Source organism: Ictidomys tridecemlineatus, chromosome 3, assembly GCF_052094955.1.
Source record: "Ictidomys tridecemlineatus isolate mIctTri1 chromosome 3, mIctTri1.hap1, whole genome shotgun sequence".
In the NCBI taxonomy this organism is placed as follows: Eukaryota; Metazoa; Chordata; class Mammalia; order Rodentia; family Sciuridae; genus Ictidomys; species Ictidomys tridecemlineatus.
In genome coordinates, this window is record NC_135479.1 from 5,857,986 (window position 1) to 5,962,323 (window position 104,338).

Sequence of the window (104,338 nt, forward strand, 5' to 3'; positions counted from 1 at the left end):
CCCGGAAAAGCTGCCAGCAAAACTCTGGAGCAAATTGCTTTACTTCTTTGCTGCTCAGAGCAGAACAGAGGAGGTATTAGTAAACTTCCAAGGGCTTTGTGACTGAGTGAAGTCTCATAAAACACTAAGCTACAGAAAAACAGAAAGGGAATTGGGAAAGCAAAAAGCTTTAGAGTTGATTTGCAAGCAGTCCAATGCTATTTTCAAATAAAACAAGCCTGCAGAAAGCAAGAACATCATTGACTATTTCTCAAAACACCCTAACACCTTTACTGATGAGGACTTTGAGGCTTAGTGAAGTTAGATGCAATTAATTATGCCAAGTGTTTAGCTCCAAGCCCTAAACCACAATTGGTATTCAACAATAGTTAGTTCTCTTCCTAATTGTGTTGCTAATAATAAGAAGGGTTAGAGGCAGGTAGTGGAGTTGATATTCTAGTTGGCAATTAAAACCTTTAGCTATATTGGCATATAACACACAGCCAATAAATGATGTCTGTTACACCAAAATTATTAGTTTTATTATGCCATGCTACCCACCTTTCTGTGGTCACAGAGCTCAGGCAGGGGTTTGCTCCAATTGCAGCCTGGTTTAGGTGGCCCAGCCTCTGTAGGTGGAAATTTGGGGTGGCCTTGCATCCTTGCAACCAGTATCCCCCTATATCCTGATGACAATTTATCTTCGTGTCATGGTCCAGAGGTGATGATGATGATGATAGTGACAACTAGCATTCCTTAAGAGCTTACTGTGGGCCAGACCCCAAGGGAAACATACTACATGCATTAATTCATTTTGGCTCTTAAGAGAAAACTTTCAGACATTGATGATTGTTACCAAATAGAAGGACACTGGACCTCACCACCGAATTATCTATATCTGAAAAAGTTTAAGAAGTGAAGACAGAATAATTCCCCAACTTCCTGCCCTTGGGCCTTAACACCAACACAATAGTACAGAAGAAGTGGAAGTTGTTTCATTCATTCAAGAAAGAGGAAAATGGAAAAAAGCTGTGGAGTTTATTAATAAATGAGAAAATATTAGTTCTGTCCCTTCATAACCACAAGGAATTCAAACCTGTGGTTAACAAAGACTTAGGGTTTAGGGAGGGTGAGAGGGGAGGACTATTCAGTCCTATTTCTGTTTTGGTTCCAGGGAAGTAGGGTTTCCATTGCACAGGGTGCAACTGGATATTTCCTCCACACTCCATCGCTGGGACCTGGCAAATAACATTTCCTGGCACTCCTAGAACAGTAAGTCCCAGAAGCGAGGTCAAATCCATTTTTGGAGCCAAACGGCAGCATTCCTTTACAGTTAGTTATTTCTACAACCTCCAGAGTAGCTTCTGCCTGTCTAGGGTGACACCTAATGGCAACCGACGGGACTTGCCCAATTTTTCAATTTGCATCAGAATCACCCAAGAACTGCTGGACTCCTCGTCCCAGCAGAAGCCTCTAGATTCTTTCCCTCACTAATTATCCTGTGGTTGATGATAACAAGGAGGAATGACAACACAAGCAGCTTGAAGTTATTCCACTTGCTAATTAAAACTGAAGTATGCTTTCATGTAATACACAAAACCACTAAATGTGTTTGGATGTGCCCAAGTTGGCCTTGGCAATGATTGTCTTGAGCGCTGCTAGAGCTACTTTTCTGCCAGGGGTTCAACCTGCTTGGCTATGGGTTGGCAGGAGGATGTCTTCTCTCTGGAGGGGCCTTAAGACTTCATAAAAGAAACAATAGGTGGGGCGGGGTGGCGCGTGTCTATAATCCCAGCAGCTCTGGAAGCTGAGCCAGGAAAATTGCAAGTTCAAGGCCCGCCTCAGGAGCTTAGGGATACCCTAAGCAATTTAGCAAGGTCCTCACTCAAAAACAGCTGGCTGGAGATGTGGCTTGCGGTTCAATCCCCAGTACCTTCCCTGCTCCCCTCCCCCCCCCAAAAAAAAAAAAAGAAGAAAGAAGAAATGATGGTCCCAAGGGTGTAGCTCAGTGGCAGAGGTAGAGTGCATGTCAGTATGCTAGAGGCCTTGGGTTCATTCCCAAAACACACACACACACACACACACACACACACACACACACACACATGAATAACATTAAAAAAGAAAGAAAGAAAGAAAGAAAAGGAATAATGGTGATAATCTACAAGGTGTTGACTATTTTTTTTTTTTTGAGATCAATGGATGACTGAGAACAAAGATCTTAAGAGAAAACAACTAAAAGATGTAACCTGATACGATTTTAATAATTATGGGAATGAAGGGAAAATGAGACATCAGTGTATAAAAAGTGACTTTTTTTTTTTTTTTTTTGGTACTGAGGATTGAACCCAGGGGCACTTATCCGCTGAGTCACATCCCCAGCCCCTTTTTATATTTAGAGACAGGGTCTTTCTGAGTTGCTTAGGATTTCACTAAGTTGCTGAAGCTGGCTTTGAACTTGTGATCCTCCTGCCTCAGGCTCCTGAACCGCTGGTATTATAGGTGTGCACCATCACATTCAGCTAAAAGGTGATGGGTGATTAGGAAACACTTTGAGGACTGGGGTCTTAGCTTAGTGGTTGAGCGCTTGCCTCACATGCGTTAGGCATTGGGTTTGATCCTCAGCACCACATATAATAAATTTTTAAAAAAGATTAAAAAAAAAAGAAAGAAACATTTTGAACCCTGCATAGTGGTAAACATCTGTTATTCCAGTTACTTGGGAGCCTGGGGCAGGAGGATCACAATTTCAAGTCCAGACTGGTCAACTTAGGGAGACCCCCATTTCAAAATCAAAAGGATTGGGGACGTAGCTCAGTGCCTGCCTAGCATAAACAGGCCCTAAGTTCAATTCTCAGTACCAGGGGAAGAAAAAAGACTTTTTTTTTGTACTGGGGGTTGAACCCATGGGCATTTAACCACTGAGTCACATCTCTAATCCTTTTTATTTTTTATTTTAAGACAAGGTCTTGCTAATTTGCTGAAGCTGGCCTCAACCTGCAATCCTCCCACCTCAGCTTCCTGAGTCACTGAGATTACAGGTGTGTGCCACTGCACCCAGCCAGATACTTCTAAAAAAAAAATCTTAGTATTAAATAATTTTAAATATGATAAGAAATACATAACATAAAATTTATCATTTAAACTGTACCATTGGTGACATTAAGTGCCTTCACGCTATTGTATAACCTTCACTACTAACCATCTCCAGACTTCTGTTTTGGCTTAGTTTGTTTTTTTAAAGATACAGGGTCTCACTATGTTGCACAGGCTGGCCCTGAATTCTAGGCTCAAGTGATCCTCCTACCATAGTTTTCCAAGTAACTGAGACTACAGGTGTGAACCACCACACACAGCTCATATCCAGAAATTTTCATCATCTCAAATTGAAATTCTGTATCCATTAAGCACTATTACTCTCTTTCTTTTCCTCTTTCTTTCTGTAATCTGGTTTGGATTGCATGTCCTAGCACCATATCCACTACCCTGCATGCATCCTTGACACCCTTGGCCGCTCTGGTTAAAAGAGACTATACCTGCCTGAATCTGCAACAAGGTAGCTGAATTTGACTGGTGGAGTGGGAATGTAGATTAGTGGTAGGGCACTTGCCTAGCATGTGCCAGGTCCTGGGTTCAATCCCCAGTATCTCAAAAACAAACAAACAAACAAACACTTGACTAGACTGAGTAGTCTATTTTAAGTTGACAACTATAAGTTTGAGGGGGCCCTCTGCACCACCTGTGAAGTTTCCTAAACCTATTGATCCCCTACAGTCTAGAAATACAGTTTCCTCAACTCTCCTGCATAGTTCCCCCTCTCTCTCCCAGGTATTTCGCATTCTCATTAAACTGAGAAAAGAGAAATTATCAGAATAGCAAGAGCTCATCTTCCCAATACCACTGCCACCCAGTGATCTGTATCTGTTCTCATATATGCTTCTTTGGTCCATGAAAAATGGGTGAAGTTCAAAGATATTGCTCCTCAATTTCTTCTTCTCTCTTCTGTATCCAAGATTCCCCTGTCTTCACTTCAGCATACAAAGCAGGCTACAATAGAGACCATATTTAAAATTCTGTCCTTGGCCCTCCAAATCTGAGCAAGCAAGCACTCTTTGTTTTGCTCTACTTTGTAGCAGAATTCTTTCTTTCTTTTTTTTTTTTTAATGATGAGAGAGAGGGGGGGAATTTTTAATATTTATTTTTTAGTTTTTGGCGGACACAATATCTTTGTTTGATGTGGTGCTGAGGATCGAACCTGGGCCAAACGCATGCCAGGCGAGCGCACTACCGCTTGAGCCACAACCCAGCCCCTTCGTTCTTTTTTAATATTTATTTTTTAGTTTTAGGTGGTCACAAATATCTTCGTTTTATTTTTATGTGATGCTGAGGATCAAATCCAGTGCCTCGCACATGCCAAGCAAGCGTGCTACCACTTGAGCCACATCCTCAGCCCTGCAGTAGAATTCTTAAAGAGAGAGAGAGAGAGAGAGAGAGAGAGAGAGAGAGAGAGAATTGTTGCTCCCAATTCCCTTCCCCTCATTGTCTCCTTCTCCCAAGTGCTTTTTGACCCAGACTGTCAACATCAGTAATCTCCATCTTGCCAAATTAAGTGGTTGATTCTCAGTTCTCATCTTATGAATCCTCTTTAGTAAGCTGAACAGAGTTAAATGCCCCTTCCTTTTAGAAATATTTAATTTCCCACCCATAAAATGGGCATAAGTCAGCCAGAATGTGGCTCAGAGGAGAGCACTTGCCTAATGTGCACAAAAACCTGGTTCCAATCTTCAGCACAGCAGCAAACCAAAAAACAAACACTAAAAGGGGCATAGGTCATGATATCGTCTACCACATATGCTTGCTGTCAATACTAAATAAAATAATGTGTCTAAAGATGTTAGACTTTTGAAAATATTTTCAGTTATAGTTGGACACAACTCCTTTATTTTATTTATCTATTTTTATGTGATGCTGAGGATCGAACACAGGGCCTTGCATATGCTAGGCAAGTGCTCTACCACTGAGCCACAACCCCAGCCTCAAAAGATGTTAGACTTTTTATGGATCCAAATTAGTGACACTCACTAGCTATTCTATTTTATTCTATTTATTCTATTCTATTTATTTAGCACTGCTGGGGATTGAATCCAGGGATGCTGTACATCAAGCTACACCCCCAGCACCCCCTCCCTTTTTTTGTGGTGCTGGGGATTAAACCCAAGGCTTTGTGCATGAACTTTATCAACTAAGCTATATCCCCAGTTCAGCCTTTTTTTTTTTTTTTTTAAGACAGGGTCTCACTAAATTGCTGAGGCTGGCCTCAAACTCGTGGCCCTCCTTCCTTAGCCTCCTGAGCAGTTGCAATTATAGGCATGTGCCACTGTGCCAGAAAGAATTTATTCATTAAAAAATTTTTAAACATTGTATATGAGATTGTCGCTTGACTTCTTAACATTTTCCATCTGAATTTATTTATTTACTTATTTATGTTAGGTTTAGTGATGCATGCTGGGATTAAAGGTGTGTAGCTCAATAGTACAGCAATGCCTAACATGTGCTAGGGTCTGGGTCTAATCTGAAGAAGAATAATAAGATGAGTGGGTCAGGATTGTGGCTCAGTGGCCAAGTGCTTTAGCCTAGCATGTGTGAGGCACTGGGTTCAATCCATGGCACCACATAAAAATAAACAATAAAATAAAGGTATTGTGTTCATCACAACTAAAAAAATAGAAAAATAAGATGATGATGAATAACAAGGAGGAGAAGGAGAAGAAGAAAAAGAAGAAAGGGAGGGAGGGAGGGAGGGAGGGATAAAGAAGTAAGAAAGGAAGGAATAGCAAACATAAAGAATAAGTTCTGGTGGGGCTGGGGTTGTGGCTCAGTGGTAGAGTACTCGCCTAGCACATTCAAGGCCCTGGGTTCGATCCTCAGCATCATATAAAAAATAAAATAAAGATATGGTGTCCATCTACAACTAAAAAATAAATATTAAAAAAAAGTTTTGGGGATCTAGTATACAATATGGGTGATGATGGGTGTGTTCATTTGATAATCATTATACAACATATACATATATCAAATCATCACAAGGTATACCTTGACTTTATACTGTCTTTATTTGTTGATAAAATATTTTTGTAGATAAAAATATAACAAAACCATCTTTGTAGAAACTTCCTAGTATTCAGTTGCTGATGCTTATTTCTCATAAACCTAGGAACATGGGAAATTTACATCTTTGGGATGTGTCACTTGCATTTTAGTGCATGGCCAAATGGAATTGACTCCATCTCCTTAATGAATAGAATGTGTCCGAGGAAACAGATGTAGGAACTGAAACAAAAGAAATGGAGAAGGGCCAGCCTCCTGTGAACTTGACTCTGGCATCATTATAGAGAGATGTCAGGACCAAAGGGACCAAAGTCCACTTGATTATCTGGACTTTTTTTAAATTTTTTTTTTTTTTTTTGGTGGTGCTGGGGATAGAACCCAGGGACTTGTGCATGCAAGGCAAGCACTCTACCAACTGAGCTTTCTGTTGTTGTTGTCGTTGTCATCATTCATGGACCTTTATTTTCTTAATTTATTTATATGTGGTACTAAGAATTGAACCCTGTGCCTCACACATGCCAGGCAAGTGCTGTACCACTGAGCCACAACCCCAGCCCCTTATTTGGGCTTTTATTTTGTGAAATTTATTTACATTTGGGCACTGTGAAGTACCATCCACCTAAACCCAGACCCAGACCACACCAAGCACTTTCCTGGCATTTCCCAGCCACGGGCAGCATGAAGTCCCAGGGGACAGCACTTAAGGAACAAGCCCCCAACTTCTCTCCCACCCATGGCAATTAACATCTGCTTCCTGTAAAGGAGATGGCATACCTGCAGATCCTGGAATCCCCAAGAGTCCATTATTCTGTAAGCATTCCTTCACAAAGACTGTTCTAAAGACATCCAGCCTCAGAATTACCTGAAACTGCCTTTTAAAATTCATATTTCTGGGTCCCTCTCAGGCCTAATGAGTTGAATTTCTCTGGGATCCTGGAACTCACATTGTAAACAGTTTCCAGGTGATTCTCTTACATTTTAAAATTTGAGATTTGCTACATTTGAGAATTGTTGATTTTTCCCCATCTTAATAGCTTGCTATTTGGTCTAGAGGGATTTCAACCTGGCTCTTTTTTTTTTTTTAAACGGGGGATATCTTTCCATTTTTTTTTTTTTTTTTAAAGAGAGAGTGAGAGAGAGAGAATTTCCAACATTTTTTATTTTTTAGTTCTCGGCGGACACAACATCTTTGTTGGTATGTGGTGCTGAGGATCGAACCCGGGCCGCACGCATGCCAGACGAGCCACATCCCCAGCCCCAACCTGGCTCTTTCTATTGAAGTGCTATTATTCTTCCAGACAGCTCAGGTACCACCTCCTCCATAAGTTTTCTTAGACTCCCAACCTCAAGTTATCTCTGTCTCCTAGACTCCCTTAATCTGAGTCTCAGTGCTCCTAGAGCCTTGTCATGCTGATCAGGCTATTAGGGGGTTTGGTTTTATCACCACAATTACTTTACAGATTGTTAGTTTAACACTGGCTTGTTAAAAAAAAAATCTTTGTGTCATTCTATATATATATGATTGAACTCAGAGGCACTAGACCACTGAACCACATTCCTAGCCCTATTTTGTATTTTATTTAGAGACAGGATTTCACTGAATTGCTTAGTGCTTCGCTTTTGCTGAGGTTGGCTTTGAACTCTCAATCCTCCTTTCTCAGCTTCTGGAATTGCTGGGATTACAGGCCTGTGCTCCCTGCCATTGTAGATAGATACAAAATTTTCTATTATAGCTATTTGTATCTGTTGTAGGTAGATATAAAATCTTTTTTGTATCTATCATTCATAGATACAAAATAACAGATATTTTATTATATACAAAATATCTATAACATTAGATACAAAATAACTAGATGGATACATACAACTTTTGTTGAGCATTAACAATTGTTTCTCTGCCTTATCACTAAGATAAAGGGCATTGAGCATTAACCCTGTGTGCAAGGTTTGGAACTAAAAATTATTCAATTAATTTTTACTAAGCATCAATACTATATGCATTGTCCCCTAGTTTTAAGCCTTGCAAGCAGTACTGACACTCAATAAAATTTAGTTGAGTAAATAAACAATAAAAATAAATGATAAAACAGACTTTGGGAATGTCCAAACAGAAGAAAGAAATGAAGGGGTGAAAAGGAGATATATATTATAAGAAACAAATAACAAAATTTATAGCTAGATTCTTCATTGTAACTGTTATTTTATAAGAAAAATGAACACTGATAGGTATTTTAGGAAAATATAGGAAACTTTGATATTAATGTATTTAGTGATGACTGAGCAAAGGACCTATAAAGAACCATAGCATGTCTTTGTCCTCTCCTCTCCTCCTTTTCTTCTTTCCCCTCCTCCCTTCTTCTTTTCATCTTTTCTATAAAGCTCTCTCCCTTTCTTTACTATGACCTTTATTTAATATTCCTTCCATCTTCCTTCCATGTTTTAAGGCAGCCAGTCAATTTGGCTATTGTTGGGGTGCATGCCTGTCAGTTGGATGGATCAGGCAGCCAAAGAGCACAAGATATGGCTCCCACTTTGACAGACTCATTCTAAAGGGCAGAAGGAAAGTGAATGCATTTTGTTTGCTAGGGCTCCCATAGCAAAAAAAAAAAAAAAAAAATCCAATCTAGATGGCTTAAACAACAAAAACTTACTTTCTCACAGTTCTGGAGGCTGGATGTTCAAGATTAAGGCATTGGTAGGTTTGGTTTCTCCTAAGACTTGTCTCTTTGGCTTGCTGCCTTCAAATGTGTGTACATTCCTGATGCACCTCTGTGTCTAAATCTTCTTCTTTAAAAGGACACTGGTCATATTGAATTAACAATCCAACAGACTCATTTGAATTTAATTATCTCTCTAAAGCCCCTAGGTTCAAATGCAGCCACATTCTGAAGTATGGGAGGTTAGGATGTCAAATATGAACTTTGGGGCACAAGTCAGCCTGAAATACCAACTTATAAAAATATAGAAAAAGAGCAAAGATGGAGTGTGCTGCAGCTCCTGAGAACATATTAGAGCAAGCAGATCACCTGGGGAGGCTTTGCAGAAGAGAGAGCAATGGAGTTGGGTGTTAAAGAGCAGAGAAGAGCCTGGTGAAGATGAGGAAGGCAGGAAAAGAAAGCATTCAAGCCAAAGGAGCACTATGTACAAAAACTGGGAGGTCAGTGAATTGCAGTTTTTCAGAAAACAAACAAACAAACAAAAAAAACCCTTTCAATAGTTAGGGATAACCAGGCATGGGTGGTTTCACACCTGCAGTTCCAGCTATTTGGGAGGCTATAGCAGGAGGATCTCAAGTTCAAAGCCAGCCTCAGCACCTTAGGAAGAATCTGTCTCAAAATAAAATTTTAAAATCAGCTTGGGGTATAGCTCAGTGATAGACTACTTGTTTAGCATAGGTAAGGCCATGGGATCTGTCCCCAGTAGCCTGGATCCTCCACCCCCCCTTCCCCGCAACACATGCATACAATAGTGACAAGGCAATCAAAAGGAGATGACTAAGAGTTGAGAGGCATGCTGAGGACCCTGGTCTCTATCTTCGACCCCATGATTTTATTTGTGTCTCATAAAGCCCACTCTAGCTGCAATGTAATAAATGCTTTAAACGGGCTAAGGTGACCCTTTAGCAGGCTGAAGCAACCCCAAGGAAGGATGGTGGTGTTCACCAGGTCAGGGATAGGAATGGGATCAAGATGCTGAGGAGGAGGAGTCACAGCACTTGGGGCACATTGCTTGGTTCTGCATCAGGAACAACCCTCAATCCTGAGAGGAGTACTGGCTTACAACTTAAGCAAAGGAAGTTCCAGAAGAGCTTCCAAGATCGAGTAGGCAAATGGAGTAGAACTTCAAATGACCAAGATGAGGCTGTCACTGACTGTCTGGTTCCTTCCCACTAAACAGAAATTTGGACATCTCAAAGGATGTGCCTAAGACAATTTGGGGCCTCTGAGGCTCAGTAAACTCTAGAGCAATTACCAGTCCTAACCTGCAGGTGGAAGCACCATACTCACACACAAAAAAGCCAGAAACCCTTTCAGGTGATTAAAAATAACCATAAACCTAGAGAGGAAAAAGAGAACTCTTGGTGATTATTTTGCATTCTGAGGTGACTGATGTGGCCAGTTTGCAACTAGCAAGTTTTGCTACAGTTACAACAGGTTTTCTTTTCTTTTTTTTTTTTAAGATTTTTTTTAAGAGAGAGAATTTTTTAATATTTATTTTTTAGTTTTCGGCGGACACAACATCTTTGTTGGTATGTGATGCTGAGGATGGAACCTGTACCGCACACATGCCAGGCGAGCACGCTACTGCCTGAGCCACATCCCCAGCCCTACAACAGATTTTCATACTAGGGTGTGACTTCTACTTAGTCACCCACAATTGCAACATTTTGACACAAATATTGTTACTTTTAAATGTTCACTTCCCAATCTGGTCCATAAGCATATGTTTTTATGTGGACATACTGAATCTATTTTATAAAGGCTGCATTCAAAAAGGAAGCACACATCTCTTTTTTCCTACTTCTCTTGGGCATCTGATCTTTTTTTGAGATCTCCTTCTACTTTCTTAGCTTCAAAGATGACTACTGCACAGAAAAGTATTCACGTTTTTATCTCTTTTCAGCTTGTGTTATTTATTCATCCATTTGTTAACTTCATGCTCTGTGCTGGGTCCTGAGATATATGTGAAAAGGCATAGTCATGTCTGTCCCAAAGCTTGCAGACCCTCATGGCAGGGCGGGTGGACAGTTGGGGGACAGCAAGCAAATGGAAGATGCAGTATGATCGGAAGTATAATAAAAATTTTGAAGAAGTCCTAATACTAATATGAAGACCTAAATATAGGGGAGAAGACCCACTGAGTAGAGGAAATTGCATGTGCAGAGATAGGGACATTCAAAAGATCATGGCACCTTCCGGAAACCACAAGTGGTTTAGGATTGGTGGAGTTTGTGTTGGCTAGGGGCTGAGAGGATAGGGCTGGCAGGCAGGGGCTGATCTTTAAGGGCCTTAAAATGGACTTGACACATTATCTTGTAGATGATAAATGTTTTAGTTCCAATCAATTTTCCACTTTACAGCAACAGTGATAAAATATTCTGAAGAAGAAAATCTAACTGTGGCCCAGCCCTGTCTCAGTAGCCCATAAAATCGAGTCCCATGAGCTTCTCTGTTTCACTCACAAGCTATGTTCTTTCTCCTGGAACGCTTTCTTTTTCTCAGGCTAACCATGGTCTCAGGCTAAAACTCACTTCCTCTGCTTTCCTAATTCTGGAAGAGGTATGCTCCTGCTATGTGCTCCCCAAACCCATCATATTCTCAGTACCACTCATCATATTCTCAGAGGTGTGACTTCCACTTCCAGCTGCAAACTCTGGGAAGGGCTGCCCTGTGTGCTGTAGAACAGATGCCTGTAAATGTTGGGAGAATGAAGGAATGCATTGAGCTTTTCAGCTGCATACTGGATATTTCCACCTGTATGGCCCCTGAAGAGTTGAACTTTATATTTCCCAAACTGGGTCATCATCACCTACTCACATGGCCCCCTTCCCGTTCCAATGTCCCCCTACCTCCACTCTGCTACTCCTCTTTTCTTTGTATCACCTCTCTCTCCATGTGTTATATCATTATTTTTCAGCAGAATGCCCAACATAGAACATATTCCTTGGGGTTGCTTCAGCCTGCAATAAGACAAAAGAGGAACTAGTGCTTAAGTGAAAATGGGAGCCGTGATTCTTTTATTGTAAATAAATACTTAAAACACAACTTGAGTTCTACAAGTGTCTGGCTTCTAGGTCTGCATAGCAGAGCCACCTCACCTGTGGACCCACAATGACATCGCGATCCCTGCCCCCATAATCAATATATGGAATCAGGGTATCAATGGCTGAACACAATCACAATAGGCCCTTTTTATAGGGTGTTCCCTAGAACTTTATGGACAAGATCTGACCAGGAAAAAGATTATTGGAATTTCTGAAGCGTCAATTTATTTTTACACACACACACACACACACACACACACACACACTTTTTTTCAGTTGTCAATGGACCTTTATTTTATGTATATGCGATGCTGAGAATCAAACTCAGTGATTCACACAGGCTAGGCAAGTGCTCTACTACTGAGCCACAACCCCAGCCCTTTACGTGCCATTCCTTTTGCCTGATATGCCTTAATTTCGGTTCCTCTGTCGGTCCACCTCCTACTCATTCTCCAAGACTCAGTTCCACATCGCCTTTTCTGTGAAGACATTTCTGCGGCGAGCAGAGACCCTGTCCATCTTTTTAACTTCCTCAGCATTCCCCCAAATAGTGAGAACTAAGAACTTTTTATTTCCTTGCTAATTCTCTATGCTGTGAATTGCTTGAGGGTCACGATTTCTATTTCTCGCTTTATCCTCAATATCCAGCAAAGTGCTGACAAAGATTAGGCGCGGTACGGTCTGTGAAAGAACGCATCCTGCCAAGCGCAGGGGCCCCGCACGCTTGTGATCCCAGCTACTCAGGAAGCTGAGGCAGGAAGATAGAAAGTTCGAGACCAACCTCAGCAAACATGCGAGGTTCTGTCCCCAAATAAAAATTTTAAAAGGGCTGGAATGCAGTTCAGTGATAGAGCACCCCTGGGTTCAATTTCCACCGCGCGCGCCACACAGAGAGAGAGACAGAACGAATCCATGAATTCATTTAACACTGCAGTTTGTATGAATCGGATTCCCAAACAATTCAAAGATCTGGTCCTCTATTTGGAGTGCGCCATGGTAGGAGATCGCTCTTCCCTCCTGTCTCACTGTCTCGGTTTGATAGTAAGGGCAGGGAAAATAATCAGAGCGTGGTAAGTGTTATTCCTTCAGCGCAAAGCTGTGTTTATCTGCTGTGGCACTGACAAGAGTTACAGCGACCTGGGGCGGAGCCACGCCGGAGCCACCTGCTGCGGGGCGGCCTGGCGCATGCGCGCAGGCACCCTGCACATCTACCTGCGGGGGCCCGGCCGAGGAGGGGCGCTTGCGCTCTGGCCTTTTCCGCCGGAGCAAGTCTCGCGGGGGCGGGGCGGGGCGGGGCCGCGTGGGGAAGTTCTCGCGGGACCCGGACGAGCAGCGGAAGCGAGGCGGCACTGCTGCTTCGGCGACCGGGCGGCGGCAGCGACCTAGGCTGAGGCGGTGGCGGCGGCGGGAGTGGGCGCTGCGCTCGGGGAGCAGCAGCGGGGTCGGCAGCCGCGCGCAGCGCTGCTGAGGAGCGGGGTCGGCGCAGAGCGAGCAGCTGCGCCACGGTGAGTGCGGGCGGCGGCGCGGAGCGCGGCTCGCTGGCTCTTCCTCTCGGCTCGGCAGCGGGCGGACCGGGCCCAGCCTGCCGAGGGCCGCTGGGGCTCAGGACGAGGAGCAGATCGCTGCGCTCCGGACCCCCACGTTTCCCCCTTTCCTCCCAGGGGACGGCCCCTCCGGGTCCGGGCAAAACCTCGAACCGCGAAGAAGAGGCCGGGGTTCCCCAAGGAAGGCTCTTGCCCTGGTCGCGAAGGTTTGCGCAGGAGCCCGGGAGCAGCCGAGAGGAGAGGGTGCTAGTTCTGTGAGTCAGGCTGACTTAGCCCGGGAGGCGGGGGATTCGGTGCAGGCTGCAGACGTGCTGATTGATGCTCCTTCGACCTGCACCGCAACACGTCACCATCTCTTGACTTCTTTGGGCCGAATTTTGTGCGGAAATCCACCGTGAGTTGTAAGGAGCCTATGGCGATGCCTTTGATGCTGGCATTTTTCTCTTTAAACGACTTGAAAAATATTTGTCAAAGAAATAAGGAGCAGCAGGTTGGAATGCTCGAAGGAAAAGATTTCTGCGCGAGAAGGCTTTGTGAATGCTTGCTTGCAATACTGTCCTTATACGTACATGATTGTAAGCCCGATGAGTTAAGGCTTGTTTGGAGAGTGTTCTAGGCTGGCTTCAGATGCTATAAAAGCGCAATATGCACAGGAGCTGAAGTGCACTTGTGGTCTGTCTTTTGGTACTGTTGACACTCCGAAAAGAGAACACGAGAGAAATTCACTTTAGTCTATTTTGGCTTTCCTACTTCTTTTTCACGTTGTACTTCCCCCGTTATTGCCTTCCCCCTGCCTCTATCCCACTGGGGACACGAAATGCTTTTGTAACGCTAGTCATTGTCCCCCTCCCCCCCCCTTTTTTTTCTAAGCTACTTCCCCTTCCTCCTTGCTGTCTTCTGAGGCATAATTTTTAGAAGTTTCTGACCTTTGGCGCTGCTCGTTTTCTCCCTCCTTTCAAGATTCTCCTTGCATTTTCGGGGAGATATCCTCTATCCTGCTGTTATTCCTTTACTTTTTAAGCGCCCAATGTGTTCCTTCAGCCAGCCAGAAGGGTTGCTAGAGAGCTGTGCCAGACTTCGATTCTCTTCCTGGGAACTGGGATTCAGTTTATCCATAAGTAATCAATATTGCTAACCTGGTCACAAGTGTAGTTTGCTTATTTGTGTTTTAGTTATTTTTCTTCCTTCACATTAAGAACATGCTTCTGTTCCTCCTTACGTTTTCTTCCTGTCTTTTTTGTATTCGTAAGGAAGATTGAGTCAGTTTGGGGCCTTTAGGACTTCCTTTTCCAGAGGTAGTTAATGTTCAAAAATGAAAATCAACTATAGATCTATACTAAAATCAAATGAAGATAACCTGAAAATTTTAAGGGAACAAACTTATTTCACTGATGATTTAAACCACTGCTCTTTGTAATAGTACAAATTTATTCTTTATCAGTTTTTTTTTTAAAGAGAGAGTGAGAGAGAGAGAGAGAATTTTTTAATATTTATTTTTTAGTTTTCGGCAGACACAACATCTTTGTTTGTATGTGGTGCTGAGGAACCAACCCGGGCCACACGCATGCCAGGTGAGCGCGCCACCGCTTGAGCCACATCCCCAGCCCTCTTTATCAGTTTTAAAAAAAGATTTTTTTTTTTTTTAGTTATCCATGGGTACAATATCTTTATTTTGCTTATTTATTTTTATGTGGTGCTCAGGATCGAACCCAGGGTCTCACATATGTGAGAGTCGAGATCTCTACCACTGAGCACAACCCCAGCCCCTATCAGTTTTTTTTTTTTCCCTTTTTACCTTAAGGATCTTTCTCAACATGTTATAATTGGCTTTTGTTTGTTTTGTTTGGGGAATCCAACGCAGGACCTCCAATGGTTGACCTACACCTTAGCCCCTGTTTTGTTGTTGTTTGGGGAGTTGAACCCAGGGAAACTGCCACTGAGCCACATCCTCAGCCCTATTTTGTATTTTTTAAATTAAAAAAAAAATGTTGATGGACTTTTATTTTATTCATTTATTTATATGTGGTGCTGAGAATCGAGCCCAGGGACTCACATATGCTAGGCAAGTGCTCTACCACTGAACCACAACTCCAGCCCGCTATTTTGTATTTTAGTTAGAGACAAGGTCTCCACAGGGTCTCGTGAGCTGCTTAGTGATTCATTTTTGCTGAGGCTGGCTTTGAATATGATCCTCCTGCTTCAGCCTCTGGAGCCCACTGGGATTATAGATGTGCGCACCACGCCCAGCCCCCAGTCCTTTTTTATTTTTATTTTGAGACAGGGTCTCTCTAATTTTGAAGTTGGCCTCCTTGCCTCACCCTCCGATTTGCTGAAATTATAGGCATGTGCCACTGCATCTGGCCCACATTTGTTTTTGATAGAAAGAAATACCTTAGGGGACAGGTTGTAGCTCAATGGTAGAGCACTTGCCTAGTATGAGTGAAGCACTATATAAAAATAAACAAATAAAATAAAGGTATTGTGTCCATCAACAACTAAAAAAGAAGAGGAAATACCTTACTTGCCCCTTCCTATGTTTAAAATTTTTCTAATCCCGAGATTTTTTTTTTTAAGAGAGAGGGAGGGAGGGAGAGAGAGAGAGAGAATTTTTTTTAATATTTTATTTTTTAATTTCGGCGGACACAACATCTTTGTTTGTATGTGGTGTTGAGGATCGAACCCGGGCCGCACGCATGCCAGGCGAGCGCGCTACCGCTGAGCCACATCCTCAGCCCCCGAGATTTTTTTAAAAAGTTAATTCTTATAATCAACTTTTAAAAAAAATTTTTTTAATATTTATTTTTTAGTTTTAGGTGGACACAATATCTTATTTTTTTTTAATATTTATTTTTAGGTATAGATGGACACAACACAATGCCTTTATTTTTATGTGGTGCTGAGGATCGAACCTGGGTCCCACCTGTGCTAGGCGAGAGCTCTACCTGAGTCAAAATCCCAGCCCCTATAATCAACTTTTTTGACACAAGTGCAAGCATTTAAAGGCTTGGGGCATACTTTTTCAGTTGGTTATTTTGATTTGAGAGAATTGCTGGGTTTTAAGTTCTGCTTGTTAATGGTACTTAGAAAAATCCCCCCCCATATGGTACTTATGTTCCATGTGTTCAGCAGCAGTTGTAATTGTTACATAAAGCAAAAGAGCAATAGAGTTTGAAGAAATTGAGTAGTACAGGGTGGAGAGCCACCATGCTCTCCTGAGAAAAATTATTAGTTATTCTTTTTTTAATGTTTTAGTTTTTAGATGGATGCAACATCTTTATTTTTCAAAGATTTTTATTTATTTATTTATTTTTTTATGTGATGCTGAGGATCGAACCCAGTGCTTCACACATGCTAGGCAAGCGCTCTACCACTGAGCCCCAGCCCCAGTCCCTATTAGTTATTTTTAATTAAAGTGCATTTTCTGGAATGCAAATAAATTTTTGTTTATATCACCTTTATAGTATAGCAGTGATTTTTTAAAATTTATATGCGTAAACCAGGCGTGGTGATGCACACCTGTTATCCCAGATATTCAGGAGCTGAGGCAGGAGGATCACAAGTCTGAGGCCAGCCTCAGCAACTTAGTGAGACCCTGTCTCAAAATAAAAAGAGCTGGAGAGATAGCTCAGTGATAGAATGCTTGCCTACCATGAGGCTCTGTGTTCAGTCTCCAACACTGGAAAAAAAAAATTATATGCATAAGAATCACCTGGGGATCCATCCATCCCCCCGCCCCCCCCAGGCTTGGACCCAGGGGCGTTGTATCCTGAGCCGATGTGATCCTCCTGCTTCAGCCTCCCAAGTTGCTGGGATTATAGGTATGCACCACTGTGCCTGGCTACCTGGGGATCTTTTTAAAATTAGGTTTCAGCTGAATTCCAGCAAGCAGCTCATAGTGAATCAGTCTCTGAATGGAATGATTTCAATGCATAAGGTCCAAGAACCAATACTTAACAGAATGCAGTCATAAAATAATAAGTCCTGGGGCCTGGAGGTATAACTCAGTGGTAGAGTGCTTGCCTAGCATACATGAGGGTTGCTTGGGTTCAAACCCTAGTGTCACAAAAATAAATAAACTGGTGTGAGACTTAAAATGACATTTCCTCTATATTTGAAGTAAATATTTAGAATATCCTAATATAACTGACTCTAGGTGTGATTAGTGGTTGTTCCCTCCCCATACTGGGAATTGAACTCGGGGGTGCTTTTCCACTGAGCTACACCCCTGACTTTTTTATATTGTTTTTTGAATTAGGTCTTGCTAAGTTGCCCTGGCTGGCCTTGAACTTTTGGTCCTCCTTCTTAGCCTCCTGAGCAGCTAAGACTACAGATAGTGCCTGGCTGTGTAATCAGATTTATATGTTTAATTGTTTTTAAACTTACAGTTTTGTAAAAATTATTTTAGTTCTCAATGGACCTTTATTTTATTTATTTATATTCGGTGCTGACAATCCAACCCAGTGCCTCATGCATGCTAGGAAAGTGCTCTACCACTGAGCCATAAACCCAGCCCCTATATGTTTAATTTATCTGTTTTTTGTTTATTTGTTTAATGTGGTGCTGAGGATGGAACCCATTGCCTCCCCCTTGCTAAGCCAGTACTTTATCACTGAGCTACAATCCCAGCCCTATGTTTAATTTTTGATCACTCTTAGGACTGTGATATGGATTAATTTACCATTAAGTTTATCCTTTTTTTTCTTTGTGTGCTGTGGATTGAATTTGGACTTGAATGTATAAGTGTTCTATCACTGAGCTTCCTCATCATTCCTAAGTTTATACTTAATGACCATTCATTTGCCTACCAGAAGGTCCTTCTGAGTCTACATTTGTAGAAGCAAGTTCTAGATTTACTCTTACAACATGTTGACCAGTATTTGACGGTGTTAACATCTCTCTTTGCCAGAGACTCTGCCAAGCCATTTGCAGCATGCACTTTTTTTTAAAACTTTGAGACATTTATTTACTTTTCCTCATCACCCGTCATGGTTTCTGTCATGATTTTGAATGGTCAAATGTTCTCTCTTCAGGAATTTTCACAGTTTTTTAAATTGTGAAATTTCAGGTTCACAATTTTTAAATTGTGGATTTTCAGGTTTCACTTAATTTTGCCCTGAAGAGAGAGACTGACAATCTTTGGCCATTCACTACCTTAAGAGCTTTTGGTTTCACAGCTCCCCACCCCCAGGTTATTTCTCCAGTGTCACTCAGTTTATATGTATGTGGTAAAGTGATAGTTAATCCAGGTTTACTGTAGAGAATCTGTAAGCTTTTTGGTTTGTGTTCCAACAACAAAAGAAATACATGAAGGATAATGAGAGAGGAGGGGGAAAAAGGGAGATTGTGAACTGTTTGTCAGGATGAACCCAGCTATTGTGTATAACTATATAGCTCTCAAAATAAAAAAAAAAGTAATACATTTTTAGTGTAAAAACAGAATATCACTGAGGTGTATTGTGCAGAAAGTAAGAATATTCTGTGATCTCATTCCTAGGTAGCTTTCTATCTTTTAAAAAATATATACAGGTAGATTATTTTGTTTTATGGAAATGGGATAAACTAATTTTTCTGCAGTTTTTTTAAACTTGATAACATACCTTCCCACTATATAGAAAGATATCCCCTAGGTAAATTCATGGATATTGATCAAGTATATATATTTTGCACATTGTATTTTGTGTCACTATTTTAGTAAAATTAATCAGGGAAGTGGAATTGCTTAATCAGAGTATGTATTTTAAAATTGTTGTAGTACCAAATTACTCTCCAAAAATATTGAGCTAATTAATTCTCAGCTAGAATGTGGACTCTGATAGTTTTATATATACCAAGCTAAATCTGGCAGATAGTAGTAACTTTTCAGTGTTGAATGAGTAACATATGATAGGGTAGAGAGCCTCTTTACCCAAAGTATACAAAAACTGGATATTATTAGTCTTTAAAATATATAGCTAGGTGTGGTGGCACACATTGGTAATCCCAGCAACTGGTGAGGCTGAGCAGGAGGTTAAGGCCAGCTTAGACTCTCTCAAAATAAAAAGGTTTTGGGATGCTGCTCAGTGGTAGAGCATCCCTAAATTTAAGACTCAGTACAAAAAAAAAAAGCTGATTTATACATGAAATTTAATTTGTTTTAATTTACATTTCCTTTTTTTTTTTTTTTTTTTTTTTTTTTTTAGGGGGTAGTGCTGGGAATCAAACATAGGGCCTTGAGTAAGCTAGGCAAATGTTCTACCACTGAGTATATCCCCAGCACATTGCATTTCCTTTTATGTGTTTTAAAGTAACATTTTTAGCTTGTATTGAGTGGTGTTATACATTAGGCTCTGACCAAAGTACTTTGCATATATTATCTAATTTAATGCTCAGTGAATCTTAAAAGCAGCTATTATCCCATTTTACAGATTAGAAAACAGACTTATTTAAAAGGCTTTCCTAAGTTATTGCTATGATTGGCAGGGTCATTACTTAAATGAATAACAGTTAGCCTGCCTCTGGACAGATTATGCAAACTCAACACTATACTGTCCCATTGTGATATATTTTCTGTTAATTTGGGGAAGAAGAGAAATAAACAGAAGAAAGACAATAGGATACTGCATTTTAGGGAACTGCATTTTCAGATATAGGGCACATCCTTTGAACAATTAGTTGTACTTTATTTAAATTCCGTGAATGCCTGGTGTGGTGCACGCCCGTAATTCCAGCTACTTGGGAGGCTACTAGCCTGGGAGACTTTTTAAGACCCTGCCTCAGAGTAAAAAATGAAAATGTGAGGCCCTGAGTTCAATCCCCAGTATCCAAAAAAAAAAAAAAAAAGAAAGAAAGAAAAAAAAATCACTGAGTGCAATGAGCTGTAGAGTGTGTGCTAACAGTTTAGACAGTTTAGAGATGCTCTGATCAGGGGACAGTGTTAAGCGTATTGCTACTTCATTTTCTTGGGGAGAACAGCAGCATCTGTGCAGAGGTTAGGGTTTAGCTCAGTGGTAGAGTGCATGCTTAATGTCTTGGGTTCAATTCGCGTCATACCGCAAAAGGGGGAAATTTATTTAAAAAATTGTGTCTTCCTTCAGATTTGTTACTTTTAGACATTAGTGTTATGTATGGGATAGAATTCCTTTTCTTTGGATACCCTAAGAAGCTGACCTTTCCAAGTTTTGTAAATGCGATGCTAAATTTTATTTGGCACAGCCTTGTAAGTATTAATTTTCTATGAACTGTTTCACAAAACAATTTACTTGAGTGATTACTTGAATGATTATACGTTTGAGGAGTGTTAGTCTTTCAAAGCTTTCACTCAGTAACCTGTGGCAGATGAATTGAGTAGGTGGGTGTTGAGAACCATCTTGTTTTTTATGTTCCTGCTATTCAACTATGATGCAGGTAAAAGTTTACGCCCTATATTACATGGTACCTTGACAGTGACAGTGCTTTGATTTGTGTGGTTTCTGTTTTAAAAAATAAAACTTGTTTTTTCAGATTTGTTCCATTCTTCTTCAGCTTTCCATCATTGATGCATATAGGCTCCTCAATTAGCCCTGAGGACCTGTTAAAATAAGTAGGCAATGGAAGATATACTCTGGCTTTTAAAATTATATATGGAGGGCTGGGGATGTGGCTCAAGCGGTAGTTCGCTCGCCTGGCATGCTCTGAGTTCGATCCTCAGCACCATATAAAAAAAAAAATAAAATAACGATGTTGTGTCCACCGAAAACCAAAAAATAAATATTAAAAAATTCTCTCTCTTTAAAAAAATTATATATGGACTAATTTGATAAAAATAACTACAGAGTGTAAGTGAAGGGCATTTAGATACACAAAAATCTTAGTATTTTAAAAATATTTATGTTTGCTGTAGCTTTTCTTTACTCTTTTAGAGCCAGCACCACATAGAATGTCTTAGGTATGACCTGCAAGGTAGTGGTTTGGTTTATTAGTTACCTGCAGCAGAATGTTTGGCTTTCAGAATTAGCCTGAAAGACTTTTTACCAGGTGATTTCTTTAATCCTCTCAGTCTGAGCTGAATATTTCCATCTGGTTTCCTGCTTAGTCCTTTGAAGCTATATTTGATTAATGCCCTAATGGTTAGCTTTAGGATAAAAGAATAATCTCTCCTACCCCTCACATGAGCTGCTAGATGGGAATTATCTAGCAGAAAGGTGCCACTGTAAATAATCAGTCTCCATTCTGCCAGTGCCTTTGTTGTTTTCTGCTTTTGTTTAGTGTGTATGAAAACAGTAGCTGAGCAAACACGAATGGGATTTCATTTGCCTTTAGGTATGCAAAGGTTAAGGTTGTATCCCTTTTCGTGGTGGGAGACTCTTCCACTAAAGCAGTGATTGCACTGACCCCAGTTCACCTTCGCCTGGTACACTGTGTTTAGTACTTTTCTGGCTCTGAGAAAAGCTGTACTCAGAGTAACTGTGTGGGTCTTCAGTCTGACCTTCTGACACAGGCCCTGTACTTTCTTTCCCCACCTTAGATGCTTGGCAGCTTTTTTTTTTTTTTTAACGGGATTCTTTTTGCTTGGCGTGGAATGCAAACCTGTAATCCCTGTTGAGGCAGGAGGATCACAAGTTTGAAGCCAGCCTGGGTAATTTAGGGACACCACGTCATAGAGGCAGAGGGCCCCTTGGTTCAATCCCCAGTAACCACCCGCCCCAAGCACACACAAAAAGGGTTCCTTTCAAGTGTAGATTAAGACTTTAGCTCTGCTGTTTAGGCTAATTAGAAGTAATGTGGAGGCTACTTCTGGAATGCTGAACCTTGGTCATCTAGTTCAAAGACTGGTGGGGACTCCACATTTCTGAGAATCTTCAGGGGAAAGGGAGCCCTAAGCAAGGACAGATCTCTACCAACAAAGAGCGCTCCGGAGTATCTTTCTCTGGTGGCCTGAGCATGCCGATCAGTTCATATGTGGTGGGGGAATGCCACCAGAATTCTTGGTGGTAATTGGGACTAAAAAGGCATGTCTAGTTTCACTTTCTCTCGCTTTCTTTTTTTTTTCTTTCTTTCTCTCTCTCTCTCTCTCTCTCTCTCTCTCTCTCTCTCTCTCTCGCTCGCTTTCTTGAGAGCAGATGAGAGTTAGTTTCATGAAGAGTAAAGCAGCTCGACCGCAGCATGCATGGCTTGCTTTTGACTGTGGAGTAGGGGAGCTGGTGCTCCCAGGAAGCCTTGAAGCATTGGCAAAAAAGGAGGGAAGTAGGCCTATTAAACCAAGAATAGTGGGGTGCTGTCCCCAGGGTGGGGTCTTTCTTTCAGTGGACAGCATTGGGTGCCAGAGGTATGAGGGGTGCAGGAGGAAAGGCGGAGACCGAACGGGACTCCAGCCGGTTCCTGCACAGCGCGCACACCCAGTGGGAAGGAAGAGGAAGTGTGTTCTGGAATAGCGCAAGCAGCTGCCGCCATTGGCCGCTAGGCTTGTCAGTTGCCTGGGGCTGAGGCTAAAAAGAGGAAGAAGAAGAGCAGGGCTGTTGCCTGGAAGGGAGGAGGAGGGCTGAACCTTGCAAGCCAGGGGGCGTGGGGGCTGGGACTGCAGGTCGATTGGCAGGGCGGGGCTGCCGTGGATTCTGGCCACTTCTCAATCGTTCCTCTTCTGATTCAGGGTGGCATTGTGCTTCTCAGCGTGCTGGAGTATTCCCAGACCAGAAGCGAGGCTGAGCCCAGAGGGCTGGGTTGCTTCAGCAGGGAAGACTCCCTTCCCCCCCTGCTTCAGGCTGCTGAGCACTGAGCAGCGCTCAGAATGGAAGCCATCGCCAAATATGACTTCAAAGCCACTGCAGACGATGAGCTGAGCTTCAAAAGGGGGGACATCCTCAAGGTAAGTGTTGATGCCAAGCACGATGCTGAGGTTGCCTCTCCTTGTGCTCAGCTACCTTCTTTGCTGTGGTTACACACAAAGAAGCTGTGCTTGTTCTTTCATGGCACACTTTTAACATATACCATTAGGTTTGATCAGGATAACTTGCAGTAGGCGCTGAGTTGAATATTAAATGTGACTTAAGAGTTGGTGTGATGTGTGGTCTTTAACTGCCTTTGTGTGGTTACCTTGAGTAGTTCTGTTTGTTGATACTGCCAAAATTTCAAGAAAAGTATGAGTAATATGATTGTAGAAAGGAAGGAAATGAGTAGATTGATTTACATTGTAAAAAATCAGAGTTTATAAAAAATCAGAAAAATTTTTGAACACCTAAACTTGAAGTATTTTTTGTAAAAGTATTCCATTAGTCTTATTTTACATAGCCAAAGGGTTTTAAATTCTGTAATATCTTGGTAGGTTAGAGATTGATTTTTCCCAGTTTAGAGGTTGTTAGAAGTATTTGCCAAAACTCATTAAAGAACCTAGATGTATTTTTATTCTTTATGAAAAAATCTAATGGAGTTGTATATAATAGGGTTCAACTTGTCATTGTACAAGTCAGATTTCAATTTTCTTAAGTTGAGGAGCAGTTATTCCTTATTAAACTCTAATTGCAAAAAGAAATCTGCTGATAGTTTTGAAATAGCTTCACATTTGTAGCTTATTTTGAGTCTCACTATTTACATTGAGCATTTGCTCCCCACCTGGCACATGTTAATTATGTTGTTTACCTAATTGACTGGAGCAGTTTGCCCTTTTGGATATGCAATTTATCTTTACAGAGGTGAGTATTGTCAAGAATGTGTCAACTTTAAATGAGAAAAGCTGAAGTTTAATGTGTGAGTGTTGACCTTGTCTCAAGTGGTGACATTCTTTCCTCTGAGCCTTAGTCTGATTGTCAGAATTTGCCAGCTTTTTGTTTTCTACCCTTGAATGAAATTCTTAGAATTTATAGAGGAAGTAAGTGAAAATGTGATTTACAGAAACAGCTGCATAGAAAGATTCATGATTTTTTTTTTCTTCAGTTATGTGGGCATATTGATAGTTGCTATTTTGCTCCCAATGCCTAAGGCATGGAATTCTACTCTGTAGTTGCCTGCACAGCAGTTTTCTAATGTTAGAAATATAGGTTAATCTTTGTAGAAGGTGATAGGAAAAGCCCTGAAGGGAGAAGAAAGCTTTGTTTTGACATCTAGCTCTTTAGGTGTTCTTAAAGTCCATAGTGTTTGTCAGAATGCTTGCAGAATGAGACCTTCTTATTTTCTTAGAGAGCTGGAAGTAGAGCAAAGGCACCTTGACACATCACTCCATGTCATTGATGTACAGAGATAATTTGATGTTTTTGTGGGTGATTACTATTTCTAGCCGATAACCCACTTGTAATAAAATGACTACTCAAGTACACACCTTTGTACCCTGTGCAAAACCCTTTTTGAAACTTTTTTAACAAATAGATTTCTCCATCAACCCACTGGAAGGCTGATAGTTTATATTTTTCTCTAAGTCTATCCCATTGCATATTTGGCACTAAATCAAATTCAAACAAAACACAGGGATTTGACGTCTTTTTGGACTGTAACATTCCCTGATTACTGTCTCTGAAGTTTGTTCTAGACCATAAGCAGTTATAAGTTCTTTACCTTAAATCTTTCCTTCCAGAAGATTTTCTTTTCTTTCTTTCTTTTCTTTGTCTTTCCTTTCTTTAAAGACAGGGTCTCAATAAATTGCCGAGAGTCTTGCTAAGTTGCTAAGGCAATTGGTGAGCCTAAGGCCTCAGCCTCCTAAGTAGTTGGTATTTCAGATGTGGCCACTGCACCTGGCCAAACTTTTATGATGGAGAAGTGATTCAGAGGGCTTACATTTACTAAAATACATATACTTGATTCTTTCCAATTTGGTAGATAACTGAGATATGAAATCATAATGCCATTATTGCTTTTGAACAGTGGCCATTAGCTGTTTCTTAATAATCTTGTGACTTTACTCAAAAAAAAAAAAGTGTCCATATAGTAGTTGCCCTTTGTCTCATAATTGAAACAGCTGAGTGAAGAGGAGTGATGTGCTTTGTCATAAGTGAGGTTAGTGAAGCAACAAAACAACAGTTTTTTTCATTTGATTCTTTAAGGAGTAAACTGGCTCCATTTGACTGGCTTTGATATCATTTGAAAACTCTTTTTAGGATGTTAGTTGTGAACCAAAACATGTTTCAAAGTGGCTAGAACAGCACTGACCAGTTTAACTTGGATTGAAATAGGGCTATATCTGCCCTCCTTGACAAAGAAGACATGTACATATGAGTTGAATGTAGTTCATTTCAGTATAATGAAATAGATGGGGGCTTTGCCCTGTGCCTCTGATTAAAGATTACATCTTCTCGCTATCTTGAAGTTCTTGGTTAACTTTTAGTTAGAAAGGATTCCTATCAACAGATTCCTTCTTTGCTTTATATATGTACGTTGACCTGCTGCCCTGAGAAAAGAAAGAAATAAATACATTTTACTGGAAAGCTGAGGTTGTAGCCCAGTATCAGAGTGCTTGCCTCACACATGTGAGGCACTGGGTTTGATTTTCAGCACCACATAAAATAAAGATATTGTGTCCATGTACAACTAAAAAATATTTTTTAAAAGCATTTTACTGGAAGCCTAAATCAGAACTGAATGCTTTAATATATCTGTGTTGTCCCTTTTATATAAGCTTGCATTTCTTGGGAAGGGAAGGGCAATGGGCCTTAAAAATGGAAACACTTGCTCTTTTCTTGCTTGAGGCCTTGCAAGGCTGAGATGCACTTAAGTTTCTCCATTATAGTAGTGCAGGCTTATGATAGTCTCTGAGGTTCTTTGCTGACAAGTCCCCTGAGTAAAGGGCTGGGGATGTAGCTCAGTGGTAGAATGCTTGCCTAGCATTCTACAAGGCCCTGGGTTCAATCCCAAGCACCAAAACGACAACAACAAAACAAAAAACCCTGAGTAGTCTTCACTAGGTCACATGAAACTGCCTGAATTGAACTCAAAGTTACAGTTGCTGTGTAGGGGCATATGTTACCTGCTTCAAACAGTGCTGCATAGGAATCAGAAGGCCATTTTAAGCTTTCAGACTTGTGCTCATTCCAGCCTAGAGCTAGCTGCTTACTTTCTTCAGCTCTGGATGAGATCCAGTCCTGCTCTGATAATCTACGCGCCTTCTCCTGCTGTCACTCACTACCCTTACTGGCTTCCTGAACTACTCGAGAAATAGGTCCCATGTTCACTTTGGGCTCTTTGCAGGTGCTGCTTGGCCTGTTTCAGTGTCATACTTACCGAGTACCTCCTTGAGCTAGATCCTGGGAGCAGTTGCTTTGAGAGTTAGGGAAGAAATTAAGATGTCCTTTCTCCCTTCAGCAGTTCTAAATTCTTATAAGAAAAATGAGTAAGATTAATACATGAAACAGTACCAGGTAGTATATTAACTTATAGGATTTGTAGAACAGGAAAGATCTTTTAAAATCTCGTAACTTAAACTCTTTATTATTTTATAGATGAAGAAATTATGCTTCATAGAGGTTAAATGATCTGTCCAAGATCACACAACTATTAATTCTCAGTAGTGAACCTGTGTTTGGTGGAATGCTGGAGTTGAGTTGCACACTAATTGCTAGAGTAATTCAGGAAAGGAAGAAATTAGTAAGAGCTGACATCAAATGAAGATGTGTGCAAGGGTTGGGATTCAAACTCTACCTTGGGAGATGAAAAGTATGGGTTAAGAGAACAAGGGACATTCAGCAAGCAGGGAGTCGTGTAGGGGAAGGTGCATGTTGTGATTGAGATGGAGAGGACAGAATAAGTGTCTAGATGGTGAATATTAGAAAAGAAGATAGAATCGGAGCCAGGTAAGAAAAATCCAGTAAGAGTTTGGTTTGGTCCTTAAGAAGCCTCAGGAATTTAGCTGTTGATGAAAGTGTCCTCTGTGCATAATGCATTGCAGAAAGGGAGGCTCAAAGCTCTGAGCCTGGAATGTTGCAGTAATAAGGGTGTGAGCTAGGAGGGGAGTGGTTCCAGAGATGCTGAAAGAAAAAATAAAATAATGGTATTTCTGCCTGTCATCTAGTGACATTTGCACAAGTCTCCTGTGTAACTGAATAAAGAATGACTATTTAAGCCAAATGTGCTGTGCATGCCTGTAATCCCAGCTCTTTGGGAGGCTGAGGCAGAAGGATTACAAGATCAAAGCAAGCCTCAACAACTTAACGAGACCCTGTCTCAAAATTAAAAAGAGGACTGGAAAAAATAAATAAATGAAAAAAATAAAAATTAAAAAAAAAAAGGACTGGGATGTGGCTTAGTGGTTAAATGCCCCTGGGTGCAAACCCTAGTGCTACCCCAAAAAAGGGGATGGGGTGGGGTAAAAAGAATGACCATTGATTATAATCCTTGAAAAACCAAACCCTGGTTTGGTTGGTCACAGTTTTCATCATGGCTCTAAGTCCTGAATTCCAGCGTACAAGTCTCATTTTGGGTGTTTGAATTATCCAACCTAAAGAAATAAGAGGTAGAGCTGGGCACAATGGCACAGGCCTATAATTTCAAGGACTCTGGAGGTTGAGGCATGAGGATCCCAAGTTCTAGGCCAGCTTCAACAACTTAGAGAGATCCTTCTCAAAAAATAAAAAGGGCTGGGGATATGGCTCAGTGATAAAAGTGCCTCTGGGTTCAATCTCCAGTATCAAAAAGAAAGAAAGAAAAAAGAGCAGAGGTGTTTTTAAGAATGAGTACAGCTAGGCCCCGTGTCTCACGCCTGTAAACCCAGCAGCTCAGGAGGCTGAGGCAGGAGGATTGCGATTTCAAAGCCAGCCTCAGCAACTCAGCAAGGTAGGTGCTAAGCAATTCAGTGAGACCCTATCACCAAATAAAATACAAAATAGGGCTGGGGATGTGGCTCAATGCTTCAGTGCCTCTGAGTTCAATCCCCAGTACCAAAAAAAAAAAAAAAAAAAAAGGAACGAATACAGTTTGTTGTTTTGTTGTTTAGTATTCTCTCAAAGCAAATAAATTTGTTTGTCTTTTATCATATTCATTTTATCAGTGGAACAGACTGTTTCCAAATAGGTGCTGAGAATGTGCTTTCAGTTCCTGTGTAAGACTCTTTTGAGGGGACTGACCATCAGTCTTCCCTTTTTTGGAGAAAGAAATAAATAAGAAAATGCAGTGTTCCTTTGAACATTTACCACCATAAAGTATAGGTTGAAGTTCACGTGGAATAGCTGCCATTTTTTTTTTTTTTTAAGGAGAGAGTGAGGGGGGGGGGCAGAGAGAGAGAATTTTAATATTTATTTTTTCTTAGTTCTCGGCGGACACAACATCTTCATTTGTATGTGGTGCTGAGGATCGAACCCGGGCCGCATGCACGCTAGGCGAGCGCGCTACCGCTTGAGCCACATGCCCAGCCCGAATAGCTGCCATTTATAGAATATTTATTATATGCTGCTAGGTTCATACCTTATTCCTAGTTATATTTTTAGTTGTAGATGAACATAACACCATTTATTTATTTATTTATTTGCTTGCTTGGTGCTGGGGATCGAATCCAGTGCCTCATATGTGCTAGGAAAGCATTCTACCACTGAGCCACAGCCTCAGCCTCTCCTAGTCTTCTTGGGCTCTGAAAGACTCGCACTGTTAGCCCCATCTTATGCGTTTAGGGACAGGCTCAGAGGTTAAGACTCACTCAGATTTACATGGCTAGCGTGGGGCAAAGCTGGGGTTTGACCTTAGGTCTGTCTGGCTGTGGCATCCCCTCTGATGTGCATTCCTGCTCCTCTCAACTGTCAGGCATTAGTACCAGAAATGTAGGGGAGCGGTAGATCTGTTTTGTTCACTCCTCCTTGCTTCTACTAGTGACTTATTGGACTTCCTGCCTAAAATAAGTTTCTTTCAATGCTAAAAGAAATGCAAATAAAAGGAGGTCATTTTGTGTGTGAGGTTAGCAAAGTAGATAAAGATGGGTCTCATCCTCTATTGGCTAGGGTGTGAGGAAGTGGATAACACCGCCCCATGTCTTTGGACGTTGTACCAATACAGTCTTTCCCAATGGCAGCTGGGGGACATATATCAGAACAAAGCTATCTGTCAATTATACTTTTTAAAGAATTTCTTATTTATTTATTTTAGTTGTAGTTGGACACAATACCTTTATTTCATTTATTTTTATGTGGTGCTAAGGATCGAATCCAGGGCCTTGCATGTGCTAGGCAGAGTGCACTACTGCTGAGCCATAGCCCTAGCCCAAAGAATTTATTCTTAAGAAATTATCAGCCAAGTTTTTAAAAAATGTAGACACAAAGGATGTTTGTTTCAATGAATCTGTGTGCTACCTAAGAAAAAAATTTCTGCCAATTATTAACTTCTGTCAATTGTAGGATGCATTTCAGAAATGTTAAAATGTGTAAAAGAGGTCATCTTTGGCTTTATAGCTAAAACGAAATAAAACTCTAAGCCTTTATCAGTATTTACTTAGGTAGGTTCCAGAACCTATTAAGTGAAATACTATGAAGGAGGCAATGTTGATGTAAAGTTCTATTCTGTCAACATAGAATAATGTCTGTATTTGTACAGGGAAGGTTTAAATGGATCCTCTTTTAATACATAATAATATAACTAATTTATTGAATGCTTACCCTTATGCTAAGCAAGTATTTTACTTGCATTCACTTTTAATCCTCACAGTATTCCTCTAAAGGCAGGTACTGTTATCCCCACTTCACTGGTAAGTAACCTGAGGTTTAGGTTAGATAATTTGCCCCAGTTCATGGGTTAGAACTGAAATTGGTTGGAGTACTGATTCCGTGTTGTGTTTTTTTTTGTTTGTTTGTTTTAAAGAGAGAATTTTAATATTTATTTTTTAGTTTTCGGCAGACACAACATCTTTGTATGTGGTGCTGAGGATCGAACGTGGGCTGTATGCATCCGGGCGAGTGCTACCACTTGAGCCACATCCCCAGCCCTGGTTCCGTGTTTTTTAGAGAATTTTTAATATTTTTATTTTTTAGTTCTCGGCGGACACAACATCTTTGTTGGTATGTGGTGCTGAGGATCGAACCCGGGCCGCACGCATGGCAGGCGAGCGCGCTACCGCTTGAGCCACATCCCCAGCCCTGGTTCCGTGTTTTTAATCGCTACCTTTTAGAGACTTTTTATACACAAATGAGGCCAAATGAGATAAAGAGTCCATTTAGGAAAATTGTTAACTTTTTATTTTTGCTTATTATATACAAAGACTTTTTTCCAAATGGTCCCCGGAAGGTAGCTGTTGGCTTCCAGTAACTGGATTTCAGGTGATTTTTATGTACTTTGTTACTTTACCTTTTTTTTTTTTTTTTTAATTGTGGGATTGAGGATTGGATCTAGGGCCTAACACATGTTAGGCAAGTGTTCTGTCACTGAGCTATATCTCTAGCCCTTTATTATTTTTTTGTGCTACTGGGTATCAAACCCAGTGCAAGTAGTTTATCACTGAGCTACAATCTCTAAGCCCCCTTTTTATTTTATTTTATTCTTTTTGAGTAGAATCCTGCTAAGTTGCCCAGGCTAGCCTTGAATTTTCAATATTCCTGCCTCAGGCTCCTTAATAGCTGGAATTATGTTTGTGCATCACCACATCTGGCTTATTACTTTACTTTGGAACACGTGTATCAGTTTTATTAAAACAAAAGAATTATATTCAAATAGTAAATAGTAAATTTTTTTAAAAATATTTTTTAAGATGTTGATGGGCCTTTATTTTGTTCATTTATTTATATGTGGTGCTGAGAATAAACCCAGTGCCTCACATATGCTGGGCAAGTGCTCTACCAGTGCCTCACACTGGATTCAATTCTCAGGCAAGTGCTCTACCTCTCAACCACAACCCCAGCTCCCAGTAGTTAATATTTTGCACCCTAGTTACCCGAAGAGTAGCTCAGGAAATTAAAGTGCTGTGCTCAGAGATTGTTTTGTTTCTTTTCTTTTTTGAGGGGTGAGGTGGGAAGATGCCAGGGATTGAATTTAGGGGCACTCGACCATTGAGCCACATCCCATCCCTATTTTGTATTTTATTTAGAGACAAGAGTCTCACTGAGTTGTTTAGCAACCTCACTGTTGCTGAGGCTGGCTTTGAACTCACGATCTTCCTGCCTCAGCCTCCCGAGCTGCTGGGATTATAGGCATGTGCCACCATGCTTGGCTGGGGTTTGACTTGATTTTAAATCTTTTAGGCTAAAGTTCACTGTGGCCATTCTTAGTATCATAAAATTCTGAAATATTTTTTAAAATAACCTCAAATGACTTTTTGAGGAAAATTTGGTCCTTTTGGTAGATACTTCCTTAATTTCACCATCTCTGGGATTTGAAATGACCGATACCTGTAGTAGTGATAGTATAAAGAAACAGGCTCCTGCCTAGATGTGCTTTAAATCCCAACTCTTCTCCTGGCAGATGTGACATTATGATTGTTACGGTTTAGATGTGAGGTGTCAAATGCTCAAACTGTAGGCATGGCTGAAGGAGGTAGGTCATTGGGAGCCTGCCTTTGAGGTTTGTGTTTTGTCCTTGTTGAGCAGAGCTCTCTTTTTGACTTCCTGGGTGCCAGGTTCCTAGCTGCTTTCCACCATGATGTTCTGCCTCACTTCGCACCCCAAGGAATGGAACCGGCTGTCTGTGGACTGAGACCTCTGAAACTCTGAGCCCCAAGATAAACTTTTCCTCCTCCAATTCTGTTCTTATTGGGTCTTTTGGTCTCAGCAGGAAGAAAAACTGATTAAAACAGTGATCTTGGGCAGTTAACATCTTTTTTTTTTTTTTTTTGATCCTCCCATCTGTAAAATGGGAACAATAACACCTTTCTTCCTAGGGTCATAGTGAGGATTAAAAGAGCTAATATGTTAGTGTAATTAAAGCAGTGACTGGCATAAAGTAGACAGTAGTTGCTAGCTGTTATTAGCTTTTTAAATGTTATTCAAGTTTACAACTTTGATAAGAGGTGGTCAGTCAAAGAATTTTGGAGTCCCAAGAGATTACCCATAAAACTGACAAGTGCTTGCCCGCTATTACCTCAAGTTCACCACTGTTTAAACCCTGTCCCAACTAGGCACAGTGGCACATGTTTGTAATCCCATCAATTCAGGAGGCTAAGGCAGGAGAATCGGATGTTTAAGGCCAACCTTAGCAATTTAGCAAGATCTTTTCTCAAAAAAATTAAAGGACTGGGGATATAGTTCAGGGGTAGAGTACCCTCTGGGTTCAATCCCCAGTACCAAACATCCCTGTCCCAGATAGCAGCAGAAAGTCCATGGAAGAGTGTCTGAAAGATGAGACTTGGGTTTTTTTTTTTTTTGGGGGGGGTACTGGGATTTGAACTCAGACACTTAACCACTGAGCCACATTCCCAGCCTATTTTGTATTTTATTTCTTGATCCTCCTGCCTCAGCCTCCTGAGCCACTGGGATTACAGGTGTGCACTACCATGCCTGATTTCTTCTCCATTCTTAACACATTTGTAAATCACTCAGGATTAAACCAAAAGGCAGAGAGACTCACACCTACTCAGAGTCCTATGGTGGGATGTAAAGTTTTTTGTCTGAGTGTAGCTTGGGGATTATGCTGTTGGTCACCAGTGAGAGTGTATAAAAAACAGCCTTGGAAAAGCTCATTATGGTGAGGACATGAAGAACTCTTCATTATCTACAAGTGAGCTCATTGAGGACCCCTGGGAGAACATTCTCTCGGGTTTCAAGATTCCTCTGAACAGCTCTTTAACATTTTAAGGATGCTATAAATAATGCTTCAGTATGTTTGCTTCTTAACTTTTACTTTGCAGGAGAGCTTAGAGTTTACCTTGGTTCCATTTCTAACAGCAGTTCCTGTATTTTCTGACCTAACAATTCTATCAAAATAGTACTGATTACTAGCAGTAAGTTTTCCACCTTACCTTAACAATGGCTTTTGTTTTAAAACCTTTTTTTTTTTTTTTTTGGTGGTAGTAAGGATTGAACCCAGGATATCACTCAGGCTAGGCAAGTGCTCTACCACTAAGTTACATCTCTAGCCCCTCAACTCATTTAATCTTCAGTTTAACAATGGGCTTCTAATATCTAGATTTAGCGAAATGGCAAAAGCTTTTTGTAAACATTTCTTTTTGAAAAATACAAAAATCATTGATGTAGTTTAAAATGAGAGGGAAAGTAGTTTGGACCTTGAAATTAGGATTTATTGAAAGAATATGCATTTGGAGGTATTTTTGTCTTTCATGTCTCTGTCATTTCATAGATGCTATACATAATTTGAAAAGGAATGTGAGGAGACAATAATATATTCAGATTATTTTATTAACAATACTACTCCATTTCACATTAACATTTACTTTGACACATTAGTAGACAAGGATGGGAAACTCAATTCTGTGTAAATCCTTTCACTTCATTACTTTTACTATTTCAGATCTAAGTTTTATCACTGCACACATTTTTATTCTATAATTATTAATGGACTTAAAAATACTATAATATGTTGCTATTTTCCTCATTTGTTTTGCTATGTTTAGTAGTGACATAATACATTTAGATAATACTCTGTAATTGACTTACATATTTCCCTATTGCTAGATATTTTCCTTGTTTCTGATAATTTAGTTTATAATTTCAAGGAAGGCTTTTGATACATGTTGCTCTATTGTCCAAAGGGACTAACAGTGGTTACCTACTTAAAGTTAAATGAGAATGGCCCATAATCCCCAGCTAGAATATTTAATAGGGCAGATCATGTTCGATTCATACTTCAGTCTCCCATAACAATACAACATTATTTCAAGATTTAACAGTGTTTTATATGACTGTGGTAATCAGATTTGTGAAAGGATTAAACATCATTTGCATCTAAGATTCTTGACATCATTTTTTCTGAGGCACATTATATTTTGGTCTAGTCTTTTGGGTGATTAATTTGCTTTTATAGGTATGACAGGTTAAATTGCTAAGTAATTATAATATTGGAGAAATTTGGCATGTATTCATAGATATGCTGGATTTTTAATTCACTTTTCCTTCTTTGAACTAAATTAATTTCTTCTAGAGGGATATCATCCATCCTAACTCATGTCTGGTAAAAGGTGGGAAGACACATGAACTTGGCTTTCTTTAGTTTATGCTGCCATATTGATAGAAGCATGGCATATGTAAGAACCTAAAAATAATTATGCCACTTTTACATTTTGTAAAAGACACTAGGTAAATGCCTTCAAACTTTATGCCTGTGACCATACTCTTTCTTCAGGATATCATCTGTGGAAGATGTTTCTACTACACATTTGTGTATAGAAAATAGGAGCTTGATATGTTGTCACATGTCTGTAATCACAGCTCTCTACAAGGCTGAGGCAGGAGGATCACAAGTTTGAGCCCAGCTTGTCTCGAAATAAAAGGGCTGGGGATGTAGATCAGTGGTAGAGTGCTTGTCTTAGCATACACAAGACCCAGATTTCCATCCCTAGTACAAAAAAAAAAAAAAAGAAGAAGAAAAAGAAAAATATAGAATAAAGAATTTTAGTGTGACTTTGGAGGTGGGGTCCTGGGAATTAAACCCATGGGTGTTTAACTAATGAGCCACATCCTCAGCCCTTTTTTATTTTTTATTTAGAGACAGGGCCTCTCTAAGTTGCTGAGGCTGGCTTTGAACTTACAGTCCTCCTGTCTGAGTCTCCTGAGCCCCTGAGATTAAAGGCATGTATCACTGCGCCTGGCTTAAGTGGGACTGTTTTTTTTTTTTTTTAAGTTGTATATGGACACAATATTTTTATTTGATTGTCTTTATGTGATACTAAGGATCGAACCCAGGGCCGCTGAGCTACAACCCCAGCCCAAGTGGAACTGTTTTTAACTAGAACTTTCCATGTATTGAAGATACCCTGAACTCAACATCAGTGTTACTAAAACTTCAGAAATGGAAAAGGTCAAGCCTTTATTTTCTCTCATCACTGGGATATAAATTATATTTGTTATGTTTGTATATAGCCCAGAGTGGCATATACATATAACCTGCCAACTCTGTGTTAGTTTCTAAAGTTAAAAGTTGGTGATCAGGAGCTGAAGATTTGATTCAGTGGTAGCATGCTTGCCTAGCATATGTGAGGAGGCCCTGGGTTCGATTTCAGCACTGTATATAAATAAATAAAATAAGGTCCATTGACAACTAAAAAAAAAAAACAAACCACGTAGACCTCTGATATTAAAAAAAAAAAAAGTTATTGATCAGAAGTTGAGAATGGGGCCAAGGGTACAGCTCAGGGATAGCGCACTTGCCTCCTAAGTGTGAGGGCTTGAATTCCATCCCTACCCCAGAAAACAAACAAAAACCCTGAAGTATATAAAAAAAAGTCCAAGATTCCTTTTCCTAAACCTGAGAAATTTACTCAATTAATATTATTTTAGACATAAATATGGAAGCCCTGAGATGTTGGTTGATACAGGAGGATGGACAACTTGTATTCTCAGCCAGCTTCCAGTTAAACAGAAGATAACTGTTACAGTATCATTAGTGAGCCTCTTCTAAGTACTCTCCCCACTTTGGGCAATACCTGGAATTGAATCCAGGTTTACACTACACTGAGCTACATTCCTGTACCCCAACCCCTTTTTGAGACAGGGTCTTGCTAAGTTACCAAGGCTGGCCTCAAAATTCTTCTGCCTCAAGACTCCTGGGTAGCTAGGTTCATAAGCTTGGGACAGCATACCCAGTGAGTGTTGTGTCTGTGTGTGTGTGTAGGAGGTGTGATGGGCACTAAATCCAGGGCCTGTACATGCTCACAAGTGCTCTACCAATGAGCCACGTTGTCAGTACCAACAGATTGTTTTCTGAAAGCTTATAAATTGATACTTTTGTGGAAGCTGTTATTCCTCATGTAATACATACTAATGATGTCTTAAGGTTTGACCACAAAGGATTTAGCCTCCATGTGTTGAATATTTACATAGCTTCTAAACTGCACTGTTGAGTATATAGCTACTAACCATACTTGGCTATTTATTTATTTATTTTGGTTGTTGTAGATGGAAAGAATGCCTTTATTTTATTTGTTTATTTTTATGTGGTGCTAAGTATCGAACCCAGTGTCTTTTGCATGCTAGGCAAGCACTCGGCTGCTGAGCTACAGCCCCAGCCCAGGCTATTTAAATTTTACTTTAAGGCCTAGGGATATAGCTCAGTGGTAGAGCACTCACTTAGTATGTGTGGGGCCCTTTGCTTAATGCCTAGCACTGAAAACAATAAAAATTAATTTATAATTTAAGTTAAATTAGAAATTCAGTTTTTTATTCCTGCTTTTAATTTATAATTTAAGTTAAATTAGAAATTCAGTTTTTTATTCCTGCTTCTTTACTCCATAGCTGAAAGGCCAGTCTATTGCACATTGCAGCTATAGAATGTTTATATTATTGCAGAAAGGTTTATGGGATAGTCCTGCTCTAAATGTCAACACCCCAATCACAAGTGCTCAAAGTATTTGGAGTTTTACTTTGAAATGCCAGGAATCATATCTTCTCATGGCAAACTCTTGGTGGCTATTCTGGTCTTTGGAGATGAGGCCTGGGCAGATTTGGGATGGGAGTGGGAAGTAAAGTGCTACTGTAGACTAGGAATAGAATTGTGGGGTCCTTTCCCTTCTGCCCTACCCCATTTCCTATGAACCTTTGATTTCCCACAGCCCCTTTTTCTTGGCACTGCCCCTCTTCACCTCTGCCCCTGTGCAAGGCAGATCCTAGGAACCTGTGGCCACCTGGTTCCTTTGCCAGTGAAAAGAAAATGGAAGGGCCAGAAGAGTCCTGGTGTGATTGCTCCTCTCTGGTGGTCTGTGAGGTGCCCCTGAGTCCAGTGCTGCTTCTTCTAATTTGGGTGCCTGTGTCATTAGATGTATAATGTGGTCTTGAGCTAAATGTGCAGACAGCAGCATCTGAGGCACGTCCAGAGGGCAGAGGCAGCATTTCTTTGAATTCAGCAAAACCATAATTATTGTGTTTTCTTTTCAAAACTCTGTTTTACGCAAGCACTCTGAGGCGAGGCAAAGCTGTTCCCTTATTGGATGTAGTCATTTAGAGTCTGTGCTAACTTGCACAAAAAATTTGTATGATTTTATATCAGAAAAGCTCTACAGTGTTTTGTTGATCATCATTTTCCCCAGTAATATCAGAAATAATGGCTCAGGTAGCTTTATTTAAACAAAAACTGGTGAGATTTCAGCTAGTTTCTTAATTGCCCTGCACATTGAGCTATCTCACATTTCTGGTCTTCATTTTGTTCCTTTTGACTGGTATAACATTTAGCATGAATAGTTACACTGCCTATGTTTCCTATATCATAAGCTTAGACTTTACAAAGATTTAACCTACCTTGGCCACCTCTCATCCTTCCCCAGTCACTTAGAATAGGTCCAAACTCCTAAAGGCTTTCTGAATGACTTCTCTCCCTCAGGTGCCCCTCCAAACTTCATTAGCACATGCATACCTCTTGCCATGGTATCTTTCTCCCTTCCCAGATGAGCCACTTCCTGTTTCTAGACTCTTGTGCAGTGCTTTGCAACATAGTAGTTGAATGTGTTGGAGGGAAAGAGTCATCCTACTCAGCCTGAATCCAGTCTAGAGCTGATAGCATCTTTGTGTGACCTGATATTGCCCTGTAGCGTTCAGGCGGTACTCAACTCTTTTGCCTTTATTTAAGTAACAGACAAAAAGGAACTCTTGAATTTTCATTGTAGCTTTTTATTCTTTTATTTTTCTTGTTACCACCTTGGTTAGGTTCCTTAGCTACTTTTTCTTTGAGTCCTTGTAAAGTATAATTACACTTTACTGTGCTTCTAAGCTAAAGATACTTACTTAGTTTGGTTTTCTTAAGTTACTACCCAGATTCCACCAGTTTTCATTTTTGGACATTTGTTCCATCCAAAGTCATGGCAGCATTCTTCTATTTCAGCAGAAGACCAACCTAGATGACCAAAATATATATATATATATCACTTTTAAAGGAGCATCTAACACAGAGGCATTTTTTTTTAACCTCTGTTTGTTCTTTATCCTTTAGGTTTATAAGAAACAAGAAGTAGAATGACAGTTGCTAAAGATGTGGAATAGTTGGAACTCTTCATATGTTGCTGGTGGGAATGTAAAATGGTATAGCTGCTTTGGAAAACAGTTTGATAGTTCCTCAGAAAGTTAATCATTCAACCCAGCAATTGCTATCCCTAAGTATACTGCCTAAGAAAAATGAAAACACAAAAACTTGTACACATAAATTTATTGCAGCGTTATTCAGAATAGCCAAAAGACAAGTGACCCAAGTGACCATTAACTGTGAATTGATGAACAAAATGTGGTATAACTATGCAATGGAATATTGTCTCGCATTAAAGAAATAACACTAGCTGGGTGTGATGGCACACACCTATAATACCAGTGACTTAGGAGGCTAAGGAAGGAAGATTGCAAGTTCCAGGCCAGCCTTAGCAATTTAGCAATAAAAAAATGAAAAGGGCTGGGAATGTAGTTCAATGGTAAAGCACTCCTGGGTTCAGACCCCAGTACAAAAAGAAACAAGTCACAGGAATAGTTTGAAGCCACCCTGATGATTTATTCTAATTTACATGGTTTATACATCCCATGGCCTTAGAATTATGTGCCAGAGAGCCAGTTTTGTAGGGGATTAGGTTATGGGAAACGCTTTTTCTTTTCACTTTCTTTTTTAAAATCAGATATTCTCTTGCATTTACTTTGCTGCTAATAGTGAAATGGGTTGAGGGGAAAACTGTGTATTTCCAGCTTTGCCAGAACAGCTTAACAAACAGCTGTTTGAACTCTAAATTGTGTTCCTGCATTTCCAGGGATGCTTTCTGACCTCTTATTAGCAACACAACTATGACTGGCTGGCATGTTTTGTGGTGCCAAACATAGCTGTGGCCAACCTGGAATGTGTCCATACTGAAGATACAGGACTCAAAAGGAACAAGTGTTGAACATTCTCTTCCCCAGAGTCAGGAAGTCTTTATAGTGACAGTCCTGCAGGCACATCTGACATGCTTGTGAAAAATTTTTCACAAACTAACATTTTAGGCCTTGAATAATACGTTTCAATCTATTTAAATTTGCCAGCTTTTGGAATGTATGTATTCAAATAAACTTAGAGGTTGGGTGTTGTTTCAGTGTCCTGTGTTAACATACTAAACATATGCTATTCAAAAATAGTGAATTTCCATCTTTTTTCATTTTATTTTTTAGTTGTAGATGGACACAATGCCTTTATTTTATTCATTGATTTTTATGTGGTGTTGAGGATTGAACCAGTGCCTCACATGTGCTAGGCAAGTGCTTTATCAATGAGCCACAGCCCTGAATTTGCATCTTTAGTGAGACCTTCCTTTATCCATTGACACCAAGAGTCAGTCTCAGCCTTCATGTTGAACATTTATTCCTTTTGAGCATTATGCCTCTTTATTAGTACTGTGATGTGGTGGTCCATGTTTTGAATAAATAATGTTTACCACTGGGCTACATCCCTATCCCTTTTTTATAGTTTGAGACAGGATCTTCCTGAGCTTCTCATGCTGGTCTGGAATTAGAAGTCCTCAGCCTCAGCCTCCTGAGTAGCTGGGATTACAGGTATGCACCACTGTGCCCAACCAATAATATCTCAAACACCATCTGCCATGACCAGTGCCATCCACAGATAGGAAGATGAGCCAGAGTCAGAAAAACTCAGTGCTTGCCCTGGTATTGCCCATACCACTGCATAGTCCCACATTTTGAGCTCTTAAGAAGCAGAGGAGTAGAGGAGTAGTCCTCAGTAAAGGATTATGTCACCGTCCCCCCCCCCCCTCCAATTCTGAGTTAAACCCAGGGCCAAGCACATATCAGGTAAGCACTCTACCAGTAAGCCACATCCAAAGGCCAGAAAAGAGGAACCCATGCTGGAGCCAGACATGCCGGGCTGACACTCTGCCATTTGTCATGAGTGTGATTGATGGTGGGCAAGTTTTTAAACTACTTTGTTCTAAAATTTCCTCAGTCTAAAAAGGAATAGTAGTGATTCTTACCTCATTATATCATTGTGAATATTAAACTAATTGAAATATGTAGTATGCACTTAGGGCTAGAGTTGTAACTCAGTGGTAGAACACTTGCCTGGCATATGTAAGGCATTGGGTTTGATCCTCAGCACCACATTAAAAAATAAATAAAAATAAAACAAAAGTATTGTGTTCATCTACAACTAAAAAAATTTCTTTAAAAGAAGGAAACATGTAAACATTTAAAATAGCAAGTAGTTTGTTACTACCAGTAATAAGCAGTTTTGTGTTAGGCAAGCTGATAGAGTAAAGTTAGTGGAAGTGGAAAAGAGTTAAAATCTAGAGGGTACTACAAGGAAAGAATTAACAGGAGTTTGATGATTGAGAAGTTTCTTTATCAGGGGATTCCAGGGCTTTGAGGCTGGGAAAATTGGTACCATTAACAGAGGTAGAAAAGCTAGGAATTAACTAATTGGAAAAGATGTGGGAAAAAAATTAAAATCTAAAGCATAAGGAAAATTTTGACTACATATGCTGTGGACAGTTCAGAATCTTTTTTTTTTTTTTTTTTTTAAGAGAGAGAGAATTTTTATTTATTTTTTTTAGTTTTCGGCAGACACAACATCTTTGTTTGTATGTGGTGCTGAGGATCGAACCCGGGCTGCACGCATGCCAGGCGAGCGTGCTACGGCTTGAGCCACATCCCCAGCCCCAGTTCAGAATCTTTGCCCAGTAATGTATTGAGTAAACAATAATTGGATTCAAGTCCTTCTTTACAAAGTAACTTCTTTCTTGGCACTTACTGTTTCATGATTGCTTTTTATTATTATTATTATTATTATTTTTATTTTGAGACAGGGTTTTGCCATGTTGCCAGGGCTGACCTTGAACTTGCAATCTACTGTCTCGCCATGCTGGCATATTTTGCATTTTTAATAGAAGCTAAACACAGAAGCCTACATAGAGAGGGACAGGTTATTTTGGTAAGATGTCTCCTTAAAAGTTTCAGCTTGCTGGGTACAGTAGCACATGCCTGTAATTCCAGAGACTTGGTAGGCCAAGACAGGAGGATTCCAAATTTGAAACTAGCCTCTGCAATATAACAAGACCTTTTCTCAAAATAAAAGGGGGCGTGGCATGGGGGATGTAGCTCAATGGTAGAGAATCCCCCTTGATTCAATTTCTGGTTCAAGAAAAAACAAAGCAAAATTTGATATTTTCTCAGTAATACTAAGGGCAGTTTAATTTTCTGTACCATTACTTATAGCAAAGTAGAATTCACTAAAATAGGATTTTAAATTTCTTGTATCCAAGGGTTCTGCCCAGGAAGAATTAAGTGATTCTAATTTAGTGATTTCAAGATTTTGTTTTAAGTCTATTAAAAGTAAGGAATCTGGTGTTAGATGAGCTGTTAGTTTCTGCTCTCCCAGTGGACTTTTTCACAGTTAAACATAAGCATCTGGGTGGGCAACATAGGGAGCTACAGTAGAACTGATGTCGGACACCTGCTAACTTCTAAAGCGCACATATTCTCATTATAGCAAATCCTTGATTACTAGAACTGTCAGAGGATGTCCTAAAAATAAAGAGGGCCTATAGCAGAGGAGAAGCTAACAAGAGGAATGTGATTTTATTTTTTCTTCATGCTGCCATGAGAAGTTTGGATATTATTATTTTTTAAAAAAATATTTATTTTTTAGTTGTAATTAGACACACTACCTTTATTTCACTTAATTATTTTTATGTGGTGTTGAGGATTGAACCCAGGATCTCGCACATGCAAGGCCAGCGCTCTACCATTGAGCTACACCCCAGCCCCAAGTTTGGATATTATACTCAAAACTCCTGAGTAAACCAGATTTGATATTTCCAGATTGCTCTTTCAAAAAAAGAAAGGAGTTATTCTGAGGGTTGACCTGAGTGAGTAAGTAGTTGGTCACTCCCTGCCTGCTGTCCCTTTAAGACCTCAAAGGACCTGTTACTCTTCCCACTCCCACCACCCCCACCCCACAACTAGGTTTTTTGTTTGTTTTTTAATACATGACAGTGGAATGCATCACAATTCTTATTAAACATATAGAACATTTTTTCATACCTCTGTATATAAAAGGACCTTTACTCTTTCTGCTGGGATGAATTTTATGTTTGGGTAGAATGAGAAGATTAGGATGGTTCCAGATATTGTATGTGAGTCAGTTTGGAATAGTCCTATTATTTTCAGATCATTGTCCATAACAGATAGTCTTAATCTGAAATAACTCTATTCCTTCAGCTGAAGAAATTTAACCCTAATAGAAACCTAACTAGAAGATTAACAGGAAACACTGGTCTGAAATACCATGGATAGGGGCTGGGGCAGTGGCTCAGCTGTAGAGCGCTTGCCTAGCACATGCGAGGCCCTGGGTTCGATCCTTTGCACCACATAAAGATAAATAGATAAAATAAAGGTAGTGTGTCCAACTATAACTAAAAAATTAATAAAAATAAAAATATATATATTAAAGGAAAAAGAAATGCTGTGGACAACAATCTTTGGGGACCATGTACAACAGCACATGAAGGGAAGTCTACATAGTGGTTACTGAATGTGAATGTTGCAATTGGTCAGAGCTAGGTTCTGATCTGTTGATTGGTTTGCAGGTTATCTAGCCTCTCTTGATGGACCTTAGATTCTTCACCTGTAAAGTGGGATGATACCCACCCACCTTAGAAAGTTATGAGGATGCAGTGGCCTAATATGTCATGAATTCTGGCACACAGTAAATGTTTAGTAAATGGAAGTTGTTTTATTTATTAAAGGAATGATTAGTTAATTCCTTCAACATGTATGAGATAAAACCAAAAGCATTACTCTGAAGGACCTGGGCTGGAGATTTGGGCTCTATGGTAGCGCAGTTCAAGTTCCCTCTTAGAAGTTTGTGTAGGTGCAAACATGGTCGACTTCACAAAAGAAATGCAGTGGATTTTGTTTTCCTTTGTTTTGAAGGGTAAGATAAGACTAGGTGAATGAATACAGAGGAAGTGGCATTCCAGGCAGTGAGAACAGAGACATGAAAGAACATGGAACATGAATGGGGCTCCAGGTAGTCTGCTGCAATCAGAATAAGAGGTCTTTGTAAGAAAATGGCAGAGGTGGCCAGAGAGGCAGGCAGAAACTTTACCACTGGGGAGTACGCTAAATATTGAACTTGATTCTTTAAGGGTAGGCTGTAATTGAAGGACTTAAAGTGTGGAAGTAACATCACATTTTTTGTTTTAAGGATTAAATCATTGTAGCAGTGTGGTAGAGGTAAGGAGATCAATTGCACTCTTCCATGTGGGGATGGTATTAAGAGGACATTACTTAGAGGATGGAAGGAACTAGATACAGGGAGGAATAAGGAAGTTTGGCCAAGGCTATGAGTATACTATGAACTGGGGAAGATAGGAGAGGAGAGAATAATTTTGAAATACTCTGAATTGCATTTGGTTATGTTTAAGTTTGAGCTGTTTGTGAGACGTACGAGGAAAGATGGGCAGGTGTATGTGTTGGATTGGGCTAGAGAGATATGGGACTGAGTATACTATAGGCAATAATGTAATGTAAGTTTGTGCAGAGGTGGGCTTTCTCTAAAGTGAAACTGTAGAGTTAGAACAATACCAAAGAGAGAACCTTGAGAAATTCTGGAGTATTTCTGCTGTTCCCGAAGCTAAAAGGAGGTCTTTGTACGAGAATATTCTATGTGGACTTTTTGGTTTGCAGTCACTATATTGACTAAAATTTTGGTGCACAAAGTACTTCATCTCTATCTTTGTGTTCTTTAACTAATTCAGTGCTTTGGGTTCCTAAGAGTGAGACTTTAATAAAGCATTTTGCAAATATGACATTATTTGCTTTTGCTGTACTTTTTGGATTGCTGAAATTATGGTCACAGAGTGTATCTATCACTCTATCACTGTAGTCTCTACAATCCAATTTTCCAAAGTGAAGATATTCCGGAGAGAAAGCTGAGATGCAGAAGATGCTATTGTGATAGAAGTGAGAGTAGCTCTTGCGCGCGCTCTCTCTCTCTCTCTCTCTCTCTCTCTCTCTCTCTCTCTCTCTCTCTCTCTCTCTCTCTCTCTGTCCATCACCTAGAGTTACTATTCTCCTTTCTCTACTCCCAAAGTGGGTCGCCTGTCCCATTTAACTGTAGTGCTTTATTTGGCTGTCAGTATTTGTCACATTAGCAATTGGGTGAGCTTGGCTGGAGGTGGGGGGCTGTTCTGCCCTTTTGAAGATTGGCCCACACACCATTGTACTTTAGGTACCCACACAGGAGCAGCAGCAAGCTGGCTGGATTCTGAATGCAAAAGCATGATACTGTGGGTGGGAGCCTGTATACTTTTAGAATTTGAAAAGTCAAGACAAAGCCTGTGTACCTGATGGGTCCAGTGTAATAGACTTTACAACAGAACTTTTCTGTTTTTCTTAACACCTAGCAATTTAAAATGCTTCAAGGTAAAAAATATTTAATACTTAATATCAGTTGCACCTTGGTCAAATCAGCGCATTTAAAAATATCTGCTGGTTCCCATGTTAGTATTTTCTAACTTACTTGTGTTCTGAATAATTTGGTGGAATAAATGAGCTGGATCTTGCATTCTTGGCAGAAATGATTTCTCCCCCAAGGAGTGAAATTGGTTCTTGGAAAAAAATCTGACTCTTTTTATGTTCAAAATACGTACACACACACACATATTATAGCACATAAAGAGACATGTACTTTATCTGTTATCAAAACTTCATAAGAGATGGCAATTAAATACAAAATATTTTAAAAGGCTGCTAAGGGGAATAATGAGAAAAGGTAAAAAGACTGAGGCCTGGGGTATAGCTCAGTGATAAAGCACTTCCCTAGCATGCTTGAGGACCTGGGTTCCATCTCCACCACTGAAAACAAAACAAAATCTGAGACAGTCAAGGCTTCCTTGTTTAGGACCCCTAGTGCCCCAAGTTGGTGTTCTTCTGAGAGGTGTTAATGTACCTTGTTCCTTTTTTTCCTCTCTAAAACTGGCCTAAGGGTGATAAGTGGTGTCACTGTCAAAAGTGCTTCAGGAAGGCTTATGGGTACTTTTAGGATTGTGTGGTACAATATATGGTTCTAATACTTATCAGAAATTAGAGCCTGGGTGCGGTGGAAAGTGCCTGTGGTCCCAGCTACTCAGAAAGCTAAGGCAAGAGGGTTGTTTGCATCTAGGAATTCAAGGCCATCCTGGACAACATAGTGAGACACCACCATCTCTCCCCATCTCTTTAAATTAAAAGAAAATGTGTGTGTGTGTGTGTGTGTGTGTGTGTGTGTGTGTGTGAGAGAGAGAGAGAGAGAGAGATGCACACACACTTCTCCTAGGTCAGAGAACCTAAGTGTGAAAATAAACTTAAAAAACAGAAGGAAAAAAATGAATATGAATTTTCTTAATTTGTTGTGCTCAGTAACATTTAATAAGCATTTTGTATGTAGAAAATATATGTAATCCTAATGTTGTTTTTAGAGATGCTTAAACTACTTGAGAAGGGTTTTTCCCCCCTAATTAATGGGGAGTGTATTGTCTCCTCCACCCCATGACTTTTAGGATGGTTCCTTAAGCTTTAGAATGTTTCTCTTGTACCACTGTTAGAGATGCTTGGTGTAAGTAATCTGCAAGCAGATAATTCAGTACAATATCTGTGATGTGGCCAGCCTAGCTATGAGAGTAGGAGTGTTTCCTGGTGAATGAAGCAATTAGTGGGGAGCTGACAGGATTTATGACATTTCACAAGTCACGCATTTGGGTCCTTTGTTCTTAGATTTCCCTCTCTCTTCCTATGGCATGGTAGACCACCTTCACCTATTTTTCTGTCCTTATGCTACCTGAGGAAAGACTTATTTGTACCTTTGCTACACTGAGCTTAGTTTATTTTCTTTTTCCTCTTTTAAAGGAGGCAGGGTAGCAAAATGGTTTTGAAAATAAGAGAGATGATTCAGAAGTGAATTGCAGTTTTGCTTTTTATTAACTGTGTTTTTAGTCATGGTGTTTGACCTCTTTGAGCCCTAGTTTATCCATCTATCAAATAAAAGTACCCTCTCTGGGAAGGATTGTCCTTAATATACATATAAAGATCCCATAATAGTTTGTAATATATTGTGCCTTTGTTAAGTTCTAACTTCAAAGTAAAAAAGAACATATCATAAAAGACTCTTATTTTACAAGGGATTTCTCTGAAGCCCAGAGAAGCCAAGTGGCAGGAAAAGGTAACAGAAGCGGTGGAATCGATGCCACTGGGTAGCTGTGTTCTTTATTGCTCCAGTACACCTTGGTTTTGCCATATCCCCTTACTGTATAGACCCACATGGTAATGGTGGCATTTTGCTGCCCTGAGTGAATTCATGCTGCGTTTGACCTAAATAGCATGGATAAGGGAATACATTTGTGTGGGTTCTTAAGGATATCTCTGTGGAAGCCTTCTAGAATCAGATAATTACCTTGCCTATCTGTGACTTCAGCTACTAGGCTTTATGATAAGAAAATGGATTGGAAAATCTCCTAAAATCCCATCTGGTCCTTTGATGTGTGGAGGTGGGATGGGGCTAAAATTACTAGAAATTATTCCAAACATATGTAAAACTGCTCCGTATTGTCCAGAACTGGCTTCTAAAATAGCAGAGAGAGGGAAAGAGAGAGAGAGGAAAAGAGAGAGAGAGGGAGGAGGGGAGGGAGGGGGGAAGTAGTTGCAATTTGTTGGGACTATTTTGAGATTTAAGCTATTGAAGCATTTGCCTGTTGTGAATAAAGAGAAAATCAGGCGTAAATAATCATTATATAATAACCATATTTCCTTACTTATGTTTGGAAAATAATTTTTTCTTTCCAATTTTTTGTGGTGCTTAAGATTGAACTCAGGGCCTTGTGGTGTGTGCTAGGCACGTGCTCTGCCACTGAGCTACCTGAGGAAAGACCCTCTTTATTTTTTTCATTTTGGGACAGATATCACTGAGTTGCTGAGGCTGTCCTCAAACCTGTGATTCTCCTGCTTCCACCTTCTAAATAGCTGGAATTAAGGGTCATGCACCACCCTGTGTGCTCCCCCCCTCCTTGGAACTTGTCAACTTTCCCAGGCTGACCTCAAACTTGCAATCCTCAAACTTGCTTTAGCATCCCATGAAGCTGGGTTTACAGGTGTGTGCTACCATACCCAGCTGTTCATTTCTTCGAAAAGATAAAGAACTGAAATATTTTGTAGCATACCATTTTTCCAATGAAGTTTTTTCTTTGCAAGACAAGTAAATTGCCAAACATTTATTGAATGCCCAGGAAGACTCCAAGATTAAACAGGTGAGGCTCCGGTTCTCACATAGCTTAATCTACTAGAGAAGACAGGTAATGAGAGTATATTGATAAGAACTCTGAAAATAATACAAAATGCATGAGAACAGAGCAGAAGTGATGCTTGAGTTAGGATGAGTTTACCATTTTAGACAATGGGGACGCATACACAGTCTGAAAATCATTAAGCACCCTGGCAGTTGGGAAACTGCAGATAGCTTTAATGTTGTTGGAACTTGGAAATCAAGGCAGAAACAGGAAGATGAGTCCAGAAGGTTAGGCACGGGTCAGAGAGTGGAAAGCTTGGCATTTGCTGCCATGCTTCTTCATGCCAGTCTGAAAATACTGCAAATTTCTGCCTGATGGTGGTGGTGTTTGCTCTGGTAGTCAAAGTCGAGTTCTCTGGATTTGGTCTTTTCTATCCTTTAACTTTAGTTACTAACTCACTGCCCTTACAGGTAGATACAGAGGAGGAAAAATAGCTGTTGTTTTTGTTTTTGTGGGACTGGGAGTTGAATTTGGGTCTTGCACATGCTGTGCCATCATATCACCACTGAGCCTCATCCCAGTCCAGAGAAGCAGCTTTTGTAAGTAAATAATATTTTTTGTTTGTTTGTTTTTGGTACCAGGGATTGAACCTAGGTGCGCTTAACCACTAAGCCATATTCCTAGCCCTTTTTATTTTGAGTCAGGGTCTCGCTAAGTTGCTTAGGGCCTCGATAATTTGCTGAGGCTGGCCTGGAATGTGCATTACTCCTGCCTCAGCCTCCTGAGTAGCTGGGATTATAGGCATACACCACCACAGCTGGCTAGTAGATAATATCTAAACTAAAAATAGACCACAAGACCTGTTTAAATAAATTAATGCCAGGCCATGCAATGGTCTCAAAATAAGAAAGAAAAAACTCTAGGGATGTGGCTCAGTGAGAAAGTGCCCCTGAATTTACTCCCCAGTATCAGGAAATAATAATAGTAATAATAATAAACTGATGCCAAATTACATTTTACCTAAGTTGTTGGGGAAAAATCCCTTACCTTTAACCTTTATTTTTTTCCCCCAATTGGAGCTAGGGATCAAATGAAGGCCTTGTACCACAGAGCAACACCCTCTAACATTTTGATTAGAGTTTTAGAGATGTAATGTATGTTGCTACTTATCTCCTGTTATGTTTTATTTTTAATCTCAATTTAAATGAATAATAACCTCTTTCCATTGTCCTTTTTACATCTTATTCCCCATTCCCACTTTTTTAGTAGTTTTAGTATTTAGTACATTTGGGGCCTTATCCTAAAAGGGGAGAATGAAAAGAACAATAAACAGTGCCTGTAAATTCAAAGGAATATCACAATATGATGAAGGAATTTGTTAACAACAAAGACAGTGTTTGTCATGACAATAGAATCATCTTTTGTGGATAGTACTGTCACTGAAGATAATAGACAGTACCACTTTGACGAAGTTGTGTCAAGAAAGCAGATGGCATTGGAAATGATATTCAGCTGCTTGCCCCATGGCTACCTGCAGCCAGGTCCCTGCACGCGCATCCTAAAGCAGAGTCTTTCCATTTTCAAGCCACACCCATATAAGCTGAGTGCCTAGTCTGCTTTTAGATTGCTTGGGGTTTTAACATGAACAGAGACCAGGGAGCACCATATGGCTATGTCACACCCACCTGCTATTCCAACTGCTCAGGAGACTGAGACTGGAAGATAACAAGTTCAAGGCCAGCCTTGACAGCTGAGCAAGATCCTGTCTCAAAATTAAAGGAGTTGGGGATGTAGTTCAGTGGCAGTGCACTTGCCTAGCATGCTGAGGCCCTGGGTTCTATACCTAGTACCAAAAAGAAAGAAAGGAGCACCATCTTTTTGAGAGTAGGATTTTCAGCAGAATAATATGATAGTCTAGCTGCCTTTTTTCTTCTAAGTATGATTATTCTTTAGAATGGTTTTAGGTTTATAGATAAGTTTTAGTAGAAAGAGTTTCTACATACCCTAACATTCAGTTTTCTTGTTATAACAAAAGAGCATAGTGTATTTATTACAGTGACCAAACCAATATCAATACATTTTCACTAATTAATCTTCAGGCTTTATTCAGATTCCCTTAGTTTTCCCCTGATGTTCTTTTTCTGTTGTAGGATCCCATATAGATCACTACAGTGCATTTCATCGTCATCTCCTTAGTCTCCTCTTGGTTATGACAGTTCTAGCTTGTGCTTTAATGGTGCTAATTCTGGTTGCTGAGTTTAGAACATTCTGAAAGGGAAAAGCAAAAGCAGAAAGACTGGTTAGGAAGACAGAGCTAGAGTACTGGAAACGGGCAGCCTGGGCCAGAGCAATATCAGTGGAACTGGAGAGAAGGGGAGAAGGGTTGTGTTTGGGTTTGTGTAAAGCCTTAAAGTGGGGTGGGGAAACAAAAGAAATTTTTGAGTGTGGACTGCCATGAAAAAATGAAATGAGGGGAGACTAGCAGAGGAGACTAGTAGCTGGAAGGGGGAAAGAGTTGTGTCCTGGAAGCCAAGTGTTTAAGGTGAAGGAAATGGTCACTTCCGTCACATTGCTGCCTGTAGGCCATTTCAGCTGAGGGCAGGGAATAGACCTTTGGCTTCAACAGCAGGAGCTCATTGATGACCTTAATGAGTGGTGAGAGCTGAAGCATATTTGAAGAGGATTCAGAAGGAGGGTTAGGCACAGGGAAAGTGGCCCAAGGAAAACTGCTGGGGTGACTGTGATGCTCTGTATAACAGTGGTGGTGGCTATGTAAATTTTATACCAAAAGAAAATGCTACAAACTAATATTAGAATTAATAGTGTGTGGGGCTGGGGATGTGGCTCAAGCGGTAGCGCGCTCCCCTGGCATGCTTGCGGCCTGGGTTCGATCCTCAGCACCACATACAAACAAAGATGTTGTGTCCGCCAAAAACTGAAAAATAAATATTAAAATTCTCTCTCTCTCTTAAAAAAAAGAATTAATAGTGTGTGTGCTGAAGTATTTAGGGGACAGTGTAATGATATCTGCAACTTTGAAATGTGTCAAAAAATAAAGATGGACTAGCTCAGACTGAAGGATTGCAAGTTCAAGGCCAGTCTCGGCAACTAAGCAAAACTTTAAGCAACTTAGTGAGACCCTGTCTCAAAATAAAAAATGAAAAGGGCTGGGGATGTGGCTCAGCGGTAAAGCACCCCTGGGTTCCAGTCCACAGTACCAAAGAAAAATGAAAGATGGACTAGCTGAGGCAGGAGGATTGCAAGTTTGCAGCTTGGCAACTAGCAAGACTGTGTCTCAAAATTTTAAAAGGACTGGGAATGTGGCTCAGTGGTAGAGCACCCCTGGGTTGAATCCCCACTACAGTTGGTGGAAGGGAGAATGTGAGAAAGAACTTTGAGATGAGGAATATGGACAACTGTTCTGAGGAGTTTAGATGGAAAGGAGAGATGAGACAAGAGAATCAGAAGTTTACTGTTATTGGACACCAAAGAATGTGGATAAACAACATTTTTATTTACTGATAGGAAAGATCCAGTATAGACAGAAAAAAAAATATTGATGTTGCAAGAAAAAGGAAGGAAAACAACTGGATAAATGTCCTTGAGCAGTCAAGAAGAGATGGACTCTGTGTTGAGGTAGAATTTTATTTTGCTAGGAGCATGGACAAGAAAAAAGAATGAGGGGTTGTGTAGACGTGGTGGGAACTTTTAATACCTCTTACAGTTGCTTCTATTTTTGCAGTGAAATAGGATCAATTGCTAGGAAAGGAGAGAAGGTGCCACTGAGGTTTAAGCAGAAGGCAGAAGTTATCATTGGGGAGAATGAAGAATGAATGGTTAGGGGACTGCAGAAGGAGTCCCCTGAGGCCTTCCAGAAGTCTGATGACTTCTATCTGAAGTTTCAGAAGAAGGGCAGTACAAATGAGAGACACTGTCCACTTAGAAAAGCTAACTTCTCCTAGCTGATGGATGTGAATTCTCAAGTTAGGAGGGGCCCACTAACTACCCAGTGTCGTGAATAAAAACAGATCCGTCGGCTGGGGATGCAGCTCAGTGGTAGAGCACTTGCCTTAACATGAGTGAGGCCCTGGGTTCCATCCCTAATATTATAACAGCAACAAAAGACCCATACTCACATATATTATTGTGAGGTTGTTTTTTTTTTTTTTTTTTTAAATATTTATTTCTTAGTTTTCGGCGGACATAACATCTTTGTTTGTACGTGGTGCTGAGGATCGAACCCGGGCCGCACGCATGCTAGGCGAGCACGCTACCGCTTGAGCCACATCCCCAGCCCCATATTGTGAGGTTTTAAAAGGACAAGAAAAAGGTTCTAAAAGCATCTAGAAAAAAAAATAAGTCCCTGGAAAAGATGATATATATCTATCTTACTGGGCTTAGGGTGTAGATCACTGGGAGAGCACTCAGCTAGCATGTGCAAGGCCCTGAGTTCCATTCCCAGAAACAACAACAAAAAGAATGATATAATCAACTTGTCGAATTTGCTTGTAAACCCAAATACCAGAAAATAGTTGTCTTCCAAGTTTTGAAGGAATTCTGTTCAGCCTAGCATTTGAACTAACATTCAAGTAAAGGCATACAATCAAGCATCACCAGATGTGCAAGGACTCAGAATGTTTGCTTGCAAAACCGCTCTTTCTTGGGAAAGTAGTGACACAGTAGAGTGAAAACCTAGAATGAGAAAGACTTGAAAAACAGAACTCAGCACATCCAGCTAAGCAGAGAATATTGGTGGAAAAATCTCTGCATGTGGCCTGTTGAAGAAGGGAGTGGGGACAGGGAATATAGACATTCTTACACTGTCCCTGAAAAATTTAATAGCTTAAGAATGTAATAATAAAGCCAGAGGACATTAATGTCCTTATTGTTTTAAGGACATTAGAACCCCCTAAGAAGTACAGAAGGCCATCCAATAAAAGAAGTATATTTTTTCCTAAAGAATTTTCTTGGTTGGGTGGGGGCGGTGTTTTGTACCAAGGATTGAACCCAGAGGCACTTAACAACTTAGTCACATTCCCAGCCTTTGATTTATTTTGAGACGGGGCTTTGCCAAGTTGCTGAGGCTCATCTCAAATTTGCAATCCTCCTGCCTCAGCCTCCTAAACTGCTGAGATTACAGGCATATGCCACTGTGCCTGGCATGAAGTTATGATCTTAAACCTGCTTAATTTTTTTCCTCCCACAGCTGTAGACTATGAGATTAATGATGAAAATGATGATAATAAAAATTCAGTACAATCTATTATACATAGATCCATTAAAATGCTTTTGCTATGTGGAGAGGGGATTGTAGAGGCCAAGTGATTCCATTCTGTAGCAGAAAACAGTGATTCTTTCTTTTTTCTTTTCAATTAGTATAATTTTATCACTATTGGAAGATTTCCATTATTTGCTTAGAAGATAGTATGACATGTGTATTTAGATATATACCCTTACAAATACATAATCACCCAGTTTATTAATTGTATCTTGATATATAATAATATGTCTGATCATTGTGATTTGGGAAACTACTTTTTATTTGGGGGCAAGAAAGTGAACCTTTTTGCCAGGCTGAGTGGTGTGTGCCTATAGTCCCAGCAAGGGAGGAGGATCGCAAGTTCAAGGCCAGCCTCAGCAACTTAGCAAGATCCAGTCTCAAAATAAAAAGGTCTGGGTATGTAGCCCTGAGTTCAAACCCCAGTACCGAGAGTTGGGGATAGGGGATGGGATGAGAAGGAACCTCTTATATCTGGTCACCCTTCCGTTTCCAAGCAGCATGGATGTTGTTCTGTTAGTACTGTGACCCATCCAGAATCATGAAATGATACACAAGTTCCCCCTTTATATGCCACATGAAATCAGGAAGTTGTTCACTGTTCCTGTAGTCTGGCATTGAGGGTCTGACACGTCCATTGTTTGCATTAACACATCCTATTATTTATTTAGCCCTCCTAGTCTCTCTTTTCTCTGCAGGTTGTGACATTTCTGTGGGACAAAAGTGCTGATTTTCCACATAGAGCAGTGTGTAGGTGCTTAGAGAGATAAAACCCTAGGCGGAGCAAGACTAGGCTTGTACTCTTTTGATGGGAAGCGCCAAGTTCTCTGGTTGCTCCCGCCCCCAGCCGTCTCAGGAACTTGCTCCTTTGGAGCCCTCAAGCCCTGCAGCTGCCTGAGGAGGCCTGAAGTACAGTAATTACTAGAGGCCTCTTCTCCAGAAGCAGAAGGAGGGCTAAATTAGCCTGTCTTTTAACAGCAGTTATATTTGTCTCCAGTCCCCTTGGAGGTGCTTAGAAAAAAGTTGTTGTTATATCCTAAAGTCTGTGCCCATTTTCTTTATGAAAGTGTCCTTTTTGGGGGTCTTGTAAGTCCCCAAAGTCACTTTTGGAAGTAGAGAAAGTGTAGATGATGAGGAGTAATAAGCATGAGCCAGGGTGTACTAGTTAAAATGGTATGTTTTCATATATTCTACAGGCTTTCTGCATATTGTATCAATTTGTTTATTTGTTGCATGCTAGAAATTGAACCCGGGATGCTCTGCCACTGAGCTACATCCCCAGCCCTTTTTTATTTTTCATTTTGATTTTTTTTTTCCTGCCATAGTAGATATGAAAACCAGGTGCCTGGGCATGATTGGCAAGCAGTGTACCACTAAGCTATACCCCCAGCCAAAAACATTATTTCAGGAGACTCAAATCTCTACCTCATCTCTCTATTTATGCAAGTTAGTATTTTTCAATTTTTTTGGCCCCTGGGATTGAACCCAGGGTTACTTAGCTACTGAGCCATGTCTCTGGTCTTTTTTCTTTTATTTATTTATTTGTTTGTTTGTTTTGTTTATTTTCTTTTTAAAGACGGGGTATTGCTAAGGTGCTTAGAGCCTTGCTAAATTGCTAATTCTGGCTTTGAACTTGTGATGCTTCTGCCTCAGTCTATTGGGTTGCTGGGATTACAGGCGTGTACCACTGTGGCCAGTTTATTTTTTATTTTGATACAGAGTCTCTCTAAGGTGCCTTGACTGACCTTGAATTTGATATTCTCCTGCCTCAACCTGCCAAGTAGCTGGGATTATAGGTGTGGCCACCACACTGGCTTGTATCAATTTGAAATAGTAATGAAAACAGCAGTGTTAGATTTTTGCAGTTGTTTTTAATTGTACAGCAGTTAAATCATCACCTTTATTCTCAGAGAATGGGATCATTCTTCATAACCAAGAGATTATCATTGTCATTGTACAAGTTTGGTTATAGTGAAGAATAATTGTACCTTTCCTGACTTTTTAATTACATCACCTTGAAAAACATGTGGAATGGATTGAAACTTGATTTCTCACTCTGTAATGCACAAGATTCTCTATTCTGTGGAAGTTCAGAGGGGATTTTGGAAAGGAGGGTAAAATTAGATTCTTAGAGTAATGCATGAGAGTGTTTTTAACGCTCATTTCAGAGACTTTTCAAAGTAGCCAAAATTCCCTTACTCTAAATTTCTCTCTTTTGCTTGGCTTGCTGCAGTAGTCTCTTAATTAACCACCTGGGCTTCTGCTGCCCCTCTTGTCCATCTCTTTGTGCTACATAGAAGCCAAAATCATCATCTTAAAGAGCAAACCCTGCAAGTCCTCATTCTGCCCTTCAAAGCCTGTGTGGTCTGACCCAGTTCACTTGTCCCTCTGGACTCCTTGCACTTGCTGCCCCACTCACTGGGACTTAGCATCCCAGTTCCTAGACTCAGTGCTAAGTGCCTTCCTGCCCAAGAGTGTTTATTTGGACTCTTCTCTCTGCTGGTAATATTTCTCTTTGCTCTTTCAGGTTCTCCATCTTCACCCTTAGGTCTCCCCTGGATGTACTCTCCTGCAAAGCACCCTGAATTTTTTGTGAACAAAATTCTTAATCTGGGCTGGGGTAGTGGCTCAGTGGTAGAGTGCTTGCCTTGCACGTGTGAAGCCCTGGGTTCGATCCTCAGCACCACATAAAAATAAACAAATAAAAAAGTAAAGGTATTGTGTCCATCTACAACTAAAAAATAAATAAATAAAAATGGAAGGCATTTGCTTTTTAAAAAAAAATCTTAATCTGGAAGTTATAATTATCTTGCCTCCCCAGTGTCAGCCCCTTGGTAAGGTTTATCTCTTCATTGCATTCCTGGGACCTAGCATAATCCCTGATTTAGGCACTCACTGAATCCTTATTTGATCCTGTAGTCACAGAATATATATTTGGTAGTTTTATCAGAATAGAATCCTAAGAATGGCATTACTGGTTGGTAGGAGTGAAAATTCGTATCTTTAATACATATGGCTAAATTACCCTTTTACATCTCTGAATATTAACTTGTTTTCATTTAAACCAGTATGATCATCCAGAATTGAGATGGTCTATCAGATACCTTTTCTTCTAAGTACAGAAGTCTGGAATGAGCCCCTTGATCTATGCATTCCAGGCCAGACTGCATGAAGTTGTGTCCTTAAAGATTACAAGGACTGTGGGGTTCCTCGGCTTTCCTGGTAGTGGTGGAGTAGGCAGGGAGGATTGCTTGTTCTGTCTGTTAGCAGCAGTGTTTCTGCATCAGAGTGACATTGCCAGCTGGTTACCTGTAAGAGATAACTGCTTGATGGAGCCACAGCCAGCTGTCCAGAAGGCATGGAAAATTACCATTTGTTACTTAAACATAGGACAGCTCCATCAAAGGAGGGCAATGTGTAGGACAGACAGCACAGTGCATTTAAACAACAATGGCTCCCTTTTCTTTCTTTTTTTTTTCCCTGTGGTGCTGGCGATTGAATCCATAGCGTTATGCGTGTAAGGCAAGCACTCTACCAACTGAGCTATATCCTTTTTTTATTTAAACCCAATTATTTAAATCTAATTAAAGCATAAAATAGAAGATTGTTTGCTTACTGTACCCTCCAATATACTCAGTTGCTGTACTTTCAGGTCCTTGCATTATTTCTAGACTATTTGAAGTTGTCCGTTTTCTAGTTCCTCCAGATAAGAGTTGAACTTTCCACATCAACCATGCAACTAATTTGGAAACATGTTGCCACGAATTCCATGTTCAACTCAAAATCAGCAGTTTCACTTACCTTACTTTTTACTTATTCCCTTATTTATATTTATAGCTCCCTTAGTTCATAAATTTCTTCTAAGGGCGGAGCTCTATCTTCTTCCTTTATTCCTATTGCAGCTTCCTAACAAATGCTTTCAGTGTAGTAGAAACTTAGTCCTAAAGTACAGTATAGAAGGAACGGTTACTGTGAATTATTATGGTGGTCTATCAGTGAAGGTGAAAGTGCCCTTTCTTATCTCCCTATAACTTTTGTTTCTTTAATGGAGATGGGGTCTTGGGATTGGGGATGTAGCTCATTGGCAGCACACTTTATCTACCATGCCTGAGGCTCTGGATTCCATCCTTTAGCACTGCCCAAAGTGAGACGGACGACTGACCTCACCTGGCTAAGCTTAACGTTTTCTACTAGACTAATATCTCTGTTGCATTTACTATTAAAAGTTATGGGGCCTAATCTGGGCATGGTGGCTCAGGTCTGTAATTCCAGCTACTCAGAAAACTGAGGCAGGAAGATCACAAGTTTAAGGCCAACCTGGGCAACTTAGACCCTGTCTGAAAATAAATTAAAATGTCTGGGAATATAACTCAGTGTTAGAAAACCCCTGGGTTAATTCCCAGCACTTCAATGAATGAATGAATGAATGAGAGAAATTTGCCCAGTGACTTTTTTTTATCTTTGTTTTATTTATTTATTTTTGTATGTGATACTGAGGATCGAACCCAGTGCCTCACGCATGCGAGGCAAGCACTCAACCACTGAGCTACAACCCAGCCCTGCCCAGTGACTTTATATAGCAGTTTTTCTAAAGAACTTTGCAAAGTCATGACATGAAGGAGTTTGATTCTCCTTCCAATCGTCTCTGCCGTATTTCCTGTCCTCTCTACTGCCCTGCCCTTTCTTTCGCTGGACCCACAGTAGGGCCGACCTGCTCCTCCTGCAGTTCATTCTCAGTGCAGCCAGAGCAGTGTTTGAAAAATGCAAAACCATTGACACTCCTCAGTGCTTGTAATGAACACCCTTATTTACATGCAGTGGTCTGCCAGGCCACCAGCAGGGGAACCTCTAGTGGCCCTCAAATGTCATAGCTTAGGTTTTCTCTGAGAGTCCCTCCACTAGGTCAGAGCCCTCTGTTTTCTGCTCTCTACCCCTGTACTTAACCTAACCCTGACCCACATTCGCAATTGAGTATTTTTCTTTCCCTGTTCAGCTGGTCTGCATTTGCTTCCACCTTGGGAATGGGGGTGGGACTCACCACCCTATCCTAGTACTTTTTTTGTCTACCATGTGACTATAGTAAATGTGTGGGGATGTGGTTCAAGCGGTAGCGCGCTCGCCTGGCATGCGTGCGGCCTGGGTTCGATCCTCAGCACCACATACCAACAAAGATGTTGTGTCTGCCGAGAACTAAAAATAAATATTAAAAATTTCTCTCTCTCTCTCTCTCTCTCTCTCTCTCTCTCTCTCTCTAAAAAAAAAAAAAAAGTAAATGTGCCCTAATTTAAAACATTAAATCCTTCAGCTGTAGAAAATGCTTCTGGAGCTTTTGGGGGGGGGGGATTGAGAATGATGTCTTAAGTTTTTCCAAGACATGGGTCTTTAATAGTTGATTAGTAAACTTTTTCTTCTTTCAGTAACATTCACTGAAGTGGCTTTGGGTCACTGAACAGCTGTAAATCAATTGATCCTTTAGTTTGCCTCTTGAATCAATAAGGTCTTAATGGAACTAAACGAACTCTTTCTATTGTCATTTATTGGATAGGGGTGTTGGGAGCTCCTGTAATCTGCAGAGAACAGGAGCGCCCAACACCCTTACCCAATAAATGACTATAGGGAAGTGAACTGACCAAGGGGAGCACGCTGCCTGTCAGTGTCAGAAAAATGTGACTGCTTGCCTGGTCTGGCTAGCTTTGTTTGTTTTTATTTTGTTCTGTTTTTCCTGAGGAGAGGAGTGTAGAATTTCACTTAAGATCAAAAGTTAACAAGGTGAAAAAGACAGTAACTAAATAGATATTGTTGAAGAGTTAACTATAGTTTGAGATTATTTTGATTATTTCCAGTTAGGAAGTTCTAGTACCATTAGTAAAAGTTTTACTTTTCGACTTAAAAGAGCATAATTATCTTCTATTTAGTAATAACTAAGTTTGGTTAAAAGAAAAAGTCATCCTTCCATTTGCTTAACAGCAATTTGGAGAGTCTGTCATGTTCCTTCCACTCACAGGTCAAGCAGAGCTAAAATACCAACAAGGAATGTAACCTAGTTTACATTTCCTTGGGAAATTTTCCTCATATCCCCTAAACTGGGGTTACGCGGTCTTTGGTGTTTGGAGCCCAGATATTTTCTGTTGAATTGACACTTGCGTGGCACCCTTGACTGCCCCTCCCCTGGCATGCATCTCGCTGCACTGCAACTGGCACTCTGCCTGACTGCAGCTCCTGGAGGGCTGTCTCATATCCTCAGTTCACCTAGCTCAGGCTTAGCACTCAGGTGCACAGTGTTGGTCCCATACAGACCATCATGTTAGTCGTGTTTTTCAAATCTACTGGATTTTCCCTCCTGAAACTCTTCTACCTCTGTGCCTTTTTGACCCCACCCTTTCTCCCCCTTCTCCTGCAGTTGAAATGCTAATATTCTGAGAGTGGTCCAACTTCACCAAAGTGATAGGCCTTCCACAAGTCAAAACATACAAAAGTTAACTTTTTTTTTTCGCTTCTGATCTTGTTTTTAATTCTAATTTGTTATACATGATAGCAGAATGCATTTTGATTTCATAGTACACAAATGGAGCACAATTTTTCATGTCTGGTTGTATACAAAGTAGTCACACCATTTGTGTCTTCATACAATTACCTAAGGCAATGAGGTCCGTCTCATTGCACCATCTTTCCTCTCTTCCCCCATGCCCCCTCTCTTTCCCTCCCTCCCCTTTGCCCTTTCCAAAGTTCCTCCATTCTCCTTGCCTCCCACACCCATTATGGATCAGCATCCACTTATCATAGAAAACATTCCCGCCTTTGGTTTTATGGGGATTGGCTTACTTAGCATGAAATTCTCCAACTCATTCCATTTACCTGCAAATACCATGATTTTATTCTCTTGTAATATGGAGTAATATTCCATTGTGTGTATATACCACAGTTTCTTTATCCATTAAAGGGTTGGTTCCACAAGAAACAGCTTTGTGTGTTTTGTGTGTGTGTGTGTGTGTTGCTGGGGATTGAACCCAGGGCCTTATGCATGTGAGGCAAGCAATCTACCAACTGAGCTGTATCCCACTCACAGGTCAAGCCCGAAACAGCATTTTTTTTTTTTAATTAACAGATAATTACAGTGTTTCCATATTTATTATTTTTTTTAAAGAGAGAGAGAGAGGGAGAGAGGGGGAGAGAGAATTTTTTTTAATGTTTATTTTTTAGTATTTGGCGGACACAACATCTTTGTATGTGGTGCTGAGGATCGAATCTGGGCCGCACGCATGCCAGGCGAGCACACTACCGCTTGAGCCACATCCCCAGCCCCCGAAACACAGCATTTTTGAATGGAAACTCTTTGTACCCCTTTGGTAGAGTTTATTTGGGAATATTGTCTGTGCATTTAGGTTTCACTGCCTCTAGATTTGGGTGGAGTAATATCACATATGTGTGAACTACCTTCCTGTTTTGTTGAAATTTCATAAGCAACCTATTCTTAATGACAGTTGAACATGAAGGGACTGAAGAGGGTATCCAGTTTATTTTTTGAGTACTAAACCTTTTCTCAGAGAGAAATACACATACTCTTTTTCTTTTTTCATAGTACTGGGGATTGAATCCAGGGGTGTTCAACCAATGAGCTATATCATCAGACCTTTTTATTTTTTATTTTGAGACGGGGTATCCCTAAGTTGCTGAGGCTAGCCTCTAACTTGGGATCCTCCTGCCTCAGCCTCTCCAATTGCTGTGGTTATAGGTATGCACCACCATACCCAACCTAGTCAATCTTCTTAATTGTTCACTTTCCAACACATGAACATTATAAAGGAAGTCTTACCTTTCAAAAAATGTACAAATGGTCCTGGACTTCAAATGTAATTCAAACAACCTGCAAAAGTCAGTCTTAGGTAAAACATGCAGACAGAAGCAGGCATTTCTACATTTCCAGGAAGCACCCACCCAGAGAGGGATTAGTAGGACACATACATGGAAATAGCCACACTGCCTTTATCCTAGTCCAGCCAAAGCATTCCCTCTTTTTATTTGTGTCACCTTGAAAATTTCCTCCCCACTCACCCACCCTCACGTCTCCACCCTTCTATACCTTTCTGTCTTGGAGAAAGCACATATAGGCAGTCTTGTGGGACAGATGTGGTGTACCCTCTCTTGAGGGACTGCACATGGGGATCATTTGGCAGTTTTGCTTAAGTTACAGGAAGACTGATTACCTAATTCTGTTACTTCCTTTATTTTGCCTCTTCTTCCTTGAGGGAACAAACTCATGACAATCATTCTTTCTAGGATCAGCTTGAAAGGTTCTTATTTCTCACCAAGGAATGTAGAGCATGTGTTGCTCTTTCACTTGTCCCTGGGCCCCACTAACTCTCTGGTACTGTGTGCATCACTTACAGCAAAGCCCCATATACAGATCACTCCCTCAAAATATGCCAGATTCCATTCTAAGAGGTGTGGGGAACACAAATGATAATTGAGCCAGCTTTGGGGTACTTGGAATTAGCTTGGAAGGGGGCCAGGGCACGCCAGCATGCAGGACAAAATAGTAGTAGAGGAGATATTCTAAAGTTTTTTGTTTGTTTGTTTTTGTTTTTGTTTTTGTACTAGGGATTGAACCCAGAGGCACTTTACCACTGAGCTTATAGTATTTTCTCATTTATTTATTTGGAAGACGGGCACTCCCTAAATTGCTCAGGCTGCCTTAAACATGCAATCTTTCTGTTTCAGCATCACAAATTGCTGGTGTTATAGGTATGCACCAACACACCCAGCTGAATTATATTGTTATTGACAATAATCTTCTATTGAATGCTATAAAAATAAAGCAGAGGCCAGGCATGATGGAGTACATGGTAATCACAGCTACTTGGGAGTCTGAGGCAGGAGGATGGCAAGTTCAAAATCAGCCTCAGTAACTTAGCAAGACACTGTCTCCAAACAAAAACTAAAAAGGACTAGAGATTAGTTAAGTGGTAAAGCACCCCAGATTTGAGGCCTAGTCTTGAAGAAGAAAAAAAAGTGAAGTAGAAGGTGGCTGAGGTGGTTGTGAGCTTTGAACTGAATCATAAAAGATCTAAATAGATAAGACAATTGCACCTGGGGAGACAGAGAAGTACCATGTGTTCAGAGGTCATGCACCAACTCACTTGATTGAACTCAGAGTTCACTGGGAGAATTAATGAGTGGTAAAGGCAAAGGAGTAGGTGATGACCAAATTATGAAAATATATGCCTAACCAAGAATAATCTGGACCTATAGACAGTAGGTAGCCTGTTTTTTAAGACTTTTTTTTTTTTTTTTTTTTTTTTTTTTGGTGGTGGGGTGACATTTGAACAGATTTGGGGCACTAACACTAAATAGATATTGAGGTCAAACCAGTTGAGCTTTCATCCCTGAAGCCTGAGCATTGAGTGGGTCTGTTTCCTGATGCACTAATGTTCCCTTGCAAACTGAGTATAACTACTTAGAAGATAGAAAGCAATGATTTTTTTTTCCTCCTTCCTTTCTCCTTTCTCTCTCTCTTTTTCTTTTCTTTCTTTTTTTTTTTTTTTTTTTTTTGGTACCAGCGATTGAATTTGGAGGTGCTTAATCACTGAGCCACATCCCAGCCCCCCCCCCCCCTTTTTTTGAAACAGGTTTTCACTAAGTTGCTGAGGCTGGCTTTGGACTTGAGATCCTCTTGCCTCAGTCCCCAGAGCCATCCTTTTAAGTTTTTTAAAAGAGAAGCACTAGAACCTCTCATCATTCCATCCCTAGTGATCAGAAGGTTAGCTTGACCAACAGATGCTCTTTGGATTCCTAGTTTGATAATAGGTTCCTTTTCTTTAAAGAAAAGCATTTAGAATTCCTGGATCCCAAAAGAAAAGAGTTCTTTAGAAATACCCATTTCAAGGGGAATGCTTAAAATAGCATTTTGTAGCATAGATAATAAATTTCGGCTGAGAGGTGACAACATAAAGGTAAAATATCCTCTTAATTTGATATCATTATATAAATAACTATAGATTTTCTCTTTTGTAGGAGTGTTTTTGAACTTAATGAGTGCGGTTCATTTCTTCTCACATGCTGGTCTTGACTGGCCAAGTGTATGCTGCTGGCCCGAGTGTTTAAAATGCTCTGTGTATTTCCACTCAGCTGTGGCCCTGTGGAGCTATCCTCTGGCCATTCAAATTGGAGACCAGCCTACAGGACAGACTCGAGAACCGCTACTATTTGTGTGCTCAGTAAGCAGTTGGAAGTTTCTGTGGGACCAGGGACCTTCACTATCCAGCCACCTTTAAGTTGGTCATCTTGTTATGAAAGTTCATAATGATTTATGTGCATCGTGGGTGTATTTCATGGTTTGGCACCAAGGATGGCAAGCAGTGCAGCCAAGATGTTTCTCATGCTGAACAAAGCCTGTAACAGATGGAAGTGGTGATTGTATGGCACTTATTCAGTGTTGGTAATGAATCTGTGAGACTCGACTGAGGCAGTAACCATCATACTAAGGGAGGTGACAAACATTCTGATAGTTTCTAATGAAATATGTAACAGGTACCTGAAGAGAACTGATTTTAAATGGCTCTTCCAGAATGTTACCCTAGCGAAACCCCCTCAGAATTCATTATTAGGGATCTAAGGTCTTTAAAAAATGTGTAACCAGGTGAAGTGGTGCACCCTATAATCTCAGCAATTCTGAGATTAAGGCGAGGGGATCACAAGTTCAAGGCCAGTGTAGGCAACTTAAGCCCTACGCAACAGCAAGACCTTGTTTCAAAAAATTAAAAAAGGCTCTTTTACTAGGACCCACCAACAAGGGCTGCATTTGCACCAAAACCATGTAGAAAGGTGTCCGAGATCATCTCAAGCAGCAGTACATGTGCCTAGGCTCCAGCTTCTATAACCACAAGCACATGTGCAAGGTCACCATTATTCATAGCAAGAAGCTCCACAGCAAGAACACAGGTTGTGTCACCCATTTGATGAAGCAGATTCAGACAGAACTCCCTCCAACCAGCTGCAGGAAGAGGAGAAAGGAGAGATAATCATGTTCCTCAGGCCTCCGCTCTGAATCTGGAGATCCCTAAAGAGATCTGACACTACAGAAATGCTGAAGCCTGGACTTCGGCAGTTTCTTCAACTTGCAGTCACTCAGCCTACAGTGGGGAGGAACTTTAAAACCCACATGGAGCTGTTTGAATCCTTTTGCTGTGCTATAATATTTTCAATAAACCTGGAACAACAAAAATAAATAAATAAAAAGGGCTGGAGATGTGGCTCAGTGATTAAGCACTCCTGGATCCAATACCCACTATGAAAAAAGAAAGGCAGGGCCTGGGGGAGAAAGAAAGAAGGACTGGGGAAAACTCACTAGCTTGTGTTGAGTTTTTGTGCATGTTTAATACTGGGGGTTGAACCCAGGACCTCACATATCCTAGGCAAGTGCTGCACCACTGAGCTACACCCTAGCCTTATGCTGGATTTCTGTATTATAGGAACTAGCTAAAAATATTGTTTTGGGTTTTTTACTTTGTTTTGGTTTTTTTAATATTTAAGAGCTTAATGATGTAATCGTTCTTGGGGCTGGGGCTCTGTGGTAGAGCATTTGCCTAGCACATGTGAAGCCCTGGGTTTGATCCTCGGCACCACATAAAAATAACCAAATAAAATGAAGGCATGCTGTCCACTTAAAACTACCCCCCCAAATTTTTTTTTTTAATTGTTCTTACTTATCAACTTATCATGGCGCACTCCTGTAATCCCAGCAATTTGGGAGGGTGAGGCAGGAGGATTGAAAATTCAAAGCCAGCCTCAGCAACCTAAGCAAGCCCTTAAGCAACTTATTGAGACCCTGACTCAAAATATAAAAGGGCTGGGCATATGGCTCAGGGTTAATTGCCCCTGGGTTTAATCCCTGGTAGCCAAAAGAAAAAAAAAAGTAATTGTTCTTATCTTTCAAGCGTATGCACCCTTGTACAAATTCCTTCACATAGATAGAATTTTTGCCTTGAAGAAATATTGAACCTCCTACAGGCCATTAGCATTAGAGGCTATTTTGAATAGTCTGATGGGACCATAACTGTATGTTCTGTTTGTGGGTTCCTTCCTTCCTTCCTTCCTCCCTCCCTCCCTCCCTCCCTCCTTTCTTTCTATCAGGGATTGAACCCAGTGGTACTTAAACACAGAGCTACATCCCCAGCCCTTTTTGTATTGAGATAGGGCCTTGCTAAGTTGCTGAGGCTGGACTTGAATGTTCAATCCTCCTGCCTCAGCCTCCCAAATCAGTCAGATTTCAGAATAATTTTAAAGTAAGCATGGAAGTTTTATATGTTTACAGAACAAAATGAGAATCTCTGGTAGGGGTTGTGGCTCAGTGGTGGAGTGTTTGCCTATCATGTGCAAGACCCTGGGTTCGATCCTCAGCACCACATAAAAATAAAGGTATTGTGTCCAACTACAACTAAAAAATAAATATTAAAAAAATAAATAAGGGCTCCCTACTGTGGCTCAAGCAGTAGCGCGCTCGCCTGACATGCGTGCGGCCTGGGTTCGATCCTCAGCACCACATACCAACAATGATGTTGTGTCCGCCGAGAACTAAAAAATAAATATTAAAAATTCTCTCTATCTCTCTCTCTCCTCTCTCACTCTCTTTAAAAATAAATAAATAAATAAAATAATAAAATAAAAAAATAAGAATCTCAGTCTTCTTTTATTATGTACTGTTGGTGCACAGGGACAGCATTGAGGCATGGACGTAATTTAGGGAAGATAAAATGCAGTCCCGAGGATTGTCAAGTGTTGCTAGATCTAGGACTGTCTCCGTATAAAGCATTATCACCACTTTGTACTGTAGAAAATGAAAACAATAGTAGTTTGTCCAGGGCCATATTCATTGTGGGTGAGATTTGAATTTGACCCATTGCATGCAGCCTCTGGAATGCATCCTGAGCTCTTGCCATCAGGGCAGGTAGATCCTATGGGGTCTGAGACCTCCATCTCGTATTGCTGGATTCCCTCCGCCCCTCCCTTCCTTCCTCTTTATTCAGAAAGCTTCCCTTTGTAGTTTAAAGGGAGATCTTCTTGTGTTGCCCTTAGAGTGGTCTCAGGTTGGGAGTGAGGGAAGAGGGTGCACGGTGTGGGGGAAGTGGAGCGTGCTGACTGCCCTGGGTCCTCTGTGGTGAATAAAGCTTTCTTCCTTGGAATTACTTTTTTTTTTTCATAGAGTAGAATGAAAAGCTGTCATCATGGGGGTTTCTGAAGGCTTGCTATGTTTTTCCTGCCTCCCTATATATTTTTGAGGGTGTGAAGTTTGTGTCTGAAGTGTGTGAGGCCATGATGGAGTTTTCTTAGGTGTGAAATGAACCATAATATGACAGTATGTTCTGAACCAGAATAGCTCTAACTTTTGATCAAGATATACATAAAGAAAAATTTACCCATCATAACAGTTAAGTGAATTTTCACAGACTGAACACACCCTCATACATGGCACCTAGCTGAGAAATACAACAGAGGCAGCACCTCCAGTGTCCCCTCATGTCCCTTCTGTTGACTGGAATATTTTTAAATTTTCCTGCATAAAGCTCACCTCATTCCTATTTCTTACATGTCTTCCTGATTTGGGCTAGCGTTATTTTAGGCGTCTTTGAAAAAAAGAAAAAAAAGAACCTTCACTGAAACTTGGCTCTTCCTCCTCTCGTAATCTCATCTCTTGATCAATCTGCTTCCGTTAAACCCTAGTGTTCTGTGTGGCTTCCGAGTCATAACTCAGGGAATGTGGGGGCTGGAAAGAAAATGCAGCTGTGAGGCAATGGCTAGAGATGGTCCTTGGAACTTGGTTGCGAGCTGGTGGGTTTGTGAGGAGGTGATGGATGAGCCAACCATTCACTGTCTTCTATGGGGCGACAGTGGCAGAAGAAGTTTCCTGGTTCCCAGCTCTCTGGCAAGGTTCTAAGCATTGTTCGTGACAGATAGGAGCTCTCATCTAGAACCACAGACCTGTGGGCACAGGCCCACCCCCAGAGATCTCTGCTCTCCTCCTAGTTCCACTTTAAACTCATGTTCCTGTGTCCCTTGCCTGCTCATTTGCTTAACATCTGAATAAAAATCGACTTTTCAGGGTGTCCACGTGAGAGCTGATGTGCTTTTGTAGTACAGTCAGGTCCAGTCCCTGACTCTCAGGGTGCCCGGAGCCAGCAGCTTCAGTCTTCCTCCTGCGCTTTGCCTCCAGCAGCACCAGCCTCTCCTGAAATCCTAGAGTAGAGATTTAGAGACACCAGCAGCAACACCTTGGCTGTCTGATAAAGTGGTATTTGGATACTGGAACTTCCAGATAACCAAAATTGTAACCATTCACATACTCTGGTGTTCCATTAAAAAAAAAAAAAAAATCCCTGTGGATGGGGTTATGGCTCAGTGGTGGAGCACTAGTCTAGCATGTGTGAGGCACTGGGTTCAGTCCTCAGCACCACATAAAAGTAAATGAATAAAATAAAGGCATTGTGTCCATCTACAACTAAAAATATTTTTTTTAAAAATCCCTGCCTTCTGGGGTAGAAAAGAATTCTAAACAACAACTAATAGCTTTGCCCTAAGGAAAACCATAGTTCTAAATTGGTTCCAAGTATGGGAGTTGCCTGGACTTTCATTTATTTGGCAGGGGGAGATACCTCTTAGGGGGATTCACCTCTTTCTTGGTAAAGATAACAAGATTGTGAGGCTCCGGGAGCTCCTGGGGCGTTTTGTTAATAACAGAATCTGAGCCTTAAGCAACTTTGTAAGTAGCTCCTCTCCTCACAGGCTTTTAAGTGTTGAGCGCCCTCCTGTGCTGCAGGGATGGGCAGCTGGCATGGTGGGCCTAGGAGCACTCTCCTTCCTCAACATTTGTCCTCAGTATGCCCCTGGGCAACTTACCAGGCTGGCCTCAACTAGTGATCCCCCTGCCTCAGCCTCCCCAGTAACTGGGATTACAGAGGTGCCATTGTGCCTGGCTCTTCAGTGCCTTTATAAACAACAAAATACCTCTGCCTGTTACAGCACAGTTCGGTGTTCAAATGAAGGTTCAAAAATTATGAATATTGTAGGGCTGGGGCTCAGAAGAAGAGTGCTTGCCTAGCATACATGAGGCACTGGGTTCCATCTTCAGCACCACATAAAAACAAATAAAGGTATTGTGTCCACCTACAACTAAACAATAAATGTTTTTAAAAATTATGAATTTTGTGTGTGTGTGTGTGTGTGTGTATGTGTGTGTGTGAATCCTTTTATATCCTCAAAGCTTTAGTAAATTTTTAAGGGAAAAAATAAACTTCATCACCATACTATATGTATGTGTGGGACTCTTGGGAACATTAAGACTGCCAGGTTCAGTAGTATCTAATTTTTAAAGCACTTACTGTTCACACTTACCAGCTGTCACATATTTGCCATGTTATTGTATACATATGTATGCTTAAACCCAGTGACTGACATCTGTGGCTAGAGGCTGGCCAGCATCACACTTAAGCACCGATGTGTTAAAGTTCAGGCCAGGTTTCTGTTTGGAACTGAATGAGCCTCAGTGGTCATTAATGCAGCCTGGCTGATCAGCCTTGTCTACCCTTTCTACTGTTATACATTTCACTTCAAAATGTCAGTTAATGCACTAACCTCAAACACCTTAAAGCATTCCAGTTTTCAATTTGGCTATGGGTACAGCATTGTTCAGCATCTCAAATAAATCATTTTGTAAAAAATTTTATCAGCTTCCTTTCAGAATTTTGCAGTGTGGTACATAGTAATACCACTCCACTTACTAGTCCACATTCCCTTTGCTCACTGGTCTGGAGTTGTTGTCACATCTCTTTTCTCTCTTAAAATACCTTCTGCCTTTTGCCTTGTGTAGCCAGTTTAGAATTCCTAGGGTGTGTTTGTATTTTCAGATTAGTCTCATGGCCTGGCCTGTCTAATTCACAGGAGGCAGCATTGGAGAGAACATTCATTTGGAATCTGAAAACCTGCTCGTGGTTCTTAGGTATGGGAGGTTAATAGCTTATAATCTTGGGTAGCCATTTCATCTTTTCCCCCCACCATTTTTATTGGTACATTATAGTTGTACATACTGATGGAATTTGGTTTTACATATTTGTACATGCACACAGTATGCAGTATAACTATAATTTGGCCAAAATTTCAGTCCCCATCACTCCCTACCATACACACCTCCCAACCCTTGGCCCCCTTCCTCCACTGATCTTCCTTTGATTTTCATAAGATCTGCCTCCACATTTTCCTTTTCCCTCTCTAGCTTCCACATAGGAGAGAAAACATGACCCTCAGAAGTGAGTTAGACTTATTTTGTCTAATGGTGTCTAGTTCCATTCATTTTCCTGCAAATGACATAATTTCATTTTTCTTTATGATGATTCTTTATTGACTCTCATTTATATACTATGTTTTCTTTATCCATTCGTCCATTGGTGGACAGCTAGGTTGGTTCCATAGTTTGGCTATTATGAATTGTGCTTCTATAAGCATGGGTATGCATGTATTACTATAGTATGATGACTTTAATTTTTGAAGATAAATATGAAGGATTAGTATAATAGTCATATGGTGGTTCCATGCCTAGTCTTTTGAGGAACCTGCATACTGATTTCCTTAGTGGTACTACTAATTTGCAAACCCACCAACAGTAACCACCCCCCATACACTTTTTTAAGTCTCCAGCATTTATTGTGCCATTTCATCTTTCTTTCTTTACTTTCTTCCTCTCTGTGTGGGTGTATGGTTTGTTGTTAGGGATATTGAACTCAGGGCCCCCTGCATGCCAGGCTGTACGTTTCATTTTTCTAGACCTGTTTTCATAGAAGGTTTAGGGATTAAATACCTTATACCTGAGTTGTGCTGGTTGGTGGGCTTGGAAGCCCACTCTCACGCCTTGACCTTCTCTCTTACATAAAAGAGCTGCCAAGTAACTGTTGAACAGGATCTCTGCTGGGTTGTTAATCACATTAGCATTATCTAACCTGGACACCACATGGGTCTTGAAGGTTGTTGAAGTGAGCAGGATTCATTCTTGGTCAATAGTCTTTCCATGCAAGGGCCTGTGATTGTGCTTTAAGCAGCAGCACTGTGGAGCTGCTTGGTGGACATCCCATCCTTGCAGAAAAGTAGAAAAGCTTTTGGGGAATCCTGTGATTGGATCCCTGTGAATTCTGGAGGTTGGCTAATACTTCAAATAAGACCTTTCACAAACTTAAGGGGTGGCATAATTGTCTTGTGGCTACCCTTTTGAAAGTGGAAAGGGAATGATTGATTTGTTTTTCTTCTTTTCAGGTTTTGAATGAAGAATGTGATCAGAACTGGTACAAGGCAGAGCTCAATGGGAAGGATGGCTTCATTCCCAAGAACTACATAGAAATGAAACCACACCCGTAAGTGGGGCTCATGATCTGCCAAGGCAGGGCCCACCTGCTTGTTTCAAATACTGTTTTTAAAACAGAGACCATCGTGATGAATGTCATGCCATTTATTCTCTCTGTTTGGGGAACAAGCCCAGCATGTTGACCTTGTACATTAAGCATTGTATATAATGATAGTACAATAGTGATGGTATACATTTTAGATTAATACCTATCAGTTATCTTCAAAAATAAAACAATACTTTACAAGTCCATACCTTTTTCTTTAAAACCCTTGGGCCAGATGTGTTCCGTAATTCCACACTTCTTGAGTTTCAGAGAAGGTACTTACCACATGGTTTTGTGTTGGTATGCTGGGTAACCTTGTGAGAGTATGCCAAGCTTGGTGTTGTAGGTAATAGTTCTCTGTAAGTGCTTGTTCTTCCATGTTAGTGTTCATGTTTCAGTTGGAAGGAAATGTGTTCTCCTCCAAGTTGCTGACAGTAGTAAGAATTTTGAATTTTCTGCTTTATATAAATAATCAGCATAGTGGGACCCTGAGGATCCTTAAAGGCTGCTGACCTCCCATCTCACCCACTCCTCTTTGCCTGGCCCTGCTTCTACTTCAAAAATGATCATTTCTATTTTCTTCTTTTGTGTGATTACTAGAGACTGGATCCAGGGGTACTTTCCCACTAATCTACATCCCCAGCCCTAAAAATTGTTTTGAGACTGTATCTCACTAAATTGCTGAGGCTTGCCTCAAACTTGCCATCTTCCTGCCTCAGCTTCCTAAGTAGCTGGGATCACAGAGTAGCTAGGGTTACAGGCATATGCCACCATGCCCAGCAACATAAGCATTTTGAATCAGTCTGTTGAGAGAAGATAGGAAAGGCCACATCTTTGGTGAAGTTGTCATTACCGACCTTGATTGGAAAGTCACTCTCACGCCTTGACCTTCCCGCTTATATAAAGAGCTGCCAAGAAACTGTTGAACAGGAACTCTACTGGGTGGTTAATCACAGACCCGCTGAAGGGCAGGCAGTGCTCCTTCACTTTATGCTCTGAAAAGGAAAACTGAAATTCAAAAGCTCTTCTTTCTCCAAGCCTACCATATTGCTAGAAAAGACCATGCTTGTGCCTGTGTGAAACTGTGACTTTACAAGCACATGCTCCCACCCCCGTGGGACTGCCAGGTGAGTAGACATAGATGTGGTATAATGCAGAGACAAGGACTCTCCTCTCTTCTTTCTTTATTTGTTGGAGAGGAAAAGGGAAATATAAAATGGAAGTACCACCTCTCCTGGTGTAGTGTTTGTGTTAGCATATGGAACACAGACCACGAAACAGTTGTTACAACAATGCTGTGGCAGGAGTGCTATGGGCTGGCGTGGATCCACATATGTGCTCCTCACAGGAATTACTTATAGACAGGAGCCTGTGGCATGCTCTAAATAATTAAATTGGAAAATGAATCTCTCCTCCCCTTGGCTTTCTCCCTTGCTGTTTCTAGTTTAGTACCAATCCCATCTTTTTAAAGATTTGTAGAACATTGACTAGAGGCACATAGTTACCCATAAGTATCACCACTAACAGAAGCTTGTCATGTTTGATGTGTAGCTCAGTGGTAGAGTTTACCTAGCATGCATGAGGTCCTGGGTTCCATACCCAGAATAGCAATAATAAAGAAGCCAGACCTGCCTGGGCAATTTAGCTGGATGCTCATGTGCTTGCTCATGCGTGCAAGCGTTTCTCTCTTGGGCATGCACGCTCGCTCTCTCTCTCTCTTTTTTTTTTCTTGAGACAAAGTCTTGCTAAGTTGCCCAGGCTGGCCATGAACTTGTAATTCTCCTGCCTCAGCCTCCTGAGTCATTGAGATGTCAGGCATGTGCCTCTGTGCCCTGGGAGAACCCGTCTCCAAAAATTTCATTTTAGCTCAGTTAGTAAAGTGCCCTGGGGTTCAGTTCTCGATATTGTAAAATAATTAATAAGGACTATCAATTTTATAAATGATATAAAATGCAGTGTGGCTACAGAGTGGGGGTGACTAGGTGTCTTAATTGATGCTAGCTCTTAATTACATGCATGATTCCCTTCTGCTGCATGGGATGTCTGTCAAAAAGGGAGTATGAGTATTTCATGAGATACACAAGAAATCTTTGTTTAGTGAAATGGTCTTTAAAGTAATTTTTCAGTTTGTGATCTAGGTTTTTATAATAAAGATGTATTTAACTATAAATCTTCAAATTTGAGCACTTTTCTGTATAGCAACTTACAGTTCACTATGATTTTCTTTTAAATTGGAAATGAAATTGAGTTCATTTTAAGTTAGGACAAGAAAACATTGTAACTTATGTGGATTTATGCCCCCTGAGGAAAGGTCTAGAAATATATACAGCTGGCCAGCAAGTTGCTGCTTGGGGGGATCCAGGAAGTCTTTAATTTTTTATTTGTAGATGGACACAATACCTTTATTTTATTTTATTTTATTTTTTAAAGAGAGAGTGAAAGAGGGAGAGAGAATTTTAATATTTATTTTTTAGTTATCGGCGGACACAACATCTTTGTTTTGTATGTGGTGCTGGGGATCGAACCTGGGCCACACGCATGCCAGGCGAGCGCGCTACTGCTTGAGACACATCCCCAGCCCCCCTTTATTTTATTTATTTATTTTTATGAGTGCTAAGGATCAAATCCAGTGCCTCACACGTGCTAGGAAAGCACTCTACCACTGAGCTACAACACCAGCCCGAGGAAGTCTCTTTTTATTTGCATTCATGTATATGTAGGCCATTTTAATTCATATTCATTACTTTATTATACTTTTTAAAAAGAAAAGATGGAACCTGTGATCTCAGCAGCTTGGGAGGCTAAGGCAGGATGATCACAAGTTCAAAGCCAGCCTCAGCTAAGCAACTCAGTGAAACCCTGTCTCTAAATAAAATACAAAATAGGGCTAGGGGTGTGGCTCAGTGGTCCAATGCCCCTGAGTTCAATCTCTGGTACCCTGAAAAAGAAGTTGGCTAGGCACAGTGGCACACACCTATAACCCTAGGTACAAAGGAGGCTAAAGCAGAAGGATGGTAAGTTTGAGGCCTAGACAACTTAGCAAGACCCTGTCTCAAAAAGAATTGGGATTGTAGCTCAGTGGTAATATGTTCTAACCCTAGTACTGCAAAAATGAATGAATGAATGAACGAACAAATGAACCAACCAACCAACAAACAAGTTGGGAAGATCTTGAGGTCCAAGAGAAGAGAATAGTTTTTAAGGACCCCCCCTCCACCTCAGTGCATTGTGGAAGTGAAGGCAAGGCTGTTGTGGGTCCTCCCAGCAGCTGTGGTTCCTCCCCTAGCAGTGGCCAGTCAGATGTACACTGCTCACAAGTATAGCCTACCCTTGAAAGCACCAGGGAACTGAAAATGTGCCTCTGTGCTGGTAGCCGTTCTTTCATCTTCAGAGATCATTCTTGTCTATTATTATGGAATTTCTTTTGTGTGGCCTAATTCCCAGGCACTGCAGGACTTGCCCTTGAATGTTTGTAGAAGGGGTGAGGGCGTTGTACAAGCACCTCTGCAGCCTGGCATCAGAGCAGGCAAAGTGGGAAAGAGTAAGTAGATTTGGGGCAGCTTCTGATTCTCTCTCAGCAGCTTGCATCCTTCTACCTGAACTTCAGAGTGATGTAGTATTTTAAAAATGCCTTGTAGTGTGGTTGCTTCTAAGTAGGATAGATAGAAGGGTTATATTTACAACTTTAATGGACTGATTGGTGCATTATAGTTTGCAAATTAAATGAATGCTAGTTACCATGTAAGGTAGGTCTTAGCTGTAAATGATTTTGCTTTTTAAAAATAATTAAACATTGAAGATGATTGTGGAAAGAACGTTGTCTTCACCATTCTTCCATCCTAATTGGTAATGGTTTTCATTTGAAATAGCCAGGCAGCCATGGCCTTGAGCTCTTTTAGAGATGTCCCCTCCTCCTGTTGAGCCACAGGCCAGTTGCTCCCATAGTTTTCCAGTAATTCAGCCACTTTTTCTTATGACCAAAGTGAATGATCATTAGGAGCAGAAAAGTCTGTAACTTGGTTCAAATGAAAAATCTGAATTTTGCAACCAGCTGCTGCGCATGTGGTAAATTTTGATGTTCTCAACGTTGTGGGGGTTTTGAGTTTTTGTTTTTTTGCGGTGCTGGGGATTGAACTCAGTGCTTCAAGCTTGTTAGACAAGTGTTCTGCTACTGAGCCATGTTCTCAGCCCCTTCCAGGTGGCTTTTGAAAACTGAACACTGAGCAGTGACTCCAGAGAAAGGTCCTGAGAGGAATGCTGACTTTCATAACTGGTAGAGGCTGCCTTCTCACAGCCTGAACCTTCTCCCTTTGGACTTTTAATAGAATTAGCCCCACCACCAAGTTCTGGGCCTTCCAAATTGCCTCCCTTCCCCTGTGTCCCTCTTCCCACTGAGGCAGAGCTGCAGTTTTATCCATTGGCTGCAAGAAGTGTCATTGTTGTCTCCAATAAGCCTGGATCATTTACCCATAGGCCTGGGACTCTCCTGGGCACCTTTCTAATGAGTGGGTCAGGAACTGGAGGACTTTGGTTTGGAAGGCCCATTTTCAAGTTTCTTCCTCTATAGAAAGAGTGACCTTTGATAGTGATAGTGCCTTGATGAGTCACTTTCTGGGAAGTGGATGGGGTGAAGCCATTTGAAAGTCCATCTTTTAGGGAGGACCCTACCCAATGTCCTCCTGTCTTGGGCACAGTGAGACCAAAAGGTAAGGGTGAGCCCCTTCCTCTGGCAAGAGGTGTTCTGTTACTCACATTTAAGGCTGGACATCCGTTTCTTTGTGGAGAAACAGATGTTGACTGGTTTGTCTTCCTTCCTTAGGTGGTTTTTTGGCAAAATCCCCAGAGCCAAGGCAGAAGAAATGCTTAGCAAACAGAGGCACGATGGGGCATTTCTAATCCGAGAGAGTGAGAGTGCTCCTGGGGATTTCTCCCTCTCCGTCAAGTAAGTATTTCCTGCTGTGGTTGCTGGAAGCCTGTGCCTGATTCACTAAGTCGTGAGGCCATTGATCAGGTGTCTGGCTACATACAAACTGGTAGAGGTGTAGCCTAATCAGTATTTTTAATTTTACCTTAAAATCCTAATGTCTAGTTCCTCATAAAACTTGGTTCTAGCAACACTAGCTTAGATTCTGCAGTGGAACTGAGGAGTAGTCCTCTCAGACAGTACTTTTCCCTAATCACGACCACTCTCGGTTTCCCTGCCCTTGCTGGGATTCCTGCCACTCCATAACAGAATAACTTGTTTGCCATTTTAGCTGCCTTTGCTTGCCTTTACCAGAGAGCCAGCTTACCTATCAGCCCCGTCCTAGGCCTCTCTCACTAACTTCAAAAGGTCACCATAACAGCTGGGCGTGATGGCTCACACTTGTGTTACCAGAGGCTCAGGAGGCTGAAGCAGGAGGATTGCAAGATCGAAGCTAGCTTCAGTAATTTAATGAGACCCTAAGCAACTTAGCAAGACCCTGTCTCAAAATAAAAAGGACTAGGGATGTGTCTCAGTGGTTAGGCAGTCCTGGGCTCAATCCCTGGTACACACAGCACTGTGAGGGATTTGGATTTACTTCCCCAATGGAGCTGGTAATCAGGGAATGGGGAAGAAGGAGTCTCACCTTGGGAATCTCAGTGAATAGCAGCTGGGATTTTAAGGAGTCTGTGAAAGTCACACCTCATCTGTGAAGTGAGGATTTTGAGTTTACATTGTCCATAGTTTTTTACTCCTAGTCCTTTTCTAGTTCCTATATTATTATAGGAAACCCCCAAGGAATCTTACAAACTGCTTCATCATTTACATATGGAGAAGCACTAGGTTAAACATGCAGATCACTATTTTATCATAGGTTACTCTTCTTTTTGTGGGGTGGGATTACTGGGACTTGAACCCAGGGACACTCTTACCACTGAGCTACATCCCCAGCCCTTTTTATTTTTTATTTTGAAGTAGGGTCTCACTAAGGTGCCCAGGCTGGCCTTGAACTTTCCTGCCTCCTGCCTCAGCCTCCCATGTAGCTAGGATCACAGGCATAGCCACTGCACCCAGCAGTTGTGTTATTTTTCTAAGTGAAAATAAGAGAGGTTTCAGGTGATATTTGGAATGTCTCATAAATACACTTGCAATGTAGTTTTTATTTCCACCATGTGAAAACTGTGTTATAATAATCACAGTTTTCATCTGGTAACAAAGGCTTTTTGAAGTATTTGAGCATATTTGAGTAAGATTCTAATGAGGAACATTCTGGGGTGAATCGGTGAAATCAAAATCTTTGTGTTTCTCATTAGCTCAAATTGTTTTCCTTATTTTTTTTTTTAAGATTGAACCCAGGGCTGGGAATGTGGCTCAAGCGGTAGCGCGCTCACCTAGCATGCGTGCGGCCCGGGTTCGATCCTCAGCACCACATACCAACAAAGATGTTGTGTCCACCGAGAACTGAAAAATAAATATTAAAAATTCTCTCTCTCCTCTCTCACTCTCTTCAAAAAAAAAAAAAAATTTAAAAAGATTGAACCCAGGGGCTGTCTACCACTAAGTAGCATTCCCATACCCCAACCCTATTTATTTATTTATTCATTATTATACTTACATTTGAATTTTATTTATTTTTTTAATAAAGTGTTTTTATTAGTACATTATAGTTATACACCCAACCCTTTTTATTTTTGAGTCAGAGTCTCACCAAGTTGCCCAGGCTGGCCTCCAGTGTTTGATCCTTCTCTCTTGACCTCCTGAGTAGTTGATGTTTTCCTTACATTTTATACTGACCCACATGGAAATTAAGCAGTTTAAGATGAAGGTGACAAGTAAGTAATCAGAGGGCAGCAGCCAGAGCCACCAGGCCTGCCAGTGTTGAGCTGTGACTACCTGTTCACCAATCACTGCACACGCTCCTACTGCAAACCAAGAAGACCAAACCATTCCCTTTTATCAAAATCTTTTGAGGAGTTTTATTATTTCAGAAATAAAATATGAAGCAGATGTCATAACTATCCTTAACACAAATATCTTTGCAAAGGGAATTCAGGAAATACCAAGTCTCTGAGATATTTCTCTAGTTTTAAGATAGTCAGTAATTTAAAATACTGTGCTTGAGCAGGGCACTTCATGCACATTCATTATATACTGTGTTTTTTTATTACAGCACCTGCTGTAATCCTAGTGACTTGGAAAGCAGTCACCCCTATTTGCAGTTTTGCCTTCCTTAGTTTCAGTTACCCAAGGTCAGTTGCAGTCGGAAAAATATTAAGTGGGAAATTCCAGAAATAAACAACTCATATGCTTTAAATAATTTTTATTAATTGCATCATATTGTGGCTGTTGTTTTATTCTTAATCTTACTGAAAATTAAACTTTATCACAGGTGTGTATGTTTAGAGTAAAACCTGTATAGAATTTAATATTATTCATGCTTTCAGGCATCCACCCAGTGTCTTGGGACATACCCCTGAGGTTACCCTGGAACAACTGTGCAGTTTGCAGATGCTTGGCTTGAAGCTCACTGGCTTGAAGCTCAGTGCTGCCACCTGCCTGATAACCTTCATGAAGTGTTTGGTTTATTGAAGCTCTAAGACAAGAGGACAGCCTCCATTCTTTGAATGAATGTGCATGAAGTGCCTTTTGAGGGCATGGCATCCAGAAGGATAGCAGAGTCCTCATGTAGCTTCTGTTCTAGCCAGATGTGGCTTTAACGGACTCTATGAGTCAGTACCAGTTACACACAAGCAGTTTTTAATAGTACAAAAGGAAGTATATTATCTGGCAATGGAGAAGTTATTTTATTGTCCAGCATATCCTTTTTCTCATGGAAAGGGGAAAGTAAACCAAAATTCTCGAATGAAAAATTTATTCCCAGTTATAAGAGAACCATTGGAAGTATTTCTGATCCCTCTTACTTTATTTCCTGTCCCATATTTTCTAGTTTTAAAATGTCATATCACATTTTAATTATTTTTATTTCAAAGGAAGTCAGTTAAGTCTTTTATTTGGCACAGTGCAGGCCACAAGTGAGTTTGACTTATTTCATGTAACATAATGGTCTGAAGTTCCATCCATTTTCCTGCAAATGACTTAATTGCATTTTTCTTTATAATTGAATAAAACACCATTATGTATTTATACCATGTTTTTTCTTATCCGTTCCTCCATACCAAAGAATGGTCTAACTAGAGTTCCATTCCTTGGGGCTGGAGATGTGGCTCAAGCAGTATCGTGCTCGCCTGGCATGCGTGCGGCCCGGGTTCGATCCTCAGCACCACATACAAACAAAGATGTTGTGTCCGCCGAATACTAAAAAATAAATATTAAATTTTTTTTTAGAGAGAGAGAGAGAGAGAGAGAATTTTTAATATTTATTTTTTAGTTCTCGGCGGACACAACATCTTTGTATGTGGTGCTGAGGATCGAACCCGGGCCGCACGCATGCCAGGCAAGCGCGCTACCATTTGAGCCACATCCCCAGCCCAAATATTTAAAAAATTTAAAAAAAAAATAGAGTTCCATTCCTAGTCTATTGAGGAACCTTCAAGGATATTCTTGATTATCTTACAAGCATCATGAGTCAAACTGGTGGGTGAGATTCTCCCTCTTCGTATTGTTCCTGGTAACCCTCAGCAGCAATGCTCAGTGACTGCCCCAACTTTCTCCAGCCTGGGCCCTGTCAGAAATGTTGCCAGAAAAGGTTCTGTCCACACCAACATGGACAGACAACCCCTGACTAGCCAGCTCAGTGCACTTTGACCTTTCACATGTGTTCTCTCTGCCTCCCCAGGTTTGGAAATGATGTGCAGCACTTCAAGGTGCTCCGAGACGGAGCTGGAAAGTATTTCCTCTGGGTAGTGAAATTCAATTCTTTGAATGAATTGGTAGATTACCACAGATCAACATCTGTGTCCAGAAACCAGCAGATATTCCTTCGAGACATAGAGCAGGTGCCACAGGTAAGCCTGAGCTCCCTGGAGACAGCTTGGGATTATGTCTGGCAGGGAGGAATAGCTCCTTAAGCCAGCAGGTACCCTCCAGAGGGAGACTTCTGGGGCTTCTGTCACATCATTCAGAACGTCACCTCTAGTTTATGTTGAAGATCTGTAGTTTAAAATAAGATGGTTTTGCCTTTTTCAGGGGCACTTCTTTGAGGCAGTGTTGCTAGTATGCCACCTGCCTCTCTAGGGACACAATTCTTAACATATTTTTTAGATGTTGTACTTGAAAGCAGATTGTGAAGAAGGTCAGACCTGTCAGGGTGTGCGGTCCACACTCATTCCTACTCCTTATATCCCAGCCATAAGTTATGGCTAGTTTGACTTTTATTCAAACTCTCACCCTTTTAACCCTATAAAACCTTAAGGGTATTATAAGTGATAGGAATGAAAAGATTTTAAAGTCTACCAACAAAACCCAACTTTCCCCCCATCCTCAACCTCCCTATCGCTCCTATTTGATGATGTGACACTTTGGCTGCCCATAGTGAGATATGCCCCAATATTCTTTGAGCATTGGTGAAAGATTACCCTAAAAACCATTTAGGAAACCTAGGAAATGTAAGAATAAGCTGGGTGTGGTGGTAGATTCCTGCAATCCCAGTAATTTGGGATTGAGGCAGGAGGATTACAAGTTCAAAGCCAACCTCAGCTTCTTAGGCCCTAAACAACTTAGAGAGACCCTGCCTCAAAATAAAAACAGAAAAAGGGCTGGGGATGTGGCTCAGTGGCTAAGCGCCCCGGGGTTCAATCTCTGGTACCGAAAAAGAGGGGAAAAAAAAAAAAAGAAGAAAGAAGGAATAAATGAGGGAGGATGCACACTGTAGCTACTTCAGGAAACATGAGAATTAGCGCATATTTATTCCCCCTTGTAAACGGTTGGGCTTACGGAGCTGTTAGCAGGATCAGGAATGGCGTGTGTGTTTCCCTGTTCCTCTTTTGCAGCAGCCAACATACGTCCAGGCCCTCTTTGACTTTGACCCCCAGGAGGACGGTGAGCTGGGCTTCCGCCGGGGAGACTTCATCCATGTCATGGATAATTCAGACCCCAACTGGTGGAAGGGGGCTTGCCACGGGCAGACCGGCATGTTTCCCCGCAATTATGTTACCCCCGTGAACCGGAACGTCTAAGAATCAAGAAGAAATTATTTAAAGAAATTGAAAACACAAAAGAAACATACCCACAAGCTGCCTGTAACAGCAGCCTGTGAGGGAGCTCAGAACACCTGGCTGGGTCACACTGGTGACCTTCTCACTTTGGTTGGAACTTTGGGGGGTGGGTGGGGTGTTGGATATCAAAATGCCAAAACTTACCTATTGAATTAAGAAGAGTTTTTATTACAGATTCTCACCGCTGCTCCTGTTTCCCTTCCTATGTCCTTTTTCTCATCCTTTTTCTCTGTCCTTCGGTGCATGAATTTAAGGCCTCATATAGTCCCAGCTGATGCCAATAATAAAAGAAAAGAAATCAAGTGGGCTGTATTTTCTCTATGCAAAATGTCTGTCTTAGTGAAAATGACTGAAAGGAGAACAGTGAGTCTGTCCTCCATATGCACACACAGCAGGAGCTGCAGGGCAGCTGCCTCAGCTGGGTTTTCCCCCAGGTATTTCATCACATTGGAACTAGAGTCAGGAGGGAGGCATGCTGCCCACCCTATGGCTTCCTGAGAAAGTCAGACTGCAAACCTGCGCCTCTCTCTCTTCGTTCCCAGTGTCATTGACGGTGTTGTTTCTTCATAGTGCCTTTTTCCTTATTTCAAGGGTTACTTAGGCGTGGTGGCTTCTGTTTTGTTTTAAAATAAGTTAAAAACAGTCCAGAGCTTTTCAGCCAATTTGTCCCCTACTCTGTGTAAACAGTTTTTCTTCAGGAGAAGGGAAAGCCGGGTAGAGAAAGGAGACAGTACAACTGAAGGTGGGTGACCTGCCTGTACTGAGCCAGGAGTGTCTGCAGCTCAGCTTCAGTACTTATGAGGCCCTAGATGCTGGCCGTGATCAGTGGAGCAGCTGCTGACCCCACAAGCCTGGTGCATCTGGCTGCAAGGGTGGCACAGTGCTTGACCTCCAGGTCTCAAGTATGCTCTGCCCTCCTATCCCCAGAGTCTGCCAGGCACAAACTCCTGGAGCCAGCAGGTTGCAGATAAGGAAGGCAGAAAATGGCACCTAAGCCATTTTCAGTCTTCACAAGTCTAACCTTATTATGCCTATGCTGGGGTGAGAATTCAGAGTATTTACTTTTTGTTTTTCTTGCTCTTAAATTTAGGTCCAGGCTTTCATTTATGTGTCCCCTGACCTTCAAGGGGGTAGTGGCAGGAAGCAAGACTGGCTTTCATGTCTCTTTCACAGAGGATTGTGTTTGCACCTATTCCCAACACCCCATCCTTGGAAGCTGGAAGAGTTGAGGAAGGTGAAGTGGGAAAGACAGGAAGGCCAGGCCACTCAGAGCTCTGTCTACCTTCTGCTGACTCTCGGTCCCTCGTAGCAGTGTGCCTGCTAACTGCTTCTCTCCACACAGTCACCCTTCCCCTAACAAAAACAAGGTCACCTCTCTTTCTCTCCCTGGAAGTTGGCAGCCTTTGCCCTTTGTGTTCCTAGGGGTCAGTGGAATCTCCGCTGGACTCTGCTTGTGGAAATGGACTTGGCCTGGAGAGCCTTAAGGCCCAGGAGACGTTGACTCTTCTGGCCCAAACAGTCCTCACCTCTCCTTCTGCTCCTTCTTTCCCCACTTATGATAAGAGAACTCTCTGGCGTTCTACCCCTGGACCATTTGATTGTTTTATTTTGAAATTGGTGTATATCATGAAGCCTTGCTGAACTAAGTTTTGTGTGTATATATTTAAAAAAAATCAGTGTTTAAATAAAAAGACCTATGTACTTAATCCTTTAACTCTGCGGATAGCATTTGGTAGGTAGTGATTAACTGTGAATAATAAACATACAATGAATTCTTCACTCTGTATCTTTTTTCCCCCCTGCTTTATTAAAAACTTAAAACCATAAGGAGTTAGGTCAGGGAGTCAGGACTCTTGGATCCTCTCTCTTCAACTCACCTAGTTTACATTGCCCTTTGGGAGCAAGTGGGTCTCCAACCTGGCTGTTCTTCAGAATTGGGGCAGAGGGGCTTACTAATAATACAGGCTTGCAGACCCCACCCTCAGATCCTGGGACAGACATCTCGAGAGCACAAACAAGACAGCTGGATTTTTTTTGTTATATGCCAACAGCATTGATAAATATTATATGATAGTGATATCGATTAGTTTCTACTTATTACTCAAAACTTTAAAAACGGGCAGTTTTATAAAGACTTGCTATGTCCTGCCTGAGAGAAAGCACCAAGAGTCTCTCAAGACTTGATTCTAGCCCATCCATAGGCAGCACTGATCTTGGGTGTCAACAGCCTTATTTTTTACTACTCCGGAATTAGAGTTTAGAAAGCATAATGGTGAGTGTGGTTGTGCACACCCAAAGTCCCAACTCAGGAGGCTGAGGCAGAAGTATTTCAAGTTCAAGACCAGTCAGGGAGAGTTAGCAAGACCTCATCTCAATAAAAAGGGCTGGGGATGTAGCTCAGTGGTAAAATATCACTGGGTTCAGTTCCCAGCACAAAATAGAAAAGCACAGCCCTGGCAACTGCCCCTGAATGTGACTTGACGCTTCAACAATGCCTACCTCAGAATCAAAACTGCCAGGCCTTTGCCTTACTGCTTCTCATCATCCTGGGCTGTGCTAAGGAAGGAGAGGACCAGGAATGGCCTCTCCCTTACCTCTATGGGACTGTGGATGGCTCCTGATAGTAATTTTATTCCTGTGACATGCAGCATCTCTTCTGGCTCAGTAATTGGGAACATCTGCCAGTGAGAGGCCAAGGAGAGCCCTGAACACCCTTCCCAGACCATCAGCCACCCCTCTCCACTCCTGCACAGTGGTCATCCCTGCTGGGTCATCCTGATATTAGAAGTGTTCCCACTTTGACCTTCCGTGTTTGGTACAGAAGCATTCTTCAGTCCTAATTTTCATACTGACATGCAAGTTGTAGACTGAGCAAATTTCAGAGAAGTGTGGACAGCTCACAACCCTAGGACAAGGACTTGGAGACAGATGGTGGGTCACATTAGCTTGACCTAGGTGTTAGGTGAAATTATTTGGATTTTTTTTTTTTTTTTTTTTTTTTTTTTTTTTGGTACTGGATTGAACCCAAGGGCTCTGTACCATTGAACCACATCCTCAACCCTATTTTGTATTGTATTTAGAAAGACAGGGTCTCTCACTGAGTTGCTTAATGCCTCTATTTTTGCTGAGGCTGTCTCAGCCTCCCAAACCACTGGGATTACAGGTGTGCGCACTGCACACAGCTAGGTGGGCTTTGAAACTCCTGCCTCTGCTGGGATTACAGACACATGCCTGGCTTCCCCCCCACCCCCCATATAACAATAATTGAACCCAGGGGTGATTTGCCACTGAGCTACATTCCCTTTTATTTTTTGATACAGGATTTATACCAAGGCTGGCCTCCAATTTGGAATTCTCTTGCCTTGGCCTCCTGAGTTGTTGGGATTGTAAGCATGCATCATCACCACACCTGACTATTTGGGCAGTCATTAATAGGACAGTAGGGCTGGGATTCAACTCAGTGGTAGAACATATGTTTACATGCACAGGGTGCTGGACCAATCCCCTGCACACACACACACACACACAAAAGACGGTAGGCCTACAGGGCAGGTGGGATGGTGTGGACACAGTTCCTGGAGACGGCTCAGAAGGCACCTGAGCAGCCCTCTGCTGGGGTTTGTGAGGCCTTGAAAGCAGCTGCACAATGCTTACCCTCTTCTGTTCACTCCTAAGGCTTTCATTTGTCTTTTAAGGAGCACCATGGATCTCCTGACTTGCAGTAGTGCCCAGAACAGAACCTTGGAAAAACCAAGAGGCCAAGTTCACATTAGCTTAGGAAGTAGGAAGCTGGGTGGAGCCTCCCACTCACCCAGCTCGGCTTTCTCTCCTGGACAGTCAACTGTACAGTATGCCCAGCCTCAGTGTGTGTATGCATAGATGTGTGCTCGATGCTGGCATGAAGTATGTAAGCGACGTGTGGTTAGCCATGTGTACCAGGGGTTGAACTTGGGTGCTTAACCACTGAGCCACATCCCCAGTCCTTTCTATATTTTACTGAGACAGGATCTCACTAAGTTGCTTAGGGCCCTGCCAAGTTCTGAGGCTGGCCTTGAATTTGTTACTCTCCTGCCTCAACCTCCCAAGCTGCTGGGATTACAGGCTTGCACCACTCCTCCCAGCCTGCAGATTCCTTACTGTCCATATGCTGCCTCCTACCCTGGCTTCCCCAATGGACAGTAAGCCCTACAGGGCAGGAATTCAGTCACTGTGGCTTCCCTAGAATAAATAGTTCCTGAAACAGATGGGCTGCTCCACAGTATTTACCATCTGACTTAAGAATCATGTCCCAGGCACTACAAGGCCCATGGTGCCACATTCCCAGTCTTATGTGCAGAGAAAGCCAAGCAATGACACCTGCCATGGGGCAGCAGCTCTTGCCTGCCAGAGGTCAAGGAAGACCAGGCAGACAGGAGTGATGACTGCAGACCTGGAGCGGTGCTCTGGAAGGAGTATATGCCAGGTAAGATGAGCAGTCGCCCCCAGAAAGGGCTGTGTGCAGAGAGGAAGAGACAAAGGGGCCCTAGAAGATGCTGGTGCACCAGGTAGAGGCCAGGCCTAGTGGTCCTGGAAGCACAGGAAGGAGCTAAAAATGCACAGGCCCCTGAAACTAGTCCATTCATTTGTTTGGATTTGGTTTTGGGGTCTTTGTTTTGAGTTTGGTACTGGGGATTGAACCCAGGAGTGCTCTATCACTGAGCCACATCCCCAGCCTTTATTATTTTATTTCCAAACAGTGTCTCACTAAATTGTTCAGGCTGTCAGCTTGCTATCCTATTCTGCCTCAGCCTCTTGAGTCACTGGGATTACAGTCATGTGTCATCGTGCCTGGCCATTTCTTTGTTTTTAAGAGCAGCTTTAGACCTTGAAGAGTTTGTTTGTTTGTTTGTTTTAAATATTTTTTTAGTTGTTGATGGGCCTTTGTTTTGTTTATTTATTTATATGTGGTTCTGAGAATCAAACCCAGTGCCTCACACATGTGGGCAAGCGCTCTGCCACTGAGCCACAAACCCAGCCCTAGACCTTGAAGTTTTGCTTAAAGTTTCAAAGCTATTTGTTACTACTATAACATATTCCCAAATCCTTTTTGCATCTCCAAGTGAGCACTCTAAGGTTTATATTCAATCTGATAAAAGACAGATAGCCAGGCTCGGTGGTGCACACCTGTAATCCAAGCAACTCATGAGACACGAGAATCGGGAGTTCAAAGCCAGCCTCAGCAATAGCGAGGCCCTATGCAACTCAGTGAGACCTTGTCTCTAAATAAAATCCAAAATAGGGCTGGGGATGTGGCTCAGTATTCGAGTGCCCCTGAGTTCAATCTTCAATACCAAAAAAAAAAAAAAAAAAGACACAGATAACAACGGCAGCCCCAGATATCCTCAGGGACCAATTCAGACCTGTACCTGCATTCTGCTGGGACTTTACAGCCCCCAAGTCCCCCTCACCATTCCAGGAATCTGAAAATGAAAATCAAGTTTTCTTCATGAAAGGGCTCATCCCTGTTTGAGAGGCAAAGCTTCTATCTTTAGTTGTTCAATAAGTCATTAAGTCCCCCCACACACAGTTTGAGTCAGGTTTTGCACCACGATACAGATAACAGAAAAAAAATGGGTACTATATTCATTCACACACACACCTGAAGAAACACCTCAGTATGCTAAACCCCCTCAAGGATGGAAAAATCATAAAAATCATTTCTGAGGTGTGAGACTGCTGAAGATGATTTCAGCAAATTTGCCTAGCCTCTTAATGCATCAGAACGTGGATGCATTATTTTGTATTTTATTTAGAGACAAGGTCTCACTGAGTTGCTGAGGGCCTCACTATTGCTGAGGCTAGCTTTGAACTCGTGATCCTCCTCCCTCAGCACCCCAAGCTGCCGGGATTACAGTTGTGCGTCACTGTGCCCAGCCAGCCTCAGCAATTTAGCAAGGTTCTAAGTAGCTTAGTGAGATCCTGTCTCGAAATAAAATATAAGACACTGGGTTGTGGCTCAGTGGTAGAGTGCTTGCCTTGCACATGTAAGGCCCTGGGTTAGGTCCTCAGCACCACATATAAATAAACAAATAAAATAAAGATATATATATATACACACACACACACACACATAAACACACATAAAATACATATACACATAAAAAGGGCTGGGTTTGGGCTGGGGATGTGGCTCAACTGGTAGCGCGCTCGCCTGGAGTGCGTGCGGCCCGGATTCGAACCTCAGCACCACATACAAACAAAGATGTTGTGTCCGCCGATAACTAAAAAATAAATATTAAAAATAAAATTCTCTCCTCTAAAAAAAAGGGCTGGGTTTGTGGCTCAGTGTCCCTGGGTTCAATACCCAGTACCAAAAAAAAAAAAAAAAAGAACAGCTTTATTCAGTTACAACTAACATATCATACAAGTCACTTGTTTAAAGTAAGCCATTCAATGGTTCTTAGTAATTTTTAGTTATGCAATCATGACCATAATCAATATTAGAACATTGAAAGAGTTTTGAGCAGAGGAGCAGACAGGATCCTGTCCAGCAAACAGTGGGGAAGGAGCCCTGTGGAGACAATGCCATGTCCTGTGGGAGAGGCCGGTCATGATGACTAGAAGGCTCCTTGCTTGGGCAGTGGAACTGTGGCTGCTGTTGTAGGCCTGGGGGACCTCAAGGAGGAGCCTGGGGGCAGGAGGAGAAGAAAGGTGAACGTGTGCCTGAGGATGTGCCAGGGAAGCAGGGAGGTGCATTCACCTGAAGGCCAGGAGAAAGCTGAGCAAGGGCTCCAGCTCAGGGCTGGTCCACATGTGTGTCACCCTGAGGTCAAGGCCATGGCAAGGCCTCCTGCTCCTCAATCCATGAGGAAGCACTGTTCCTGAGGAAGCAGGAAGCCACAACGGAGCTGGAGACTGGAGGCAAACCAGGAGCAGGCAGTACCCAGAAGCCCAGGCTCCAGGAAACACTGGTGCCATCACTGCCCAGGCGAGAGCCTCTTCCTGTCTTCCTCCTCCGCCCTGTGTCTTCCCCAGAGAGTGGAGAGGACAAAGTCCAGACTCCAGGCCCACAGGAACAGGAGAGGGGAGGCCTAGACCTAGGGCTTTATTCTTGGCTGTGTGACCAGGGCCTTCAACATTCCATCCCCTGCCTTCAAGAGTCTAAAAGCTAAACCAGGCCTGGGAGTGTCGCTCAGGGTAGAGTGCTTGCCTAGCAAGAATGAGACATGAGGCCCTGGTGTCCATCTCCAGCACCTCCAAACAAAGAAAAAAACAAACCAACTATAACGTCTCGGGGTTGGTCTGAGGGTCCACCATGATCTGTCGCTGATAAGATCAGGTGCTGACTCCAATCTTGGCATTCAGTTTGCACCTGGTCCAGTTCTCCAACTCTGGCCTTCTGGACCTTGGCTTTAGCCAGAATCTGCTTTTCTGTCAGATCCTAGGCAAAGGCCTCTTCTGACCCCTCTTCCCCCTCCAGAATGTCCTCTCTACCTCTCTGCCCTGTCCTCTCTGTCTCTGCCCTGTCCTCTCTGCTTTTCTACTTATCCCTCACCTGTCAAGAGACCTGACTCAGGCTGGAGAAGTAGCTCAGTGACAGAGTGCTCGCCCAGCATATGCAAGGCCCTGGGATCAATACCCACTTCCAGAGAGAGAGAACGAGAGCCGACTCCACAAACCCCTCTCTCCTGAACAATCCCCAGACGCCCACTCCTCTGTAGTCTCAAAGCCCAAGTGCATGGCCCTCCTCCAGGTTATGTGTCTCTGCTCACTGAGGAGCTGCTCTCCAACCTGTCCTGCATTGTCCTGCCCTCTGGCCTCATTACTGTGTTGGTGGTGGCCCGGAGCAATAGGGGAGTGGTCAGGACCCTGGACTCTACAGTAGCCTTGGGCAGATTGCTTCCTATGCATTTAGAACACCTGGGTAGGTAACCTTGAGCATGTGCCCTTTCTAAGTCTCAGGTAAAGAAACTTCACTGATAAGAGAAACTGAGGGTGATTGACAAGATGACACAGGGTGATGCCTGAGTCACTAGCAGGAGGCGGGCTCCTCAATGCTAGCTCCCCTCACCTGAAACCGAGGCTGGGCTCCATTTCAGCTGAGGGGAGCTGGGCTCCATTTCAGCTCCCTGGGCTCGCTCCATTGCCTTGTGTACGTATTTGTTTGTTATTTAAAACTTCCATCCATTTTGAGAGTTGTCCTGTGATCTGTGGGAGGTATGGATCCAGCTCTCTTTTCCAGATGGCTGCAGAGCTATGCAGATTGTATTTAGTGTAAGGACCAGGGGTGAGCAGAGCTCAGTGACAGAGCACTTGCCTAGCATGCATGAGGTCCTGGGTTCCAGCACCACAAGGAAAAAAAAAAAAACACTCTGATTTGAGAGGATGCAAGTCACATACCAAGTTCTGGACTTCAGGGTCCTGATCCAGGGCCTTCCATTCTGTCCCTCTGTCCCTCTGTTCCTGGCCAGTGTGGGCAGCTATGCTAAGTCCCAAGGCAGCAGGTTTGGATCTCCCATTCTTTCCTCCTTGTTCCTCCTTCTCCTAGATTTTCCTGGCTCTACTTGCTTGTTTAGGTTTTCAATGTAAACTTTGTCTTGTTCCAAAAAAAAAAAAAAAAAAAAAAGAGAGATACAAAGAAACCCTTGGTGTTTTTGTTTGGATCCTGTTCACTTTGTAAACTCCCTTCAAAAGAAGTGACGTCAGAATGATGTTGAGTCTCCCTGTCCAGGAACCCAGCAGGTCTTCCTGGTCTCCTGTCCTTTGGGAACGTCTCAAAGTCTTCCTCATAAACCTTTGGCTTGTCTCTTGTGATGTTCATTCCCAGATATGTAGTCTGCTTTGTTGATGTTTTAAATCAGAACTTCTCTCACATCCTGTTGTCTGGCTGGCTGTTTTCTATGTGTGGAAGGGTATTGATTTCTTACTCCCCTGCTAAATTATCTGATTACACTGGTTTGGTGATTGATCTCACACAGACAGAATTGTGAGTAAACATCATGTTTAAGCTCTTCAACTAGATGAGCTCCAGGAAGCTTTCTCTACTGCTTGTATTTATTGGGGGGAGGGGGCGGCAGTACTGGGGACTGAACTCAGAGGCACTCAAACCCTGAGCCACATCCTCAGTCCTATTTTGTATTTCATTTAGAGACAGGGTCTCACTAAGTTGCTTAGCACCCCGCCATTACTGAGGCTGGCTTTGAACTCAAAATCCTCCTGTCTCAGCCTCCTGAGCAGATGGAATTACAGGCATATGCCACCATACCCAGCTCTCCACTGCTTGTTAGCCCTTCTTGTACCACCAAGATGTCATTAAGGGAGCGAATAACTGCTGCTAAGAGACAGCACTTTTGTCTCAGTGTGGATGACTGCTTATTCCTATAAGTAAGTCTGTTTAAATCTGTTAAAAAAGTCTTACTTGAACAAAATTTAAAGCATTTTTTTTTTTTAGCTTGACCCAGTGGTACACAATCAAAATCCCAGCAACTCAGGGGGCTGAGACAGGAGGATTGCAAAATCAAAGCCCGCCTCAGCAACTTAGTGAGATCCTGTCTCAAAAAATTAAAAGGAGTGGGAATGTGGCTCAGTGATAGAGCACCCCTGGGTTCAATCCACAGTACAGACAAAACTTTTTTTTTTTTTTTTTTTTTGGAGGAAGGGCTATGAGTCTTTTGCCAACATTCTCTGACAGTTCTGGAGGCTGGGAAGTCCAAGGTCAAGGTGCCAGTAGACTCAGTTCTTTTTCTTTTCCTTTCCTTTCATTTCATTTATTTATTTGCTTGTTTGTTTCTTTGTTTGTTCTTTGGAATCCAGGTTATTCTAAGTCCTTAGGGCCTTGCTCAGTTGCTGAGGTAGATCTCAAATTTGTGATCCTCCTCTCTACATCTTCCATGTCCTTGGGATGACAACTGTGTACCATTGTGCCAGGCAAGACTCAGTTCTTGGTGAGGGCTCTCTTCCTGGCTTGCACATAGCTGCTTTCTTATCACATCCTCACATAGCAGAGAGCAGAGGTGAGGGAGAGGGAGAGGAAATGAAGGCACTCTTCCTCTTCTAATGAGGGCACTTATCTCATTATGAAGTCCCCACCATCATGATCTCATGACTAACCCCATTTAATACTCAAAGGTCCCACCTCCTAATACAATCACATTGGGTATTAGGACTTCATCATTTAAAAAAAAAAAAAATTTTTTTTTTTTTTTTTTTTTGGTACTGGGATTGAACCCAAGAGTGCTTTACAACACTGAGCTACAACCCCAGTCTTTTATTTTTTACTTTGAGACAGGGTTTTATCAAGTTGCTTAGGGCCTTGCTAAATTGCTGGCCTCAAATTTGTAAATCCATGGGGCTGGGGATGTGGCTCAAGCCGTAGCGCGCTCGCCTAGCATGCGTGCGGCCCGGGTTCGATCCTCAGCAGCACCACATACCAACAAAGATGTTGTGTCCGCCGAGAACTAAGAAAAAATAAATAAATGTTAAAATTCTCTCTCTCTCTCTGTCCCCCCCCCTCTCTCACTCTCTCTTTAAAAAAAAAAAAAAAAAAAAAATTTGTAAATCCTCCAGCCTCAGTCTTCTGAGTTGCTGGGATTACAGTCATGCTTCACCCCATAAATTCAGGGCAATTTTGGCAATTTAGCAAGACCCTGTATCAAAATAAAATTTTTAAAAGAAATAAAAATATTAAAAAGGATTGGGGATATAGTTCTATGGTAGAGTGCTCTGGGTTCACTCCCCAGTACTGCTACATACATACATACATACATACATACATACATACATCTTATCTAGTAGCTCTGGATAAAAATCCCCCATTCTTTCTCTTGAAAGAGGTAGGATAGGAGAAATAAGAATGGGTAGAAAGGAGCCAGGTGCGGTGGAGCACGCCTGCAATCCCAGTGGCTCGGAGGCTGAGACAGGATTGAAAGTTCCAAGTCAGCTGAGCAGCTCAGGGAGACCCTGTCTCTAAATGAAATACAAAATAGCACTGGGGATGTGGCTCAGTGGCTGAGTGCCCCTGAGTTCAAGCCCTAGTACCCAACCCCCACCCCCCAAAAAAAGAAAGAATGGGTAGAAAAGACCAATAGGGAGGGAAGAGAAACTGTAATCGTAAATCTAAGAAGCTCCACCACCACCTTTGTCTTCTCCCCCAAGGGAGGGCTGGGATGATTTTGGCTCAGTTGGCAGAGCACTTTCCTGGCACATGTGAGGCACTAGGTTCGATCCTTGGCACCATATAAAAATAAAATAAAGGCACTGTGTCCATCTACTAGAAAAAAATATTTTAAAAAAAGCCAAGGGAAAAATACCATTAGATATTGATGGGCATATTCCAAATTTATCCATTGACTGGATGATATCAACCTAGAGATTTGAAAGATGACAACCAGGTCATTGTGACCCACCCTAGGCTTCATGACTAAGAAAACTGAGTTCACCAGGTTGACATCACCTTCCTCCCCACTCAGGTTCAGGATTCACGATTTACCAAATTTTCTTTAAAAGAAGAGCCTAGGGCTGGGGATAGAGCTCACTTGGTAGAGTGCTTGTCTCATATGCACAAGGCCCTGGGTTCAATACCCAGCACAAAGAAAAAGAAAGTCATTCTGTCCATGTACAACTACGAAAAATATTGAAAGGAAGAAGAAGAGAAGAGCCTAGCTATGCACAGTAGCCCCAGAAATTTGGGAGCCTGAGGCAGGAGGATCACGAGTTCAAAGCCAGCCTCAGCAATGGCAAGATGCTAAACAACTTGGTTAGACCCGTCTAAACAACTCAGTGAGACCCTGACTCTAAATAGAAAATACAAAATAGGGCTGAGGATGTGGCTCAGTGCGACTGCCCCTGAATTCAATCCCTGATACCAGAATAAATAAATAAATAAGAGTCTAGCCAAGCATGGTGGTGCTCACCTGTAATGCCAGCCATTTGGGAGGCTATGGCAGGAGGATTGCCAAGTCCAAGGCCAGCCTCAGCAATTTAATGAGATCCTAAGCAATTTACAGAGACCCCATCTCAAAATAAAAAATAAAAGGGCTGAAGATGTGGCTCAGTGGTTAAGCGTCCCGGGGTTCAATTCCTGATACCACAACAAATACATAAATAAGAGTCTGAGAGCCACAAGCACACCATGCTCTAGCCCCTGCACTCCTTCTCCCTTGAAGTACATATTCTGCTCTATTGTTTGCCTTCCTGAATAAATTTCTCTACTTTCTTGAATAAATCTTTGTGCCTTTTTTGACATGTCCTGAAATTTCTTTTGGTGGCTTAAGAACCTGCCAGGACTGGGCTGAGGTCCTTCTTCTGCCTTCGGGGGTTTCTCTCAGACCTCTTATCAGGTGATATTTCCATCCTTCCTCCCTCTGGAACTCCTGCTGCTTTGGACAGCTGACAACTCTTTTTGGCAGGGGAGTGGGGGTACCAGGGTACTGAGGGTTTAACCCAGGGGTGCTTAACCACTGAGTCACATCCTTTTTCTTTTTTATTTCGAGACAGAGTCTTGCTTAATTGGTTAGGGCCTTGCTAAGTTGCTGAAGCTGACCTCAAACTTGCGATCCTCCTGCCTCAGTTTCTTGAGTTGCTGAGATTAGAGGTGTGCCCAACTGTGCCTGCCCTATCTTGGACAAGTATGAGGTCTCCTCTGCTCACCTTGACCCACCCCTGACCCGGGAGTTCCTGAAGGTTGGTATTTTGTAACTTCCTTATTCATATTTCTGTTTCCAGCACCTGAGGCAGGCAATACTGAAAATGTTCAGTAGACACTGGGAAGGCACGGATGGATGACACAGTACCCCACATGGCTCAGAGTGACATGACTTCCTTTTCTGCATCCGCCTCTGCCCATGGAGGTATTTATAGGCAAGGGAATGTGGGAGTAGAAAGAATTCTGTGCATAGGAGAGCTGAACAGAGAAAAACTGCGGGGACATCCTTGGATGTTTTTCCTTTGTTCACCTCTGAGGTGGGGATACACATGCTGGAGAGGACCTTGGATTTCAGAGACAAAAGTGATATGGGCATTGACCTCTTGGGGGACAGGCATGAATGATAGTATATAAGGATTAGATTGAGCTGCCAAGAAAGTAGCAGAGTTCCACACTAATATTGGTTTCAAAGAAAGGGTGACTTCAGAGCTAAGGTGCTAAGAAAGAAGGTAAAGTAGTACATGAAAAGTACATGGGCATCCAAAAAAATAGAAAATGACGCACATTGACAAGGATGTGCAGGAATCAGAAGCCTGTGCGGGGCTGGGGGAATGTGAAACGTTGCAGCTACTTTGGAAAACAATTTGGTGGTTCCTCTACATGCTAAACAGAATTCCCACTAACCCAACATTCCACTCCCCAGTATCTACTGAAATAGGGTGTGGTGATGCACATCTATAATCCCAACTCCTCCTCAGGAGGCCAAGGCAGGAGGATTGCAAATTTGAGGCCATGGAAATGTGGATCAGTGGTAGAACAATTGCCTGGAAAGTTGAAGGCCAGCCTGGGCAACTTTTCGAAAACTTTAGCAACTTGGCCAGACCATGTCTTTTTTTTTTTTTTCCTTAATTGTTGATAGACCTTTATTTTATTTATTTACATGTGGTGCTGAGAATCGAACCCAGTGCCTCACACATACCAGGTAAGTGCACTACGGCTGAGACTGAGCCCCAGCCACCAGACCATGTCTTACAGCAAAAAAATTAAAAAAAAAAAAAAAAAAAAAAAGAACTGGGGATGTAGTTCAGTGGTAGAGTACTTGACCAGCATGCACAAGGCCCTGGATTCAATTCCCTATACTGCAAAAGAGAAAGAAGGAAGAAAGAGAGAGAGAAATAAAGAAAGAAAAAGGAAGGATAAATGTTGTATGATTGCAATTTACATGAAATATCTAGAATAGGTAAATCTATAGAGACCAAAAGTAGGTGAAAGGTTAGGAGAGAATGGAGGAAGGAGAGAACAGGAAGTTATTGCTTAATGGGTGCTTAATGGGTAGTTTCTATTTGGGGTCATGAAAAAGTCTAATGGTGGTTTAAAAAAATAGTGGGCTAGGGTCATACCCAGTGGTAGAGTGCTTGCCTGGCATGTGTGAGGCACTGGGTTCAATTCTCAGCACCACATATAAATAAAGGTCCATAAACAACTAAAAAAATATTTTAAAAATAGTGGTGTTTATTGCACCATTATGAATGGAATTACTGCCACTGGACTGTACTTTTGATTTCATGGATTGATTTATTTGCAGTACTAGAGATTAAACCAGGGGCACTTTTCCATTGAGCTATATATCCCCACAACTGCAGCCCTTTTTAAAAATATATATTTTTAAATTTTATTTGTTTATGTATATATGTGTTTTGGTACTAAGCATTGACTCCAGGAGTTACATCCCTAGCATTTTATTTTTTTGAGACAGGATCTCACTAAATTGCTGAGGATCTTGCTAAATTGCTGAGACTGGTCTCAAATTTGTGCTCCCAACCTTCTGAGTCGATGGCATTACAGTTCTGCACCATCACACCAGTTTTTGCAATTTTTTTGTGTGTGTCAGGGATAAAACCCTGGGGGCTAATCATGAGCAGCAGTCCCAGTCCTTTTTATATTTTATTTATCTAAAAAAAATTTTAGTTGTAGGTAGATATGATTTATTTATCTATCTATCTATCTATTTATTATGTGGTGTTGAGGATCGAACCCAGTGCTCAATGAATGCTAGGCAAGCGTTCTGCCACTGAGCCACAACCCCAGTCCCTCTTTTTATATTTTCTTAGAGACAGGATCTCACTAAGTTGCTTAGGAGTCGATAAATTGCTGGGACTAGCTTTGAACTCCCAATCATTCTGCCTCAGTCCTGACTATACAAACATTTTTGTAGAGATATTTTCATTTCTCATGGATAACTACGTAGAAGTAGAATTATTGGATCATAGATGTACATATTATTAACTGCATAAGAAACTGCCTGACCTTTGCCCAAACTGTGTCATATTATATTCCCATTGACAGCTGCTCAATATTCTTGCTAGGGTAGACATGGTGGCACATGCCTCTATTCCCAATGACGCAGGAGGCCAAGGCAAGAGGATCACAAAGATTGGATTTGAGACCCCTCCACCTGCTGCATCTTTTATCTTGAGGTAGAGTTGATTTAGCTGGTCCCATTTCCTAAGTTTTCTTTCTGAAGAATGAAACTTTATCAGATTGAAGAATCTGGATTGCTCAAAACTACAGAGGAGGCTGGATGTGGTGGTGCACACCTGTCATCCCAGCAGCTCAGGAGGCTGAGGCAGGAGGGCTGGGGATGCGGTAAAGCACCAGGGATTCAATCCCCCAGAACCAATAAATAAAACAAAACAAAGCAAAAGTCAATTTAAAAAGACTATAGAGCAATTGCCCTAGAACTTTCTTATTGTAGACAGTTTAATTACAGTTGTAGGGAGGTTTATGCTGTGGAAGTGCTCAGGGGTGGAACTCCTGTGCCTCTTCTGCCACCCACACTCAGCTGCCACTGCAGCTCTTTCCCGTACTCATCTCTCCCAGGGACTTCTGGCCTCTGTGGCTAGCTTGGGATGACACTTCATATGCACTGTGGCACCCAGATAATTTGATTCTGCCTGCTTTTTCATTTCCAGTAGAAAGCAAATTCTTTCTTTGAATTGGTTTATTTTCCTGATGCACTTAGTTATTTCTCTCTTTGGTTGACTTTAGATCAAAACTAAAAATATTTATCTAGAGTATGAATTTAGGGGCTGGGGTTGTGGCTCAGTGATAGAGCGCTTGCTTAGCTTGCCATGTATGAAGCATAGGGTTCAATTCTCAGCACCACATATAAATAAATGAATAATTTTTATTTTTAAGAATTCTTTTTTTTTTTTTTTTTTTTAGAGAGAGTGAGAGAGGGGGACAGAGAGAGAGAGAGAATTTTAACATTTATTTATTTTTTCTTAGTTCTCGGCGGACACAACATCTTTGTTGGTATGTGGTGCTGCTGAGGATCGAACCCGGGCCGCACGCATGCTAGGCGAGCGCGCTACGGCTTGAGCCACATCCCCAACCCCAAATTTTTTAAAAATGTGAATTCAGTCAGGTACAGTGGTGCACACTTGGAATCCCAGTGGTTTGAGAGGCTGAGGCAGGAGGATGATGAGTTCAAAGCCAGCCTCAGCAATTTAGCAAGACCTGTCTCAAAAAAATTAAAAAAAGGACTGGGGATGTAACTTGGTCCCTGGTGTTGAACTCTGGGTTCAATCCCTGGTTACTGGCCCATCCCCCAAGAAAAAGAGTATAAATTTACAGGTATGGGTTAATAGGAACCAGAGAAATGCTACCTACAAGAGTGCTGGGACTTCCTTTCCATCTTCATTACCACCATCCTTATTATATCATAGTTAGAATTTCATAAGAGAGAATGGGGCACAGTATCGGTCCCTAAAATATCTTTATTAATTAGACCCAGTTATTTCACTTTTATTAATACCCTCCTTTTACACTTTGTCCAAAGTATAAAAAATTATATGCACAAAGATTTTCCAAATGGTATTCCTTTTATTCCTTTTTATTTTTTCTGTACCAAGGATTGAACCCAGGGATACCTACTCACTGAGCCCCAGCCCCAGCCTTTTTTTAGCTGGGGGTGAAGGGATTACCAGGGATTGAACTCAGGGGCACTCAACCTCTGGGCCACATCCCCAGCCCTATTTTATATTTTATTTAGAGACAGGGTCTCACTGAGTTGCTTAGTGCCTTGCTTTTGCTGAAGCTGTCTTTAAACTCGCCATCCTCCTGTCTCAGACTCCCAAGCTACTGGGATTCCAGATGTGCACCACAACGCCCAGCAGCCCTAGCCTTTTTTTATTGTTTTAGTTTGAGACAGGGTCTCTCTAAGTTGCTGAGGCTGGCTTTGAACTTGCAATCCTCCTGCCTTAGCCTCCTGAGCCGCTGAGATTACAGGCTTACACCATGGCACCCTGTCTAAATGGTATTGCTTTTATAGCCCAAATGATGAACCACTTAAAGTTTGGGGCAGGAGTCAGCCACACAGAAAGTAATGAGCCAGAAAGTAAATACTTTAGGCTTTGCAGGCCATACTGCCTCTGTCACAGCTTCTCAACACTGGAGTTTTGTACCATGAAAGCAGCCATATGTAAGCAAATGAGCATGGCTATGTTCCAATAAAACTATATGTACAAATGCAGAGCTATAGTTTGTCATACCCTGGTCTAGGTAAATAGTCAATAAACAGATCGATGAAGAGTGCATTACGTACTCATTAAAAATTAGTAATCAATATTGTGAAAAACATGAGAAAGTATTATAGCAAGCAAAAAATTGTGAGAATGCAAAAGTATATGAATGAATGTGATCATGGGGGCAAATAACACACTAAGCATATAATAAAAAGTTGACAAAGTGTCTGGGTGCAGGGTCACACGCCTATATTTCCAGCAGCTTGGGAGGCTGAGGCAAAAAAAAGGGCTGGGCTGGGGCTCAGTGGATAAGTACCCCTGGCTTCAATCTCTGATACAGGGATTGTGAGTTCAAAGCCAGCTTCAGTAACTTAGCAAGGCCCTAAGCAACTCAGTGAGACCCTGTCTCTAAATAGAATACAAAAAAGAGCTGGGGGGCTGGAGATATGGCTCAAGTGGTAACGCGCTCGCCTGGCATGCGCGAGGCGCTGGGTTAGATCCTCAGCACCACATAAGATAAAATAAAGATGTTGTGTCCACCGAAAACTGAAAAATAAATATTAAAAAATATTCTCTCTCTCTCTCCCCCTCTTTCTCCTCCTCTCTCTTTTTTTTTTTTAAAGTGCATTTTATTTTATTTTATTTTTTTTAGAGAGAGGAGAAGGAGAGAGAGAGAGAGAGAGAGAGAGAGAATTTATTTATTTATTTATTTTAGTTCTCGGCAGACACAACATCTTTGTTGGTATGTGGTGCTGAGGATCAACCCGGGCCGCACGCACGCCAGGCAAGCGCGCTACCGCTTGAGCCACATCCCCAGCCCCTCCTCCTCTCTCTCTTTAAAAAAAAAAAAAAAAAGGCTGGGATGTGACTCAGTGGTTAAGCACCTTTAGTTTCAATCCCTGCTACAAAAAAAAAAAAAAAATGACAAAGTACATCAAATTACTAACAGTGGTTATAGAAGATGGCAGGGCAATAAATGGACAGCTTTATGTTTCCTCCAAATTTCAGTTCAATCCCAGGGGCATTTAACCACTGAGTCAAGTTCCCAGCCCTTTTTACTTTTTATTTTGGGACAGCATCTTGCTAAGTTTCTTAGGCCCTTGCTAAATTGCTGAGTCTTTGAACTTGTGATCCTCCTGCCTCAGCTTCCCCACCTGCTGGGGTTACAGGCATGTGCCATTGTGCCCAGCACTTGTGTTACTTTTTTTTATTTTTAATATTTATGTTCTTTTTTAGTTGCAGTTGGACACAGTACCTTTATTTCATTTATTTATATGTGGTGCTGAGGATCGAACTCAGGGTCTCGCACGTACTAGGCGAGTGCTGTACCACTGAGCCACAACCCCAGCCCCAACTTGTGTTACTTTTATAATAAAGTAATTTTTATTTTATTTATTTATTTATTTTAAGAGAGAGAATTTTATTTATTTTTTAATTTTTTCGGTGGACACAACATCTTTGTTTGTATGTGGTGCTGAGGATCCAACCCAGGCCGCACGCATGCCAGGAGAGCGCGCTACCGCTTGGGCCACATCTCCAGCCCATAAAATAATTTTTAAAATTAAAATATCTCAGGGCTGCATCGTGGCTCAGTAGAAGCACACGCGTTTGGCATGTGTGAGACCTGGGTTCAATCTCTAGCACCACATAAAAATAAATAAAATAAAGGTACTGTGTTCATCTACAATTTAAAAATTTTTTTAAAAAATGCCTCAAGGGTCTGGAGTTGTAGCGAGCTTGCCTAGCATGCATAAAGCACTGGGTTCGATTCTCAGCACCACATAAAAGTCCATCAACAACTAAAAAAATATTTTTAAAAAACCCTCAAAATCTGAAAAAAAAAAAGAAGAAGAACAAATAAAAAATAGTTATTAACTCAGAGTACCTCTGAGTCACAAGTTTTAAAAATCTTTATCCTTAGCTGGGCATGGTAGTGCATGCCTGTAACTCCAGCAGTTTGGGCCACTGAGGCAGGAGGATCTCGAGCTTGAAGCCAACCTCAGCAACTTAGGGAAGCCCTATGCAACTCAGTGAGACCCTGTCTCTAAATAAAATATTAAAAAGGGCTGGGGGGGCTGGGGTTGTGGCTCAGTGGCAGAGCACTCGCCTTGCACATATGAGGCACTGGGTTCAATCCTCAGCACCACATAAAAATAAAGAGATCATGTCCATCTACTACTAAAAAAATATTTAATAAAAAAAGAAACATTATACTGAATAAAGGTTTCAAAGATAAAAAAAGTTTAAAAAAAATAAATAAAAAGGGCTGGGGATGTGGCTCAATGGTTAAGTGCCCCTGGGTTCAATTCCTGGTACCAAAAAAAAAACAAAACAAAACTTTATCTTCCAAGTTTCTACCATGAGATTCTTAAAATAAAAACAAGTTGTTTCAAATATTGGAAAAACTAGTCAGGTATGCTGGCTCAAGTCTGTAATCCCAGTAACTCAGAGGCTGAGGTAGGTGGATCACAAGTTCAAGGCTAGCCTCAGAAATTCATTGAGACCCTGCCTCAAAAATTTTTAAAAAGGACAAGGGGTGTAATTCAATGGTGGAGTACTTTCCTCGCATGTGTGAGGGCTTGGGTACAATCCCAGTACTGTCAAAAAACGACAACCAAAAAAACCCTAATGGCAAAAGTCCAAGTGGATTGAGCCAAGAACCAATACCTTAAACTCCAAGTGAAGGAGGCTGCACTGTTTATTTCAGAGTCTGGTTGCGCCTTCATTTATCCCCCCCGGACTCTCCTGGAGTGTCTTACCAGATGGCACTAGAGAGGCAGAAGATGTGTTCCCTGCTCACTCTGCTGGAGCTCCCAGATGCTAAGAACTGGGCAACTCGTGCTCACTGGCACAAGGTCCTAAGTGCTCCTGTAAGGTGTGTGCAGAGAACTGGGAAGCCACAGAAGGCTGCAGGCCCTCCCAGGGGTTAGAACTGGAGAGGGTCTGATACCTGGGGACGGTGGCCTCTCAGATGGGCCTTGGGGGACTGATGAGGGGAGAGTGCCAGTGACAGGCAGAGGGAAGGACCTCTCCGGGAGAGAATCCTTTTGTCTTGAGAGTGATGAAATGACCTCCCTGACCTGCTGTGGATTCTAGGAACCCCCCAGGCCCTTTTCTCTATAAGTCCAGAAATGCCCCTTAGCCACAGATACATTGAGCCCTTGAGCCCTGACAGATGCCCGAAGCCTGAAGACAGCAGAGAACCTGCTTCTTAGATTTGGGACTCCCAGAAGTACCCTGAGTCAGGCAGAAGCATAAGTCGTGGGTCTGTGGAAGAAGACAGTTTGTGGTTGACCTGGACACGCCAACCCTTCCGCCAGGCACAGACACTTCCATCTTGAAGACAAGGCTGCACCCACTCTCTTCCTCTGTGAAACTGGGTGTAGGGTGGAGAAGGGCTTCCCACAGTCAGAGCAGAAAAGACCTTCTCAGGGAACCTCAGAAATGGGTGAAGAGTAACATGATGATAATCTGGTCAGAGAGAACCAAATGCTGAAAACCAGAGAGTTTGAGCCTTGCCAGCAATCTCAAGATCCCTCCCTTTGGGGCTGAATCCACCCTCCCAACGGCCCCTGACAGTGGGGTCTGCTGAGAAGTGCAACACGAGAGGTTGAAATGCTTAAAGAAATCAACTCTTAAAAGTCACTGGACAGTGAATATTTTTTTTGGTTAGTTTACTGGTGTTTGAGTCATTTGCTGAGTGAATCTGAAAGACCAAAAAAAGGAACTACCAGAAACACTCCTATCTTTGGCCTCCACAGCCTGTCAGAACTTCCTCTATAATCCTCCAACAGTGGCTGTTTATTTTTCATGATTTTCTCAGCATTATGGCCCTAAAGTTTAAAACAAAATAATAACTAAAATGATGGAAATTTACAGCCATGAAAAGACCTGCACATGCAGTTTATTAGCAACTTCATTTATAAATGTTAAAACTTGGAAGCTTGGGCTGGGATTGTGAGTCAGCGGTAGAGCACTCACCTAGCACCGGTGGGACCCGGGTTCAATCCTCAGACTCAGCACCACATTAAAATAAATAAATAAGGCATTTTGTTGTGTCCATCGACACCTAAAAAAAAAAAAAAAACAACTTGGAAGTATCCAAGATGCCCTGCATCCTGACGGGGGCTTTTCTTTTTTGGTGCTGGGGATCAAACTCAGAGCCTCACAACTGCACTCTGTCATTGAGCTCCACCTGCAGCCACACACAATGGAACATTATTTGGCACAAGAAGACACAGAAGGGCCTTAGAAGCCATTGGTAAGGAAAGAAAGCAAGCTCCAAATAGGCAGGATTCCTAAGTGTTCACTGGCATCCCCAGCATCTAAAACACTGTCTGGCCAAAGCAGATTCTTAATAAATATAAGAAAAAAAAAAAGATGGAAAAGAGGCGCTTCATCTCATCCTAAGTCATGAGGAAGCAGAAAGAAACAAGGGCAGCCTTGGACATCAGCTAGAGGGTGGATCTCCAGTTCACCATCAATCCAGGTGTAGACCGTCTGCCAGAATGCTCATTCCCAGGCTCATGCTTGGCTGCTTGATTAGGATGAGTGTCCTGAGGAAGAAGTCATCTACATTTTAAAATAAGCCTCCTAGATGATTTATTTTTTCCCTCTCTCTCTCCTTTCCCTCCTTCATTTCTTTTTTATTGTGCTTTTTTTAAGGGCCTTACACATGCTAGGCAAGACAGGGGCTCTACCACTGAGCTACTTCCCAGACCCTCCTGTATGGTTCCTGTATCAGCTGAAGCTGAGAACCACTTGGGATGCCTACTAAAAATGCAGATTTGTTTAAATATTCATTTTTTAGTTGGACACAATATCTTTATTTATTTATTTTTATGTGGTGCTGAGGATCAAATCCAGGGCCTCCCATCCCAGCCTGCAGATTTGTTTTTTTACACCTGAGATGGTACAAGAGCAGCAAGGTTTGGACACCTTGAAGTTCAGCTTCTTCATCTTTTTTTTTTTTAATATTTATTTTTTAGTTGTAGTTGGACACAATATCTTTATTTTCTTTATTTATATGTGGTGCTGTGGATGGAACCCAGGGCCTTGCACATGCCAGGCAAACGCTTTACCACTGAGCCACAACCCCAGCCCCTAACTCTGATCTTATGGACAGTCACAGCAGAGCTAATCTCATTCAACAATGAGGCTGATTCACCTCCACATCGGCCCCAGCAGCTGTTAAATACTAACTCCATTTAGTCAAGGCCAAAGAGAAATTTCCTCTCTCTGAGGAGGAGGGGGAAGTCCAGGAAATTTTAACAGGTCTGTTTAGGGTAAGTGTTGATGAAGTCACAGAAGGTTCACTTCCCCAAACTGACGGGAATCCATTATTTTCCGGTTTCTCTTTATGCATGACATGATTTAAAATGAAATGACCAGATTTCAAAAGGTCAAATACTAGAATCAGGGCAAAAACCCAGGAAAACTGGTACCTGCTCCTAATCCCATTGGAACTCAGCTACAATTTTGCCATCTGACTGTAACAGACCTTGGATATATCACCCAGCCCCTCTGGGCTCCAATTGGACTAAGTGATCTCTGTGATCTTTCCAGTTCTGATGATCTGTGGTTCCCTGAGTCCAGTTCAGTTTACAATTAGTCTGTGGTCAAAGCCTTTAATGACTTTTCTGTTGGATGAACACTGGGGAAGTCTTTGTAATTGTGAGCTTGGTGGAGAGTAATAGCACATACCTGTAATCCCAGTGGCTAGGGAGGCTGAGGCAGGAGGATCACAAGTTTGAGGGGCCATTTAGTGAGATCCTCAGCAATTTAGTGAGACCCTGTCTCAAAAAAAAAAAAAAAAAAAAAAAAAGACAAATCACAAAGTCAGGCATGTCTGGAATTCCATCAACCCAGGAGGCTGAGTAGGCATGCAAGTTCAAACCAAGCCTCAGCAGTTTAGCAAGACTCTATCTCAAAATTAAAAAAAAAAAAAAAGGCGGGGGTGAGGGGGTGCTGGGGATGTGACTCAGTGGTAAAGCACCCCTGGATTCAATTCCCAGTGCCAAAAGGGGTAAAATAAACTTTTCAGCAAAAAAACAGTTTTCCAGGGGCTGGGGATAAAGCTGAGTTGGTAGAGTACTTGCCTCGCATGCACAAGGCTCTGGGTTCAATCCCCAGCACTAAAAAAACCAACAATAAAAACAAAACAGTGTTCCACATGTTGGGATAATTAATATCTACATACAGGGGGAAAAATAACTTCAATCCATATCTCACACCAAACACAAAAAGTAACACAAAATGGATCAGACTCCAAATTGTAAAAAAAAAAAAAAAAAAACCCTAACATTTATATTAGAAAATATACGAGAAAATCCTTATGACCTTTTGCAAAACAAAGATTTCTTAGGTATGATACCAAAAAGCATGATACACAGAAGAAAAAAAAATCAATAAACTGGATTACATTAAAATTAAAAACGTCTCTAACCTGGTGCAGGGTAGCACACCTGTAATCTCGGCCACTTGGAGGCTGAGGCCAGCCTGGACAACTTAGACCCTATGTCAAAAAATTGACATACACACAAACTTAAAATACCCGCGTATAGGTTCTGGGCTTAAGAATCCAACTGTTGTCTCTCCCTCTCCTCCAAGATTTTTGATGATCGGGGCTCTGATACAAAGAGGGTTTTGAGGAATGTGGGGCAACTTCAGGGCGCCCTAACGTTCCACACCCTGGCCGCTGACTTTCCAAACTTCAGGGATCCCAGCGAC

General features: G+C 41.6%; 1 protein-coding gene across 1 annotated transcript; it reads left to right on the forward strand.

Moving 5' to 3' along the window:
* Positions 1 to 13,155: 13,155 nt before the first annotated feature.
* Positions 13,156 to 82,240, forward strand: Grb2 (growth factor receptor bound protein 2). The gene is made up of 6 exons (XM_005332558.3): positions 13,156 to 13,356; positions 23,000 to 23,215; positions 70,191 to 70,288; positions 75,144 to 75,266; positions 79,084 to 79,252; positions 80,237 to 82,240. Exons 2-6 carry the CDS (start codon positions 23,138 to 23,140, stop codon positions 80,420 to 80,422), a joined length of 654 nt encoding a protein of 217 aa, XP_005332615.1. The 5' UTR covers positions 13,156 to 13,356; positions 23,000 to 23,137; the 3' UTR covers positions 80,423 to 82,240.
* Positions 82,241 to 104,338: the final 22,098 nt, after the last annotated feature.

Bases quoted from the DNA above. Each gene is read 5' to 3' on its own strand.
- Grb2 (XM_005332558.3), top strand. From the start codon at position 23,138: ATGGAAGCCATCGCCAAATATGACTTCAAAGCCACTGCAGACGATGAG. The intron at 23,216-70,190 runs GTAAGTGTTGAT...TCTTCTTTTCAG, and splicing joins AAAGGGGGGACATCCTCAAG to GTTTTGAATGAAGAATGTGA. The intron at 75,267-79,083 runs GTAAGTATTTCC...CTGCCTCCCCAG, and splicing joins GATTTCTCCCTCTCCGTCAA to GTTTGGAAATGATGTGCAGC.